The sequence below is a fragment of the Phyllopteryx taeniolatus genome, chromosome 3 (assembly GCF_024500385.1).
Source record: "Phyllopteryx taeniolatus isolate TA_2022b chromosome 3, UOR_Ptae_1.2, whole genome shotgun sequence".
In the NCBI taxonomy this organism is placed as follows: Eukaryota; Metazoa; Chordata; class Actinopteri; order Syngnathiformes; family Syngnathidae; genus Phyllopteryx; species Phyllopteryx taeniolatus.
This window is the reverse complement of record NC_084504.1, coordinates 2,203,240-2,346,800: the sequence shown is the minus strand read 5'-3', so window position 1 is coordinate 2,346,800 and position 143,561 is coordinate 2,203,240. Positions and strand designations below refer to the sequence as shown.

At 41.3% G+C, this 143,561-nt stretch overlaps 7 protein-coding genes and 2 long non-coding RNA genes across 15 annotated transcripts in view; 5 read left to right on the top strand and 4 right to left on the bottom strand.

Moving 5' to 3' along the window:
- The window catches only part of kctd9a (potassium channel tetramerization domain containing 9a), a 7,990-nt gene extending 3,419 nt beyond the window's left edge, over positions 1-4,571 (bottom strand). Inside the window, exons 1-10 of the mRNA XM_061766405.1 lie at positions 4,361-4,571; positions 4,077-4,198; positions 3,961-4,004; positions 3,792-3,888; positions 2,668-2,726; positions 2,436-2,564; positions 2,292-2,359; positions 2,116-2,211; positions 507-656; positions 1-91 (exon numbers count right to left, since the gene is read on the bottom strand). The exon at positions 1-91 is cut by the window's left edge and continues 15 nt beyond it. Of these exons, the coding sequence (XP_061622389.1) occupies positions 1-91; positions 507-656; positions 2,116-2,211; positions 2,292-2,359; positions 2,436-2,564; positions 2,668-2,726; positions 3,792-3,888; positions 3,961-4,004; positions 4,077-4,198; positions 4,361-4,408 (904 nt within the window). The 5' untranslated portion in view covers positions 4,409-4,571. The remainder of the gene's footprint in view (positions 92-506; positions 657-2,115; positions 2,212-2,291; positions 2,360-2,435; positions 2,565-2,667; positions 2,727-3,791; positions 3,889-3,960; positions 4,005-4,076; positions 4,199-4,360) is intronic.
- A 227-nt stretch (positions 4,572-4,798) lies between these two features.
- Positions 4,799-7,046, top strand: ankrd39 (ankyrin repeat domain 39). 2 transcript variants are annotated; one of them, XM_061766406.1, is made up of 4 exons: positions 4,799-5,210; positions 5,288-5,415; positions 5,487-5,690; positions 5,794-7,046. In XM_061766406.1, exons 1-4 carry the CDS (start codon positions 5,117-5,119, stop codon positions 5,938-5,940), a joined length of 573 nt encoding a protein of 190 aa, XP_061622390.1. In that variant the 5' UTR covers positions 4,799-5,116; the 3' UTR covers positions 5,941-7,046. The 2 variants fall into 2 exon arrangements, with proteins under 2 accessions (XP_061622390.1, XP_061622391.1); XM_061766407.1 differs by having other exon boundaries at positions 4,801-5,210; positions 5,288-5,391; positions 5,794-7,043.
- A 390-nt stretch (positions 7,047-7,436) lies between these two features.
- Positions 7,437-11,112, top strand: LOC133474609 (uncharacterized). 3 transcript variants are annotated; one of them, XR_009787576.1, is made up of 4 exons: positions 7,437-7,588; positions 7,960-8,473; positions 9,545-10,192; positions 10,356-11,112. It is a non-coding gene; the product is annotated as an uncharacterized LOC133474609 (long non-coding RNA). The 3 variants fall into 3 exon arrangements; XR_009787573.1 differs by having other exon boundaries at positions 7,951-8,473; XR_009787575.1 differs by having other exon boundaries at positions 7,457-7,588; positions 8,395-8,473.
- A 4,045-nt stretch (positions 11,113-15,157) lies between these two features.
- Positions 15,158-53,941, top strand: fgfr1a (fibroblast growth factor receptor 1a). Of its 2 annotated transcripts, none has more exons than XM_061766403.1 (18): positions 15,158-15,701; positions 23,037-23,212; positions 30,776-31,018; positions 31,110-31,199; positions 31,532-31,704; positions 34,103-34,226; positions 34,965-35,155; positions 35,298-35,448; positions 44,061-44,251; positions 44,571-44,716; positions 45,871-45,992; positions 50,605-50,715; positions 50,979-51,169; positions 51,260-51,382; positions 51,471-51,541; positions 51,643-51,780; positions 52,481-52,586; positions 52,675-53,941. In XM_061766403.1, the coding sequence occupies exons 2-18, from the start codon at positions 23,059-23,061 to the stop codon at positions 52,849-52,851; spliced, it is 2,502 nt and encodes an 833-aa protein (XP_061622387.1). In that variant the 5' UTR covers positions 15,158-15,701; positions 23,037-23,058; the 3' UTR covers positions 52,852-53,941. The 2 variants fall into 2 exon arrangements, with proteins under 2 accessions (XP_061622387.1, XP_061622388.1); XM_061766404.1 differs by lacking the exon at positions 35,298-35,448 and adding an exon at positions 36,225-36,369 and having other exon boundaries at positions 15,159-15,701.
- Positions 53,942-81,486: 27,545 nt separating this feature from the next.
- On the bottom strand, positions 81,487-84,145 carry LOC133474607 (uncharacterized). Its single transcript, XR_009787572.1, has 2 exons — positions 82,440-84,145; positions 81,487-82,318 (listed from the first exon to the last, which is right to left on the bottom strand). It is a non-coding gene; the product is annotated as an uncharacterized LOC133474607 (long non-coding RNA).
- On the top strand, positions 82,231-90,859 carry lgi3 (leucine-rich repeat LGI family, member 3). 2 transcript variants are annotated; one of them, XM_061766398.1, is made up of 10 exons: positions 82,231-82,455; positions 84,088-84,159; positions 86,236-86,307; positions 87,169-87,240; positions 87,696-87,767; positions 87,922-88,091; positions 88,183-88,347; positions 88,430-88,520; positions 88,748-88,849; positions 88,932-89,383. In XM_061766398.1, the coding sequence occupies exons 1-10, from the start codon at positions 82,253-82,255 to the stop codon at positions 89,233-89,235; spliced, it is 1,323 nt and encodes a 440-aa protein (XP_061622382.1). In that variant the 5' UTR covers positions 82,231-82,252; the 3' UTR covers positions 89,236-89,383. The 2 variants fall into 2 exon arrangements, with proteins under 2 accessions (XP_061622382.1, XP_061622381.1); XM_061766397.1 differs by having other exon boundaries at positions 88,748-90,859.
- Positions 90,860-96,574: 5,715 nt separating this feature from the next.
- tm2d2 (TM2 domain containing 2) lies at positions 96,575-112,271 on the bottom strand. The gene is made up of 4 exons (XM_061766402.1): positions 111,890-112,271; positions 111,414-111,501; positions 110,407-110,522; positions 96,575-98,486 (listed from the first exon to the last, which is right to left on the bottom strand). Exons 1-4 carry the CDS (start codon positions 112,153-112,155, stop codon positions 98,273-98,275), a joined length of 684 nt encoding a protein of 227 aa, XP_061622386.1. The 5' UTR covers positions 112,156-112,271; the 3' UTR covers positions 96,575-98,272.
- Positions 112,272-115,825: 3,554 nt separating this feature from the next.
- On the top strand, positions 115,826-128,371 carry LOC133474603 (VIP36-like protein). 2 transcript variants are annotated; one of them, XM_061766399.1, is made up of 8 exons: positions 115,826-116,057; positions 118,860-118,978; positions 119,167-119,284; positions 119,510-119,589; positions 123,646-123,807; positions 125,243-125,357; positions 125,433-125,540; positions 125,848-128,371. In XM_061766399.1, exons 1-8 carry the CDS (start codon positions 115,910-115,912, stop codon positions 125,988-125,990), a joined length of 993 nt encoding a protein of 330 aa, XP_061622383.1. In that variant the 5' UTR covers positions 115,826-115,909; the 3' UTR covers positions 125,991-128,371. The 2 variants fall into 2 exon arrangements, with proteins under 2 accessions (XP_061622383.1, XP_061622384.1); XM_061766400.1 differs by lacking the exon at positions 115,826-116,057 and adding an exon at positions 117,117-117,135.
- Positions 128,372-131,436: 3,065 nt separating this feature from the next.
- LOC133474604 (leukocyte surface antigen CD53-like) lies at positions 131,437-137,822 on the bottom strand. The gene is made up of 8 exons (XM_061766401.1): positions 137,691-137,822; positions 136,953-137,020; positions 136,651-136,839; positions 134,524-134,598; positions 134,173-134,283; positions 133,896-134,003; positions 132,021-132,104; positions 131,437-131,574 (listed from the first exon to the last, which is right to left on the bottom strand). The coding sequence occupies exons 2-8, from the start codon at positions 137,013-137,015 to the stop codon at positions 131,506-131,508; spliced, it is 699 nt and encodes a 232-aa protein (XP_061622385.1). The 5' UTR covers positions 137,016-137,020; positions 137,691-137,822; the 3' UTR covers positions 131,437-131,505.
- Between the last annotated feature and the right edge of the window lie 5,739 nt (positions 137,823-143,561).

Here is a 143,561-nt window from a genome sequence, read left to right as displayed (position 1 = left end):
TCAGCCCAGAAGGATCTTCAAAGTTGCATCCTTTAAGAGAGGCTCCTTCTGCATTGGAGCAGAGCATCTTCACACCTTGTAAATTAGCACCCTTTGAGAGACGAAGCATGAAGTGTCACTGCAAATGTAAAGATTAGTTCACACCAGTAAGATATTTGTGTTTGTGCTGCTTATGTTCTTAATTGGGTCAGTGTGGTGGGTGCATATGTAGACAGAACGGCCCTGTCTTCACATGACTGAGGGGGCAAGAGGTGTGAAGTGGACCAAAAAAGACTCAGTTGTTCACCAGTGGGAATGCCAACTATCCATCCCTCTATTTTATGTATCTATTTTCTTGGGTGAGCTGGGCAAGAAGCGGGGTATACCTGGTCACCAGCCAATCGCAGGGAAACTAACTACTATCATTCAAACTATCATAATGACGCACAGTGAATCTCATGCTTTCCTAACTTAGCAGCATGTTCACAACAATCTTCGAGAAGAGAAGGTAAAACAGACTGACTCACATCCAGGTTGGCTCCTGACAGATCAGCCCGCTCCAGATTGGAACAACACAAATTGGCGTGTGTCAGATTGCACCGGCTGAGATTAGCCATCTTGAAATTGATGTAGCGCAAATCAAGACGGGACAGATCAGCGCCACTGAAATTAAGACCCTAAAATAGTAAACAAGAGTATCGTGTACACATACACACACACACACACACACACACACACACACACACACACCATCTCATAAGACGTTCTACTCATATCTTTTGACCAACATCTACCAACCAACATTGAACAACATAAGTCATCTGACTTAAGTGCACAACTAAATAGCATATGTATTACAGTGTTTCAATTGTTATTCGTGATTTGGGAATTCTAATAACTTGTTACAATCTAGACCAACAAGCTAAAACCTTTCACCCGTGTGAACAATACAATGAGGGCCAATACAAGAGCTGTATTAAATGTACTGCCTATACACGTAATAATGTGTACATAATATATTGGTTACCTCAACAATACATGAGTCAGAAATATTATATAGTATTATTATTATCTCTCTCTTAAGTGTGCGAGTTTCCGTAACACATACAGTCGTGCTCACCATAATTGGCACCCCTTCATTTGTTGTATAACCTGTATAATAGCTTTAGAAATAAAGAAATATACTAAAATTACATCATCAGGATCTTTTAACTGGCGGTCCAAAGTAATTTAACAAAGACATTTTTTTTTCCCAACTTAGATATTGTAATTATAATTTTTAAAAAAAACAGAAAACAGCTTGTCCCGCAATACTTGCACCCCTCCTTAATATTTGGTTGCACACGCTTTGGCAGCGGTGACAGCCTCCCAACGTTTCTTGCATCCATCTATAAGCTTTTTGCACTTCTTCAGGGGTATTTTCTCCCACTCTTCCTTTGCAATTTGTTCAAGCGCTTGAACATTTGTAGGATTCTTTTCCCCAATGGCAGATATCAGCTCCCCCCACCCGAATATTTTCAATTGGATTAAGATCAGGACTGACTGCGGACAATTTTAAAACAATCCATTTTTTCCTTTTGAACCATTCCTGTTGTGCTTTTGGATGTGAGCTTTGGGACTTTGTCTGACTGGAGGACCCATGATCTTCTCCTCAAACTAAGTTTTCTTACCCTGGGTAAGACATTTCGTTCCTAAACCTGTTGATAATTCTCTGATTTTGTGATACAGCCAAGGCCTCCAGTACCAGATGAAGCAATGCAGCCCCACAGCATTATGGATCCTCCACCATGCTTGACTGTTGGCAGGGAGTTCTTTTCCTTAAAGGCTTCATTAAAAGCTGTATTTTTGTTTCATCTGTTCATAAAATGTTGTTTATCATTTGCTCTTTTGTATCAAACAAGTTCGCTATAGATACATGTCGTTTCACTTGATTCATTTTCTTCAGGAGATATTCCACATATAGTACTTAAACTTCATGGGTGCCCATAATGGTGAGCAGGACTGTAAATCGCAGCTCTTAGAGTGACAGATAATCTTATTCCTTCAACAAATCTACGGGATGTATTTGATGTTTTCGAAAGGCCGGAGCCATATGATGCAATAATGTAATTACATATTTTTTAGAACTCGCATTACCTGGCAACGTAACTCAGACTTGGTGGGTGTAGCCAAAAGAAAACGCACAAACTCCTTGCGGGAAATGGGAGAATGGTCTTCAGGCGGCTGTGTGTTCTGGTATCGCGGTGCATAAATGACAGGTCAGCGCACACAGATAGGACGTAATGATACTTCTTGATGACATCAAACATTACCTTGATGACCAATTCCAACTGATCAGCAAGTTGCTCAATTCCAAAAAAACGAGCCTCCTCAAGAACACCTGGAAGACAGTTTTCCCCGCTGTTCATGTTTATACATTACCTATATATATTTAATGATTATAAACTAATCCTTACCTCTTATATTTATGCCCTCATTGATAATGAGCTGGCCATGCCTCAAGTAGTTAAGAATAGGCTCAAAGTATTCAGGGCTGCGGTCGATGAGGTAGGCACCATGCTCATCTTGCTTGTTTCCCCAAACATCTGGAGCCAAGAGACTAAGTTACTCAATCATCTTCAACCAGAGGCTTACACTGAAACGAATGTGAAAAAGCTCTGGCTGGGCTTTAGTGTCTCAAATGTGTACCTTTCTCTCGAAACATGTGAGCTAACATACTCTCTGGCTCTTTGCTGACCAGGGTGCTTCTAATAGACATTTAGGGGGGGAAAAAGACAAATAATGGGTCATGTTCATATAATTTGATCAATAACGGTAAAGACATGGCCCACTGAATTTCCTTTTGAAAATAAATGTATTTATTTATTTAGTGATACAAATATTTGAATTATTGGCAGTTCTTATCCATCAAAAGGTCATTATAAGAAAAAAAATATTCTAAAGAAATTTCTTTTTTTTGTTATATTATCCGAAGTGACGTATCAACATTTTGAACATGTTTTCTGAAGATGCTAATTACATTTTTGGATATATAGGATTGTTCTCATATTGCTTAATATGCCTTTTCCATAAAAACTAACACAAATGCATCTTAGTGTCTTCAGAGTTCCTTTTTATTTGTTTATTTATTTTTGAGGATCTTTTACAAACGGTCCTTCTTTGTCACTTTACTGTTATTGAGCCTCATTATGCTGCTGCAATACACCATAGGGATCTGTGAGCTGACGTGTCAGGATGTGGCAGCCATTTTGCATTCACATGATAGCAGACAGCAAAATATATGGTTATTTCTGAGATATGAATTAATATGTTTGAATTTGTCAGAGTGCCAGAACTATTGCATGTCTTTACCGTTATTAAGATTGTATAAAGACAAGAGTGTAATGGGTTTAATGAGTAGTTAGGGTCATTTATGCACTTGTATCCACAGAGTTTAAAGGGTAACATGTAAATTGTTCAACTCAAACAATTTTTATCAAGCTGTTTGTCTTTACTGTTGTGCACTTTTGACTTTACTGTTATAATAAGAAGTGTATTTCATTGGTCCACCACCATTTGCTATGTCAATAAGGATTGCCTTTAATATGAATGCCTAAAATTGTAAATCATCAATAACTTTATAACTTTCTGCTTCAGCATGGGAGATATTTACCCATATAAAATCAAGGTGGCATAAAAAAAATTTTGGTGTGTCTTTATTGAACAAACTATATGAAAATGACCCCAATACAAAAGAGTGTGCATGTATAAGGGTATACTTAGTCATAGGGGAAAATGCATTGCGATAATTAGCAATTAAGAGTGTGACATACCTGGTAGTGGTAAAGAGACGACCACCAATATTCAGGGTCAGCCAGTCAGTGTGAGCGCCTTGTTGATCAGACTCAACCTTGACATCATTTTGAAATTCTGAGAGCAATTACAAGTGATAGTCTGGTTCAGTCAGTGGAAAACAAAAGGTGCAAACATGACAAAACTCACCAATAAATGGATCACCTTCTGAGACATACAGTACGTCGTCATCTCTATTAGAGGCGAGACAATTTAGAAAGAGGTCAATATGACTCAATTTACATATTTTCGTTGTGTGGTCTTACCTGATTAGGGCAATGTCATCGATGAGACCTCCCTTCCCATTATATAAACAGGATGCTTTGATGCCCAATTTATTGCTGGCTACAGAAAGTAAATCGGACAAGGCCCCATACACTGCTACAACCTAAGCAGAGAAAATCCATTTACTGTATTTGTCTTGCGACAACTTTTGAACAAGATGGCTCGTCAGGCATGATGCAGGACTTACTTACTGAGCTGAAGCTAGGTTACATACCAGGCGACCTCGCACAACAGTTTTTTATTTATTTTTTATTTTTTTACCTACCTTGCCATTTTTAGACGTCCCGTTCACAAATAACGTGACTCTTCTCATTATTGCTCTTTGGTTGAAAGTACTTCGTTGGAAAGTTAAAAATAACTTGGTGCCTCCCAGCTAACATGTACCGTCCGTATCTCAAGCTTGCTAGCAGCTAGCGATGAACCAGTCAATAACATGAGACTGACGGTGCCTTCACTGTCATCTGGAAATAATGTAAACGTTAATATACAGTGATGATAGTCTAATGTTTAAAAGGTGAATATTTTTCAATGTTCGTAATTTTTAAGGATTAAATCATGATTCATATTAAATGCAACCAAAAAGTACAGAGGTTGTCTTAATATAAACGTTGTAAAATAAACAACCGTTTTAGAGTGCATTGAAGCTGTCTTTTGGCTGCTATTCCACGATTGGCTAAGAGGGACTTACGTCATTACGTTCATCACGTCTTTGGTGACGTGCTTGGTAGCAACATTGAATCCTGTCGGTCTTGTTTTCATTTACAAATAAGAGCAAATAGTGTATTGGCTACATTTCAAACAATTTTCTTAATTCGTTTATTATTACATGCTCTATTGTGCATCAAGTTGATTATCTACGTTATTTTCTGGGTGTGTAAATCGAGAAGGCCGACCCGTCAATGCAGTGCAACCCAAGTTTTTTTGTTTTTTTTTAAACCCAAACTAGTAAGAGGCAATCGGTTGTCTTTGTATAAATGCCGGAATAGTGATTGACTTTTAATTGTCAGTGCAGACGAACACAATGGCTTCTGAGGGAGAACATTGTTGCTCGTGCTGCAGCCCTCCTGTTTCTCCCAGTGTTTACCAGACAGTGAATGAGATGGATTTTGAACGAGGTTTGTATTGTTTAACTATCAGACATTAGAGTATACGTTGTCTATTGAGGTGGCTATTCAAATCTTATTGTATGCAGGTATCTGGTCTGCCGCCATGGATGGAGACTTGAAGAGGGTCCAGTCGCTGATCCAAAAAGGCATCCATCCAAACCTCAAAGACTCAGCAGGATACACAGCTCTAGTAGATTCCACGAGAGAGATCATTGTGCTCATTGTTTCAGTTCCATGACTCGAAAGTGTTTCTTTTTTTTTTTTTCATTGCACATTTTGTTTCAGCACTACGCAAGTCGCAACGGCCATCTCACTGTATGTGAGTTTCTTCTTGAGAATGGTGCTTGTGCATCTCCTCAGACGCCAGGTGGTGGCACTCCCCTCCATCGGGCAGCATTCTGCGGCCGTGCGGATGTCGTAAGATTGCTGCTGCACCGTAAAGCTGATCCGATGACCTTTGATGACGACGGTGCATCTCCTCTACACAAGGTGAGATATATTTGCCAAAATAATGTACACTCCACTATTGCCTGGTGATAACACAAAAAACATCTAATTATGTCTTCTTTTTTTGGGCAAATGCTTGCTTCAGGCTGCAGAACAAGGTCATGAAAAGGTGTGTCAGCTGCTTCTTGAGGCCTGTCCTGCACTTTGCAGCCAGAAGAACAAGAGGCTACAGCTACCCTGCCACATGGCCCCTCAAGAACATTTGCAGAAGCTCCTAAAACAATTCCTGTAACAATACACAGGTAGTTGAGCACCACCTGTTCAACAAAGCATCAAAGCGAGGTCAGCACACTGCGACGTCCCGAGACCAGATGAAGATTCTGTGCCTTGCCCAAAGGCAACATGACCATGACAAGGAGACAGAAGTTGCACTACCCCAGAAACCAGTCCTGTTTGCCCTTATCTCTGTTTTTTGGTATGTGACAAGTCTTGAACTGGCCAGGTCCCAAAACACTGAGTGAAGACCACATGCATTATGATCGGTACCTCCCTCTTCTAATGAACTCACATAGCTTCTGTTTTTGAAAAAAATGTTCACCCACAAACTCTAAAAGTCAACAACATTCTCAGATCGTCATGTCTTATCACGTTGCACAATTTCTTTTGTAACAGCAAACGATACAATGCCAAAAATTAAAAAAAAAAAAAATCAATAGACATTGTGTAATGGGTAGAAAAGAAGCTACATTTAACTCCAGCAGAAAAATGGTGTAATTGGGCCTCAAGAAATCATACCATACCATAAAACTAAATGTTATGGCACGGATAGTATAAAGTGTTGTTTGGCTATACTACATTTTCTATGATCCCAGTATATGATCTATTGTTGCATGTTTAAAAGGTACATCACCCCACATTTAGCATTTCACTTCTATACTGTATGTTTCCATTAAAATGAGCTTAAGTAGTCTTTTGTGGCTGGTAGCAGGATGCCAAGCAGCAGGGGGAGCCATCAACCTAAAAGGACAGAGGCGCTTTCAGACAAACCATGTGGCGTGACCTCATTCATCCTCCTTGCATGTGCTTAGAAAACTAGTCGGTCAGTCTGAAAGACCATAAAAAGTCAGTGTGGCTGCCACAGCTGATTTTAACACAGGGAAGGTAACTAAACAGCCAAATTTGCAAAAGCCATTTTACAGGTTGACGTTTATTTTCCATTTGACGTTCAAATTTTAATCGAGTGTTTCCATGGTGCCAAAACCTACACATGCCATAATTCTCCAGTAACCTTCTGTTTTTGAATGACTATGTGCTACATATGTCAATGGAAACAAATACTTTCAATAAAATCAATTGATGTCTTTGTTGTTTATTCTCTTCTATTAACACCCACAGATTTTTTTAAGTCATTTTAAAAATAAATATGTTGATCACAAAATATGGAGAGGATATGCTGTGTTAATTTGATATGCAGGGAGAAAATAAAAAAATGAAAGCCTAGCAATACATTGGTTGGTCTTTCTATTTTTACTAAAAGAGATGGGGGGGGAGGAAATCTCATTCTAATTTAATTCCACTTCAGTAAGAAACAAATATACATGTTGGAGACCAATACTTTCCCTTCCCGACAATGCAGTGCACACAAATACAAACACCAACAGAAACTGCTCTCTTAAATCTCAGCGACTTTCATTGGGTCGGCCGGTGGGTGGTGTTTCCAAACTTCCTTCTAAACCACATCCAGTGCAGTGACTGGATGGGTGCCAGGCCACATCTGGAGCTCATTGCAGCTGACGCCACACAGCACAAGGAGATGGGGTGTTGGGGGGGAGTTTGGGGTATTTTAGTTCAGCGGGCTTTGCCAAGAGAGCTGTTTACACGCAGTGACGACGTCTTCCGCACACACACAGCCGAGGAGCACGATCACCCATCCTGAATGAGTGAGTGGGCCTCTTCTCACCTGAATCTGTACCTTGTCCATTCAACATTCATAACGTTTTGAAGAACTTGCTCATTTCGCTTTTTAGCTATGTCGTTTTGACTGGCACACATGCTGGTTGATGTTATGCCAGGTGATATTGTAATAAGTGTTAGATTTGCAAGAAGGGGAGGCAATGAACCTCTCAGTGGTGGTATGTTTAAAAGCATAATGTAAAACATGCCATGTTAAAAATAGTCCGAAATTGTATTCTTTCACACTCTTGTTTCTGTCAAACAGCTGTTCTTAACTCCTCTTCATCTGTTGACATGTTTGCTCTTTGTCCTGTTGAGAATGAAAAAGGTGTGATTTTTATGCCTTTAGCTTTTTCAGAGCTTTCACGCCGTGTGGAGAGGGAGGGAGGACTTCACAAGATGAGGAATTTGGATTGCAGCTCTGTTTATTCAGATTTATTTGGAAAGCAATGAAACTTCCTGGCCTGGGAACCCACTTCCACCATAATGAGCCCAAGTTTAAGCAGGAATGGATATTATTTTCATCCAAAATAGATGGTGGTCTGTTGGCAATTTACACACATGCTTGGGTGGATTTTATCTTTTTTTTTTATTTATTTATTTATTTTTTAACCAGAGTGAGGTGGTGTGTATGTTGGGGGTTACAGCGATTCTATATTTTTACAATTTGGAGATTAAAATTTGATGTTAGTAGTTTGTGTAACGACAAAGCCTCTGTACTGTTCCACTCTGCATGCCATTCACCTTGTTTCCCGTGATACAAAGATGGTCTGCTTCTTTCTTATCTTTTCAGTGCTAAATGTATGCCATTCTCAAGCCTTCCAGCTAGCCTGGCAGAGCTGGACCTGCCTGTGGTCGCCTGAAGTAATCAGGTAAAAAGGCTGGCAGATGAGCACATAGTAAGGGTTCACTATCAGAGTCTGGCATGGAGGTCTGTCCCATGCATGTTGTCTCATCTGCATTAGAGAAGTGGTGGGAGTCTGGGTGTGGGGGTGTATGGGTGTAATCAAATCTGTGTGAGCTGCTTCTCAGAGAGATGATGCATAATCCAATTTGGATCCACTCCCTCTTGAAAGTATCACGTTATCTCCTGATTGAAGTGTTGTTGCATGTCTTCCACTTGCCAAGTAAGCAGGTGATAAGAGCCATAAGTCCAGAGACTGCCTAGTTTGCAAAATATTTATAAGTGGAAACTGGGCCTTGCGTCCTCTCGTGGTCTAAAATGGCAACCAGGATGTACACAAAATATTTTTAACCACACCAGAAACTTTCATCACAAACAAGTTTCTTCAGGAATAAATCTGCAATCAACATGCCAGTGGTTTTGCTGTGGGTATGTTTGAGAGGGGATTTTATTTTTCCAAGTCTTTTAACTTTTTACATTGGGATGATTGCTTGAGTGGATGGTTTGTTTTTTATTGATTATGGAGATGTAATCTCCTCAAAAGCAGAGCCAGCCAAACAAGTCATAAACTATACCATATGAGTCAGAGGAAAATAATGAGACTTTCTGGATCCTATATCTACATTCTATTACAGCAGACGGCTGTTAGAAATTTCTTTCTAAACGTAACAAACTTGTTCTCCTTACAGTGTTGTACTTTGTACTTTTGTTCAAACATTTTGTACACATTTTTCTTTTCCATGTCCATCATACAACAACTAAAACTCCAGGCGCTCCTTGTACATTCTGTAAATGGGGAGATGTTGAGTTTATAGTACATTAGACTGGGTCATTTGAGCGCTCTCTAAAGTAAAAGAAAATAAACCTCAACCTTTTGTTTTCCAGCCTAATCTATCACACAGCTTTCATTATTTAATGACTTGCAGCATTCAGCTTCAAGGGCCCTTTCCATGTGCACACACGCCAGTTATACTGCATATCAAATAAAACTAAAGTTTTGCTTTTGATCCTAATTTCCACTTTTTGTTTCATTATAAAGTGATGTGGGAGTAGCGTGTTGGTGGAACTTGAGGAGCAACGCATGCAGATGAGTCAGCTATCATTACAGTACATTTCAATTGATTGCTGCCGAAGCCAATAGCTATACTTCTCACACATTCGTTATCATGTCCTCCATTTTCCCATGTTGTCATAAACATTAGTGGAGCAATCACAGTCCGACTGTTTAAAGAGTCATAAGGGATTTTGTCAAAAATCTTCCCCCTTTGCATAGTGCAGAATTTGTTGTGCATAGACCTAGTCATGAAGAGTGCACTACATGGCTGCAACCAGCAGAGACAACTGTATAATCCAACTCATCTAGTTTGCAGACTAAACCGACGGGACGTGACATTATATGAGAAGTTGAAATACATATATGCAGACCTCCGCTATGACGCAACTTCTCAAGAGAGCATGATACTGCTCAATCAAACATCAGCATCAAACCAGGAGGTTCAGCACATTCGGAAGCTTGTCACATCCCAGTAAACAACAACATTTATAAATGTAAAGCAATAAATCACTTACATGATTGTTAATCTTTCTACAGTCCATCAGGAGATTTAAATGCCCATCTCTAGTCGATTTAATAAATGGAGATGGACACAATTACCAACGACAAGGACAATACAGTACTTCGATGAGTGTGAGTAACCAGTGAACTTAACAAATGACACTGCACGTATAATTGAACAAGTTGGTTACGTCGATGAAGAAGAAGAACTATACAGGGACGTCGTCCCTCTATCAGCAGGTGCCCGACACACACTGGTCTATTCATATGCGCATTCCTGTCTCTTCACTCGCAGCCCAGCTGGTTCCTCCCGGCCACTCAGGACAGGGGCGGACGCACACAAAGGGTCTTCAATCTGCCTCAGACAACAAGCAGCATAAAGACCCGGAAAACCACAACAGCGTTGTGTCAAAGACCAAGCCGGGGGTGGTGGGCCTAGCTCGGAGGCCCTGCCCTGTGTGGGATAGGGCCACTGCTGATGGATGGATGAGGGTTGAGCTCAAGCAACGGATTGGAAGGGCAGGCTGAGGGCTTTGTGCATAAAAGGAGGACATTTGTACTTGCCCATTAACAATGGAATGCAAACACAAGGAAGGACAATGAGGCATCCTTTTGGGGTGATGAGGAAGCTTCTAGGAAAATGATGATGCAAAGCATCCCAAGAACAGATATTGTTCACACTACCTGTTATTCGATATTCCGTGTACTCCCATGGTGATCTAGTGTCACATTTGCCTTTGGCTTGGTTTACTTTTGCATGAAGTACTTTTGGCTTTTAACAGTGTCTGGCATATTTCACAACACAGAATAGGCGTGAGCGGTGACCAAGAAATGCCCCACCTTTTCCTGAAATAGACTGTGTTGAAAGAGAGTTTGACTTCAACTCTACCTCACCACTGTCCCAATGTTTAGTAAAAATTACAAAACTTTTGAAAAGTAAAGTTGTGTCTGGTAACTCAAAATGCGCAATTCTTGTCTGCCTTTCAAATGCCAAAAGAGGGCTGCAGAAGTAAAGCAGTGTGTTGCAATAAAAATAAAAATAGCACGCCTTGTTTACTGGTCTCCTTCACCATCGTCTGCTCGTGTGAATCAGAGATCTGAGTGTTACAGATTTACAGAATTTCCACATTTCAAATCAAACATAAAAGGATGGCTCCATGTAAAAAAAATAAAAAAAATGTAAAAATATCTTTCATCTACATCATCTGAGAGAAATATTGTCATTTTACATTGTCTGGTACAGGAGGATCTGAGCCCCTTGGTTTTTTCTGAAGTTCTAAGATGTGGCTGCACAAAGTGTACAAATGTTGCTCTCATTCTCATTAGTTACACCAATACACTCCCACTGTAGTAGCGTATGGTTAACTGCACCATTTGAACCAAAAAGTATGTTTGACAATCAAAGGAATTGTTGGAGAGTACAAAAAACAGTACGCCTTTGAGCAGTCGCAAATCAAGAAAAACAGTAACTATTATTTCAGTCTTCTGTCATGCAGATGTTTTAGGGTGTTTCTTTTTACTTGAGAAAGTCCAACACTCAGTAACATTTAATCACCAGACATGAAAGGAAATATAACCATGTCGCAATATTTTATTGCCAGTTGCAGTGACTTACTGGTAATCTCTTGCTGCCGTTGAGGCAAGAAATCTGCTCAGAAACACACAATTCCTATTTATGACAAGGCTTTCAAAATGGAATAGTAGTAATCATATTTTATTCATGTAGAATTTGACTTTAGACTCTCAATATGTCTGAAAGAACATATTGTGGCAATACTTTTCGTGAGAGGCAAAGTCACAGACTGCCAGAGGTGAATTACATAAAGTGTCATGAAAAAATATTTTCCCTTTCTCAAAATCTTCTTTTTTTTTTTTTTTTTTTTTTTTTTTTTGCCGTTCCCCAACTTAAATGTTTAGGATCATCAAACAAATCAGATAAAGATAACCCACGTGAATATAAAATGCAATTTTTTAAATGGTGATTTCACTTATTAAGGGGAGAAAACTTCTAAAAGGTACCTGCCACTGTGTGAAAAAGTAATGGCCCCCTAAACCTAATAACTGGTTGGCCAACCCTCAGAAGTAACAACCAAAATCAACTGTTTTCTATAACTGCCAATTAGCCTTGCACATCTCTGTGGAGAATACATAAATAAATAAATAATAATAATAAACAATTCTACAAGGAGGAGCGAACCAAAAGGTCCTCTCTTCCTTGAAGAAGTGCTTTAATTCTGCAACACTGCGGCGTTTTCGAGCGCCAATGGCCTTTTTAAGATAGATCCAAATATCGATGGTGTCGATACCAAGTCTGTATCTCTATCGGATCAATACTAGCTTAATGAAATCGATACTGTAGTTTCAGTTTCCCTCTTGTGTGCACTGCTTCGGTTTTGTCTAAGAGGCGACAGCCAGCTCGCTTCTGTCTCAGCGTAAACAGGCACACTTTGCTCCTCCTCCCCCTTCTTGTGTTTCGATGTTGTGCCGTTATGTGACTTAGCAGCGCAAGGCAAACAGGCAAGCAAGCCACCGGCTCGAGCTATCTTACACCCAGAACTGGTCGCCGGCCAATCGCAGGGCACATACAAACAAAGAACCATTCACACTCACATTCACACCTACGAGCAATTTGGAGTCTTCAATTAACAGAACGTGCAAACTCCACACAGGCAGGGCCGGGATTTGAACCCGGGTCCTCAGGACTGTGAGGCAGATGTGTTAACCGTGCCACTGACATAAAAAAAATCATGCAACAAAAAACACCAAAAGCTGAAAAGATATTACCGTTACCAATTAACTTTGTGCTAATTCTGTCCCGGGTTTTAACGACTTAATGATTTAAAAGGGAACATCGCAAAAACACTTAAAAGGTCATGAAAATGAATTGAGACGCAGCAATTCGATGATGCATCGATCTTTATTGAAAAGTATCGGTATCAGTGTCGGCGATACTGGCCCTGTATCTACTTGGTATCAAATCGATACCAAAATATGCTGTATTGTACACCACCAGGTCATGCACCAGCATTTCAATCCATTCAAGCCCGGACTTTGACTAGGCGACTCCAAAATCTTTTTATTCGAATTTGTTTTTAAAGGGCCTGTATTTTAGCTATTTACTGTAGATCTCCACAGAGCGACTCTCTAACATGGACTTAGTATAAAAGTTTTCATTTCGTTTCAAAAAACAAATTGGTTTGATCATACGAGTGTCCAGAAAAGGACCCTCTGACAGCTACTTCTGTCTGAACCAGTTTTTTTTATCCGCTTTGTCCATATTTGGAAACTCCATTATGTGTTTAAATGGCTTATCTTTGTCTGATATTTACATTTTTTTTTCCTGATCTTAAACATCAAATTGGGAAAACTATGCAAAAAAAAACAAAAATGAAGAATTTGAGAAGGGGCGAACAGTTTGTTCACTGCACTGCACTAATATCTCTAATATCCCGTCTCTACCATAACTAAACATTAAGGTTACCGTAGTTTATGGATGCCCTCAAGATGACATAGAGTGAATGTTGCACACGAAAAGGCGAAAAGCTGGCACGTGTTAAAATACACATCTGTTCCATTATGTGACAACACTACCGAGTAGGCCTTCATCTGCATTGCAGAAATCAATCAATTATAATCTGTGACATCTGTGTCAACGGCTTTCAAAGGCACCAGTCAAAAGTTTGTTTTTGATCGGACTGTGCTGACTTGGTCGACACAGTATGATCCGAACGTGTGATCGTTTGAAATGATGCCAAGGCATGAGATCTGCCGGCCGACACAAGAAAGCTGTCGCACTGTTGCTTTGAACAGGACGTTGATCAAAATGTGAATTTGCGCGGGTGATACATATTCCTCTAAAATATTTACATCACATTCAGTGAAGATTTATTTTAGCATCTGCTTACACTTACTACCCCCCTTGTCACATCTACTGTGTCATCAGCACAGCCTATCAAACTAATGCTCAAAACCTTCTGTCATTAAACACTTCACGTGGACTATAGGGATCTGCAGAGTATTCTGTAGAGTGAATTATTATTTTTATTATTATTAATCATTAGTGACCTTATGTTAGTAATTTGAGATTTATCGTTTCGGTTGTTGTTGTTTTTTTTTTGGGGGGGAGCAATTTGTACTGTATGTACTAACGTTACAAACAGAAATGTAATGCAAAACTTTTTGGGGGGGGGGGTTGTTTTTGTTGTTGGTCTTTGAAAAAAAGATTTACATCAAAAAGAAAGGTAGTTGGAGATAGATAAATGGAAGATGGCGAGACAGAAGAATTCATGTTATCTATTTAAATACAAAACAACAAACAAATACCACTGAATGTCTTTTATCGCAAATTTGATTTCTCGTGTTTATAATAGCAGTTTGTTTCATTCCACATTCAGTGTTTAAGCAAAATTGAAGTTTTTTGTCATACGATAAAATTGAACGCTGCATTTCTGGAGAGAAGGGAAACATGCACATCGCAGTGATTTTTCATTCAATATTGAGTTGGGCCCGCGACGTTGTCCCAATTTTTTTATTTTGAGTTTGACACCCCTGTTTAAAACCAACAGAGAGACTCCATAGCTGAAAATTAACAGCCCGAAGACGGAGAGGAAATCAGCAGTGTGACCTTCAAAATAAAGATGAATGTTACAACTCCCACTTCTCTTCATTTGTTTTTTTGATAGCGCTGAAATGTTTTTACGAATCTTTCCAAAATATTTCCTTGACCTCACTAGTACAAACTGGGGATTGCTGTTTTTCCCCGAATAGTCTAAATCAGTGGTTCTCAATTGTTGTCACCCTGCGAAACGCATACTCCTATTGTTGCAAAGTCGCGACCCACTTTCATAGACTCAGACCCCCCCCCCCCCCCCCCCCCCCCCGAAAAAAAAATGTTCGTTTTAAAACTAGCCTCTAAAACATATGTAGAGCATATTATATTTTAAAGTGCTATTTCAAATGGGTATGTTGTACTGCCAAAGGCACATTGCTTGCCACGATGTCTGGCAGCTTAAAAGATTCACCTTCGCTTTTATTTGCAAACCGTAGACCGGAAGTTGTCAGTGTTCCGTTTTGTCAATTGCCGCTTGCCCGCACATCAACTCATCAGAAAATTAAGGGGGAGGCTTGGTGTTGCACGGATTACCGTTCTTGGACATTTTTTCTTCCACTAGGAACAGTCCTAATAATTTTTCACAATCTGCCGGGGTGGCCATTTTTTTCACGCGAGGACATAATACGAACAATATATGACTTGAGGAACTTTTATTTATTTATCCCCCCCCCCCCCCCACACACACACACACACACACATCTCTCCAGGAGGTGAGAGAACTGCGATTCATCGTGAGTGAAGACGTGACCAAGGGACGAGCGAACCATGAAAGTTAACCAACAGTGTTTGTGTTAGCAGAAAGAAAATCCCGACTGTACCCCGCGGAAGTTTTGTTCTGATTTGGCCGTGTTAGCTAAACTTCCACACTCGGAGCTCCTTCATTACGACTGGATCTAAACATACTCCTTTTTTTGAGGGAAGTTTTTATTATTATTTTAAAATTTTTTTTTTTTTTTTTTTGTCTCCTTGCCTCCAATCCTTGCTCCGGAGTGTTCTTATCAGAAACAACGCTGGCTGGGTGCCAGTGAGGTGAGCTTCTCCTTGTCTTATTTCCCAAACGTTGTTTTTTTTTTTTTTCCTCTCCTTAAATTGTATGTTGACGTGCTGCGGGGCAAGCATTGTTTCCCGCTGCAATTTGAGATCCTACTGATAAGATTCACAAGGAATACACAAATGAATCAAGGCCTTACCCGTGGACACGTCTTTTTGCTCATTCAAGAAAAAAAAAAAAAAATATATATATATATATATATATACTGTATACATGTAAAAAACCAAAACAAAACCAAAACCCTAACTCTCCGAACACAATTGTTTTTTAAAACTTTTTTTTCTTTTTTTTTTTTTTTTTAACTTTCCTGACACATCTTCGACTTAGTATCATTGCAGACATTTCGTGCAAAAAAAAAATGCTAGAAAGTGCATCTAACTTTTAAACAACACTGTGAATACGCGCTAAAATCTAATCTAAATGTTAAAAAAAAAAAAAAAAAAGTTAAAAGCCTTTATCCTCATGGTATGGTCCAGATGCAATTAAATTGGGGTGCAACTCCTCCGAAATATACATATAAATAATAAAAACAATCCTAAGACAATACTACATTATGTGCAAATAAAAGTAAGGAACATTGTGATTAGGATATGTAAAGTATACTTTAGCCAAAATATTAGGAATTCAGTTGCTGCTATGTTGTTCCCCCACCACCGCAACACACGTGTACATTGTATCATTTTAATGTTCTTCAGTTGTTTGTCCACCATGCCAATGGATTGCCGGACATAAGAAAGGCTCAGACATCATCCACACTCTGGCCACTCATTTGGAAATGCTGTGAAGTTATCCTTGTGGAATGCCCTTATGGTTTTAACTGTCATGAAATCTGTCAAAGGGCTGAGTTATGTGATGTGTAAACGTCTGCATCAGTGCAAAGATGGCAGTTTCGGAATAAAATTTTCACCTGGGAATATTTGGTCCTCATCATAAAGGAGTCATAAATACAGTTTATAATAATAATTTTACATTTGTAAATAATTTAGCTTTTCCCCCATATAATTTTGTAACAAACTTTCTCATGTAATAATGCAGTCAGTTAATTTGTGTCAGGGTCAGACAGTTGCCATCATCAAACCTTTATTATCTCCATACATGTTGTCAGTGCAGTAAAAAATTATATTGTTTATTGTTAAGCTTCTCTGGTCATTTTCAAGGTAGTCATTAGCCATTGTGCTTTTGGCAGTATGTTATTTTCTTCATCATTTGTTTAGTAAAATGAAATGATGTTTAATTTATGTATTACTCGTGATACTGAGCAGCCAGATCCTTTCCTGTGTTGCTGTAAGGTCCACTTCTGGTTCTGTGGTTGCAACTGTGTTTTTCCTCCTCGCATCACAAGTACCCCTCTCTTGTGTCATTACAAAACCCCTCACAAAAAGCTGTAGAGAAAACAAAGCACCCTTGTGGGGTTAATTCTCCAGAAGCTCACTGAGCTAAAGTCTTACGGGATTTGGTGTCATGCATGATTGTGTTTTGACCGCCATGTTGTTTGACTTTTGAGGCTTATTTTTTCCCATACAATTTTGGTTGAACTTCAAATTGTACCACCTTTGGATGTTATCTGGAATTCCCCCCTTAATAAACTACCTATCCATCTGCTATACCGCTTATCCTCACTAAAGTCGCGGGTGAGCTAGATCTTATCTCAGCTAATTTCAGGCGAGAGGTGGGTGTACTCCCTGGACTGGTCGGCAGCCAATCGCAGGGCACATACAGAATAGACAACCATTCACATTCACATTGGAATGTGTGAGGAAACTGGAGAGCCAGGAGAAAACTCACGCAAACGGGAGGAGAACATGCAAACTCCACACAAGAAGGCCACAGCACAGATTTGAACCACCATTCTCAGAACTGTGAGGCATATGTGCTAACCATAAGTCCATGATTCTGCCTACTATCTATTAATAAAGTATCTATGTCCACAACTTCTCGTTTGGAAATTTGCATTGGAGTCACTGTGAAAGTCACTTTGGATGTGCGTGTGAACCAAATGGCAATGTGTCAGGCAGCTTGACTCTGATTGTTTTTACATTTAAGCGTAATCTCATGGCATGCTGGTGTTGAACCATGTCTTGATTGTGAGTCTGTGAGAGAAAATGTCTTGTTTTTGTACAGACACAGTGGATACCTGAGCCTTGGTGGAATGGGCTGGTACTCTGTTGCTCCACTGAAAGAGTGGAGATAACTGAGGAGTTACAGAATGAGGGAGCTGTGGAATTTTATGCATGGATGGCAGTGAACAGCAATAATAGTGAAGGCCATGTTATGGGTTAGGCCTGTAACGTTTATCTTTATAAAATGCAAAGAACAGTAATGTATTATCTCTCTAAAACTAAAACATTTAATTTGGATTTAATTTGGATTTTAAAACAAAAACAATCCCAGCAGGCACGGTGGTCGACTGGTTAGCACATCTGCATCACAGTTTGAGGATGCGGGTTCAAATCCGGCATCGCCAAAGTGGAGTTTGCATGTTCTCCCCGTGCCTGCGTGGGTTTTCTCTGGGTACTCCGGTTTCCTCGCACATCCCAAAAACATGCATGGTAGGTTAATTGGAGACTCTAAATTGCCCGACGGTGTGAATGTGAGTGCGAATGGTTGTTTGTTTATACGTGCCCCGCGATTGGCTGGCAACCAGTTCAGGATAAGCAGTACGGAAAATGGATGGATGGATGGATGGAGACTCCTAGCAATATTATACTTGCATTGATGTTACTGAGGAGGTAGAAAAATCTGTATTGTTTTCCGGATACACTATATTGCCAAAAGTATTTGCTCACCTGCCTTAACTCAGATACTGTATGAATTAAAGTGACATCCCATTCTTAATCCATAGGGTTTAATATGATATCGGGCCACCCGCTTCAGTTATGACATGTTAAATTCTTCTGGGAAGGTTTTCCATAAGGTTTAGGAGTGTGCTTATGTAAACTTATGACCATTTTTCCAGAAGCGCATTTGTGAGGTTACACGCTAGTGTTGGACGAGAAGGCCTCCCTCTCAGTTTCCGCTCTAATTCATCCAAAAGTGTTCTATAGGGTTGAGATAAGGATTGACTGGCCTGCACGGAATCCTACCCTCAACCTGATAGAAGACATTTGGGTTGATTTCGAGTGGACAGTAAACAAGGCCTTCTTTTCCAACATCAGTGTGTGATCTCACAAATATGCTCCTGAAAGAATGGGCACACATTCTCCTAAACTCACTCCTAAACCTTGTTGAAAGCCTTACCACAAGAGTTAAAGCTGTTGTAGCTGCACAGGGTAGACCAACATCATATTAAACCATATAGATTTAGAATGGGATATCACTTAACATCATATATGTCAAGGCAGGTGAGTGAATACTTTTAGCAATATAGTGTATATTGTATGTACTGTACTGTACTATATTGAAGTGATGGCTTCGATTTAAGAGGGGTGTATTCATTCTAGACAATTGTTGTTTACAAATGCAAGTATAATGTCTTTGAATTTTACTGAGGTTCATCTATTATGAGCATGTATCAGGTACTGTTCAGCCCAAAATTATTTGGACAATGGCCACATGTTCTTGGGATTCTTGCAGTCTTTTCAAAAAACCTTTTGTGTCACTTCCAGCCAGATGATATACATTTAACAAATAGAGTATAAATCATTTTAGTAAATGATTAGTGTGTGACACTCAATTTAAAACGTTTATGGCCTGCAAAATCTGGGCTGATTTCTTCATAGTATTCAAATGTTTTATTGAAGGGTTTTATGAGCTGGGAGCCTAAATTATGTAAAAATAAGTAAATACTTGAAATTGTTTAAATTCTGGGCCGTGAATCTATAATCTCTGAAAGTTTAACTGTTTGAATGGAATTATGTAAATAAACTTTTCCATGATATTAAAATTTGTTGGAAAGGGTCTAATATATATATCATATTTGTCCTTAATTGTTTGGATGTTAACAAATCAGAATGCATATTGACTATGAACTTTCATTAAGATCTGTGTTCAAGTCACAGTAAAAGCGTCAATATCTGAACCTAACAGATATTTATATGAAACAAGACTCAAACTGAATGTAGATTTCTTTGGCACGGATCTGCCCATTTTTGATATTTTTTTAATGGGTAAAAAGAAAAACGAATAGCATATTATGATGTGATTTATGAAATAATGCTCTGGGTACAATTATTGAAAACTGATATCAATCAAGGGTCAATTGGTACAAATTGCGACCTTCTCATTACCACTATAATATACTGTACAACCTACCTAGTAAGATTGCTTAATAATTCAGGTCAGATCCAATTGGGTGTCGGGAAACCAAGTTGATGAGCCTGTGCTGAGTGTGTGCGTAGTAAAACACACTTTAGTTTGACTGCCGCTCACATGGGAGCTGAGGATGACAGAGCATTGTGTCATCGTGGGGACAAGCGACTTCCTCCTCCTTGCTGACTGGCTATCCTGGTTCCAAGGGAGCAGGGAACGTGCGGTCTTGCCGCAGAAGCACTTTCTTGGAGTCATCCCAAAGAGTGAGTCACTTCTTACGAAGCCGCGATGACCAAGCCTCTTTGTCACCCTTGGATCCCCCTGGCACAACTCAGCTGCTGCAATGGTGAAGTGTTCTCGGAAAGTGAAAATGAATTGGTTTAGGGGGAAACGGAGTGCCTTTTTGGGAGATAAACGCTCATTGGTGATTAATTCTTGAAAGAAACCACATTTCCATCAGAACTTTGCTCTGGGTGAACCAATAAAACCAATTAGACCTTTGACTCACATGTGACTTTTTTTTGTTATTTTACTACTAACTTACTGAATTACTCTCAGCACAATTAATCACAAAGAACCTTGTTTCCAGCTTTCTGCTGTTGTTCGACAGTCTCACAAATTGTGTGAGTCCAAGCAGTGTTTGGGAGCAAATGGTTGTTGAGCCTCTTGGGCTTGGGCCAAAACCAAATGTTAGGTGATAGATCTCCAAGTGTGGAAATGATGTCTCTCTACAACGGTGTCACATAACACGCTGTAGTTTTTGGTTTTTAACGGATTCCTCAAGGGGGGTAGTTGCAAGTGTTCACTGAGGCCAGATGCTAGGGGGTGATGATGTAAGCAGATGTGCGTTTGTGTGGGTCATTCGCAGTGCTCTATTTGAAATAAATAAATAAACAGAGACGCTGGAGAAAACACGATGACAACCTTCGTGAGTTCATATTCAACAGTTACACGAAGGTTTTGAAAACAAAACATCTAATTTTATCATGGTCTGCAATATGTTGCCTGTGCTAAGACTGTCGTCAGTGTCCATGATTAAAGGTCCCCTTCTACCAAAATCCAATTTTTCTTGTTTTATGCATAACATGGGTCTAAATGAGCCTGTGACATTTTTCTTTTTACATCTATGAGGTTTGCCAATTGAATACAAAAGACAATAAATGGCAAAAGGCTTGCAAAATGCATGGATTTGAAATTGCTGTTGTGACACTGTTTCATCAATTAGTATTCAAGTGTATGGCCAATTCGTGGTTGGTACACACCCACTAAGCTCAGGAAAAATGGCTGAGAGACAACACGCTGCATTTTGTGCAAAGCTTTACATCACCTGGGAAACTCAGACTAGTGGAGGAGTCAATGGCTTAAAATTATTTTGGGAGAAATCCCTAAGCAACTCAGAACCTGAATTGTGTTGCGTTTGAGTCAATTTCATGAATGATGACTTTGTCAGCATAAGCTTTCACACACTGCTGGAAGTGCATTTCCGGGTTTTGAAAGAGTAACCAGTCAGGCGTCCGCCGCCAAGTCATGCAAACCTTTGTGGGGCCGTGAGTTGCTACTCACGTTCCCTATTAGTAGGCGAACAATCCACCACTTGGTGAATTCTGCATCACGATTAGGGTTGGGCATCATTTCAATTTGAGCGATTCCGGTCCCGATTCCGTTTCCAAACGATTCTCGATTCCGAATCTTTTAGGGGGCTGGGTCAAAAAAGTTTGCATGGTTTAAATAAAGGGTGTCCAAATTATGAACATCCAGTTTCTTAGCTGCCCGCAGCATAGAATAAAATGAACATTTGACTTGGGGTTCTTTATAACCAGTATCAATATCAAACCTATAAAAGGCAATGTCTGCGGAACTAACGCAATTGACTTAATATTGATTAATTAATGTTTCAGCTAAAAGTTTAATATAGCATTGTTTAAAGTAGTTATTTGTGACTGTTTTATCACGTCAAATGGTTTATATGTGCAAGTTTTAACTTGACTTTTTGTTTTAAGCTTGTAGCCTTTTATTTTGAAGGGTATGCACCAGAACTCAGCATTTTGGCACGAAAAGTAACTTCACACAACACCGGTGAGTTTTGAAAATGAACGTAAAACCTAAACAGCAAGAAAAAGAGTAATAAATGGAACCAAATACTATAAAACATTGATTCCTTTACCTACCCAACAATGAGGCACAAGGTTAGTCTTTGTGATACTATGAGACGTTTATGTGAATTCTGTCCCAATTCATTGTGATGTAAAGTTGCTAGTTTGACCTTTGAAGTTTTAGCTCAATGTTAAGCTTTTTTTCCTGTCATCAGCTCTTACGTTGGTTTGAAGAGTAAAATAAACGCTAAAAGCCATCAGTGCAAGAATGCAACCCACTGTTTAACTTGTTAGCTGCCTAAATGTTGGCATAGATTTTATTGTTTCACTCACCAAATTTGGCTTGACTGAAGTTCTGGGCGGTGTAGGCTGAGGCTCGAAGCGGGAGGGAGCACGTCAGACTTTTACACATCGTGAAAGCCTCCTTTGCACAATATCATCTTATTCCAAGTGTTGCACTGAGGCGACTGGTCATTTATTTTACCAATGTTAAGACATACTTTTGTTCACTGCCTTCTTCGTTGGTTTTCGCCACTTTCTACTCCGGGGTCGGCGGACTATAGGCATAGAAAATGGAAACCGAAATTTTAAAATTTGAACAATTCTGGGAGAACCGGAATGTTACTCCCGGTTCCAATCGGTTTTCGATTCTCGATGCCCAACCCTAATCACAATGATTGTGAGACCCCACATAGAATGACGCTCGGCTGCCGGGATTTCGCCAATGACCAATCAGAGCGAAGTTGTTTGCCATGTTTAAAATGAGAAGATCAGCGAAACAGTCAGCGCAAAACTTATTTACATGTGAATATTAATGAGAAGTCCAGCCTTCTTAACTGCCAGGTGAAAAGGATAAACTGGAATAGCTTGAAAAAGGGCATCCTGGTCATTTTCAACCTAAATTACCTTGCAAACCTGATAAAAGGAAACTAGAGATTATAAAAAGTGAATTTGTGCTTCTATTTTCCACAGTTCAGCAAATGACCTGCTGCTGATGCCCCAAAGTTCTGAATGGAGTTCCAGTCGAAGAAAAGCCAACAATTGTAGCTCCCTCAACAGGATGCTGATGAGGTCAAGTGTACTTCTGTTTCTGGCTTTCTTTGCCCAGTTTTTAACGACACAGTGCCGCCCTGCCATTCCTGATGAAGGTAAGTTTGTGCGATAAACTTTTTCCTTGTCCCCACTTTGGTTTTTGTATTTTCTCATTGAATTAAACTTTTAATCTGCTTTATCTTAACTCCTGATAGTCCATAGATAAGCAAAGCGTTGTTGTTTGAACTGGAATCAATTCGACATACTGTCACATTCAGTCAAGCCTGCCCTTTGTTGCGAGAGTGTCCTTGATTTTAAGGGATTTTTACACAAGATTCTTTTTTATACTGAGAATGGATAAAACAGCTGTTTGGCCATTTCTTCCCATGACATGGCATTTTGTATGCTGAAACATGAGTCTCAAAAGTATCTTTCCATGTAAACATTGAAAACATTCATCTGTCGAAAGGAAAGACATATTTGTTTGTCAGAACAAACAAATCTCAGAACATTGTCAGGTGTAAGTGAAACTTTTAAAAAGATATTTTTATTATGTTATTGTTCCGTAAATGTACACTATTCACAAAGTTATTTTCTTTCTCAACTCGCTATCCATTTAAACAAAGCAGTTTGCACCTATAACGGTTTCTGCTGTGGTTGTATGTACCAGCGTAACCCACAAACTGTTGCACTGATTTCAAGTGAATTTTGTGTGGTCATATAGGATTGGCCAATGAAGAAATCCTTAAATTTTGATGGGGATATGGTTTGCAGGTCCATTAATTATATTTAAATTTGTGATTGTGAAAACTCCTTTTCCTGGGAGATGCCTGATATGTCTTCTGGCAGTTTTTAACCACTTTTTAACTTGTACCACCGCCATCTACAGGATTGGACTGCAAAGTATGGGCTGCAGAAAAAAACTCTAGGACTGTACCTTACTAAGTAGCTCCTTTATATACTTGTTCCAGACAACATTTAGTTCTTAAACTTCAAAGTTTAATATTGGGACTTCTGCCTCAACTTATTCACTTCCATATAAAGAGTAAAGACGTGGTGAAACGGAAGTTCTATAAATGTTCCTTTTGACTAGGGGCCATGACTGTAATGGCTGCCTAAACCTGTGGGTAGTCGGCTGTGGCTGTTGACAGACCAAAGTCGGAAGTGTGAAGCGGCAGAGGGATATAATCAGCTCGGTATTATAATCATAATAATGAAGCGGGGTGGGGTGTGGGGGCTCTCTTGGGCCCTAAAATAAACTCGCAATGGTTGCTGTTGAACCAACAGTGGGACAGACTGAAGTAAATGAGTGCCATCTGTAGCTCAAGTGCAGTCACCAAGGATTCCTACCCATCTTTTTCTTAGTCATTTTTCTTAGTTTTCTAGAAAAAATATTCATTAACGCTTTTCTTTCAAAGAAAGAAAGATTCTGTGCTACTCTGGGCCATTGATTTATTAAAAAAAAAAAAAAAAAAAAAAAAGTGTGGAGAATGATTGTCTTCAAGTTGAGCTATAAATTATTATTTGCATAGGGGAGTGGGAGACACTTCTCATGTCTTATCCACCAAATGGCCAGGTATTATCTATGCGCCTCTATGCTTTTCCTCCTGCTCCCCCACTGACTTCAGCTTAGGAATGCTTCACTTTTCCCCACTTCCCTGCTGGGTGACGGATGGCTTCAGCTGTCGACAAACAATCACAGCAGCAGCATTGGGTTTCATTCCTTTTGTCTTGAGCAGGGAAACAAAATAGTTGTATGGAAATTATCTAGTACCTTATGAATGTTTCTATTGTCTTGTGGCTTCATGTTGTGTGTTACTCCCATAAGAAAAGACTTTTCCCTGAACAAATTAAATACATTGATTTCCCCCCCCCCCCCCAGAGGCCACTTGTGCACGCATTCAATGATTACAGATCATAAGAAATGTACTTTGCTTGAACATTTTCAAAGGTTTTCACTTAACCCTTTTTTTGTTCTCTATGTATTTATGTATTTGTCCCTTTCTACTGTGCTGTGCTATCAGGACTGCCACAAAAATGTTTAGTTACGTTATGTTTTAACAGTTGGTTGGCCCCCTTCTCACCACTGTCATGAGGAAGACACAAATGTTTGTAATATTTTAAGTGTGTAAAGACCTGGGGAAAAAATTGGTAGTGCCGTGAATGCTATAAAAACATGCCTCGGGTTTATTTAGATAGGGGATTTCGATCACAAATTTAATTTATTGTGTGGGTGGGCTGGAATGTAACCCTCGCGATGGAGGGAGGATTACTGTATCAATGATATAATTTGTATCCACCCACCCACCGCCTATCCTGTTCAAGGGAACTGGGACCTTTCCACGCTGCCTGCACCGAAGTCATGCAAATTTGCCACCATGCCAATTAGTGACTGATGAGTTTTGTCATGAGACAAAATGATATTTGTTTTTTTGTGATTGCCACCCCTGGTTTATGGTTTAAATGTGAACCAACATGTTGCTAGAAATGTGGCTACATAAAAACGAAAGAGGGAAAAAAATACCAGTAGTCATGCCATATTGATAATGCAATTATAATCAAACATTATATTGTTATTGAATATAAAATATGACTTATAAAGTGCGCTGTGAGCAAATTTCCAAAGCCTTTTAAGATCACCACAAAGACTTGAGGACTGTATTGAGACTTTCAGATCAGGATTCAACCCACCATGTCATGTTTGGAAGAGAAACTCTTTAGCACAAACTGTTGAACAGTTCAATCACAACTATTTTGAATACCTTGGTGACTGGTATTGAACTGTTGATGGCTTTGATTTCTTAATTGTAAGGGCAATCCTCATAGAATAGTAGTGTCATAGCAGTGTTAAAGGAGGTATTGGGGTCATCCATCCATCCATCCATTTTGTACACCGCTTATCCTCGCTAGGGTCACGGCTTTGCTGGAGCCTATCCCAGCTAACTGCGAGCAGGAGGTGGGGCACACCCTGAACTGGTTGCCAGCCAATCGCAGGGCACATATAAACAACCATTCACACTCACATTCATACCTACCATATTGGTGCCACACATCCTTGCAAGCCTCATGAACCCAAGCAATCATTTACCGTTGCTTTCCACTCTGACTTGAACACAAAAGCTATAGCACCCCAAAATTATGTTCAATCGCAAATTCAATATGCAGAAAAATCTGCAATTTATTAGGGTGTCATCGATTTAACAATGATAAACATGGTGGCAGAATGGGGACAGTCTAAAATGCTTCACGTAGGCATAAAAAAGCTTGACATGGCTTAATGTCCCAAAACTCACCAATCATCACCAAAATTTGTGGACATTTCTATTTATGGCAGCTTCAACCTCTGAAAATATTGTAACGATTGGCCCAATAATTAGCATTTTTTTGGACGTTAAGCGTTTTCCTCTTTATATGTGTTTTCTTTTCAAAAAAAGCTCAATGTAGCCGACTGGTTAGAACATCTCACAGTTCGGAGCACCCAGGTTAAAATCTGGCCTCGCCTGTGTGGAGTTTGCATGTTCTCCCCGTGACTGCGTGGGTTTACTCCGGGTACTCCGGTTTCCTCCCACATCCCAAAAACACGCACGGGAGTTTAATTGAAGACTCAAAATTGTCCATACGTGTGAATGTGAGTGCAAATGTTTTTTTGTTTATATCTGCCTTGCGATTGGCTGGCGACCAGTTCAGGCTGTAGCCCGCCTCCCGCCCAGAGTCAGCTGGGATAGGCTCCAGCACACCCGCAACACCAGTGAGGATAAGCGATACAGAAGATAAATGAATATACAGCGGCTGAAAGACGTATTTAACACGTCACCATTTTTCTCACTAAATATACTTCCAAAGGTGCAATTGACGCAAAAATTTCACCAGATGTTGGGAACAACCCAAGTAATCCATACGTTCAAAGAAAGTAGAACAAGCTCAGAAATTAAGTTGTGTGTAAACATGTGAAATGACACAGGGAAAAAGTATTGAACACACAAAGAAAGGGAGGTGCAAAAAGGCATGGAAAGCCGAGGCAACACCTAAAATATATCACTAATCAAACGGTAATCCAGCCTCTTGTCACTGCATATGAATATCAGCTGGTTCAGTCCTATTTGATGGCCTACAAAAAGGTCTCATTGCCAAGGTGTGAGTCAAGACACATCTCATGATGGCTAAAGGCTTCTTTATACTCGCGCGGACTATCCTGCACGCAGTTTGCCTTGATACTCGAGCGCAACCCACGCGTGCTGTTTTAAAAGTGTGCTGCAGTTCTCCTCCAAGTCAGTGGTGTCGCTACGGCTGGTATTGGCTAGGACGCCACAGGGTGGAGTCTCCTCTGCATTTTGTGGCCATTTCCGGTAGCCGTTTTTACTTTCCTTTCTGTAACAAGGAACAAAGAAACAACAATGGCGACCATGGAACAGTGTCTGCTCGAACAAATGGAGCTAGATGACCAGATGATATGTTTAATTATGCTGCAAAATCGATCAACAAGGCGACGGCGTAGGTGCTATGTGGAACCGGGAGGAACGCTGATTACATCATCACAGCATGTGACTAAAATGGACCAATCACGAGAGATGATGTCCGCGGCATGCTACGCGCAGCAACAATTGTTGCTGTGTGGGCCTCAAGCTACGCAGAGGGGCCGCGTGGGGCAATTCGTCGGTCACGTGGTGTTGTCATCTGGGCGAGCAGCGAGTATAAAGAGACCTTAAAGCAAAGAGCTGTTTCAAAAGACCATCGCACACTAAGTGTTGCAAAACATAACGATGACATTGCTTACAGGCAATGGGTACGGAAAGTATTCAGACCCCCCTTAAATCTTACCCTCTTTGTTATATTGCAGCCATTTGCTAAAATCATTAATTTATTCTTTTACCTCTTTAATATACACACAGCATTGACAGAAAAATCTGAATTGTTGAAATTTTTGCAGATTTATTAAAAAAGAAAAAGTGAAATATCACACAGCCATAAGTACTCAGACCCTTTGCTTAGTATTTAGTAGAAGCACCCTTTTGAACTAATACATTCGTAAGTCTTTGGGAATGATTCAACAGGGTTTTCACACCTGGATCTGGGGATCTTCTGCTTTTCCTCCTTGCAGACCCTCTCCAGTTCTGTCAGGTTGGATGGTGAATGTTGGTGGGCAGCCAATTTCAGGTTTCTCCAGATATGCTCAATTGGGTTTAATTCAGGGCTCTGGCCGGGCCATTCAAGAACAGTCACAGAGTTGTTCTGAAGCCAGTCTGTTATTTTAGCTGTGTTCTCAGGGTCATTGTCAAAAAACATGTCAAAGCACGTTTAAAGTTTGCCGAATAACATTTGGACAAGCCAGTTAAATACTGGGAGCGTATAGTCTGGTCGGATAAGAGCAAAATGTAACTTTTTGGATGTCGTAATGCTCACCATGTTTGGAGGACAAATGGTACTGCACATCACCCTAAAAAACAGCTGACGAAAACCTGTTTATATATGCGGAAATTAATCATCATCTGTCATCTTTCAATAATAAATTTTGTTTAAAAAACGTATTAAAAATTACTACTGAGTCTATTTTGGAGGGAAGTGTTCCATATGTGATTTGTTGAAGTAGTCCTATTTTTCTTGAGATGCCCATTTAAAGTTGTGGTGTGAAGCTAAATGTTGCTCGGCTCATTCCAATGATACTGGAAGAGCTTGATGTTTAACTGCCCTACGCAGTCATCCTAGTTACTCACAACTGTTAATCCATGCCAATTGTCATCAGCTCATTTAGCAGTGAAAAGGTCCTCCGCTGGAGTGCTTTCAAGAGAAACAGTTTGTTGGTGAGTTTTTGGGGACTTGCTAATAGCCTTTGTGCTAATCTTGCCTTTTGTCCTAGTCCTGCCTTTTGTCTCCAATCAATCCCTTCTACACATAGCCCACCTTTTCAAGATCTTGTGGTTGCTTAAACAGAGTACCACTACAGAACCTCGACCAGCCATCAGATTTTGCTGCATTTAGCCATCACTTCAGTGGGAACAGGAAATCCCAGAAGTCATTCATGCAGCATATTGCTTCCTATCGCGTAGCCAGAGTGTGTTCCAACGACTGGCGCCAACTCTTCCTTTCACACCAGTGAGCTTTTTTTGTACCCCTCATTGTAAAAATGTCGGCGTGCTTACCTCTTCACGTGGATTCCTTTAAAGATTTCCGTTGTTAGTTTGATTTTAAATTACGTCAATCAGTGTCTCTCCAAATAGTTGGAGGAACAGTCCAGATGGGCGGCGAGTATCTTTACTCTGGTGTAATCCAATCATAGGGGCAGGAGGCATCACAGAGATCAAACATCCTCATATTCAGGAAAAATGTTTAGACTTGGTTCATGAGGAAGAGTTGAAAACAAATTGAGTGCTCATCATGAAATTCACACATTCATACACTGTAACAGTCTCCTCCAAGCACAAGTGTTGTGGACTGTGGTCTACAATAAAAAACAACAAGCAATTTGTTACAACTTTTCTGGGCGTTTTATGATGTCTGCCGCCAGATTAACAGCTGGGATGTTGACACAGTTTTTATCAGTGGCATCTCCGTTTAGAGGGCAGGAACAGAAACGCACTGAATGGGCCTCACACAGAGCAAGAGGGTTTCCTTGTGCTTAGGATTGCATCCAGGTTGGATCACTATAAGTGTTTCTTCTGCTTTGGACCCTTAAATTGTGTTTCTGAGGAGAAAGTTGATCCTACCCCATGGCCCCTTTTCCTGCTGGGATTAAGGGCCTGTCAGACATATGCGATCCAGGAAATACCTTTACTAGGCCCAAGTGGGGTCACCATAGCAACTGGTACTAGAACCTGCTGCTGGCCCTGACTTGTGCGCTCATGTGCACATGCTAACTCTGTCTGGCTTCTTGGCTGCTATTGTGAGGTGAGTTTTGTTGTGATTGTGGGAGGGCTTATATTGATTTTATGTTATATAGGTGTTTGCTGTTGTGATGTGTATTTTCTGCAAATTAGTTGTTGAGATGGCTACTTGTCTTTCATTCTTTTCAGACATGTTATAAAAACTACACAATTGGTAAGAGGTACAAAAAAAATGCAACTAATTCTAAACATAACTCAAAAAAATGCACCCTCAGTGCTTGTTTTTTAGTAGTGGAAGTTGAGCAACAATATCAGAAAAGTTGGCCAGTGATGTTTTTCCTAGCTTTTGTAAGCACACAAACAACACCATTGTGACTGTGTGTCAACATAATTCGGTTACTCCCTCCCTCTTGGGCTATGTAGTAATTTAGAACAGGGGGGCTCAGGTGTCCTGCTCTGTGATGCTTCCCCGGTCTTCATTCCTGTAATCAAATTTCACCTTCCTTTCCCAAGTGGCTCCTTGCCTATTTGTCGATTGGGCCCCATTTAGGATGCAATTTAATTTGGAGAAGAAGCACCGCGGGCACTGTGCCAAAAGGAAATCAAGGAAGATCTTTTCTAGTGTCTCTTGGTCATCGCTGTATGATTAGAGTACATTTTTCAAATGGACAGTCTCATTTTTGTGTGTCGTCTGACTGTTTTAGGAAGTCACCAGTAGTGTGATTTATGTTCACAATATGTGGATTTGGAGAAGATTCGTTTGCTGTTGGTGGTTATGTATTTCCTTTATTGTGTATGTTTGGAAATGACAATATTATCTGAACTGTTAAATAAATAACCATTTCTCAATATTCCTTTTAGTCTCCGTGGAAACACAAGCAGAGCTTTTCACCCTCTATCTTGGGGATCGTCTGGACCTAAGTTGCTTCACCAAGGACCCCCTGCATGCTGTCAACTGGACCAAAGACCATGTGGTCGTAGTGGATGGAGAACACACACGAATACGCAATGGCCAGCTGGAGATTGAGACAGTGGAGCTGGCAGACTCTGGCCTGTACGCATGCATGACCTTTGGCAACCATAGTGTCTTTTTCAACGTCACAGGTATTTTAATGAAACAGAAACCAATAACGGTCATGAAATCATACCTAAGTCAATACAGTAAAATGTCTAAAAAAAACCTCTACTTAAACAGTTGACACCCTGGCCTCGTCTGAAGACGATGATGAGGACGAAGAATCTTCTTCAGAGGAAGCAAAATTATTAGGCAGTCAAAAACTACTCCGTGAGTTGGCTGATCCCTTTTAACTTACTAATGCTGCTGTATTAGTCATGTTTGCGCATACAAAGTTATTAATTGTCTTGAGGGTTCAAGGTTCAAAGATTGTGTGCATGTGCGTTTTGTGTGACAGCTTCTGAATCACTCCGACATGCTAACCTTTTTCTGACTAACTCAAATCTCTGGCTGTTCCTGAAAACTCAGCACATATTAAGAACACAATCTAAAAATCGAGTACTTACTTCAGAAACTTTCAGACAATCAATGAGTATTGTGACCTTGTGTTTTATTACATTTCAAATATTGATGAATTGTTTTTCTGTCTTTCTTTGTTGTAGCAATGGCTCCACAATGGGCTCATCCAGAAAAAATGGAGAAAAAGCTACATGCTGTTCCTGCCAGCAAGACTGTCAAGTTCCGCTGTCAGGCCAGTGGCAACCCAACACCCACATTGAAATGGTACAAGAATGGAAAAGAGTTCAAAAGAGACCATCGAATTGGAGGTTTCAAGGTCAGGAATATTAGTCTTTTAGAGTCAGTTAATATTCTTCTCATAGCTCCAACCATAACCTTCTTCAACATGTTGCTACTTGTTATGGAACAAATGCAAATGTATTCTCATCTTCTCACGCCATCAGCAACTATGCCCCTGGACTAAGTTGTGCTTTTTGTAATGTAGTGTAAAGTAGATGCGTATCACAGTGACACGAATCTTATACCACACAGTGCAAAGACAGAGCACGCCCTCTATCCAAGCAAAATGAATGGGAGATCGCAACATTCAAGATAAGACAAATGTCTCCAGACAATGATTGAAGCAAGGTGTTTGAGCAGAAGTCTGCCAGATATTTACTGGGTTTCTTTTGTCATCGCTGCTCCTGCACATAAATTTTGATCACAAAGGATGAATTACATCTTGAACTGACTTCTCAGTGCCATCAATTTCTTTTCTGCTACATATAGCTATATATGCTACATATGTTTGACTTTTTTGTTGTCTCGTAATGACCTCCCACTTCTAAATTTGCGATCCAGTAGCACAGGTGTGTGGTGCATGTGTTTACACATTTTGAGAAAAAGAAAACAACCCTCTGCTCCTCCTCCTCATCCTCCTCCTCCTTAATTTCTGCTATTTCTATCAAGGTACAATAATGGCTAGTTTAGCCTGGTCTCAGACGTCCCCAAGTCGTCTTCATTCCCAGCCGGGGCACATTTAGGAGTTTCCTCCCAGCTGCCTGTTCCCTCCCTTTGCCAGGCAGCACACTTTACCATCTGGCTGCTGTTTTTTTTTTTTTTTTTTTTTCTGTCACGGTGCAAAGGTCCGCATTGGCGGCTCAGGATGTCTCTCATCTCGCTCACGCTTGCTTTTATGGCCAGGCTTCTATTGTTCATATACTGTATCTCGTCTACTTAGAGACGTGCAGGAAGAAGGGAATAATGTAGACCACATGTATGAAGTCGAGCACAACACATCTGGCAGCAGGCAGTTGGAGTCCCCCTTATGTTGGCTAAATGAGGGAAAACATATTGCTCAGTCTCTGTACATGCATGTTTGATGTTGCCATTGCCTTAAAGGTCTGTTGGCTAATCACACAGTCCTGGTCTTGGCAAATTTACGGAAGAAAAATTATAACATGTAACGTGAAACGAACCAGTCATCTGTTGGCGCTAATAAGACAGGCTGGTGCCGGTATATGAAACACGTACCCAATTTTCCTGTGGGTCGAACAAAGATCTGTTGCTTGAAAGACATGTTGCCAACAGGAAGTTAGAATAGTGCTGGACCTTGTTACCATCACATTCCACTTCATTTACCACAATATTAGTGACCTGTTCATTACCAAAAAGCAGATGCAAAAAAAGTACTTCTTTTGTTTTAATTGGTTAACCACGAGCAAAATGTCTAATATGGGCACTTAAAGGTTTTCCTTGTGATGCAGTGAGGCTCAAAACAATTCCTGTAATCTTATACAGGTATATAATTATTTTTACAGAGATCTGAAGGCAAGGGTACTCAGTTGGAAAAGGGTGGCATGATCTCTGCAGGTCAGGGATAAGATCCTACTCCTAGTGTCTTGGGGTCTTATTCACAAGTGAGGGAAGAATGGAACAGGAGATCAACAGGCGGATCGGTGCAGCGCCTGCAGTGATGCAGACTGCATCGTTCCGTGGTGGTGAAGAAGGAGCTGAGCCGAAAAGGGCTCTATTTACCAGTGGATCTATGTTCCGACCCTCACCTCTAGTTACAGGCTGTGGGTCGTGACTGAAAAAAAAAGATGGAGTTTCCTCCGCAGGGTGTCCGGCCTCTCCCTTAGAGAGAGGGTGAGAAGCTTGATCCTCCGGGAGGGGCTCAGAGTCAAACCGCTGCTCCTCCGCATTGAGAGGAGCCAAATGAGGTGGCTCGGACATCTGGTTAGGATGCCTCCTCGACGCCTCCCTGGTGAGGTTTTCCAGGCACGTCCCTGGGAGGAGACCCCATGGATGACCCAGAACATGCTGGAGAGACTATGTATCCCGGCTGGCCTGGAAACGCCATAGGGTCCCCCTCAGAAGAGCTGGACAAAGTGGCTGGGGAGAGGGAAGTCTGGGCTTCCCTGCTTAAGCTGCTGTGCCTGCAACCTGACCTTGGATCAGCAGAAGACACTGGATGGATGGATTTACAAATCTTCAAACTGGCTTCAAAATACATTAGTGTGTGCTGGCAGTCTTGTAAAATCTGTATTATTTAGAATTTCCTCATTAAAAGAATAGTAAAGAATCCAAAAATAGTTTCACTCTTCTCCTGACTAACTTACCCAACGTGTTTTATGGACTTTTGATAGAATTGGGAAACTAAAAGATGTTGATTAAGTTGGTTATGGATAGAATGTTGTATACTGGCCAGTGAAAGCTTTTTCTCCAATGCTTAGGTTCGCGACCATGTTTGGACCATCATCATGGAGTCTGTAGTGCCCTCCGACAAGGGAAACTATACATGTGTGGTGGAAAACCAGTATGGGAGCATCAATCACACCTACCAGCTGGATGTTGTCGGTAGGTGGCGACTCTGAAAAATTATTTACAGCAGCACTCCAACTGCATGTTTCTCAACAGTATAGATTTTTTCAAATGCAACACTTTATAATGAATTAAAATTGAGCTGTCAATGATCTATCAGATTATTTGTAGTTCATGCCCTCAATTTCCTACCATTTGTCTCAACATTTATGCTATATAGTTGACAATTATCCATAAGTAGGTACTGTATATAAGATTGAGTTGTGACTTACGATAGCGTGATACATTAAAAATGCGTCGGAATGCAAAATGGCTGGCTAATATTTATATTTAATACTTTTTATCAGTTACCCTTGTTCACAGCACACAAGGTCACATACTAAATGGGCCCAGCAAGACTTCAACAGGGCCCATAACACTGACAAGAAGTCTGTGCTTCAGGGAGAGAAATACTGTCATGCTCCATAAAATAAATTGCAACCTTTAATCTGTGGAGTGTGTGCCCTGTGATTGGCTGGCGACCAGTTCGGGGTGTACCCCGCCCCTCGCCCGGAGATAGCTTGGATAGGCTCCAGTACGCCCGCGACCCTAGTGAGGATAATACGCTTTCATACAACATTCAACAGTTAATTTTGTCTGTCCAGTTTGGGATTTTATCTCAAATGTCTCTGTGTGTGAGTAATGTGTTTAATTCTGCGCTTAATTTTGACCATTCAACGAAGTCGCAAACAAACCGTACAGTATATGTACATGTATGTTGTTGTTGTGTTGCAGAGCGCTCTCCCCACAGGCCCATCCTGCAGGCTGGCCTGCCTGCTAATCGCACTGCAGTGGTGGGCAGTGATGTGGAGTTTGAGTGCAAAGTCTTTAGCGACCCACAGCCTCACATCCAGTGGTTAAAGCACATTGAGGTCAACGGGAGTCGCGTCGGTGCAGACGGCTTACCGTATGTCCGTATCCTCAAGGTACGAGCTCACTCTTATATTTACCCCTACAATCATCCCCACTGCTGTTAGAATGTTGCTATCAAAAAGTGATTTTGATTAGATTTTTCCAAGACATGCAACTTCTATGTTTGAGCTGCACATGACATTCTTTTATTTCCAGCATTCTGGGGTCAATAGTTCGGACGCTCAGTTGTTGACCCTCTACAATGTGACTGAGGAGGACAGTGGAGAATATATTTGTAAAGTGTCCAATTATATAGGGGAGGCCAATCAGTCGGCTTGGCTGACTGTCACCAGATTTGAGCCCACAGGTAAACGTCACGCAGCTGCACAGGACTACACAGTGGAAACACTCCCAAGACCACCTGGAAAAACTAGGACCGTATAACAGAAGACAACCTCAGCTGTTTCTCTCCTCCCACCCTCCCTCCATTTTCTCCCTCCCTCTCTCCTGCCTCAGTGCTCCTGAGTGTAAATGACGCTATGGAAAATTCCCAGCAGAACAGTTGAAAGTGTTTAGTCTCAGGTTTACATTGGTCCCGTTCTCAATACGTGCTCTTTCCTCTGCCCTGTCATTCTCCCTTTAGTCTATCTGCCATCTTCTTTCATTAAATTTGCTCCCTCACCCTTTGACATGCTCACACTTTGTTTACACTCTGTGTCTGGATTCCCTTTCCCCCCCTGATATAACCTCATCTCTCGCAGACGTCTCCTGCTCACTGTCCACAGACAGGAATGTGAGGTGTGCCCCACTGTGAGTGTGCTCTGTTCTGCTGTGGAGTTTTCCATGTTGTCCATCTCGTGCATGTGGAGATGAGACTCAGGTATTCAACATGGTGATGGGATGTCCACTGTTGGGTTTAGTCAGCCCGATACAACCTAACTAGCTATTCCACTAACAGATTCTTGTGGCAGGGGCTCTCCTTGACAGGTCCTCGGCTGTGGCTCGTATCTTTTTGGGCAAATGGTGTTTGATGTAGGAGGAGGAAAACTCTCCTGTGACACTTTTCCTCTATCAGAATTCTTTACTCATGGTTTCCTTCTTTCTATTGGGCCTCTTGTTGGGTCTGCTTCCTTTATTTTCTAGACCGCTGGCCTTAACACCACGGACAAGGAAATGGAAGTCCTGCAACTGAGAAATGTGTCTTTTGATGACGCTGGGGAGTATACCTGCTTGGCGGGCAATTCTATCGGGTTCTCTCATCACTCTGCATGGTTGACCGTTTTTGAAGGTATCAGTGGTTGTCTTTCTCCCGCTCTTAATTCCTGTCATGGTTCTTTAAAACAGTCTGTCTATCTGTCTTTAAATTTGTCAGAATTTGAAACAAATTAAATTCTGTCAGTATGTGAAAAGGCAAGCCGTGGCACTTAATTTCTTTTCTCTCAGCATGGCTCCTTCCTCTTTGTGGGCCTTGCTATGCTTATTTGAAGTCTAGGAATGCCAAACAAGTCACAAGCTGCCTTAAAGCTAATCTGGAAAAAAACATGCAGAGTAAATGAAGAAACAAAAACTAATAATAGGCATTTAAAAAAAAAAAAAAAAAGGCAGGAAAAAACAGATTTATTTTAAAATGGGTCGTTTGGCATCTCTGTTCAGATTTCACTTTGAACTGTTCAAACTTTTCTGCTCTTTAATTTATGTTTGCATTTAATTTGCTGTTAAGCTGATTTTCTTTGACAAGTGCTTTAAATGACATGTATTCCTCATGTCATTCCCTGCTGTGAGTCCGCCGGCCGGCTCTGATAATTGGCTGTTTGTCCTTTTGTGTCTCATTCCTCTGGGTTTGAATGGGCATTCGTCCAATTATCAAGCTGCTTGTCAGTCAGCCTCTTAATACAAGTGCAGCTCACTTGTGCACTGCTGGTGTTGGTGATGGGTGGAGCAGCACACTTGGTTTGGGATGGAAGGACCCATTATGTAGCGCTATGTTAGACAGAATCCTAATCTTTATTACACACACACACACACACACAAATTGCCAAAAGTATTCGCTTACCTTTCTTGACTCACATATGAACTGGTGACATCCTCTTCTTAATCAATAGGGTTTAAAATGACATCGGTCCACCTTTTACAGCTATAACAGCTTCAACTCTTCTGAAAAGGCTTTCCACAAGGTTCAGGAATGTGTGTAGGGAATTTTTGACAATTCTTCCAGAAGCACATTTTTGAGGTTACACACTGATGTTGGACGAGAAGGCCTGGCTTTCAATGTGCCTTCTAATTCATCCCAAATGTGTTGGTGTGCAGGCCAGTCAAGTTCATCCACACCAAACACTCTCTTACATGTCTTGGTGGACCTTGCTTTGTTCATTGATGCATAGTCATGCTGGAACATGAATGGGCCATCTCCAAATTGTTCCCACAAAGTTGGGAGTAATGAATTGTCCCAAAGCTCTTGATATGCTGAATCCTTCCTTTTACTGGAACTAAGGAACCAATATTTTTGAACAATTCAATACTCACATCTTTGTGAGAAGAGTTCTTCCATTTCTTAACATGGCTGTGCATCAGTGCACTAAACAAGATCCATAAAGACATGGATGACCAAGCCTGGTGTGGATAAACTTGACTGGCCTGCACAGAGTCCTGACCTCAACCCGATAGTGCCCCTTCGGGATGAATTAGAGCGAAGACTGAGAGCCAGGCCTTCTCGTTCAACATCAGTATGTGACCTCACAAAAACGCTTCTGGGAGAATGGTCAAAATTTCCCATGAACACACTCCTAGACCTAGTGGACAGCTTTCCCAGAAGAGTTGAAACTGTTATAGGTGCAAAGGGTGGACCGACATCTTATTGAACCCGATCGATTAGGAATTCATACGTGAGTCAAAAGCATTTGAGTGAATACTTTTTGCAATATAGTGTGTGTGGGTGTCTATATACTCTGTGTGTGTGTGTGTGTGTGTGTGTGTGTGTGTATGCATGTATGTATATGTATGTATGCATGTATGTGTATATATATGTATATATATGTGTATATATATGTATATATATGTATATATATATATATATATATATATACACACACATACAGTGTATATGTGTGTAATATACATATGATAGATATATCACATGGGTTGAAAACACAATTTGATTTAAATGGTGATGACCTCAAAATACAACCCCAATTCCAATGAAGTTGGGTGGTTGTGTTAAACATAAATAAAAACAGAATACAATGATTTGCAAATCATGTTCCACCTATATTTAATTGAATACACTACAAAAACAAGATATTTAATGTTCAAACTGATAAACTTTATTGTTTTTAGCCAATAATCATTAACTTAGAATTTTATGGCTGCAACACGTTCCAAAAAAGCTGGGCTGGGGTTTACCACTGTGTTACATCACCTTTTCTTTTAACAACATTCAATAAACGTTTGGGAACTGAGGAAACTAATTGTTGAAGCTTTGTACCGTATTTTCCGGACTATAAGTCGCACCAGCCAACAAATGCATAACAAAGAAGGAAAAAACATAGAAAAGTCGCACTGGAGTATAAGTTGCATTTTTTAGGGGGAAATTTGTTTGATAAAATTAAACACCAAGAACAGACATTTCTTCTTAAAAGGCAATTTAAAATAAAAATAGAATAGAGAACAACAGGCTGAATAGGTGTACGGTATCCTAACACATTCAGCGAACGTTACATGACGAATAAACAACGAACAGAGAACGTGCCTGGTATGTTAACATAACATATTAACAGTTATTCAGATAACTATAGCATAAAGAACATGCTAACAAGTTTACCAAACCATTTTTGTTCAGTCCTTCTCAGTTGTTTTTATAAGTTACCACTAATGTTGAAATGATACATTTTCAGAGGTACAGATACACAGGCCGAGAGCGCCCACTTGCGGTTGTCAGTGTGAAAATAACGTGAAATTATATAATAATGTGTTAATAATTTCACATATAAGTCGCTCCGGAGTATAAATCGCACCCCCGGCCAAACTATGATAAAAATTGCGACTTCTAGTCCGAAAAATACGGTAGGTGGAATTCTTTCCCATTCTTGCTTGATGTACAGCTTCAGCTGTTCAACAGTCCGGGGTCTCCGTTGTCATATTTTACGCTTCATAATGCGCCAAACATTTTCAATGGGAGACGGGTCTGGACTGCAGGCAGGCCAGTCTAGTACCTGCACTCTTTTACTACAAAGCCAAGCTGTTGTAACATGTGCAGAATGTGGTTTGGCATTATCTTGCTGAAATAAGCAGGGGCGTCCATGAAAAAGACGTTGCTTGGATGGCAGCATATGTTTCTCCAAAACCTGTATGTACCTTTCAGCATGAATGATGCCTTCACAGATGTGTAAGTTACCCATGCCATTGGCACTAACACAGCCCCATACCATCACAGATGCTGGCTTTTGAACTTTGCGTCCATAACAGTCCGGATGGTTATTTTCCTCTTTGGCCCGGAGGACACGACGTCCACAATTTCCAAAAACAATTTGAAATGTGGACTTGTTGGACCACAGAACACTTTTCCACTTTGCATCAGTTCATCTTAGATGAGCTCGGGCCCAGAGAAGCCAGCCCGTTTCTGGGTGTCGTTGATAAATGGCTTTTGCTTTGCGTAGTAGAGTTTCAAGTTGCACTTACGGCTGTAGCGCCGAACTGTATTTACTGACATTGGTTTTCTGAAGTGTTCCTGAGCCCATGTGGTGATATCCTTTCCACATTGATGTTGGTTTTTGATGCAGTACCGCCTTAGGGATCGAAGGTCACGGGCATTCAATGTTGGTTTTCGGCCTTGCCGCTTATATGCAGTGATTTCTCCAGATTCTCTGAACCTTTTGATGATATTATGGACCGTAGATGATGAAATCCCTAAATTCCTTGCAATTGTACGTTGAGGAACATTGTCCTTAAACTGTTCGACTATTTTCTCACGCACTTGTTCACAAAGAGGTGAACCTCCCCCGATCTTTGCTTGTGAATTACTGAGCAATTTAGGGAAGCTCCTTTTATACCCAATCATGGCACCCACCTTTTCCCATATAGCCTGTTCACCTGTGGGATGTTCCAAACAGGTGTTTGATGAGCATTCCTCAACTTTCCTTCTTTTTTGCCACCTATCCCAGCTTTTTTGGAACGTGTTTATCATTGGAACGTAAAAGTTTATCAGTTTGAACATTAACTATCTTGTTTTGTAGTGTATTCAATTAAATATAGGTCGAACATGATTTGCAAATCATTGTATTCTGTTTTTATTTATGTTTAACACAACGTCCCAACTTCATTGGAATTGGGGTTGTATAAGAATCGCATTCTGAACGATGCCATATCAAAACACAGTCCCATCCCAAGCAAATGTGTGCCTCAATCTGGTGTCCATTGCACGACTGGTGTTAAAAAACACATACATGATGGTCCTTTTTACCGAATGGGAGGATAAAAACAAGGTCTGATTTCGTTTCAGTTCTTCAGTATACTCAGTTTAATACCATAATTATATTGGCTCTTTCATAAAGATTTGTGAGATTTGTGCTTTTGATTTGGTTTGATTTGATTTTATGCACATTTGTGTATCGCCAGTACCAAAACAAAACACATTCGGTTAAAATTACAATTAAACCACGTGTGAGCTTATGCCTTGTGGCAGTAGAACATTAAAAGTAAAAAAAATAATTATTATTATTATGAAGGCGTGTGTGTGTGAGAGAGATAAAGTGATGTTCGCATTGTGTATGACAACCATATCCATGGCACAATTATAGCCTCCGTCTCAAAATGGGATTGGATTATACTGTAAATGTGCTGAAATTAAAATGTTGGACTAATAAAACCATTCACTCTGTTAGTACAGAAAATTCACCTATTTAGGGTTTACTTCCAGTATCTGTGGTTTAACATGCTGTGACAACTATGATGATAATATTAAGCTATTAGTGTTGTGTCAAAGGGTCTGGTTTTAGACACAGCAGCTTTTCACTCTTTGTTTTATGCAGCCATTTGCTAAAATCATTTAAGTAAATTTTTTTCCTCATTAATGTACACACAGCACCCCATATTGACAGAAAAAAAAGCGGAATTGTTGAAAATTTTGCAGATTTTTTAAAAAGGAAAAACTGAAATATCACACAGCCATAAGTATTCAGACCCTTTGCTCAGTATTTAGTAGAAGCAACCTTTTGAGTTGATACAGCCACGAGTCTTTTGGCACCTGGATTTGGGGATCCTCTGCCATTCCTCCTTGCAGATCCTCTCCAGTTCTGTCAGGTTGGATGGTGAACATTGGTGCACAGCTATTTTCAGGTCTCTCCAGAGATCCTCAATTGGGTTTAAGTCTGGGCTCTGGCTGGGCCATTCAAGAACAGTCAGAGAGTTGTTCTGAAGCCACTCATTCGTTATTTTAGCTGTGTGCTTAGGGTCATTGTCTTGTTGGAAGGTGAACCTTCGGTCCAGTCTGAGGTGCTGAGCACTCTGGAGAAGGTTTTCGTCCAGGATATCCCTGTACTTGGCCGCATTCATCTTTCTTTCGATTGCAACCAGTCGTCCTGTCCCTGCAGCTGAAAAACACCCCCACAGCATGATGCTGCCACCACCATGCTTCACTGACAGGTGATGAGCAGTGTCTGGTTTTCTCCACACCTGCCACTGAGAATTAAGGCCAACAATTTCTATCTTGGTCTCATCAGACCAGAGAATCTTATTTCTCACCAACTTGGAGTCCTTTCAGGTGTTTTTTTTTTTTTTTTTTTTTTTTTTTGCAAACCCCATGCGGGCTTTCATGTGTCTTGCACTGAGGAGAGGCTTCCGTTGGGCCACTCTGCCATAAAGCCCCGACTGGTGGAAGGCTGCAGTGATGGTTGACTTTCTAGAACTTTCTACCATCTCCTGACTGCATCTCTGGAACTCAGCCACAGTGATCTTTGGGTTCTTCTTTACCTCTCTCACGAAGGCTCTTCTCCCCCAATTGTTCAGTTTGGCTGGACGGCCAGCCCAAGAAAGGGTTCTGATCGTCCCAAACGTCTTTCTTTTCAGGATTATGGAGGCCACTGTGCTCTTAGGAACCTTAAGTGCAGCAGAATGTTTTTGGGAACCTTGGCCAGATCTGTGCCTTGCTCTTGCTCTAAGCTCTTCAGGCAGTTCCTTTGACCTCATGATTCTCATTTCGAGACATGCACTGTGAGCTGTAAGGTCTTATATAGACAGGTGTGTGGCTTTCCTAATTAGGTCCATCAGTATAATCAAACACAGCTGGACTCCAATGAAGGTGTAGAACCATCTCAAGGATGATCAGAAGAAATGGACAGCACCTGAGTTAAATATATGTCACAGCAAAGGGTCTGAATACTTATGGCTGTTTGATATTTCAGTTTTAATAAATGTGCAAAAATTTCATACTTGAGCGCAACCCACGCGTGCTGTTTTGAAAGTGTGCTGCAGTTCTCCTCCAAGTCAGTGGTATCGCTACAGCTGGTATTGGCTAGGACGCCACAGGGTAGAGTCTCCTCTGCATTTTGTGGCCATTTCCGGTAGCCGTTTTTACTTTCCTTTCCGTAGCAGGGAACAAAGAAACAACAATGGCGACCGTAGAACAGTGTCTGCTAGAACAAATTGGACCTAGATGACCAGATGATATGTTTAATTATGCTGCAAAATCGATCGACAAGGCGGCGGCGTAGGTGCTATGTGGAACCGGGAGGAACACTGATTACATCATCACAACATGTGACTAAAATGGACCAATAACGAGAGATGATCTCCGCGGCATGCTACACGCAGCAACAATTTTTGCTTTGTGCGCCTCAAGCTACGCAGAGGGGCCGCATGGGCCAATTCGTCGGTCACTTGGTGTTGTCAGCCGGGCGAGCGTGGGAGTATAAAGAGACCTTAAAGTAAAGAGCTGTCTCAAAAGACCATCGCAAACTAATTGTTGTAAAACATAACGATGGCATTGGTTACAGGCACATACAGTGGGTACAGAAAGTATTCAGACCCCCTTAAATTTTACACTCTTTTTTTATATTGCAGCCATATGCTAAAATCATTTAAGTTATTCTTTTACCTCATAAATATACACACAGCACCCACATTGACAGAAAAAAAACAGAATTGTTGAAATTTTTGCAGATATATTAAAAAAGTAAAACTGAAATGTCACACAGCCATAAGTATTCAGACCCTTTGCTCATTATTTAGTCGAAGCATCCTTTTGAGCTAATACAGCCGTAAGTCTTTTTGGGAATGATTCAACAGGGTTTTCACATCTGGATTTGGGGATCCTCTGCCATTCCTCCTTGCAGACCCTCTCCAGTTCTGTCAGGTTGGATGGTGAATGTTGGTGGACAGCCATTTTCAGGTTTCTCCAGAGATGCTCAATTGGGTTTAAGTCAGGGCTCTGGCCGGGCCATTCAAGAACAGTCACAGAGTTGTTCTGAAGCCAGTCTGTTATTTTAGCTGTGTGCTCAGGGTCATGGTCTTGTTGGAAGGTGAACCTTCGGCCCAGTCTGTGGTCCTGAGGACTCTGGAGAAGGTTTCGTCCAGGAATGGGATGATCAGAAGAAATGGACAGCACCCGAGTTAAATATATGAGTGTCACAGCAAAGGGTCTGAATACTTATGGCTGTGTGATATTTCAGTTTTTCATTTTTAATAAGTCTGCAAAAATGTCAACAATTCCGTTTTTTTTCTGTCAATATGGGGTGCTGTGTGTACATTGAGGGGAAACAAAAGAACTTAAATGATTTTAGCAATTTTAGCTGCAATATAACAAAGAATGAAACATTTAAGGGGGTCTGAATAGTTTCAGTACCCACTGTATGTTTGTGTATGTGGATCCTGTGCTGTTTTTGTACTGATGGGTGCACGTGAGCATGAGCGTGTTTCGTATGTCCAGTTCATTTGTAACAGCTGATTCACCCCCCCTGCCCCTTTTACCCTGCCATCCCCTCCATCTAGCCGTCCCACACTATCCTCCGGCCAACCACACTTATCTGGAGGTGGTCATCTACTGTGTGGGCTTCTTCTTCATCGCAGTCATGGTTGCCATCGTAATTATTGTGAAGATTCGCACCTCCTCCAAGAAGAGTGACTTCAACAGTCAGCTGGCTGTCCACAAGCTGGCTAAAAGCATCCCTCTGCGCAGACAGGTAACAGAAAGTAGATAGGGGGTTTGGAACATTTTTACCTTTTCCTCTCCTTTCCCTCACAACACCCCTTTTGCTCTGGTCTGTATGAGTGTATATTGACGCTTTAATTCTACTAAAAGCATGCTTCCATAGAGATTGTCAAGCGTCCAAGTCTTGTATCTGGTAGGTATAGTGTTCTTCTTGAGCACAGTGTTACAGGTTATTTCAATATGGGCTAAACAACAAAAACAATTTTTTCCACTGTTCACTTAATTAGTTTAAGCTGTTATCTGTGTCCATTTCATTATGAGGGGAGTAATGTCAGGCTTCTTTATCTCAGGTATCTGTGGACTCAAGTTCCTCCATCCACTCTGGTGTGATGTTGGTTCGACCTTCTCGCCTTTCCTCCAGCGGCTCTCCAATGTTGACAGGGGTGTCTGAGTATGAACTACCCCAAGATCCCCGTTGGGAGCTTCAACGAGATCGGTATGTACCAAAGAAATCAAATTGTGTTTTTCATCATTAAAGCCGCTAATTCCTTCTTTCCACCAAGCTGTACTGTCAGTTTGTTTTGATACAGTACTCCTTTTTATACCCTACCATTGGACAGGGTCCTGAAATATCCAACCTTTTCAGGATCCTTTCATTTGGGCACAAGTCCCCGCAGTGCAGCACAGTTAGCGTGTGTCTGTTTGAGAAAGAGATTGCTGTCTGTTGATTAGATACTGTATACTGTTAAGTGTATACTGTTCCACTTTATTAAACCTTTGCTGTTTTTGTTCATTTTCCAAATTAGTCAATACAATTTACAGGTGAATATTTTGAATGATCATCAACAATTATATTGGCTTCTATAATAATGGTGGTGGCTGGACAAAACCACAATGATGGTTAGCCCATCTGCCTCACAGTTCTAAAGTTTGAGGACATAATTACTCATAACTATGAATGTAAGTGTGAATTCTTGTTTGTCTATATGAGTCCTGCCCTGTGCCGTTTTTCAGTAGCCACCTTCATGCTCTCATCCATGTTGGTCGATGAATTGTTTCTTCATCTGAGGATGCCATAATTGCAACCCAGAGTTACTGCATAGTGCAGTCCAGCTTCATAGCTTTTTAGGATGCTTCACCAGTTCTAAGTGAGGTTGGAAAGGAGATGATCCTGGCCATGCTTTGCTTTTTTTTTCTTTTTCTTCCTCCCCCCTCCCTGTATACCCATAGCAGCACAAGCTTCAATGGTGTCTTTTGTTTGTTTATTTCACTGTGGAAGGTTCTGTTGGCATTTTTATTTATTCAATGACATGAAATGGTCAAATTCCACATATTTTGCTGAGGTCATTTTGGCACTTTAAGGTACCCTAAAGGGGCATGCCTATTCTGTTTACACACTATGTGGTGGAAAGACAACCCTAATTAGGATTTACCAATGTGAACCATCTCATGATGAATCAAATTTTAGGTGGAAACCTGGCTTAAGAACGCAATCTGTGATGCGTATAAAGTTTTCAAGTTCCCTTTATTTAGTACCCGGCACCTTACTCCATGAATCAGAGTTGTATGAAATGAAAGCATAGTGTTTTAACATATTAATGTTATTGAAGTACTGGCATGTATAGCATTCTTTTTGTGTCTTGCTTACAGACTTGTTCTTGGGAAGCCCCTGGGGGAAGGCTGCTTCGGTCAGGTGGTGATGGGAGAGGCTCTGGGTCTCGACAAAGAGAAGCCAAATCGTGTGACAAAGGTTGCAGTGAAAATGTTGAAGTGTAAGTAATCCCTCTTTTATTTGAATTTATTTAGGATAGTCCCTTGAGGTGCAGCATCTCATTTTCGAGTGGGTCCCAAAATACAGATGCAACATACATAACAAACAGAATTATAGAATAAGAAAATGTGTGTTACAGACAAAAAAAACAGAACAGAAAAGAACAGACAAAAAAAGCAAATTAGCTCATTCAGCCCATCGCACCCACTTCCGCTGCCTTCAGATATAAACGGTGACCCAAATGCTTGATATGTTCATAATCATAGCCAGAACAATGAGATGATCTGTGTGACGGTGATATGGTCATTCAGTGACAGTGCAAAATATTTCAAAGGAGTGACATAAAAAAAATTCAAAACATGAACTTGATGTTTTAAGATACAGGAATAAATAAAGGTACTTTATTTCAATGAGCCGGGGAGATTATTCCAGTGAGATGGATTTTTGTAATTTAATGATCTGCGAACAATTTCTTTGAAAATTCTGGGAACGGTAAAAAAAGGGTATTGTAAATGTCGAAGGGAATAATAATTAAAAAAAAAAGAAAGTCATAAATAGATTTGCTTGGACCCAGTGTTTCTTGAAAGGAGAACAGTTAAAGTGAACACATTTAAAGACACATTGAATCCATTGAAAGTGAGATCTTAAATATGGTTGTAGCCAGTTTAGAGAACCATACAGATGACAGTGATGGGTTTTAAAGGGACAACGTAAAATAAATCTGCATAGGGAATTAAACAAGTGGTTTGAGTTGAGTGTCTGAGGTGTTCTGATAGACAGTGTCTGCATAATCAATAATAGGGAGTAACGTCTGACTGTTTTCCTGACTGTAAATGTGAAACAACTGATTGACCTGTAGATTGAGCAAAGATAAGCATACATATATAAATTGTTGATGAGAAAAAAGGAGGGGTCCCCAGGGATCTCTTTTGATGTGTAGAGAATCTGCATCCACTGATGCACGGCTTTGCTTACCTGACGTATGTGTGCAAGGCTCGAATTAACCTGTCTCGCATCGCAGTTTGTGGGTCAAAATTTGCATTTTTGCACATTAAAAACACACATTGAAAAGTAAAACTGCAAATCGGGTTTACCGTGCAGACGGTCGCGAAGACGGAAGGCGGCAGTGGCTTATATGACACAACACGCTTACGTCACCGACGCGTGGACGTGGGAGTGAAGCCTATGACTGATGAGCAGGAAGACAGCAGTTGCAAAATGTGACGCCGAATGGAGAGGAGAGACAGAGAAAAGACATGGTGAAAGTGTCCTCGCATTTCATAATGTAATGCAAGGCGAGCACCCGTTCGTTGTATCACGGACCTTTCTCTCCGCCGGGTATGATGCCGTGTCACGGGATCCTAGAGACAGAGGTCAAGTTAACATAGCGCAAATCAGTGAGCTTAACGTTAGTCTACTTTACTAACATAAAGTTAGCGCTGCGGAGTGTCTCTTTTAATTATGAGTAACATACAATGTGTGGCTTTTTTTTTTCTTAAACAGTGACAAGGACAGTATCACACACCCATAACGGTACATCAGTGTGCTTTTTGCTCAGTGTAGTCACTGTGTGACATATGGCCAATCCGATGATCTGTAAGTGGCAAACGTTTGAGTCGACCAGGTGAGAAACATCACAAATGTGGCCAGAGAGGAATAAGAGTAAAGTGGATCGTCATCATGGACCCAAACAGAGGAAGGTTTTGGTGAAGGGAGATGAAGGAAATATTTTTCTCTCTGAAGGTTTCTTCATTTTAGTTTGAACAAATTGCACACTTCCAAGACTTAGAAATACATAAATTAAATTTGTCTTATTCTTAGTCAGCTGGTCTAAGCTCATAAATGCACAGCCATGAACCTAATGTATTAAGTCACAAAATGCTCAAGGGAAGATGCACAAAGGCTGTTAATGCCTTAAAAAAAGCCTTACCTTGTATACACAATGTGAATTCAAGAAATAAAAACTGTTAGTTATATAAAAAGGAACCAATTAGGCGTACATTATTAAGTGAAAGGTCTCATTTTCTCTTGTATTCAAACTTGCTGTTTAACCAAGCAAAAATATAGTTTATCCAAATAATCGATTGTTTGATAAAATTTTCAGTAGGATACTCGAGTAATAAAATGTTTGTTAGCTGCAGCCCTACGATCAACTCCCCAATTATCATATTTTTATTTCATAAAATCCTTGCTTCGGGTCCCAGTGCGATTAGTAGGGTTGGGCTTCGAGATTCGAGACTAAGATTCCGGTTCTCTCTGAATCGTTCGAATTAAAAAATTTCGGTTACCGTGTTTTAATGCCTACAGTGCGCCGACCCCGAAGAAGAATGTGGCGAAAACCAAAACGAAGAATTGGCGAAAAACAAAAGGAAGAATCGGCAAAAACCAAAACGAAGAATCGGCGAAAACCAACGAAGAATGTGCATGACGACGGCTTGTGCCCAACAGCTGTGGCAAACAAAAAGTGTGTCTTAACTATGTTAAAATAAATGACCAGTCACCTCAGTGCAACACTTGTATTAAGATTATATTGTGCAAAGAAGGCTTTCATGATGTCTAGTCTGACGCACGTCCTCCCACTCTGAGCCTCAGCCTACACCGCGCGGATCTTCAGTGAAGTCAATTGGGTGAGTGAAACAATAAAATAGGTCTATGTCAACATTGAGCCAACTAAAACGGTTAAGTTAAACGGTGGGTTGCACTCTTGCTCTGATGGTTTTTAGCATTTATTTTAGTCTTCAAAACAACATAAGAGCCGCTGACAGACACAAAATTAAAATATAATTTTTTTTACCATACTGGAAAGAAAGTAGAAACGGTCGCATTACATGGTCATGTCATGGTGCTAGCCAATCAGAAGAACAGTAGGGCGGGTTATCATTTCATAAATGCAATGGACATTAGGCTTTTTTCCAGACTCGATCACTTTTCATTGTTGTGGTAACACCCGACGTGCCGCTCACGACGCCGCGAGCCGCTGGGTGAACGGCTTTGGCTCCGCAGTTGCAAACAACTGGGACATTTTAGAGAAAGTTAACTATTTATTACATTCGCTGGCCTGCGAACTAACTAGCTAGTGTGCTATGGAGCTAAACAGCTCGCTCGATTGTTGCGACATTGTTTAAAACAGAGGTCACTAACTTGCAGTCCGCTTCTGGACCCAGAACCAGTCCCAAACAGACCCACAAGACATACGGGTTGCTTCTATTTTAAGCGTCGCAACATATTTAAGGCTTTACAGTAGTGATGAACTGTATCGACCAATCACGTACTATACAAGTTCCACTACCCTTCCAGCCAATCAAATCTGCATCGCAGGCAGTAATTACTGAAATCACATACTGCGCACAGACTAGAGAGAGAGAGAGCGAGAGAGAGAGAGAGAGAGTGTAAGTTGAGTTAAAGATGGAAAAAGATCCGATGATGACAGACAAAGGGAGAGAGAATTTGGAACAAATGGCGCTTAAAATGGAACAGGCAGTCATTTTTGTGTGTAAGTTCCCAGCGGGAGCTCTTATTAAAAGTGCATATAATACACCATTATGAAGCAAAACAAAGGTTTTGAACAAACGTAATCTCTAAAATGGTTCAGTTCAGATTTGTAAAATTAAATTATGTACAATTGCTTGAGACTTCACTGCTGTGTCAAGATGCCAAACAGAAAAGGGTCAACTCGAACTTTCTTTTTCTTAAGTTCATTACTTTATTTGAACATGTATAACGTTCTCGTTTTATTTACTTGCTCTTAATGTGAAATGCAGCCCTACTTTTATTTAGTAAATGAGAGAACATTAAACAATTGTGCTCATATGTGTGATTATCAGGGCAGAATTTATAAGATGTGTACAATTATTTATTATGCTTTAATATCATTTATATTAGTGGCATAAAAAACATCAACAATGCTATCGTTTATCACAAAAGTTTTATAGTCTAAAAATATTGCTATCATGGCAGGCCTAAACACGATATGTTGAGAGAGCGCAAGAGGAGTGGATAACACAAAAATAAAAACAATATAAAAGATTAAAGAGTAACAACTGTAATAAAAATCTGCATTACAGCGGGACTGTGATTACTGTATCTGTATTCCGTGATGCTAAGTTGCAGGGACTCATTGTTTCAGGCTGGGACTCATTGTTTCCATGACATGTGCATCCCAGGACTCACATTGTCCCAAGTGCAAAATGATCTATGGGTCCTGAAGTCGAGCCTTGTGGGACACCTTTTTCAACAATTAAATAATCTGAAAGACAACCTTGAAAGAAAAACACACTGACGTCTATTATGGAGATAAGCATTGAACCAAAGCAGAGCATGACGATTTAGACCAATGCCAAATAATTTGTTCACCATTTTGTATTGTCGGTAACACAGGTTGGTTGGAATATGTCTTGTTGCCTGTAGAATCACTAACTGTAAACAACAGTTCAAATGGTTATGATGGGGATTTAACAAAAGCAGCATTTATTGTCTTGAATAAGAGCTTGAATTTTAAGCTGATGTCTAATAGCTACATGCTTGGTTATATGCTTGGATCAGAGAATGTTAGCTTATTTTCGAAGCAGAACATGGACTAATCCCTTATTTCATTTATTTGTGATGCCCTCCAGCTGACGCCACAGAGAAAGACCTGTCAGACCTGATTTCAGAGATGGAAATGATGAAGATCATTGGGAAACACAAGAATATCATAAATCTGCTGGGAGCCTGCACACAGGATGGTAAGACTCTCTCTCACATGCAGTAGTTACTTTGCTGTTCTGGCATTGAAATGTATCTGGAGTAAAAGTTGGCATGTACGGTAGCCATTGATGGCGTAGTTTTTAATCACCCCTGCCAAAAAGTAAAAGTTATCTTCATTTTCCTGACTATCACTGGAGAGAATGTACACATTATACGTGTACTACTATGCTGTAGTGTATATATATATATATATATATATAATTTTTGTATTCCAAGCATCATTATGCCCATTTTTCTATAGGTCCTTTGCATGTGATTGTGGAGTATGCGTCCAAGGGCAATTTGAGGGAGTTCTTGCATGCACGGCGCCCTCCAGGCATGGAATACTGTTACAATCCAGACCAAGTCCCCGTTGAGAACATGTCCATCAAAGACCTGGTGTCCTGTGCCTATCAAGTGGCCCGAGGCATGGAGTACCTAGCTTCCAAAAAGGTAGCACAACTAGACCAGACTATAAAAACAGCATTTCATTAAACCTCTTCATAAATGTTTGTTTTACAATAATCCCCCCCCTCTATACAGTGCATCCACAGAGATCTTGCTGCTCGCAATGTTTTGGTAACTGGGGACAATGTAATGAAAATAGCTGATTTTGGCCTGGCAAGAGACATACACCACATTGATTACTACAAGAAGACCACCAATGTAAGTAGTTTTATCTTTTTGGAGAAATACTGCCATGAATGAATTTGATGTGCATGAATAACTGTAAAGCACATACTTTTCTCCACAGGGCCGTTTACCAGTCAAATGGATGGCTCCTGAAGCACTATTTGACCGAATATACACACACCAAAGTGATGTGTGAGTATCATATTATTGCCTTTTTTTTTTTTTTTTTTTTTTAATTCTTTCCTGATGGAATGTGGCTAAAACTCTGGAATCTATTTGTTGCTTGTCTACAGCTGGTCATTTGGCGTTCTGCTTTGGGAAATCTTTACCCTGGGAGGCTCTCCTTACCCCGGCGTCCCTGTGGAAGAACTGTTTAAGCTGCTGAAGGAAGGTCACCGCATGGACAAACCTTCCACATGCACTCATGAGCTGTAAGGAAATTATGACCTCATCTGGTTTTTTCCCCAGAAATGTCAGCAACAAATTAAAAAAAAAAACAGTAGACCATTTGCTACCTTCTCGGGTCGCCTGAAGTTTATGTATCGATCTCTGTTAGTCTGGTAGTTGTAGTTAGCTCGCAACGTAACTTAATCAGTTTGTACAAAACTGTTTGGGATAAACGGCATTCATTGATCATTACATTTTAGGTTCAAGGTGCACATTTGAGAAATGTATTAATACTCTGCGCTTCGAGACACTACAAAACAGCCCACCCCTGAATCAAAATGGCACTGTACATCCACCAATCTTAGGTCGTCCTCCATGAAAGAGGAAGTTGTCTTCTACCTAGCAAACAGATGAACAAACAACTTTTTTTTTTTTTTTTTTGTCAAATTTTGTTGTGCTCTAGTGTGAGTGAGGTGTTCATGAATTTCTATCCACTGCGTTGAAAGTCCTTATTGCTTCGGAAACATGATTTATTGTTTTTCTTTGCAAAACTCGTCACGTCACGGTTTTATTTGGATCACATATAAATGTTGTACTTCAGATGTAAACATAGATTCAAAGTCATTCAAAAGCTACTTAACAGTTTCCCTTTGAGCCGATGATTTTACTGGAATCTGGCATTAACACTCCAAGATCTAAAAATGGACGGTTTGGGGTAAATCTCACAAATTTGACGTCATGCAGGTACATGATGATGAGAGACTGCTGGCATGCTGTGCCCTCCCAGAGGCCCACATTCAAGCAGCTTGTAGAGGACCTGGACCGCTGTTTGGCCATGACGTCCAACCAGGTCAGGTCCTTTCCTCATCACAAAGCAGCGGCCATGTGTGTTCTGGAAAGAACAGTGTGTTCATTCATTTTGTCTTTCCTGCATCCAGGAGTATTTAGAGCTGTCTGTGCCCTTGGATCAATATTCCTCCAACTACCCTGACACTCGCAGCTCCACTTGCTCTTCGGGGGAGGACTCTGTCTTCTCCCATGATGCCGGTGCTGAGGAGCCTTGCCTTCCAAAGCTCCCTCCCCATTCTAACGGGGCAGCCATCAAGAAACGCTGATACCTCATCTCCATGGAGACATACGTTGACATTTCCTCTGCTCCCTGCCTCCTGGGGTTGTGGACTCTTCCCCTACATTCCCAGAGATGAAGCTAAGGACCACTGCTGCATGGTGAGATAGGAGCTTGGAGACACGCCAGAGAATTGGAAGGACTGCAGACTGCAGCCATTTCCCGGTTCTAGGTGGAATTATGTTTACGGGACACTTTCTGTTATCAGGAGTGGAAGTTTGCATTGGTGTCAGCAATGGGTCTCCCATTCCCATGCAGCACAGGAGACTCAAGAACTGACTCGGATCATGTCAGACCTTTTTTATTCATTTAGTTCATCGGGACAGCATTTTGCTTTACAGACCAAATCCAGAGCAAATACTACCAAGGAACATGCAGGACCATGGTACACTACGCCATTCACTATATCTTCTTGTAAATACGACTAGAAAAATATAAATATGAATATATATATATATATACGTATATATATGAATATATATATATATATATATATATATATATATATATATATTTACACTATACTCTTATTTTTATCACCATAATAGATTTTTCTTTTGTAAAAGGATGTTTGTTTGATCCATTCTTGAGTATAATCTGTAGGGGTGATATCACATGACAGTCTTTATTTTCCAACTTTGATTGCCCTCATTTAATATCATAACCATCCCTAGAAAATATACAGTATAGGATGTTTTCCTTTATTTTATTTTTTTTTTTTTACATGCGTTTTCATAGTACATCATGCATATCAGTGTAACTCGATATTTGAGGGTACCGTCTTGCACCATGACAAATATATAAGTATGAACGTGTGTGTGAGTGAAAATGTAATTTTACACATCTCTTCCAGTGACAGCAAACGCATGGTTACATCTTCTAAAAACTGCCCTAATTAGCTTCAGTCAATGCCATGCACTTCCACTGTGCATGCATGTCATGTGATAAACCTTCTATTGTACATGCTTTAGCAGGAGTTAATCTGCTGCCAAATAACTTCTGATGAAGGGTTGCGGGACACAGCTATCCTCATAAATGGATAACATTAAATAAAATGCTTTAAAACCAAACAAAAATGACCCGAGGTTTTCCAGATTGGTCTGAAGTCCTTGAATGAGTCTCCAAGTATTAAGTATTTCATGTACATACAGTATTTTGGTTGCCAATTCAATATCCCAGCCATTTTACCGAGGTTGCTGGGGGCTGATTAGACATGATAATGTCCTACTGACATCAGAAGATGTGTTGGTGATCGCGGGCTGCCACGGCCCGCAGTAAACGTATGATTTATGGCCGTATGAATGGCTTGGCAGGTGCTAGTGCTACACCTTCCATCAACTGCGCCAACCTTCATGCCTGTATCTGATTCTGGCTTCCTGCCACTGACTGATGCATCACCTGGCTTGCAATCTTCGTGTAGCCAGTTAAATCTATCCACACCGTGTGGGGAGCAGTTGACCTTTTTTAAAAGCCAGCTCTTAAGAGTTTGGGTCAGTGTAGATGGTCCTTGTTGTATGTTTTAGCAGATGAGGCTGGGATGAAGTGGCACTGGGATCTTTAACTCGTTTATGCTTTAAAATCAACTCTACATGTCATAGTACATGGGCACTACCAGTGGACACGAGGAGTCAGACAAACGTGTGATGACTTCATTGTTTTTGGGGGTGAAATTTTTTCCATGCCTGGAAACGGGCACCAATAAAAGTGCCCTGTGCGTTTTGTGGTTGAGGTGGTTCTAAAGAGCTCCATATAAGAATAGGAACAACAGAAGAAATCTTGCTTTATGAGCTGCTAATGGGGCGCAGGTGCTATTAGGTGAAGGGTGTTATCACTTCGCACAGATGGCACAGGAAGAATTTGGATCGTCAGATATCATCCAGCACAGCAACAGTTAAACTGTCAAGTTAGTTGACCACCATAATCCATGTCTGTGTACTTTGTTTACTTCTTTCTTTAGAAAACAAAGTGGAAGGTGTTGCTGAATCTTTACTGTTATCAGTAATGACCATTGGAGATGGTGACAGTCACCAATTCTGCTTCCTGAGTCAGTTTTGGCCCTGTGACACACTGATTTGTTAGTGCAGTATTCCAATACCATTCACTGATAGGCATATGAGCACCAGTGTTTGATGTTTCACTTAAGGACTAAAACATTTTTATAGAGGCGACATCTTAACCTGTGATTTACCCAAATTAGCAGACATCTTAAACTTTATAAAAGTGTTTTACAACATATATCCTAAAATGGTCATCACGAAGTTTTTGGGGTTTTTTTTCAAATCATGAATTGGCATGTTTCCATTGATCTATGCCAGATTTGGATCAATTTCTGAGAAATCTCTTGCCTTAAATAGTGATGAAAGAGCCACGCTTTTGACGCTCGGTCAGAAATCACTCTGCAACCCCGCTCCCATCGGAGGAGCTTTTTGATGTCACCACTTCAACGCTCCAGAATCGAACATTTTTCTGTCTGATGATGCGACATTCGGCGTCACATCAAAACACGGTGACGCCCCCTCAGCGCGCACACAATGAATGGGAAAGTCGAGGCCGTCGGACGCTTTGCCAAGTGCAGTGTGAAAAGGCCTGAAAAGAGCATGCTCAGCTGCTGGAGACGAGCTGGCGACCTGATGGCCACTCGAGTCTCCACTGGTTGCAGAGACATCTCTGTTCGATTTCTCGGCGATGTCTCCGCCAGTGAGATAGGCCCTCCAGACTCCTCTATTGTGTGAATGGCTTGCAGCCATAGACCTTCTTTCAGATAGTAGTAGGGCTATTCATCAAACAACGTTGTGATGGAAACCAGTTTATGGAAACACAATGTATTTGAAGCAAAAGGTTCAACTTTAGTAGCTAGTAGTAGAAATAAAATAAGCTTTTCCTTTCTGTTTTGAACAGCCAGAGACCGGTTTGTCGCGCTCGCCTGGCCGCCTCAGAGTGCGCCTCAGTCGGCCACCTGCTGGAATTGGCCTGGAAAGGGACCGCTGCATCCCCGCTGGCCTGTGACCGCCTCCGAGTGCGGCTTGCGGTCGGCCGTGAGCATGCAACGTTACACGAAATGTTACTGGTTTGATGTATTTTTTTTTAGAATGTACAGTGAATTAAAAATATGAGAGGCGATCAACTTACTTGACGACTCGTGAGAACGGTGGCATGACGTTCGCGGTGGTTTTCCAAGCTCAGCCATGCGGCAGTCCACATAGGACACACATCACTGCAATACAGTAAACCCTCGTTTATCGCGTGCGTAACATTCCAGAAAAGCCCCGCAGTAAATTACGTCTGCAAAGTAGCATCCAATTATTTATTGTATTAATATAGCAAATTTTCACCTTCGTTTGTAGAGCAATGTGCAAACTTGCGCATACTGATGTCACTTTGCCAGCTGCAGGACCTTTGTAACTGTTAAGCATGTTGTTTACGAAAATGTTCGTGGTGTTGGTGTGGAGACAAAATATGGAGGACCCAAGTGCACGGAGGCAAGGCAGGAGTCTCAAAAAGGTATTTAATTGCATTATCAAAGAAGGCAAACAAGGATCATGGAAGCAAACACTAAATTAACATATAACGTGCATTAAATCTCCCTCCAATCAGCATAAGAGCAATGTGCCTAATGTGCCAGGGATTTTGAATCAACAGTTTGTCAAAATTCAGAGGTAAGAACAACAAATATACTGTAAATGCACTGAAATTGCCATAACGAGCTGCGGCGTCCGGGCCGATCGTCAACAGGCTGGACCGGGGTAGTTGGAGTGCTGCCCCCGAGAGAATGCCACCCTGGGTGGCTGCCCATATCAGAAACCGCCCCTGCCTTGCAGGTAGAATGCCCATTTAATAATTATAATTCCAGTGGTCATGATTATTAATATTTGTATCATAGAACACATGGTTTACATGTTGATGAGGTTAAAGATAAATGTATCAAATTTTGAAAGAATTAAAGGAAAGGCTTCGTAGTAAGTAAACAGACACTAATTAGGTGAAAGAATAGCTGCACACAGTATCAGTGTAGTATTCCTAGGTCCCCTGTTTGATAGGTAGATTACCCAAGCATGTAAGTCCCCTCTTTGCAATTTCATCAAAAATGATTCAAAAGCACTTTTGAAGTCATAATATGGCAAAAGGCCCTTGGAGCACTTTCTATTTCTATTCTATTTTTATTTAGAGAAAGAGAGAAGTCCTGATTAAGCAGCAGTGGTGATGTCAACCCTCTCCTCACAAATGAAACCATTATTCACGAGATAGAGGGCCAATCGTTTAGCAAAGAGGATGGAGAGTAGGCTGACCGCGGCATACGGCTGGAGCTCATGAATATCATCCTTATCCATGTGCAAGGTGAAATATATGCTGTACATGTCTCTTTCCTTGGCCATTTCACAAATTGGGTGTGTACATAACCAGTGTAATGGCAGGACTAGTTGATTTAAATGCCTACCTTTATGGTTCCCGTAGACTTGTTAGCCTCAGTCATTTACAAACAATAATTTGAAGAAACAAAAACACACATTCATGAACCTTATGAACAGTAGGGCATGATTAGTCCTAAATTTTGCTTCTGTGGTTTTGGGTGTAGTTTGCGATTGGGAAGATTGGGTCCTGCGACAATCATCGTCTTTGTGACCATTCAGGGGCACTGTAATTTTTGCGTGCATTCTGCAACGGGCAAAGTGTGCCTAAACTAGTCTGTACGTTGTAGTTTGTTTTTTAGCATCAAGCATCACTGCTCATTTTTTAGAAGGAAGACCAGACTACGAGTAAATATTTGTTCTCGATTTGAAATTTCTCCGTTGACCTCTTGAAGCAGGGATGACAGCACAACAGCGGGTTTCTTTGTTTGTGCCGTTTTGGTCAGATGTTGATGGCTCTGTCTCCACTGACAGCCTGTTGTTTGTGGGATAGCTGCCTGTGTGACAAGGCCTCAATGCCCTGCTGCCACTGTAGAACTGACATAACAGAGTTGGCGAGCTTGGGGTGCAATCTGCCAATCATTTTTGGCTACGAGATATCAACATTCCTTCTTTTTAGCACATCAACAACAAAAATAAAAGCTCAAATTGTTTTGTAACAACACTTCAGGCATCATGCACGCCTGAACATTAAGTCCAAATATGCAATCTACGAAGATTCAATAACGTGCAATAGCAACGAATACAGTTGATTCAATAACATGTAGTAGTGGTGTAGAAATGAACGTTGTTTGTTTGTTCATTGTCACATGTAGTGGTGTGACATGCATTTGGTACCTGAGCCTTTTAAGTCTCTTAATCAACCTCTAAAGACCATCACAATTATTTCACAATTATTTAAATCATTAATACTATACAAGAATGTAATATAAAGGCATGTGACCTTGCTATGTATGGCTCAGCTCAGAATCAATATTTATTCAATAACATGACAAAACCAAAATATTTCAATGAAATACATCATGTTCCCTGGAAATGCAGATTATTAAATGAATTGTCTGCAGATAACGAGAGGTGGATTTTGCTCGCTGGGCTTTGTTTAGGCCTGGTACACAGAAGAATTTTTCACATTTTTTTTTTCTGTGACAGGCCTCACACATAAAGATGAAACAAAAAAAATCTGAGATTTTACACACTTGGTCCTGTTGTGTGTGGTGTGCTCTGAGAATTTCATCACAGAATACCATACACAAAGATTCTAGAGTATTCCACCACCGTTCCCGAAATCTCGTGTGATCTCACAAAACCAAAGAAGAAACACTTCCGGATATGCGCCGATCTTTGTCGAGTGTTCCTGAAGGTTGCTGGAGCCTGGAGCCTTGTAAAATGGCGATGTCTCCCCAAAATGACTTGCTTTGGAAAGTACTTCTTGCCATACTGGGAACCCACTTTTATATAAAAAAAAAAATAAAATAAAATAAAAAAAAAAAAGACATTGGGTAAGACGTTTGTTTTTATTTATGTTTTTGTCCTTTTTCTGAGCCAGGGTGCATCTTGATTGCCTACATTGTGTTCCACGTCACAATTGACGGCATCAGGACTCGGGTAGACGTTGACTTTCACCACACAAGACGGGTTTTGGTCGCAAGTATTGAACACTAAATTGTTGGCCCGACCAGTTTAGGACCCTAAAATCGGGATAAATACACTCTTAACACACCTCAGACCCAAGAATAATCTGACAGGATAATCTTATCAAACAATCTTAAAAAGTCCCCGCAAAAGTCCCCAAGATTGTGCATACTTAGCGACTTAAGCATAATTGACCTCCCGAATAAATATTCATAATCATTACTTGTCGTGTTAGCTACCGCAAAGAAAACAATTCTATTCAACTGGAAAAACAAACAAGCTATTGACAACAATCAGTGACTAAATCTCATCATAGAATATATTGCGTTAGAAAAAATATCAGCAGAACGAAAAAATCAATTGCATTTTGCGGCGGCGGGTCATTAGAGTCTTTTATAATTTACATAATTAATGCCACCACACTTCAGTTGAACAGCCGGGTTCACGACCCTGGACCTGCATGCTTCTTCTCCTGTTCTTGTCCTGTTCTATCTTGTCCTGTCCTTCCCTCACAGGGTGTAGCACTACAGCCCCATGCAACACTCATATTTAAAGTTTCATTGGTGTAGATAATGAAATTATTTACTTCACTCATCCTGTTTACAATTAGTGCTTTGTCTTTCTTTCTTTCTCCCTTCTCGAAACTTTGTTCTATTCGAGTGATCAAGTCTGATTCTCAATAAACCTCAATTATAATACCACAGCGGAACCTTAAAAATTCCACTGTGACACAATACAATTGTTTCAGCATAAAAGGGATACAGATTTTTTATTCTGCTTGACCTAACAGCTAAACAGGACAAAAAAAATACACGTTTCTCTCTCAGGCTAACACAGACACGCTGCTTTTAGCTCCTGTTATTGAGACTATTGCAATGCCCTGCTCTCTGGTCTTCCAAAAAGACTCTAATCTACAACTACACTTGACATTATATTGCCATTTATTGACAGTTATTGACATTTAGAAGAATTTCCATATTTTGATATGATAGTCAGACGTGTGGACTCGAGTCACATGACTTGGAGTCGAGTCAGACTCGAGTCACATGACTTGGAGTCGAGTCAGACTCGAGTCATGAATTTGGTGACTTTACACTCGACTTGACAATATGTTAAAAGACTTAGACTTAGACAATCCGACTTAGACTTCAACAGCAAAGACTCGTGACTTCACTTGGACTTGAACTTGAGCTTGAAAAGACTTGCTACTTTGACCAAAGCACTGAGAAACAAACACTTCATAGCTTTCTCTTTTTTTAGCTATATGTGCAACTCACTGTTTTACTACAGGAAAATATGATAAGTGACACCATAATGGTGAAGGCCTTTATGAAGGCAAATTAAGAAATTCAATTAAGGCAAATTCATCTCCAAGAAATGGTCTTCTATTATTTTGTTTCCACTTGTTAAACAGCACAATAGGCTCACCAGGCAGAGATTACAAAAACAGTAACAAGGCTGCAGTCGATATAAAAAGTCTACACACCCCTGTTCAAATGCCAGGTTTTTGTGATGTAAAAGAATTCAGACCAAAACAGATCATTTTCAAACTTTTTCCACCATTCATGTGACCTAGAATTTGTACATCTCAAATGATTTATTTTTGGATCTTTTTGAGAGGGGGGGGGTGAAAATAAACAATTATTCTTGTTTGTGACTGACTTGGACTTGACTTGCTGCCTTCCTGGTCACGTCATCATTGCAAAAGAGATGTTCCGTCTCAACTGGTCTTTTACCTGGATAAACAAAGGTTAAATGAAATAAATAAAAAATAATAATTTAGCACTTTGTTTTTTAGACACTTATAGACACTCCACAAATTCATGCATTATTCATTCACTCCTCAGTCACACTTGGTGGTGGTAAGCTATTCGTGTATCCACAGCGGCCCTGGGGCAGTCTGACAGAAGCGTGGCTGCACCGACGGCCCCTCCGACCACCTCCAAACATCCAACCACATTCATTCGCAGGCAATGCGGGTTAAGTGTCTTGCCCAGGGACGCAACGATGACCCTCCGACTCTCCAGTTACAGGGCGTACGCTTACCCTCAGCGCCACGCCACCTACAATATAATAAATCTGGTTGCACAAAGGTACACTCCTACGGGCTGAATTATGTGCTTGAGGAACTGAATTCGAATCATTTATATTTGAATTTCTATACTTGAATAATTGCATTAAAAACATCATTTGAATTTGTATTGTTTAATTTGAAACTGCATTTAAAACTTAATGTGAATAGTATAATTTGAAATTGACTATTAGTTTGGAACTGAAGTCCAATAAACTTGAAAACGAATGTAAAATTATTTTATCTGCAATAATAATTCTAATTATATATTTTCACAGTCAGTTTGATCATTTCAGATTCAGTTCGAAAAAATAAATTTCAAATTAGCTGTGACAGACATCAGGAGACTGTAAGGAATAGCAATCGATCAGCGATACACAGATGTCCTCTTCGGCCATTTAGCGCCTTCATTTTGAGCAATTGAAATACAGATTTTCTGACGAGTTACAGTATTATAACCTTTATACCACCTTTCCTTACTTAACCCTTGTAGAATGCATCATATGGTCAGAAAGAGATAAAAAGATGCTTCCTTTCAAACATGAGAAAGTAAAGTGTAATGTACAACCCCAATTAAGTTGGAACGTTGTGTTAAAATAAATAAAAACAGAATACAATGATTTGCAAATCATGTTCAACCTATATTTAATGGAATACACTACAAAGACAAGATATTTTATGTTCAAACTGATCGTGATTGTTTTTAGCAAATAATCATTAACTTGGAATTTTATGGCTGCAGCACGTTCCAAAAAAGCTGGGACAGGTGGCAAAAAAGACTGAGAAAGTTGAGGAATACTCATCAAACACCTTCCACAGGTGAACAGGCTAATTGGGAAGACGTGGGTGCCATGATTGGGTATAAAAGACTCTACCATGCAAAGCAAAAGCCATTTATCAACAACACCCAGAAACGCCGCCGGCTTCTCTGGGCCCGAGCTCATCGAAGATGGACCGATGCAAAGTGGAAAAGTGTTCTGTGGTCCGACGAGTCCACATTTGAAATTGTTTTTGGAAATTGTGGACGTCGTGTCCTCCGGGCGAAAGAGGAAAAAAACCATCCGGACTGTTATGGCCGCAAAGTTCAAAAGCCAGCATCTGTGATGGTATGGGGCTGTGTTAGTGCCAATGGCATGGGTAACTTACACATCTGTGAAGCCACCATTAATGCTGAAAGGTACATACAGGTTTTGGAGAAACATATGCTGCCATCCAAGCAACATCTTTATCATGGACGCCCCTGCTTATTTCAGAAAGATAATGCCAAACCACATTCTGCACGTGTTACAACAGCGTGGCTTCGTAGTAAAAGAGTGCAGGTACTAGACTGGCCTGCCTGCAGTCCAGACCTGTCTCCCATTGAAAATGTGTGGCGCATTATTTAGCCTAAAATACGACAACGGAGACCCCGGACTGTTGAACAGTTGAAGCTGTACATCAAGCAAGAATGGGAAAGAATTCTAACTTCTGCGGCCAGCAACTGTGAGGCCAGCAAGTTTTCGTCAGACGGTCCTAATGTTGTTGTGCTGGACCTCCGGCAGTAATTCTAACCGTTGTTGGGATGGCAAGAGGCCGTGGGGTGGTGAATCACATTCAGTTCGCCGCTGCCACGCATTGTAACGTACGTAGGGGCAGGATGACAGAGACACTGTAGCACAAATAACACAAAACACATTGTATTCTATTCTATTCTATTCTATTCTATTTATTCTTTTCATTTGGGGCATTATCTTATCTCTTCATCTTCAAACAGAGGACTAAGGGGAAGGGCTAAGGGGCAGAAATGAGATTGGCCCTAAGCCTCTGAGGCTAGTGGACTATCTCATGCTCTCCGGACTAAGCTAAACGTGCTTCTAAAAATAAAATATAAATATAAAATATATTTTTAAAATCATTTCATGGAGTAAGTTTGGTAATAAACAATTACTCAAAGAAAGTGTCCATGTTGGAAATTAGCTCCATGAAACAGTTGAGTAGAGCACCACTGTTTCACATACCAGACTAGACATTTGTCACAACCAGCACGCGATCCCCCAATGTGGAGCCCGAACCCATCCATCCATCCATTTTCAACACCGTTTATCCTGGTTAGGTGAGATTAAGAGTCTGATGCTCCACCAACTGAGCTAACCAGGCAGGTTATATATAAAGTCATGGGGTTTTTGGTTATTGTTTTTAGAATAACTCGACGGATCAAGTCGCGTCCAAGTTGGGAGTAGGTTCTACCAAACGTATTCTGGAATATGCATAGAAATATTTTTTAAGAAATGAATGAAATGTAAAAAAAAAAACGAAAATAAAAAACTAAACAAGCAAAACTAAATATGACAGTGGTTGGGACAGACGTCTGGGGGTGAAAAGAGGAAGGAGGTAGGGGATGAGTATACCGTAAAACCATGCGAATCAAAAAGAAGAAAAGTTCACGCCAAATGGCTGACGGGACGTCAAGAATTGAGTTGACCAGAAAAATGCTGTTATGTTTTATTGGGATTGCCACATGTACGCCAAAGGCAACAACAAAACAAACAATTTTGTGGTGGGAACAAGTCATTTTAATTAAGGCTGAGGCAGTAAAGGACCACCAGAGTTCCTGAAGCCATCAAGAGAGCGTAAGAATTAAATCTGCCAAGACAGGTCGTGTCGAAAAGAACCTTGCTGGGAAAAGCCTCGCCTGATTAAAGACATCTGAGTTGGAGAAGATGCAGCTACCATTCCAAAATGCCCACGCCATCGGAAAAAACGGCAGGCCTTTGCATGAATGTGTGGAAAAGTGAATTAATGTTACTGTGAATAGCCTAGTCTAAAGCCAGAATTTCCATTAGCTAAAAAAAAATTTCTGGTGAAAATAAGAGCTTATGAGTGACACTGAATTCATTTGATAATTTTATTAGAATTGTTGTCATGAAAAAAAAATATATATATATACACAGAAAGTACAACCATTTAAATTTACATTAATATGTTTTAACATTTAACATAAGATTTAACATGTTTGTGTGGAGGTGCCTTGTTTTTAGATTGAGGTGTGTATTTTGGGGTGGAGTCCTCATGGGAAAATGATGAGAAACCTTGTGGATCAATCTTTTTCTGAAAGGGTTGCCACAGTTATGTAAAATTAGTTCTCGATTGCAGAGGTCAATATCTTTGATTCACACACACACAGTTCACAACAGGATGCTTGATATGTAGAACGTTTAATGTAAAACTACAGGTAAATTGGGGACAACTGAAAAGGGAGTTTTTAATACACCACATACATCCACAAATCCTTTTTGGGAGCTGGTTGGTCTGGGTAGGGGTGACGGGTGCAGGTCATAATTGCCCCATGTCCGTCTCGCCTCACCCCCACCAGTCTCCCAACCACACATGATCAAAGTACAGGGTCTAACTATCGCTCTGCTGTGGTTCACCACCCTATTCCCCTTGACTATTCTGTCCCTCTGTCTGTCCCCTAAAACTATTTTCTCCCTGGCTGCATTTTCAATAAACAACAGAATAACAAAACAAAACTAACAAAACAAAAAAATCAAAAAAATAAATGGGAGTATTTCAAACTCCCCTCTTACACAAAGGCATACAGATCCACCATTGTGCATGGCCATGCAGCTGAACAGGACTGGTTAAAAAAACCAAAAAATGTTGTCAATCAGTGAGGATTTGTGAATGGAACCTGTTGCGCTTGGCACGGTGATGCCACGATAAAGAATTGGACTGAGAAATTAAATGACTTGTGTGGTCCTTTGTCCCGAGTAAAGTTACCACAACAAGCATGAGAAAAAAGAAGACTTTCCAATCTGGACTTAAACACATTGATTCTTAGGGCTGACTTGACTTCAGTTGGCAACTAACTCCATTTGTGTGCAGCATAACAGCTAAATGCTGCTTCACCATGTTTGCTCTGGACTCTGTGCTCCACTATCTGATCTGAGTCTGTAGATCTCAGAGCCCAACTGGGTATATATTCCAGTACTTCTATAATGTATTCATGTAGTGATTTATAAACCGGCGGCACGGTGGGTGACTGCTTGGCACATCTGCCTCAGACTTCTGAGGACCGGGGCCTGTGTGGAGTTTGCATGTTCTTCCGTGCCTGCGTGCGTTTTCTCCAGGTACTCCGGTTTCCTCCCACATCCCAAAAATATGCGTGGTAGGTTCATTGAAGACTCTAAATTGCCCATAGGTGTGAATGTGAGTACGAATGGTTGTTTGTTAATATGTGCCCTGCGATTGGCTGGTGACCATTTCAGAGTGTACGCCGCCTCTCGCCTGAAGATAGCTGGGATAGGCTCCAGCACACCAGTGAGGTTAAGCGGTACTGAAAATGGATGGATTTATAAACCAGTAGCAGAACTTTAAAGTCTAATCTATAGCTGACTGGGATCAAGGGTAGAGACTTTAGAATTGGAGTAAAATGTTCTGATGTCTTTTTTCTGGGCAGAACCCGAGCTGCAGCTGTTTAATGCTCTTTTCCGGGAGTCCAGTAAAAAGACCATTATAATAGTGCAGTCTACTTGTGATACAGGCAGGATTTAGCTTCTCCTGGTCTGCTTGACACATGCAAGACTTCACCCTGGATATGTTCTTCAGTTGGTAGAAGGCTCTTTTATTGATTGATTTGATATGACTGCTAAAAGTCAGATCGGAATCTATCAGCACACCAAGGTTAAGGACTTGGTCTTTAGTTTTTCAAGAGTGACACCAAGTATTTACTAACAGCAGTCCTATTTTGGATTTTGGTAACTGGTTTGAATCCCGGCTATGACTGTCCGCATGTCAAAGTGTCCTTGGACAAGACACTGAACCCTAATTCGCTCCCAGTGAGCCTGGCAGTGCCTTGCATGGCAGCAGTCGTCCATTGGTGTATGAATGTGTGTGTGAGTGGGTGAATGTGAGGCTTTGTAAAGTGCGTTGGGCACTGTGATGGTGTAGATAAAGCGCTATATAAGTGCAGCAGTCCATTTACCATTTAGAATGGTACATCAAATTAAAATTGTAAAGTCATATCAAATTAAATTTCAAATGGGTCACTAGTTAAATAGGCTTGGTTGATTAGTTTATTTATTTGGTTTAGTCAGATCCCGTTTGAGAAAACTACAATTAAATATATTGTATTGTCGAAGAAGTTGATGCTGAAATCCCCAGCATGCCCAGCGGGTTTGTGTAAATACTTGATTTGATTGTTTTTATTGTTGATGTTTGATGTTGATTATTTCCGAGTAGTAGTAGTAGACATTATGTGTGTTCATCGACCCCGTTTATTATTGCTCATGCACTGTTGTTTTACGTTTTCAAGGACTATGAGTTTCTTCTTGTGATTAATGACTTGCCTCGTTGTTGCTCACTTGTGCAGTCTAGTGGGTAATACATGTTATTGCCCTTTGAAGTAAAGAATATCATCATCAAAGCCACAGTGCCTCTTGGTCACCTGCACAATACATACCATAGCTCGTATAAAACTCAACCTGCCAAAATGGCTAGTGGAAGAGGCAATGTTACTAGTCGTAGCCACTGCTGTAATCCACTGGCATTTGGCTAGTTGGCTGGCGTTAACGTAAAGCCCTGATTATAGTGTATTTGAAGTGTGCACATGTTCTGAAATAAGGTTGTGGCTTGATCATATCCTTTTTAGTGTAATTACATAGTACGGATCAGAGCTGCCTGCTCATACATGCCGTATTATAAAAAAGCCTGGCTCCTGTGAAGAAGCTTAAAGCTGCGAGGACTTTGTCTCATAGTCAAGCAAATCTGGTGTTGTTTTTCAATAATATTTTTATGGTGTCTGGTGACACAGGTGTGGTCACTTTAATGAGATGGGTTTGTTTCTTTGTCAGTGGAGAGGGCTTAGTCCGTGGTAGCGGATTCCCCCTTTGCAAGGTTTGTGTTGACTTCCTAACAAAAAAAAAACAAAAACAAAAAAAACGATGCCTCCAGGTATATATACGCTTCTTTCTCACCAGATCAACTTTCATCACCACAAGCCTGAGACACAGACACCTCCTCCAGGCTCCGACATATAATCTGGGCCTGATGAAACAGGATCAATGGGCCTTTCTACACAGTGCCTACAGGCAGCAGAATACCTGCATGCGCATTCCTCCGACACATCCTTGTGCAAGGGGCATATCACCTGTCTTTTATAGCAGCTTGGCTTGAGGGTGGGGGCAAGGGAGGGGTGGAATACAGTTCCTCCTTTACATCCCAATGCTGAAAAGAAACATGCCCTTTCATTCAGGGAAGTTATCCTTACCTGGAATCTTACAATGTCTTTGTGATGTAATATATTTAATCTGCAGAGATAATGGAAATTAGTCATTGGAACAGATGAATACACACTGAATATAAAGACGCCAATGATAGTGACGTTCACTATCAGTAGTCCAGCTTGGCTTGCTCATTTTAGCCCCTTCCAAGCTTGAAGCCCATGTGTAGCTGATGACCTGATAAGTGAGGGAATGAAAAGCAGCAGACTCAATGTGCACAACCCTTTAACCATATCACTCGCACCAAAGCGATATGTCTTTGTGCTATTTTTAATTGAACTGAGCCAGAGATGAGATTGGAGGGCATATCATCCAGTGAGTGAGCTACCATGAATGAGCAACGCCAGTAACAAGGGCTAGTAGGCGTGTAGACTATGTGAATGGCATCCTACAGTGACAGCTTGTACATCACCTTTGTTTTGTAGGGCCCCCTCAACAGGTTGACCAAGACTTAAATCTTCCATTGTGAATTCTATGTACAGAGTTCCAATCAGTGATGGCTGGTGGAGTTTTCGCCGTTGCCTATACATTCATACACACATCATCCATCCCGGTGAGGACATGCTACAACTAACCAATAGAACAAGATGAGAGAGGACAGAAAAGGGGAGGACAGGACAGGATGTGGGAAATGAGCAAGGCAGTGCTACTGGTGAGTAGTGTGGAGGGATGCTTTTTATAGTGTCTAAACACCTGTAAGAACCTGTGAGTCATAATATAACCTGCGTTATTATTAGTGGTCCCAGCACAAGCAATTAAAGCCTATAGCGTGGCTATGGAACCAATTAAGTGAATGAACACCATACAACATACATGTTACTTAACTGGTGTATGGAGTTGCTGTGCTGGCACATTGAGGAATGCTGGCCCCCAGGCCCCCTCCACCCGCAAGCTGGAGCCAAGCCAGTGACCACATCCAGTGGGGGATCCAGCCAGGGGGACGCCACCCACTCGCCAGGACCCAGGGCGGTCCCCAAGCCCAACCGAAGTGCCCAAAGGGAGGGGCAAGGGTGCCGGAACACCACCCCCCCATGCCCAATCCTCCACCTACCCCCCATCCAGCACCCCCTACCACCGCCACAGCCCCCAGGAGAGTGGGGGGCTCCAGCCACCAACAGGGCCCAACGCAGGAGCCAGCTGCCACCTGAAAGAGGTCACATCCCACCAAAAGCGAGCCCAAGTTTAACAAAGCTAAACTCAACCACGAACTCCCTAAATACAAGCAGCACATCGACTGTCCTACCAGGGAAAATAATACTTTAGACCACTGCTACACTACGGTAAAAAACGCATACCGTGCTATACCTCGTGCAGCCCTGGGCTCGTCTGATCACTGCTTAATTCACTTAATACCGATGTACAGGCAAGAACTTAAATGCGCGAAGCCTACAGTGAAAACAGTGAAAAAGTGGACCAATGAAGCCAAGATGGAACTTCAAAGCTGTTTAGACTCCACAGACTGGAGTGTCTTTGAAAATTCAGCTGGCAGCCTGGATGAATATACGGACACTGTTACATCCTATATCAGTTTCTGTGAAGAGGTTTGTGTACCAACAAAATCATTTCGCACATTCAACAACAACAAGCGGTGGTTCACTGCTAAACTTAAGCAGCTTCGCCAAGCTAAGGAGGACGCATATCAGAGCGGAGACAGGGCCCTGTATAATCGAGCTAGAAACCAGCTGACTAAAGAAATTAACATTGCAAAGAGGAACTATTCAGCAAAGTTGGAAAAACAGTTTAGCGCAAACGACTCTAAATCAGTCTGGCATGCATTCCAATCGCTGACTAATTACAAGCGACGATCCCCCCAAGCTGAGAACAATAGCACACTAGCCAACGACTTGAATACCTTCTACTGCAGATTTGAAAAGGACAGTTTCACACCACACACCCGCGACCACAATCACACCTCTGACTTCTGCGTTAACCATCCATGAACAGGATGTGAGACGCATCTTCAAACAACAAAAGATTAACAAAGCGGCAGGCCTGGACCATGTGTCCCCATCCTGCCTCAAAGTCTGCGCAGACCAGCTCGCGCCAGTCTTCACTCAGATCTTCAATAGATCTCTGGAACTGTGCGAAGTTCTATCCTGTTTCAAACGCTCCACCATCATTCCAGTCCCCAAGAAACATGCAATCTCAGGTCTGAACGACTACAGGCCTGTCCCTTTGACATCTGTGGTCATGAAGTCCTTTAAACGTCTCGTGCTGGACCACCTCAAGAGTGTCACAGGTCCCCTGCTGGAACCCCTGCAGTTTGCCTACCAAGCGAACAGGTCTGCGGATGATGCAGTCAACATGGGACTGCACTTCATCCTAGAACACCTCAACAGTGCAGGGACCTACGCGAGGATCCTGTTCGTGGACTTCAGCTCATCGTTCAACACCATCATTCCTGAACTCCTTTCATCCAAGCTTCTCCAGCTCAGCGTCTCACCTGCCATCTGCCAGTGGATTTACAGCTTTCTGACGGGCAGGACGCAGCAGGTCAGGCTGGGGGAGGCCACCTCATCCACACGCAGCATCAGCACTGGGGCGCCCCAAGGTTGTGTCCTCTCTCTGCTGCTCTTCTCTCTCTACACGAACGACTGCACCTCAGCGAACCCGACTGTCAAACTCCTGAAGTTTGCAGATGACACCGTCATCGGCCTCATCAAGGACGGTGACGAGTTTACATATCAACAGGAAGCGGAGCGGCTGGAGCTGTGGTGTGGCCGACACAACCTGGAGCTGAACACGCTCAAGACTGTAGAGATGATCGTGGACTTCAGGAGGCATCCTTCGCCACAGCTGCCCCTCACGTTGTCCAGCTGCCTTGTGTCAACCGTCGAGACCTTCAAGTTCCTGGGAATTACAGTCTCTCAGGACCTGAAGTGGGCGACCAACATCAACTCCGTCCTCAAAAAGGCCCAGCAGAGGATGTACTTCCTGCGGCTTCTGAGAAAGCACGGCCTGCCACTAGAGCTGCTGAGACAGTTCTACACAGCGGTCATCGAATCAGTCCTGTGTTCTTCCATCACAGTCTGGTTTGGTGCTGCTACAAAAAAGGACAAACTCCGACTGCAACGGACAATCAAAACTGCTGAAAGGATTGTCGGTACCCCCCTACCCACCATTGAGGACTTGCACGCTGCCAGAACTAAGACAAGGGCGTGGAAAATCCTCTCGGACCCTCCGCACCCCGGTCACCAGCTCTTCCAGCTCCTTCCCTCAGGTAGGCGCTACCGATCAATGCAAACTAGAACTAGTAGACATTCCAACAGCTTCTTCCCTCTTGCGATCAACTTCTTAAACACCTAACCTATAATTCCATTACAACAAGCTGGCAATTTTTTGACTTGAGTTCGTTGTCACATTTCTGTGGGGCCAATTATGTATTACTCGTGCACTCACTGTAGTTGTCTCTCCATGCTGCACTATTTGCATATACTGGCCACTCATGCCAGAGTAGCATCTGCACCATTTGCACACTGATTGAGGAGTATCTGTAACATTTGCACAAACAACATTGTCCCAGATTATCGCACTACTCGTCACTTTAAACCGCATACACTCCTTGAAGTCTCGGCGCCCTTTGCACAATGGTCATTGCACCGGACTATTGCAATATTAGTCATTCGAACTGCTCTAGGTGTTAGAGGACTCTGCATCTTTTTGCACAATTGTTTTTTGTCAATGTCTTTATGTCTCCAAAGTGTTCTGTAAATTGACTGTCTGTTGTACTAGAGCAGCTCCAACTACCGGACACAAATTCCTTGTGTGTTTTGGACATACTTGGCAAATAAAGAGGATTCTGATTCTGAAGTTAAGCGCCCGTCACTGCTCGCGACGGGCGAGAACGCCAGGAGAGGGGAGAGGAAAGGGGGACCCCCATGTCACCGCAGCCCGACAACCGAAGGAGGGAGGGGGTGCAGGCCCCAGGAGTAACGCCAAGAGAAATATGAATCCGTACCACCCACCCTTTTACTATGGTTAGCAGGTCCCAGACTGGCAATCATTATCCCTGTGTACTGTGATCATGTGTGGTTAAAATTTGGGAGACTGGTGGGCGTGAGGCAAGACACTCACGGGCCAATGATGACCCGCAAACGTCACACCCACCCAAGCCAACCAGTTTCCCAAACGATGTGCGAATGTATGTGATGCATTAAAACGCTTCATGGGAAAGGCATGGCGGACCAGAGAGCAGGCCGGATTGCTGGAACAAATGGCCGAGTGTCCTTCCCAGCCAAACACTGCACTCCCTCCACTGACGGGTGTATGATGCATTAAAACTGGAGGACCGGCAGGGCAGAGAAGGGGGGCGACCAGACCGGAGACCGGCTCAGATGTGCCAGCACCTGGCCCGGCGTCCGCCTCATCGTGCCTTGTGCCAATCCCCTCGGGGACCCTGAATGAGATGTGAATGTGCCCAATGTGCGAAATATGTACTATGGGAGTAAATAAAAATGCAGTGTGTGTGTGAAGTAAGAGGCTTGAGTCCTGCGGGCCCGGGCCGACCGGCTGTAAGACCACAGATAAAAGGGGGGCAGCCCCTCCCCACCCTACAGCTAATTTCTCCACCCAGACCAGAACAGGATATTGAAGGCGGTCCCGTCCATGGCAGGAGGCGCCGACACCCTATCGTAGGCCCAAAGTTAGCCGGGGACCCCACACAGCCCGAGTGAGAGAGGGGCAACGACCATGGCGGCGCACCAAGGGGAAAGGGAAGAGGAGGACACAGCCCCCGTAGTAGCACGGCTCCCAAGCCCCCACCCGGAGACCAGGACAAGGACCCCGGAGTGGGGCCATCAGGCACCTCCCCGGCACCCAGGGACAGAGAGCAGCCCTGGGATTGGTAGCCCCCCAGGAGGGCAACACGGACACAACCAGACCACCAGGGGGAATCAGGACAAGCATCTCCAGAGGCCCATATCACAGATCCAGAAGGATAGGGGTACAAGTGCATGCAAGTGACCCTATGGAGTGCACAGTAGCCTAAAATGAGAAGATATGATTTGGTCACATTACATTACACATTTCTATATGAGATTCTTTCCCAGGAAAACAAGTGAGGTACACCATTTTAATGAAAAGGTGGCCAGGTTTAATGTTATCCATTAGGTTACTACGTTTAGCAGAGATATTTTCTAGGGTTATATACTTTATGACAAGATTTTGCCATTGGTTAATGTTGATAGCTTGTTTAACTTTCCAGTTTAACAATATTGTTTTTTTTTAGCGGTTGCTAAGTATTGGTTGGTTTATTTGGAAGACCTATATCAAATAATTATAATTATTTAACTTTTTTTCTTATTGAAGGTAGTGACTCAGCTGACCGGTAGGGCAGCGCCCCGAGCGCCCTTATTGACCAGCCGCCACTGCTTCCAATACAGATGAATTAAATGAGACAGATTAGTGCTCAGCTATGCTTTTCAAAACAAACATTTATCTAATTGAATTTCATGGTCATGTGTGAATGCATCATTAGTGCTTAAAGGGACATTTGCTATGAGCTCGTCTTCAGTGTTGGCCGACTGCATTCCGACAGTCTATCAGTTGGTGGCCTCGTGAAGTTGATTGATGATTTAATGCGTCTGAATCCCCCATTTATTTGTGCCCCTGTACACATCTTTTCATCACTGTGTGCTGAACTCTTGTTGTTGCCAGACATGCTGCCGTCAAGTCCCGTACGTGTGTAAGCGTGTACGTGCATGCATGCGTGTGTGTGTGCGTGTACATAGCTGAGGTCTTAACACCTTTGTGGCTCCTGTCTGAAATGCTTTGCCTGGAGCAGCTGGGATTTTCCTTGGAAAGGAACTCAGGTGAAACAGATTTAGTCTTTCTTCTTGTTTTGCTTTTCTTGTTTCCTGTGCAGCCAGGAGGCCAAACTATGAATGAGTTTGTAAACGAGTGGATGGAAACGGACAGAGCGTTCCCGTCAGCCTCCTGAGCCCATAATCAGAATGGGATGTGGGTTTAAACCCGAGGACCACAGAACCGGCATTAACGTGGACAATTCCAGTTTAACATGATCACGTATAATTACGAACGATTCTTTCTAAGGTGACTTTAGATTTTAAAAGGTTGGTACAAAACTAAAAGTAACAATAGTGAAGGATGTGATGAGAATCAGGCACAAGCTTATTTGTTGATCTTTATTGACTACCTTGTGCACGCCAAAGTGCAAACTTTGTATTAGTTCAAAAGTGTATCTGAAACCGGTCGAGATGAACAGCTGTTAATGCTACAGTACACTAACTACGGGATGTGTTTAGACTACACACGTTAAAATCTCATGTCTTTATTTGCAACCTCCTCTGTCCTCGAGGCTCCGTTTACATGTTAGCTCCTCTCACCAGAGATCCCATTCGGGAGATGAGGAGAACAATAGAGGAGAGACAAATGTTTGGAGAAATGAGATGTACCCAAAATAGAACAGACTCACCAAAGTGCAGTAAACCCTCATTTTTGTCACAGGGGTTACGTTCAAGAAAACCCCGGCAATAGAAATCTGCGAAGTAGCGACCAATCATTTATTGTACCATTCATATAAATGTAAGTTTCATATATGCAATTCAGTGTCAGTAAGTGATACTTTAGAAAGGTGCGAGTATTCTACTTGTCCACTTGAGGATGCCATTCACATAGTCTACACGCCTATAAAAAGTGGGTGTGCTCTGCTTTAGTAACCTGAAAACAGTCGATGCAAACAGGCGATTTCTTGCCTCAAGCATTAGGCACTGTGCTCCACAGTGATGGTCCTGGCGTGTAGGCAGCGTAAAGCATCATGGGAAGAAGGACTGGCAGATCCTACTGCTTCCCAGAATTGTTTGTGCTGCGCCTTTTAACTACTGTACAGTACTGTAGTTGGAGAAAATAAGGTTGAACACAACGAGGGTGATTTCATTCCACCCATTTTGCAAGCCTAATACTGTTTATTGCCTTTTGCATTCAATCGACAAACCACACAGATGTCAAACATAAACCATGTCACAGACTCATTTTGACCAAAGTTAAACAAAGCAGTGAGGGGGAAAAATATTTTTTATGGCATAGGCCCTTCAAAAGTGCATTTTGTTTAGTTAGTATGATGATAATTATTGAATGAGGATGAGGGTGGATCTTTTGCGACCCTTCTTATTCTTTTGTCCTCTCATGAGGGCATGTTGGACCTGCCAGCTGCTCTTTCAAGCGCTCTTGTCCCTGCCAATGTATTTATAGTCGCTCCCAGCAGAGGTGGAATTGGGTGGAGCTAGGCAAAGAGTAAATTCAAGAATTAATATTCCTCAGAGCACAATTTACACCCACTTACACTATAGTTGTTAAAAGCAAGACAAAATCTAACACTTTGAACCCACTCACAAAGGAAAATAAACCACAGAAATAGCTGCTTTTCAGGAAATAGCTGTCCCTAACTGCATAAGGCACCACCCATAATTTTGTAACTGACTAACACTTGAATTCCTTCTCAGTGTAAATGAACTGTACATTACAGAGTGCTATAACATCAATCTTGAGGGATCATTACGCAAATACCTTGGAACAAACCCTCTGATTAGCATCAAACTACGGCAAAGCAAAACAAACAGTTTACCAATTAAACCACTGAAGTCTTTCTGCACTTTTTTTTTTTTTTTTTTTAGCATAGATAATCTTTATTCCTGTTCACTGAAGAGTGTTGCATCTTTCAGACAAGATGTGGCTATGACTCAGAAATAAAAAAGTACTTTAGGTTTTACAGTTAGTAGTCGGATATTTGGAATTTGCTTGAACAACTTATATCTAATTCTTTGTGCTTCTACTTTCGAGGCAGAGGACAGTTGTGTTTAGTTTTAAACTGTCTGTTGACCGACTGTCTGACTGACTGATCTTGTGAGGACTCTTTGCGTATGATTGTGACAACAGAGTCCTTGTGGGCAAGAGTGTACGCGTGCCTGGCACAGGCCGTGAGCAACATACGAGTCTCTTGCTGATTCAGTGGACAATTTTATGGGCATCAGCGCCCTCTTGTGTGTGTGTTTAGTATATCCGTGGCTTTATAAGCTTTCAATAACGAAATTATTATTATTTTTTTTTTTAAACCAATTTTTGGGTGCACATAATTACAGCTACATTGGGGAAAATACTAACATTTGTTTAATATTATCTTGTGGCAAATCAATCAAATCATATGAGCCATCACCAAAACTTGTGCAATTTCAACAATATGAATCAGTGTTTTCATTTACAGTTACAACTTACAGATTAAAGTAGATCTGTAAACTATGCACATTTTACAAATCATTTTAAATTTACATTAATTTAAATAAATTGCATCTGGAAATCTTGAAAGGCTCAATGGACTAATTACACCTTACAAACTAAAGTAGGAACTTTTCAGAATGAATGTGCAGCTACCCCCCGTGCCTTTTAAATAAATATATAATGGCAGATTGACAGAGTGAAACAAAAAAAAATTAAGACCAAATAAATGTATTAGCTATGTCTATTAAGGACATACACATCCACAGTATGTTCAAAATAGAAACTTAATGGTCACCCAGTAGCTTGCCATAAAAAAGCTGAAAACACAAACAATGAATCTATATGACGTTAGCATCAGTCTGAACAAACAATTAGCTAGCACTCTCCAACTCCAAGCATGCATCAAATTAGCTTGTCGCCGACATCTCACTCAAGAAGTGACTTTCAGCTTTTCCCTGTCAGGGGTCTCCGGCACAGCGAGTCACTAGCATGATTTATTTGTCTGACGTAACCCAACCATTTTTACCCGGGTTTAAACCCATGTCCCAAGTAACTTCACAAACTTGTTTTTAACTGTACACGTGCACATTTGCTTCCCATGGGCTCACCCTCTGTGGGAGGGGCAGTAGGGGTCGGGCGCACTGTGAGCTGGGCGGTGGCCGAAGGCGGGGACCTTGGCGATCCGATCCCTGGCTACAGAAGCTGGCTCTAGGGATGTGGAATGTCACCTCTTTGGCAGGGAAGGACCCCGAGCTGGTGTGTGAGGTCGAGAAGTTACGACTAGATATAGTGGGGTTCATCATTTCACATGGCTTGGGCTCTGGTACCAGTCCTTTTGAGAGGGGTTGGACTCTCTTCCACTCTGGAGTTTCCCACGGTGAGAGGCGCCAAGCAGCTGTGGGTACACTTATTGCCCCCTGGCTTGGGCCCTCTACATTGGGGTTCACCCCGGTGGACGAGAGGGTAGCCTCCCTCAGCCTTTGGGTGGGGGGACGGGTCCTGACTGTTGTTTGTGCCTATGCACCAAACAGCAGCTCAGAGTACCCACCCTTTTTGGAGTCCTTGGATAGGGTGCTGGAGAGCGCTCCTGCTGGGCACTCCATCGTTCTGCTGGGGGACTTCAATGCTCACGTGGGTAATGACAGTGAGACCTGGAAGGGCGTGATTGGGAGGAACGGCCCTCCCAATCAGAACCCAAGTGGTGTTCTGTTATTGGACTTCTGTGCACATCCCGGATTGTCCATAACGAACACCATGTTCAAGCATAAAGGTGTCCACACGTGCACTTGGCACCAGGACACCCGAGGTCGCAGTTCGATGATCGACTTTGTCGTTGTGTCATGTCTTGGACACTCGGGTGAAGAGAGGGGCGGAGCTGTCAACTGATCACCACCTGGTGGTGAGTTGGCTCCGATGGTGGTGGAAGATGCCGGTCTGACCTGGTAGGCCCAAAAGTATTGTGACGGTCTGCTGGGAATGTCTTGCAGAATCCCGTTAGAAGGAGTTTCAACTCCTACCTCTGGCAGAACTTCACCCACGTCTTGGGGGAGGCGGGGGGACATTGAGTCGGAGTGGACCATGTTCCGCGCCTCTATTGCCGAGGCGGCCGACCGGAGCTGTGTCAGTAAGGTAGTCGGTGCCTGTCGTGGCGGCAATCCCCGAACCCGTTGGTGGATGCTGTCAAGCTGAAGAAGGAGTCCTATCGGGCTTTTTTGGCATTTGGAACTCCTGAGGCAGCTGATAGGTCCCGGCTGGCCAAGCGGAATGCAGCTTTGGTGTTTGCTGAAGCAAAAACTTCAGCTTTTCGTTGAGGCCATGGAGAAAAACTTCCGGACTGCTTTGAGGAAATTCTGGTCCACCATCCGGCGTCTCAGGAGGGGGAAGCAGTGCACCACCAACACTGTGTATAGTGGGGATGGGGCGCTGCTGACTTCGACTCGGGACGTTGGGAGTAGGTGGAGAGAATACTTCGAAGACCTCCTCAACTCCACCGTCACGCCTTCCCATGAGGAAGCAGAGTCTGGAATCTCTGAGGCGGGCTCTCCTATCTCTGGGTTTGAGGTCACTGAGGTGGATAAAAAGCTCCTCGGTGGAAAGGCCCCTGGGGTGGATGAGATTCGCCCAGAGCTCTTAAAGGATCTGGAGGTTGTGGGGCTGTCCTGGTTAACACGCCTCTGCAACATCGCGTGGACATCGGGGACAGTGCCTCTGGATTGGCAGACTGGGGTGAGGGTCCCCCTTTTTAAGAAGGGGGACCGGAGAGTGTGTTCCAACTACAGGGGGAATCACACTCCTCAGCCTCCCTGGTAAGGTCTAATCAGGGGTGCTGGAGAGGAGGGTCCATCGGGAAGTCGAATCTCAGATTGAGGAGGAGCAGTGTGGTTTTCGTCCTGGCCGTGGAACAGTTTTACACCCTCGGCAGGGTCCTCGAGGGTGTCTGGGAGTTCGCCCAACCAGTCTACATGTGTTTTGTGGACTTGGAGAAGGCGTTCGACCGTGTCCCTCGGTGAGTCCTGTGGAGGGTGCATCTGGAGTATGGGGTACCGAACCCCCTGATATGGGCTGTTCGGTCCCTGTACGACCGGAGTCAGAGTTTGGTCCGTATATCCGGCAGTAAGTCGGACTCGTTTCCGGTGAGGGTTGGACTCCGCCAAGGCTTCCCTTTGTCACCGATTCTGTTCATAACTGTTATGGACAGAATTTCAAGGAGCAGCCGAGGCGTGGAGGGGGTCCGGTTTGGTGGCCTCAGAATTGCATCTCTGCTTTTTGCAGATGATGTGGTTCTGTTGGCTTCATCAAGCCGTGATCTCCAACTCTCACTGGAGCGTGTCGTAGCCGAGTGTGAAGCGGCTGGGATGAGAATCAGCACCTCCAAATCTGAGCCCATGGTCCTCAGTCGGAAAAGGGTGGTGTGACCTCTCCGGGTCGGGGATGAGATCCTGCCCCAAGTGCAGGAGTTAAAGTATCTAGGGTTCTTGTTCACAAGTGAGGGAAGAATGGAACGGGAGATCGACAGGCGAATTGGTGCAGCGTCTGCAGTGATGCGTATTTTGTATCGGTCTGTTGTGGTAAAGGAGAAGCTAAATGGAAAAGTGAAGCTCTCAATTTACCGGTCGATCTACATTCCTTCCCTCACCAATGGTCACGAGCTGTGGGTTGTGACCGAAAGAACGAGATCCCGGATACAAGCGGCCAAAACGAGTTTCTTCTGCAGGTTCTCCGGGCTCTCCCTTAGAGATAGGGTGAGAAGAGATAGGATGATAGGGTCATCCAGGAGGGGCTCAGAGAAGAGCCGCTGTTCCTCCACATTGAAAGGAACAAGATGAGGTGGCTGGGGCATCTGATTCGGATGACTCCCGGACGTCTCCCTGGTGAGGTGTTCCGGGCACATCCCACCGGATGGAGACCCCGGGGACGACCCAGGACACGCTGGAGAGACAATGTCTCTTGGCTGGCCTGGGAACTCCTCGGGATCCCCCCGGAAGAGCTGGAGGAAGTGGCCGGGGAGAGGGAAGTCTGGGCGTCCCTGCTAAAGCTACTGCCCCCGCGACCCGACCTCGGATAAGCGGTAGAAAATGGATGGATGGATGGATGGATGGATGGACGTGCACACTTGTACATGAAATTACTTACAAACAATACATATGATACATATTGTATAAAGGCCTTGCTTCACAGTCTCACTTTCATATTGCATATGGATTGGAGGTGAAGATAGCAGGGATAGGCTTCAGCATGCCCACGACCCTAGTGAGTATAAGCAGTACGGAAAATGGATGGCTATATAAATATGTATTAAATATACAATGCCATGAAAGAGTATTGGCTCCCTTCTTAAATTCTATATATTTTAAGATCTTCAAACAAATGTAAATATCAAACAAATATAACCCACGTGAACTTAAAATGCTGTTTTTAAATGGTGATTTCATTTATTCAGGAAAAAAAGCTATTGAAACTTCCCTGGCCCTGTGTGAAAAAGTGATTACCCACCTTGTTAAATAATGAAATAATTGTGGCTAATCACAACTTTTGGTTAATTTTCACTTATCACACCCAAAACTGATGACCTCCAGATTTGTTCAATCAAGAAATCACTTAAACAGAACCTGTCTGAGAAAATCAAGTTGGACAAAAGATCTAAAAAAACAAAAAAAACTGCAACAAAATGACTCAAACAAATTTAAGAATAGTCAAGAAATAAAGTAGTTGACATCTATCAGTCTGGAAAGTGTCACAAAGCCATTTCTAAAGCTTTAGGATTCCAGCGAACCATTGGGAGAACCATTAACCTCAAATGGAGAAATTGTGGAACAGTGGCGAACCTTCCTAGGAGTGGTTGGTCTGCAAAGATTACTTCAAGAGAAGAGCAATGATTCATCCAGGAGGCCACAAAGGAATTCAGGACAACTTCTAAAGACCTGCAGGCCTCAACTTCTGAATGACTCAGTTGTTGCTGATGAGGATGGCCCAACCAGTTATTGGGTTTAGGGGGCCCTTACTTTTTCACACAGGGGCAGGTAACTTTGAATCATTTTTTACCTTAATAAATGAAATCACCGTTTGAAAACAGCATTTTAAGCTCACTTGTGTTACATTTCTCTGATATTTACATTTGTTTGATAATCTTAAACATTAAACTGGGGAAACTATACAAAAATATAAGAATTTGAGAAGGAGGCCAATACTTTTTCACAGCACTGTATAAGAATATTATATATACTAAAATATATTATTACTTTGTTGTTAAAATGACAACGGCATGGTGAATGACTGGTTAGCACATCTGCCTCATAGTTCTGAGGACCGGGGTTCAAATCCCGGTCCCGCCTGTGTGTAGTTTGCATGTTCTCCCCGTGCCCTCGTGGGTTTTCTCCGGGCACTCCGGTTTCATCCCACATCCCAAAAACATGCATTAATTGAAGACTCTAAATTGCCTGTCAGTGTGAATGTGAGTGCTAATGGTTGTTTGTTTCTATGTGCCCTGCGATTGGCTGGCGACCAGTTCAGGGTCTACCCCACCTTTCGCCCGAAGATAGCTGGGATAGGCTCCAGCACGCCCGCGACCCACGTGAGGATAAGCGGAACAGAAGATGAATGAATGAATGAATGTTAAAATGACTCAAAACTCAAAGTGTAGGACTTGACTCGGGACTTGCCTCTCTCGACTTGGGCCTTGAGGGTAAAGACTTACTTGTGACTTGCAAAGCAATGAGACTTGGTCCCACCTCTGTTTCGCTGTGTTCTATTGTATATCGAATGCCTTGGAAATTATTTTGTACCTTTCCCTTGACTGATAACAATAAGATCTTTCTGATGTTGTGGAAGCGCTCTGTGCACAGTGGCTTGTACTCTAAGATGTGACTTCAAAAATGTCAGGAAAAGTCATGCTGGAACATCCATCCATCCATTTTCTGAGTCGCTTCTCCTCACTAGGGTCGCGGGCGTGCTGGAGCCTATCCCAGCTGTCATCGGGCAGGGGGCGGGGTACACCCTGAACTGGTTGCCAGCCAATCACAGGACACATAGAAACAAACAACCATTCGCACTCACAGTCATGCCTACGGGCAATTTAGAGTCTCCAATTAATGCATGTTTTTGGGATGTGGGAGGAAACCGGAGTGCCCGGAGAAAACCCACACAGGCACGGGGAGAACATGCAAACTCCACACAGGCGGGGACGGGGATTGAACCCCGCACCTCAGAACTGTGAGGCTGACGCTCTAACCAGTCGTCCACCGTGCCGCCATGCTGGAACAGCATGACTTTATTTGGGGTTAAACAGCAGGAATTTCACAAGTTGGAATGCGATTGGTTAATTGTGAACACAGCCACATCCCCAGTTATTAAAGGATGTGCACATTTGTGCAACCACAGTATCTCAGTTGTTTATTTTTACTTCGCCTCACTAAAATATTTATTTTAAATTTAATTGAACAGGTTTTAGGTCACATTAATGGTGGACATTTTTGTGAATCTTGGTTTCATTTTGTATATGACAAAAACCTGGGATTTGAGCAGGGGTGTGTAGACTTTTTATTGTATTTCCATTGTATTTGGACATATCTCAGAAAACAAATATTTGTTGGTGATGGTTTAAAAAGACAAATTTGGAAGTATTTCGTATCAATCAGAACAGCACGGTGCATAGTGATTAGCACATTTGCCATTGTGACTCAGAGGAATGTCGGCTTCGACCTTCCGAGAACTGCAGCTCCCCACATGTCATAAACATGTTAGATTAATTGTAGATTCAACAATGTCCCCAGGTGCGAATGGAAGCGTGAATAGACATTTGTCCGGAATGTCCTGCAATTGACTGGCAGCCACTGCAGGGTGCACCCTGCCTCTCGCCTAAAGTCAGCTGGGATTGGCTTCGGTTCATCCACAACCCTAAAGAAGACAAGCATGACAAAAAAAAAAGGATGGATGTCTGTCTGCAAAAGTATTTTCCTTGCATAACATAAAAGACTACATTTGCCTATGCCTTCATCCCGTTTTATACTTTTTGAGTGAAAGTAAATAATTTAGTGTTACTTCCTTCTAGCCCCAGTAGAAGAAAGTATCATTTCTCATCAATCTTGCTGCACAGTCTCTCACAGCATAGAAGATGAATCCAGGGAAACTGTAAAGCACCCGCACCCACCCAGGAGACACAGGAAGCCCCCTCGGTCCCCCTCCCCTCTCTCTCAACTCTGCACGCAGCGTTAGTGCTGGGCTGTTCGACAGTGTGCTCATTGTCTGCCAACACGGCACCTGATTTTTGCTCCCTTCTCTTCCTGCTCAAGTATGATGGAGCTTGGACCAAGGTGCCTCAATGTGATCTACTTGTCGGTTCTGTGTCTGTCTCTCTGCCTGCCAGGAGAGACGAACACAAAAAAGGCCATCAAGATACCCCGCTGTCCAGCGACCTGTTCGTGCACCAAAGACAGTGCCTTCTGTGTGGATACGAAGGCAATACCGAAGAGCTTCCCACCTGGGATCATTTCTTTGTGAGTTGAAACCATATTCTTCCTGCACTTGTATGAACTCATAGCTGTATGCAGCTACATCAGTGATGTCATCCTGCTTTATGGCCTGAGGCGTCAAAGGCATGCACTGTGTTTTGATCAGCTGAGAAAACAAAGCATTCCATTTTATGACAGTGTGGAATACTTTTTATTGCGTGTGCATAATAATTCTAACATTTCTGCCATATGCTGAATATGGAACAAAGTAATAAATCTTCATGCACCTTGAAATAGATCCTTTCCCCCAAGGTTCACTCAATGTAATGAAACGAGATTTAACCCGTGCTGCAAGGGGAAGGGGTTGAATTTGTTGAGAGCTTACCCGTTCATGTGACGTCGACGCCAGTGGTACACAAGTATTTCTAAAGAGGATGGCGAGGTGACATCATTGTTCAAAACAGAAGAAAGAAATTAAGTTGTATGTCCCAATTAGGAAAATATCTAATCCATCTTGACATTCCAAACTACAAGGACAGACGTGTCTTTAGAAAAGAAGGGTCAACAGTTGGGAATGAAACCTAACCACATGAGATCACACTTGCGAATCCTGGTCCTGCCTGTAAAATCTGAACACCGCCATTAAGCGCTCAAGAGGGTTATTTTCATATAGTTTGACCAATAACAGTAAAGAAATTTTTTGGGGAAAAAAAAACAAAAACAAAAAATCTAATTCAGCATTGTTTTATGCCGCCTTGTTTTTACATGGGTAAATGTCTTTCATACTGAAACAGCCATGCATACAGTCCTATTTAAAAAAAATTAAAGTTTCAAAAACTTTAGACATTAAGAGTAAAGGCAATCCTTATTGACAGAGCAAAAGGTAATGATCTATTGAAATACACTTCATAACTTTAAAGACAAAAGTGCATAATGGTAAAGACTAACAGCTTCCTAAAAATTGTGTGAATTGCACACAAATGTGGTGTACTTCAACCTTTGCGGATACAAGTGATCCTAATATGATCCTAATTACTCATTAAACCCATTACAATTTGTGTCTTTACATAATAATGGTGAGAACATGCAATAGTTATGATACTTTCACAAATCCATATCCTGTATATTCCTTATTTTGCTGTCTGCTACTGCGTGAATGCAAGATGGTTGCTTCATCCTGGCACTTCAGCTCACAGATCCCGCTGGTGTATTCTAACAACAAAATGAGTCTCTGTCCGGTGACATTACCAGTAAAGACAGTTTGAATGACAAAGGAGGACTGTTTATAAAAGAATAAAAAAAAAAGGGAACTCTGAAGACACCGAGCTGAATTTGTGTTAAGTTTTCATGGAAAAGGCAGATTAAGCAATAAGAGGAAAATCCTACAGATCTAAAAATGTCATCAACATCTTCAGAACACGTTGCAAATCATGAAACTTCATTTTGGACGCCTATAGGTAAAGACGTTTTGGCATTTAAAGTTAAAAATATTGCTTTCAAATATTTATTTCTTAGAAACCATTATGACTTTTTGATGGATAACAATAATTCAAATATTCATATCAGTAAAATTAATTGATTTTCAAAAGGAAATTCAGTGGTTCATATCTTTGCCGTTGTTGACAAAATTATATGCAAATGACCCAGTTTAATGCACGTCCTTGCTTGTCTACATAGGACGATAGTGAATGCAGCATTTACGACGATCCCAGAGGGAGCTTTCTCACACCTTCACCTACTCCAATTCCTGTAAGTGTACGACAACAACAACGGTGTTCTTTATTTGAAACTTCTTGCTTTAGGGGTCTTTATCCCCTCCCCGCCACCAAAAGAAAAAACAAATGTCAGGTTTTCACACAGTCAAGGCCATATATACAGTGCAATGGAAAAACATTTGCCCCCTTCTCAAAGTCTTATTTTGTTGCATAGTTTCGCCACTTAATGTTTAAGATCAACAAACAAATATAATGCAGTTTTTGGTGATTTTATTCATTAAGGAAAAAAGAATATTCAAAGCTACCTGGCCCCGTGTGAATAACTAATGGCCCTAAAACCTAAAAATTGGTTGGGCCACCCTAAGCAGCAACAACTGAAATCAAGCATTTTCTATAAATGACAATGAGTCTTTCACATCTCTGGGGAGATATTTGGGAATTGTTTTAATTCAGCAACAATTGAGGGTTTTCGAGCATGAACGACCTTATAAACTGTCATGCTACAGCATTTCAGTCACATTCAAGTCCGGACATGGACTACACCACTCCAAAACCTTCATTTTGTCTTTTTATGGCCATTCAGAAGTTGACATGCTGGTGTGTTTTGGATCGTTGTTCGCTTCAGCTTGAGGTCATGAACTGATGGCCGAACATTCTCCTTCAGGATTGTCTGGTAAAGAGCAGAATTCATGGTTCCATCAATCACAGCAAGTCGTCCAGGTCTTGAAGTAGAATGCTGCCCGAGACCGTCGGACTGTTGGTATGATACTCTTTGCGTTACATTTATGGCTAATCTAACGACGAGACATACACCTTCCAAAAAAGTTCAACTTTTATCTCGTCAGTCCATAGAATTTTCTCCCAAAAGTCTTGGGAATTATTCAGAGGAACTCTGCCATGGATGCCATTTTAACCATTTTCTCTTCCATATTGTTGAGTCATGATCACTGACCTTAAACCGAGGCAAGGAAGGCCTGCAGTTCTTTAGATGTTGTCCTGAGTTCCATTGTGACCTACTTGAGTCGTTGCTGTGCTCTTGGGATAATTTTTGTAGACCGGGTACTCCGGGGAAGGTTCACCACTGTTCCATGTTTTCTTCATTTGTGGATAATGACTCTCACATTTTTTCACTGAAATCCTAAAGCTTTAGAAATGGTTTTGTAACCCTTTCCAGACTGATGTCATTTACTTTGTCCTCTGTTCTTGAATTTTTTTTTTGGGGGGGGGGGATTGTGGCATTTTGTTAGTACTTTTTTGAGATCCTTTGGCGGACTTAGTTTTGTCAGACAGGTTTTACATAAGTGATTTCTTGATTGAACAGGTATGGAGCTAGTCAGGCTTGGGTGTGAGCAGTGAAAATGAACTCAGCTTTTCTAAAATATGTGATTAGCTACAGTTAAGTCGTAATTAAACAAGGGAGGCAATTACTTTTTCACACAGGGCCAAATAGCTTTAAATACTTTTTTCCCATAATAAATAAAATGGCCATTTCGAAACAGCATTTTATGTTTACTTGGGTTATCTTTGTCTGATATTTAGAAGTGCGCGATGATCTTAAACAAAGTGGAGAAACTATGCAAAATAATCTGAGAAGAGGGCAAAATACTTTTTCATAGCACTGTAGATATATACATCTATCTTTTACCTCTGTGACATTGCAAAGACTCCAACCACTTGAAATGAATGCCGTATGAAAACAGTGGTGACGTAGCAGGAATACGAGTAATGTTTCTGTATCAGTGTCATCCCTGATGACTGAGTGGCTCAGTTGTGTCCTGACAAAGGCCTATTTGACACATTCAATCATGAGTGTCCAAGTCTGCATTTGTTTGCTGCAACCTCTCATTTTTTTTTATATTGAGTGTTGACGTTAAATGATTTAATATGAATGCACGTTACAATACTACTTGACTACAACTACACTTTATTAATACAGCATTACTATACACTTAACGCCACAGTACTGTATTGCACAATATACAGGGGGTCTCTAAAGTCTGAACACATTGGGAATTGACAGCAAAATGGAGTTATTGCATGGACTACACTGTTTCCTACTTTGTACTGCTGTATTTTATTGATTCAGTATCGTTTCTCATTGATTCTGCAGACTCTTGAACTCAAACACATTCTCCACAATTTCGGATGACGCTTTTGCTGGCCTGTCTCACCTGCAGTACCTGTGAGTAAATGTACTTTTTTATTTTAAAACAACTGCAGTCTTTTGAGAATTTTACGTGTTTAGGTGGTAATTGTAGACAATGTCAGGTGGTTACATCTCAGATTGACTATTCTTGATGTGTTACTGGTGCATTGCATTTGAATTATTATACAGTGATTTTAACTTGTATTATCAATATTATATGAAGCACATCTAATCCTGCTTTAAGACATTTCTAACCTTGCACATTTTTTCAACGGGTTGTGTTCGATTCATTTATAAACTTGATTTATAATTTAGAGAAGCAGTAAATGATGAGCTGCCAATAATAAAACTAAATCGTAACTCCTGCGGTGACACGCTCAGTATGCAGCATGACAAATGTGGCATTTTAATTATTTGCCTTTGGAGAGTACTTACAGGATGGCTTGGTGTGCACTGATTATTGCCAGACAAAAGTCAACAGGCCACTATTAGTTATTAATGCTGCTTGCTGTGAATGTTAACGTCATTCTATTTTCACATAAAACCACATACTACAACCAAATGAATGCACAGGATACTGTATGCTCTGTATATAGACTTGTCAAAAGGCAAAACAAGGATACAAGGGGATGAAATGCTGCATTACATGCATTTGTTTATTTTGCCAGAAAGTGCACAGATAACATTATATGGAATTTATAAAAAAACAGTCTGCATTTCCGCATCCTCATTTTTGACCAACATAAAGTCATTCCTCAGGGCAAGCTGAGTCGTTAGTTTGTAATAATAAATCCCTTTTTTTTGTACAAGCTCCTAGAAGTTGCTTTTCGTCATATGGCATGCACTGATAACAGAATATCTAGTGTGCCATACAAGTGACTTGTTTTTCTATCCCAGGTTCATTGAGAATAATGAAGTACAAACTCTCTCAAAGTATGCCTTCCGAGGACTAAAATCTCTGACTCATCTGTGAGTATATATCGTCAGTCCTGGCATTTTGCACTATAAACTATCCCTTTTTGTATTACAGAGGGTCCTTGGTCCTGGCATATGACATACTGGAGGTTTTGAACGGGGGGGGGGGGGGGGGGGGGGGGTGACATACAAATATGCTGTCATGTGGCACAAGGAGGCACATACACATGCAGTTTTTCATCTACTTGTTTTTTTATGTATGGAGAAGTGTATCTAATACAAATATTCACTGAAATAATGACCTTTACCATTGCGTTTTTGTAGGTCAGTGATAGAACACACCGCGTTCCAAATTTTGGGCTACTTCGCTGCCATACGTAGGAACAGGACACCTGACAACCTGTAAATGTAACAACAGCATTTGCGATATCATCCGTTATTTCCAGTCTAGATTTAAGCATTGCCGTACATACAAGCATATAATTAAATAACCAATTGAACTTTTTCAGATCCCTCTCAAACAACAACCAGCAACAGCTGCCCAGAGATCTATTTAAACATCTGGATCTCCTCACAGACTTGTAAGTGTTGATTTGTAACGGTGTTGGAGCTGATAATGAGCCTGTCACGCAGCTCCCTGTATGGGGTTTAATGCACTACCACGTTCAGGCCACTAAGCTGACTTGGTGAATCAGTGAGACAAACATTGATTCAGTCTTCCATCACGGATTTTAGGGACCTGCGAGGAAACTCTTTCCACTGTGACTGTAAGATCAAGTGGTTGGTTGACTGGATAGAAAAGAGTAATACTTCAGTTCCTCCCATATACTGTGCAAGCCCCTTTGAATTCCAGGGACGGAGAATCCATGACCTTGTCCCGAGAGACTTCAACTGCATCAGTGCAGGTTTCAACTTCTTGATCTTGTGTTCAGAGCAATATCCTGGCAAGTTTGTAGTTCGTGATTGGCTATCCTTCTCTGTATTTTCTCTCTCTAGATTTTGCCGTTTATGAAACGTTTCCTTTCCAGTCTGTGTCTGTGGAGTCTTATGAGTTTTGCGGAGATCAGTTTGTTGCCTTTGCTCAACCTGAATCAGGTTTCTGCACTCTTTATGTGTGGGATCATGTAGAAATGGCCTTTAGGACATTTCATAATATTACATGTAAGTTATAGCGACAAATATGTACAAATTACATCCTTCTGTTTGACTGTCATTTACCTGTTCTGTCTCTATGTCTGTACAGCTCGTTCAGCGCTGTACTGCAAACCAGTGGTGATAGACAACACACTTTACATGGTTGTGGCCCAACTTTTTGGTGGATCTCACATCTACAAGTAAGCTTTGCAAACTGCGGATGCCATGTGGAAGCGCTGTATTGTTTTTATGATCTCACTTTTCAAATAATTCGCCTGGCATTTTGGAGGGCATGAAGAGTCTCATTTGAGGACAGATGACATACTACAATTTGTCACAGTCGTATGAGAAATAATGTATGCATAATCATTGTGACTAGCAGGTGATGAGTTCATTTGACAACCTGAAGCTTTTCTTAAAATTGCAGATGGGAAGAGGACCCCCTTCGTTTTGTGAAGATCCAAGATATTGACACAATTCGTGTGAGGAAGCCCAACTTCGTGGAGACCTTCCATTTGGATGCTGAATGGTATTTTGTAGTAGCAGACAGTTCGAAGGCTGGTTCAACCAGCATTTATCGATGGAACAGCAATGGTTTTTACTCCCACCAGTCCCTCCATCCTTGGCACCGTGACACGCATGTGGAGTTTCTCGATGTTGGAGGAAAGCCTCACCTCATCCTCTCCAGTGCCACTCAACCACCAGTGGTTTACCAGTGGAACCGAGGCCAGAAGCAGTTTGATTTCTTCTCTCAAATCACAGAGCAAGCTGACGTGCAGATGGTCAAGCACTTTTGGGTTAGAAAGGCGCTTTACCTGTGCCTTACCCGCTTCATTGGTGACTCAAAGATTCTCCGCTGGGAAGGCCAGCGTTTCATTGAGATCCAAGTTCTTCCCTCTCGCGGTTCGATGGTAGTGTATCCCTTCACAGTGGGTCTTCGTCAGTATCTTATCCTTGGGAGTGATTTCTCCTTTTCCAGAGTGTACTTGTGGGATGATCTCACTCAGCGGTTTCAGCCCTTCCAAGAACTTAACATCAGAGCTCCAAGGGCCTTCAGCTTGGTGTCGGTCGACAACAAAGACATTCTGGTGGCTGCCAGCTTCAAGGGCAATTCCCTGGCCTACCAGCATCTGCTGGTCGATCTCAGTGCTAAGTAGAGATGTGAGAGACAACAGGATGTGCCAAAAACAACAACATGTACCCATACAGGTGCATCTCAAATTAGTTGTGTAAAACTCAGTTTATTCAAGTACATCAATTCAAAGTGAAATTTATTTATTACTCTACATAGAGTCACTACACATAATACATAAATATTTAATGTGTATCATTTTTGATTATTTATAGCTTAGTGCTGACGGAAACCTCCAAGTTAGGTCGGTATAATGACTTTCACTTTTTGAATTGAACAACAGAAATAAGTAAACTTTTCTACAATTGTAATTTATTGGGATGCACCTGTATGGAAGTTTTGTTATTTCACACGTTTTAAATGAGTAACTTAAAAATGGTTCAAATCTATTTTCTGAATTATTATAACATTATTAATAATGTTATAATTTAGCCTCAGTGCCACGCTGACTGAAATGTCAAGTTACTGCTTCTGTATATATTATCGTTGAAATGCATGTGAATTTATTGAATCAGTCACTTGCAGTGTTGCCACAGTTACTTTGAAAAAGTAATTTAGTTACTTTACTGATTACTTCATTAGATTAAGTTAGATTAAGAAATTAGATTACAAGTAATTTTTTTTGTTACTTTCAGCAGCTGCCATGTGGCAGGAATATCACTTATCCACAGTACAAAAAAAAGCATTAGCTAAACCGTACCCATAACTTGGTAATGTACGTCAAGAATAACGTCACCAACATGAACCAATAACTGAAATGTGTGTGTAGTTGAAACCACATTAAATGAGTAGCATTTAAAGTAACTATTGATAGTATGATGAAGTAACTGTAATCTAATTAATTCCCTGGCTATAACAACACGCGACATTAATCGTTTCTCAGAATGGCCACCATTTAAGAGTAACACGTTACAGTTAAAAAGGCATCACTGCATAGTGATGTTATGTTTGATACGTGGTGAAAAAGGATATTGAAGGTTACGTGTGTAAAATTTTTAAAAGCTATAAATCATCACTGCAGCACCTCAAATTTTGAAATATATTTATATGATATTAGATATCCTTATGTCCTCATTTTATTTTGCACTAACATCAAACATTTGATTCACAAGGAGAGAACAAATTAAATGACACTGCGAGTCAATTTAATAGTTGCTTATCATGGATTTTGTCTTCATTAATGTATAATGTAATTGTGTTATTAATCCTCTTAATGCAATATATATTTTTTGGATGCGTTGGAAAAATTAGTAGTGCAACTTCTAAGTCAGTGGATTGATATCATTAATCACTTTAGCACTAATGTATGTTTTTGACGTCAGTCCAAAAACTTTATTCCATTGCTGCAATGTACATTTATGGACAGGGAAGTATGAATAAAACATGCTTTAGAGCACTCTGATAAAACCTGCATCTCCCTATGACTTTTTCACCCATGCTGACAAGACAAAACATCAGACATTCTGTGCCTTACAGGAATTCACTGCATCATGGGATTTTGGTCGATGTCACATAATATAAACATTCATCCATCCATCCATTTTTTTTACCGCTTATCCTCACTAGGGTGGCGGGCTGCTGGAGCCTATCCCAGCTATCATCGGGCAGGAGGCCGGGTACACCCTGAACCAGTCGCCAGGGCAGAGAGAAACAAACAACCATTCACACCTACAGGCAATTTAGAGTCTTCAATCAACCTGCCACGCATGTTTTTGGGATGTGGGAGGAAACCGGATGTGCTAACCAGTCGCCCACCGTGCCGGCATAATATAAACAAATATAAACAGTTACTGTATTTTTATTTTTTCATTTTTTAAATATTGTTAATTACTGGAAAACAAACAATTGGCACAAAAATACAGTAACATACTTTTTTATCAATTTGAAATTTCATTCGAACAAGATTTAATGAAGCCTTGGACAAACTCTGGTCCACAGGCCCCATCTGCCCCATCCACAGTCACTGACCGGAGTGTCACACACTAATCATCTACTAAACTCAAAACACCTGCACAGATTTCCCCAGGTGTCATTAAATTGCTTCAGTTTGGTTCAATTGTCTCAGTTGGGTTCAATATGGGGAAGAATGCAGACTTGACAACTGGCCAGAAGACCATCATTAATACCCTCCATAGGATGGGTAAGCAACAAAAGTTCATAGCTAAGGAGGCTGGCTGTTCACAGAGTGGAGTGTCCAAGCATATCAATGGAAAGTCTAGTGGAAGGACAAAATGTGGCAGGAGAAGATGCTCCAGCAAAAGAGATGATGGTGGGCTTCAGCGGAGTATCAAACAGAAGATTCAAGAATCTAGCAGAGATCCAGAAAGAGTGGAATGAGGCGGGAGTCACAGCTTCAAAAACTACCACATTCCGACGCATCCGGGAGATGGGCTACAACTGTCCCAAGCTGCTTGAGCTCCAGTGTGAAACAGCCACAGTCAGTCATGACTTAGGGTGCAATGTCCAGTGCAGGTGTTAGTAAACTCTGCTTTCTAAAATCCAAGGTCACCGCTACAGTCTACCGGAATGTTTTAGAGGACTTCATGATACCTTCTGCTGAGGATCTGTATGGAGATGCAGATTTCCTCTTCCATCAGGACCTGGACCCTACCCATACTGCCAGAAGCACAAAAACCTGGTTTGATGCACATGCCATCGCAGTGCTTGACTGGCCAGGCAACTCACCGGATCTAAAACCAATTGAGAATCTATGGGGTATTATCAAGAGGAAAATGAGGGGCACCAGACCCAAAAACAAAGAAGAACTGACAGCAAGCATCAAGGAAATCTGGGCTTCCATAACTCTCAGGCAATGCCACAGGTTGATTGCCTCAATGCCACAGCGCATCGAGGCAGCGATTAAAGGATTCCCAACCAAGTATTAAAGATTAACATATCGTTTTGAAAGTACCATATTTTGATTGATTTAATGTGACCCTAATTTCTACAAAAACTGAGAAGTAAATGGTGATTTCCTCATAGTATTCTAATATTTTGAATTTCTGATTTTGTGGGTTTTATTGGAAGCCCAATTTATGTAAAAATAAAAAAAAATAACTTTTTTGAATGGAATTATGGAAATAGTTTTCCATGATATTCAAATTTTTTGTAAGGGTTCTGTATTACCCAAGTGAACTTAAAATGCTGTTTGTAAATGATTTCATTTATTAAGAAAAAAAAAACTGGTCCAGTTTTAAAACGTAATGGCCCACTAAATCTATTAACTGGTTGGGCCATCCTCAGCAGCCACAACTGAAATCAAGCGTTTTCTATAACTGGCAATGAGTCTTTCACATCTCTGTGGAGATATTTTGGCCTACTCGTCCTTGCAGAATTGTTTGAATTCAGCAAAAATTTAGGGTTTTTGTGATTATGCTACTGCATTTCAATCGGATTCAAGTCTGGACTTTGACTAAGCCACTCCAAAACATGCATTTTGTTCTTTAAGCCATTCAGAAGTTGACTTGCTGGTGTGTTTTGGATCGTTATCCGACTGCAGAACCCAAGTGCGCTTCAGCTTGAGGTCACAAACTGATGGCTGAATATTCTCCTTCGGGATTTGTTTTTGTTAACGAGCAGGATTCATGGTTCCATCAATCACAGCAAGTTGTCCAGGTCCTGAATTAACAAAGCCCAAGACCATCACACTACCACCACATTTGACTGTTGGTAGGTTCTTTTCCAAAACGCTGTGCTACAGTTACGCCAGATGTAACGAGACACATGCCTTACAAAAAGCTCAACTTTCATCTCGTCAGTCTATATAATATTCTCCCAAGTCTTGGGAATCATTCAGATGATTTTTTTTTTTTTTGCAAAAGAAAGACAAGCCTTTATACGTTATTTTTGGTCAGTAGTGGTTTTCGCCTTGGAACTCTGCCATGGATGTCATTTTTGCCTAGTGTCTTATTGTTGTGTCATGAACACTGACCTTAACTGAGGCAAGGAAGGCCTGCAGTTCTTTAGAAGTTGTCTTGAGTTCCTTTGTGGCCTCCTGGATGAGTCACTGCTGTTCTCTTGGGGTAATTTTTGGAGTCCGGCCACCCCTGGGAAGGTTCACCAATTTTCCAAGTTTTCTCCATGTAATGATATGGCTCTCCCTATGATTCACTGGAATACTAAAGCTTTAGAAATGGCTTTTTCCAGATTGACAGATGTCAATTACTTTATTTCTCAACTATTCTGCAATTTCTTTGGATCATGTCATTTTGTTGCCTATTTTTTTTATTTTTTTGTCCGACTTGATTTTGCTGGGACAGGTTCTGTTTAGGCGGCACGGTGGTCGACTGGTTAGAGCGTCAGCCTCACAGTTCTGAGGACCTGGGTTCAATCCCCGGCCCCGCCTGTGTGGAGTTTGCATGTTCTCCCCGTGCCTGCGTGGGTTTTCTCCGGGCACTCCGGTTTCCACCCACATCCCAAAAACATGCATGAATTGGAGACTCTAAATTACCCGTAGGCATGACTGTGAGTGCGAATGGTTGTTTGTTCCTATGTGCCCTGCGATTGGCTGGCAACCAGTTCAGGGTGTACCCCGCCTCCTGCCCGATGACAGCTGGGATAGGCTCCAGCACGCCCGCGACCCTAGTGAGGAGAAGCGGCTCAGAAAATGGATGGATGGATGGAGGTTCTGTTTAAGTGATTTTTTTTGATTGAACAGGTCTGAAGGTAATCTTTAAAGGCTTGGGTGTGATCAGTAAAAATTAAGCAAAAATTTTTATTTTCTACTATTAATTCATAATTTAACGAAGGGGGTAATTAGTTTTTCCACACAGGGCCAGATAACTGAATAGTTGTTTTAAAAAGAGCATTTTAAGTTCACTTGGGTAATATTTGTCTGATATTTACATTTGTTTGATGATCTTAAAGTGGGGAAACTAGGCAAAAATATAAGAATTTGAGAAGAGGGCCATTACTTTTTCACAGCACTGTAAAATGTTGCCTTCTGGGACTGTTTTAAAACAGCATTCCTGATGCAACTAAGCAATTGTTTTATGTGGCTTTAAATCAATCCATCCATCTCTGCAGCACAGTGAACATGTGGTTTGCACGCCTACCTCAGTTCCAGGGTTTTGGATTTGAAATCCTGGTGTTCCGGCTTGCTCCTACAACCATGCATATTACACATTATAATTGCATTGAGAAAAATAACAAAAACACACAAACAAACCTCGATAAAACGGACCCCGATACAACGGCTATCAGATAAAACGGAAAAAAAGTTTCCATTTGTCACTTAAAATGCTGTTGACAAAGCCTGTCAGTTCCAGAATTGGCTGCTATTGTTTCTGGCACTGTGGTGCAATGCAGTCAGAGAATGAGACTGACGTATTTCTGGGTCACATATATACAATATGACAAGATGCAATTCCAAAAGACCTGCCTCCCGTGCTTACTTGCAATAACTGCATCAAGCCTGCGACCCATTGACTTCACCAGACTGTTGCATTCTTCATTTGAAATGCTTTTCCAGGCCTTTACTGCAGTCTATTTCAGTTCTTGTTTGTTTCTGGGGGTTTCTCCCTTCAGTCTCCTCTTCAGGAGGTAAAATGCATGCTCTATTGGGTTTAGGTCCGGTGATTGACTTGGCCAGTCGAAGACATTCCACTTTCCCCCCCCCCCGATGAAGTTCTTTGTGTTGGCACTGTGTTTTGTTGCATGATGAAGCTTCTCCCCATTAGTTTGGATGCATTTTTCTGTAAATTGCCAGACAAAATGGTTGCGTAGACTTCAGAATTCATTCTGCTGCTAACATCACAAGTTACATAAAAAAAACTAGCAACCCTTTATTGCTCAGTGACTGTTTTTCTCAATGCCTTTATGTCTCAAAAGTGTTCTCTGTGAATTGACTGTACTAGAGCGGTAGTACCAGAGACAAATTCCTTGTGTGTTTTTTTAGACATACTTGGCAAATAAAGATGATTCTGATTCTGGAAAAGAATAGTGAGCCCGTTCCAGAAGCAGCCATGCAAGCCCAAGCCATGACATTACCCACACCATGATTCATGTTTTTAAATCATAAGCAGATACTTTCTCTCTCTATACTTTGGCCTTTCCATCACTTTGGTAGGTTAATCCTGGTGTTATCAGTCCATAAAACTTGGTTCCAAAACCTTTGTGGTTCAACTCTATCCTTTGAAAAATCTGGCATTCTGATTCTTTTTGCTGTTGAGTGGTTTGCATCCTGTATATTTCTTCTCTCAAAGTCTTCTTTGAACAATGGATTGTGATACCTTCACCCTGCCCTGTGGAGTTTGGCAGTGATGTCACTGACTGGGTGTTTCTTCACAGCTCACACAATGTTTCTGTCATCAACTGCTGTTGATACCCTTGGCCGACCTGTTCGATGGCTGTTGCTCAGTACATCAGTAGTTTCTTTTTCAGGACATTCCAAATTGTATTGGCTATAACCAATGTCTGTGCAATAGCTCTGATACATTTTCCCTCTTCTCTCAACTTCAAAATGGTTTGCTTTTCTCCCATAGACAGCTCTCTGGTCTTCCTGTTTTCTGAACAGCAAATGCAGTTTTCACAGGTGAAACCCAAAGCCAAAAAGAAGCACAGTCTAATGTATAAGCAATCAATCTAAAAGGCCTGAGAAACTGGAAACACCCATCAGTCACGTTCCAATACTTTTGCCCACTTGAAAAGTGGGTGGCTTCAAACAAAGGTCCGTCCTGAGTTGTTTAACACATCGAGATGTAAATAACAAATAAATGCTGGAATTCTGAACTTTTGTCACATATTCATCTTTTGATCTGAAACAGAAATGCCTTCAGTATACAACAAAAACAAAGGAATTGACGATGTTCCAATACCTTTGGAGGGGACTCTAGACACACAACCATTCGCACTCACATTCACACCTACGGACAATTTAGTCTTCAATCAACCTACCATGAATGTTTTTGGAATGTGTGAGAAAACCAGTGTACCTGGAGAAAATCCACATAGGTACAGAGAGAACATGCAAACTCCACACCGATGCAGAGGCAATGTGCTAAGTCGTCAAATGTGCCGCATATATATATAAAACATTTATCATCATCACATTTTTTTGGCAGTAGTCTTCTTGCACCACGTGCAACGAGAAGGAATAAAACTGCACCTCCTGTATGCTAGATGTAAAGGAAGCTCTAAGAATATTTTATTCATAATTGTCTTGTGTTTTATGTACACCAGATTGTTACAGCTCAAGAACGCACCATAACCAGAAAGTATTTTCCCACTTGCTCATAAGATGTTTTAACGTGTTTAAAAAAATGATATACAACACGTTGAAGAATATTGCAGATATGATTAATTAGGCTAAATAAACAGTAAAGAAATGCATTGCTGCTGATAACTGTTGGCTTTAACACTTATTTGCTTAGGCCTACTCTAAAGGAAAAGCTTAATGCCGTCTGCATTTAATGTCTCAATAACAATGAACCATGGCCCTGTTAACCCGTAGCCCACGTAATGTTCATTGCACATTCTTTTCAAAAATAATAATAACCAACAATTGACAAGGGAATAAAGAAAAACTTTTGCATAAAATTGATAATTGCTGTATCTTAGGCTGAAACCCACAAATTCACAATTTTATTACGTATTCAAGTGGGTCAGTGTAGCAGAAATGATGGAAGTTAAAGTTGAACGAAAGTCATTATCGTGTTTTGTTTCTAAATACATTAAATGTCTTTGAGAGTAAGTGCTGCAAACGTGTAAAGACAACAATGTAGTACTGAATTTTTGATATAGCGTCAGTTGGTCTGATTTCTTTGGGGGTGGGGTGAAAAGCTAGACCAGTGATGACAGTGGGCTGGGGCATATATTTTCTAGCATGAAACTCTCCCCCACTATATACTTTCATTATTATTCATTATAACCTGACCCATAGTAGAGTGTGCAATTGGCCATCAATCTATGCCCACAACTCGAAAAATTTCATCTTCCCTGAAATGTGTTTGTCTTATTTGGGGTACAGTGTCTCTGTGGCATGGCCCCACGTGCGTTGCGTTGCGAGGCAGCGATGACCTGCGGCCCCTTGCCGACAGCGGTTAGAGCAGCCACTGGAGGTCTGACACCGACACAACAGCGCTAGGGCCGTCAGCCTCACAGTTGCCGGTCGCACATCGTGGAGTGGAGGAGGAGGATGGGGGAAAATAAACAAATAAATCATCCAAGGGGACTGGTACGCGTTGTGCTACTGTGGACGCTTATGGTGAACCCTTCGGCGGTCACAGCAGCACACTGTCCTGATGAATTTCAAATGAGGGAAAATTGTCTTGGCAGCGTGGCTTATGGTCATCATGCCACCTCAGAGGCTGCTTCTCTGCAGCTCAGGAGAGCGTGTGCCATGTCCTTCACTGGGAATTCTCCTCTCCCCGCTAAGGAGTGATGGGAGTGGGCACGTATTCCATTGACAGTTAAAAGTAATACACCCACAGCGTTGCAAGATAAAAAAAAATGCCTCAATTCTTGACAATTTTGAAGCCCGATTTCACATCACTTTTTTTTTTATTCATTCATGAATTAATTGTCCGCCTTAAACAAGACTTTTCTCTGATGTGTCAAATTTACAAGACATTTTGTGGTCTCCTTGGTCAATCGTTAAAATTATTTGAAATCAGGGATGATTCAATGTTTGTTCTTGATTTGCTTGTTTTCTGGTGAGAGAAGCACAAGAAGTACAGATGTATGTTTTTGTTTTCCCAGGTAACCTTGCAGGATCTCTGCTCGGCAGGAGAGCAGCCTGAGATCTCTGAGATTTCAGGAGTTCTCTTAAACGTGCACAATATGTAATGGAGAAATGTCCAACTTTAGGGATTGCTCTCCTGGTCAGTAGTAAGTGCACCAGTTGCTATAATCACTAGGCATCAAGCCACCAGTAATAAGCAGGATCAAGTCCACGAACCACCAGATTCCCAGACCTCCAAGTGTGAGCAACTTTCCCACCGCTGTCCCTGTGTGGCCCAGGCAGAAACGATCGACCCCAAAACAACCGAGGAAGAAGGAGTACAGCAGAGTGGTGATGAAATAGTGTCCGGTGTATCTGTGGAAGAAACAAATGTAAATTTGAAAATAGCTTCATGGACTACTGTAAATGTGACTGTCCAGATGTTATTCTGGTGTGTTGATAACATTGCCAATTTATAACTCTGGTCAAGACATTTTTATCTCAAACATTATTCCAGAAGATGTGGTATGCTAGAGTCATGTAGTTGTCCTTAAGCATGGATGGAAATAGAAAAAATAATAATAATAATACGTTTTTGCACTAACTCTCAAGATAGTTGATCAGAACCAACACAGTGTGGCTCTTGAAAAATAGCATACTATATGATAGACTAAGAAAAAAAAGGGGGTGGGGGATTTCACCTTAAAATAGCAGCTTCAACATATTTTTTTCGATTGCATACTGTATTGCACTTCGGCTCACTGCAAATGTCAACGAGAGACACTTTAGTGCTCTATCTAGTATGTGGGTGGTCCTGATGTAACAGCTTTTCCAGTAAAATGGAGAATGGCACAGTCGGGCAAAAAAGTATTTAGCCAGCCACCCATTGTGCAAGTTCTCCCACTTAAAAATATGAGAGAGGCCTGTAATTTTCACCTTTTTCATCATAGGTGTACCTCATGTATGAAAATGAGAGAAACAAAAATACAAAAATTTAAAAAATCCAGAAAATCACTGTCTGATTTTTAAAGAATCTATTAGCAAATTATGGTGGAAAATAAGTATTTTGTCACCTACAAACTAGCAAAATTTCTGGCTCTCACAAACCTGTAACTTCTTTAAGAGGATCCTCTGTTCTCCACTTGTTACATTTATTAATGGCACCTGTTTGAACTCATCAGTATAAAAGACACCAGTCCACAACCTCAAACAGTCACACTCCAAATTCCACAATGGTATAGACCAAAAGAGCTGTCAAAGGACACCAGAAAAAAAATTGTAGACCTGCACCAGGCTGGGAAGACTGAACCTGCAATAGGTAAGCAGTTTGGTGTGAAGAAATCAAGTGTGGGAGCAATTATTAGAAAATACAAGACCACTGATAATCTCCCGCAATCTGAGGCTCCACGCAAACTCACCCCGTGGGGTCAAAATGATCACAAGAAAGGTGAACGAAAATCCCAGAACCACACGGGGGGCCTAGTGAATGACCTGCAGAGAGCTGGGACCAAAGTAACAAAGGCTACCATCAGTAATAGGGACTCAAATCCTGCAGTGCCAGACATGTCCCCCTGCTTAAGCCAGTACATGTCCAGGCCCGTCTGAAGTTTGCTAGAGAGCATTTGGGTGAACCAGAAGAGAATTGGGAGAATGTCATATGGTCAGATGAAACCAAAATAGAACGTTTTGGTAAAAACTTGTGTTTGGAGGAGAAAGAATGCTGAGTTGCATCCAAATAACATCTTACCTACTGTGAAGCATAGGGGTGGAAACATCATGCTTTGGGGCTGTTTTTCTGCAAAGGGACCAGGCCGACTGATCAGTGTAAAGGACAGGATGTATGGGGCCATGAATCGTGAGATTTAGAGTGAAACCCTCCTTCCATCAGCAAGGGCATTGAAGATGAAACGTGGCTGGGTCTTCCAACATGACAATGAACCCAAACACACCGCCCAGGCAACGAAGGAGTGGCTTCGTGAGAAGCATTACAAGGTCCTGGAGTGGCCTAGCCAGTCTCCTGATCTCAACCCCATAGAAAATCTTTGAAGGGAGTTGAAAGTCTATGTTGCCCACCGACAGCCCCAAAACATCACTGCTCTTGAGGAGATCGGCATGGAGGAATGGGCCAAAATACCAGCAACAGTGTGTGAAAACCTTGTGACGACAGAAAATGTTTGACCGTCATTGCCAACAAAGGGTATATAACAAAGTATTGAGATGAACTTTTGTAATTGATCAAATACTTATTTTCCACCATAATTTGCTAATTCTTGAAAATCAGACTGATTTTCTGGATTTCACCCCCCCCCCCCCCTCATTTTGTGTCTGAGGGAGGTATACCTATGATGAAAAATTGTAGGCCTCTCTCATCTTTTTAAGTGGGAGAACTTGCACAATGGGTGGCTGGCTAAATACTTTTTTGCCCCACTGTAGCTGGTTTCCCCTCAGTAGTGCTACTGTCCAAATATTCTCAAGTAAAATAGTGAACCTCAATTAGCGGTTTATTGGCGGTTCCTCTTTTCATTACAGTGTTAATGAGCAAAACCAGCAACATTGTAGTTGACGCCTTTTGGCATCCAGCATATCTTTGCTCATTTGGTATAAAGTGGTGCATTGACTTAGGAGTATTCCAATATTTCATTTTCAGGACCATGGTCCTTAGACAGAAAAGGGTGGCCTGCCCTCTCCGATTCGGGGATGATATCCTGCCCCAATTGGAGGAGTTCAAGTATCTTGGGGTCTTGTTCACAAGTGAGGGAAAAATGGAACGGGAGATCGACAGGCGGATCGGTGCAGCGTCTGCAGTGATGCGGACTTAGTATCTGTCCGTTGTGGTAAAGAAGGAGCTAAGCCGAAAACCGAAGCGCTCAATTTACTGATCTACGTTCCTACCCTCACCTATGGTCGGTAACGAGCTGTGGGTCATGACCGAATGAACAAGATCCCGGATACAAGTGGCTGAAATGAGTTTCCTCCGCAGGGTGTCCGGGCTCTCCCTTAGATATAGGGTGAGAAGCTCGGACATCCGGGAGGAGCTCAGAATAGAGCCGCTGCTCCTCTACGTTGAGAGGAGCCAGATGAGGTGGCTGGGGCATCTGATTCAGACGCCTCCCTGGTGAGGTGTTCCGGGCACGTCCCACCGGGAGGAGACCCCGGATGAGCTGGATGTAGTGGGTGGGGCGAGGGAAGTCTGGGTGTCCCTGCTAAAGCTACTGTCCCCGCGACCCGACCTTGGATAAGCGGTAGAAAATGGATGGCTAAATGGATGGAGTATTTCATTTTAAGTATTTCAAATCTTTCTCCATTGAAATCAGAATCAGAATTTTGAATAAGAAAAATAGCACTCTCCAGTATTGTACATTATAAAAAGATACAGTAATAACAATTAGAATGTAAAGAATTCAACTGTTTGTGCATATGGATTTCATACTTCAATGCTTACTGACATTGTGCTCCTTCTGGTGTGCACATCTTGGCCTCTAGGTGGCAGTAAAATTCAGATATGCATATTACACAAGTGGCTCAGTCAGCTGCAGTAATATTAGTCATTTTTCGCAGATAATAATACACACGCATGAGTATTCCTAAATGCAGTGTCTTGTATTCAAATATCCATTGCTCAAAGCGTAGGGATTTGAACCCCAGTCTCACAACTGTGAGGCAGTTGTGCTAACCAGTCAGTCACCATGCCGCCAACTACTTTAATATCAATGCTTATTTTGTTAGCCTGTCTATGATATTTAGCATTGTGTTTTAGTATTAAGATAGTGGACTTTCACAATTTATGTGGTTTAGTTTAAGACACAATGTGAAATTCTCTTTGTTTTACATTTAAACTTCAACTGTGTCATGTCTCGTCGGTTAAGTTCTCAGTTTTCGTCAAGTTGTCAAGTCATCTATTATTTTGTAGTAATTGGTACCACTTGTTTCGGAAGCTTTACATCCTGTCCTCGTCTCCTCGTGATGGAGATTGTCTCCCCCACCTATGTCCCATTCCGCAATGTATGAATGGTCTGCGTCTAGCTGTCTTTTGTCAGATCGTCTTGTGGCATGTCCTGAACCCACATTTGTACACCGCCAATTCCAATGGAGTTGGGACGTTGTGTTAATAAAAAAAATAATAATAAATAAATAAAAACAGAATACAATGATTTGCAAATCATGTTCAACCTATATTTAATTGAAAACACTACAAAGACAAAATATGTAATGTTCCAACTGATAAACTATTGTTTTTAGCAAATAATCATTAAATTAGAATTTTATGGCTGCAACACGTTCCAAAAAAGCTGGGACAGGCGGCAAAAAAGACTGAGAAAGTTGAGGACTGCTCATCAAACACCTGTTTGGAACATCCCAAAGGTGAAGAAACAATTGGGAACATGATTGGCTATAAAAGGAGCTTCCCTGAATTGCTCAGTCATTCACAAACAAAGATGGGGCACCATCTTTGTGAACAAGTGCGTGAGAAAATAGTTGAACAGTTTAAGGACAATGTTCCTCAACGTACAATTGCAAGGAATTCAGGGATTTCATCATCTACAGGCCATAATATCATCAAAAGGTTCAGAGAATCTGGAGAAATCACTGCATGTAATCGGCAAGGCCGAAAACCAACATTGAACGCCCATGACTTTTGATGCCTCAGGCGGCACTGCATCAAAAACCGACATCAATGTGTAAAGGATTTCACCACATGGGCTCAGGAACACTTCAGAAAACCAATGTCAGTAAATACAGTTCGACGCTACATCCGTAAGTGCAACTTGAAACTACTATGCAAAGCAAAAGCCATTTATCAACAACGCCCAGAAACGTCACCGGCTTCTCTGGGCCCGAGGTCATTGAAGATGGACTGATTCAAAGTCTTCTGTGGTCCGACGAGTCCACATTTCAAATTGTTTTTGGAAATTGTGGACGTCATGTCCTCCGGGGCAAAGAGGAAAAGAACCATCAGGACCGTTATGGACGCAAAGTTAAAAAAACAGCATCTGTGATGGTATGGGGCTGTGTTAGTGCCAATGGCATGGGTAACTTACACAGCTGTGAAGGCACCATTAATGCTGAAAGGTACGTAAAGGTTTTGGAGAAACATGCTGCCATCCAAGCAAAGTCTTTTTCATGGACGCCCCTGCTTATTTCAGCAAGACAATGCCAAACCACATTCTGCATGTGTTACAACAGCGTGGCATTGTAGTAAAAGAGTGCCGGTACTAGACTGGCCTGCCTGCTGATCGGTCCCAAAAATCCTGATTGTGTAAAGCATAGAGTCAACCCATAACTGATACAGCTCTTGATGGCAAACTCTTGTTTCGTGTCACCCATGTTACCGCGTCGGTGAGCATGAGGATGACAGAACAACACACAGAGGAAATAAAGTTTCACTTTTTCACTCAGCACAACATCCTCTTATCTTTGAATTTCCATGGCTTGTTCAGCATAACCTTCACATAGACTGGAAATTGGGAAAAGTGCTGAAATGGGGGGGAAAAAAATGTAAAAATGACTGTTTCCTGATTAGCCCAGCGATTGTGTCCATGATGATTAGGGAATCCACGGATCCCATGATTCAACCTGAACATTATCCAGATCTGTCTAAGGTTCTTGCATGTTATCTTGTGATTTAAAGGGAGTGTTTAACAAGGCAAAAGCCACTTCTCTTCCTCCCCACAGGCCCTGTGATTGTGCTATTGAACTTCTACCGGGGGCAGCAATTCCGAAAAGGTCAAATCTATTCGACATCAGGTTTAAAGAGAGGGAGCGGATGAAGAAATACATTTCGTCTTCCCTAAAGTCGGGGATAATCCGAACTTCCTCTTCTCTAACTGGGGCAGGATTCTTCTTTGTAAAAAAAGAGGCCAGAACAGATGTCTTTGCATCGACTACTGTCTGTTAAACATCTCGATAAAGAACAGGTACCCCCACCCATTCATGAATGAAGCATTTGAATTGTTGCAAGGTGTTAAAATATTCAAACTGGACTTGCGCAACGCTTACCATCTTGTCAGGATTCGGGAGGGGGATGAATGGAAAACAGGATTTAACAATCCAACGGGTCACTACAAATACCAAGTTATGCCTTTTGGGCTCACTAATGCGCCAGCTGTGTTACAGGGACCAGTCAATGATGTGCTAAACGACTTTTAAAATGTTTTTGTCTTTGTATATCTGGACAATATTCTCATTTTTTTCCTCCCGATATCCAGACACATGTAAAGCAGGTTTTACATGGCCTGTTGGACAATCAGTTGTTCGTCAAGGCCGAAAAATGTGACTTTCATGTCACGACCATCTCATTCCTAGGATTCGTCATTGAACAGGACCAAATTCATATGGACCCGGCAAAGGTCATTGCAGTGGCAAACTGGCAGGCACCAAATAGCAAGAAACATATTCAACAAGTTTTGGGCTCTGCAAACTTCTGTAGATATTTCATAAGGAACTTTAGCTCTGCAGCTGCACCTCTCCATGCCTTAACCTCACCTAACATACGTTTTGAGTGGAACCCACAGGCCGAGGAAGCTTTTCAGCGACTTAAGAGGTTGTTCACATTTGCTCCTATCCTCACTGTTCCTGAGCCACATCGCCAGTTCGTCATGGAGGTGGATGAGTCCAATGAGGATTTAGGGGCCGTCTTGTCCCAATGCGCCGCCAGTGACAACAAGCTCCAGCCATGTCCCTAACTGTCACGCAAGTTCTCGGCAGGAGAACTAAATTAGAATGTCAGAGATGGTGAACCTCTGGCTGTTAGAGCTGCTTAAGAGGAGTGGAGGTCCTGGCTAGAGGGAGATGAGCACCCATTTATTGTGTGGACTGATCACAAAAACCTAGACTATATCAGAAAGCCCAAAAGACTAAACGTTTCTCAAGCTAGTGGAAACTGTTTTTAACTGGTTTAAGTTCACACTGCCCTATCGCCCTGGATTCAAAAATGCCAAACGTGATGACTTGTTGAGAATGTTTCCCCACACAGATGATGCTAAGGAATCAGAACACATCCTTCCACTGAACCGTGTGCTTTGAGCGATGACATGGCAAACAGAATCTATGGTTAAGTGGGCTAATGGTGGGCATTAAGCACCAAGTGGCTGTCCTCCGAACCAGCTGTACATGCCGGAGACTGTGAGGTTCCAGGTCATTCACTGGGCTTACACTTCCTTGCTTACCTGTCACCCATGGGTGAAACGCACTGTTTGTTATTAAGCAGAGGTTCTGGTGGCCAGCTAGGGAAAAGGAGGTGGGGGAATATGTGGCTGCCTGTCCTGTCTGTTCCAGAAACAAAACGTCATCCAGGTCACCTAGAGGACTGTTGGATCCGCTGCATATTCCCAGGAGAGCCTGGTCAGATATTTCTGTGGACTTTGTTACTGGACTCCCACCATCCCAAGGTAACACGGTCATGTTGACGGAGGTGGATTGTTTTTCAAATATGGTTCACTTCATCGCCTTTCCCAAGTTACCCTGAGCCAAAGAAAACGGCTGAGGTCATGAAGCATCACGTGTCCAGAATTCATGGTTTTTCCAGAGATATTATGTAAGATTGGGGCACACAGTTCATATCCCACTTTTAGAAGGAGTTCTGCTCCCTCGTTAATGCTTCGGTGAGCCTCTCTTTGGGTTACTATCCCTAAACCAATGGGCAGTCGAAGAGGTTGAATAAAGAGTTGGAGACATTTCTACACTGTCTAGTGTACCAGAACCCGGCCTCATGGAGTCATCTGGGTGGAGTTTGGAGCGATCCTGGATTTCTGCAAACTTTATTGAGGACAAAGACTTGATCAAGGACTTATGGGCTCGGAAAAATTTAGCTGCCACCGGTCAAGGAGTTCGAAACAGCCTATGACACTGACAGCGACCCCCCGCCCCCCAGGAAAAAAAAAAGGGGAAAAAAAAGTTTTTTTTAATTCTGTGGATCTATACGAGTCACGTAAATGGCCTATTTTGTTTTCAAAAGGGCAAATTTCACCAAAAGGAGACTGATTTGCATGTATATTGTTGAGATTCCTAAGTTTGATTTTGTCTCTGCTTTTCACAAAAAAATTGTTGCTACTTTTGCCTTTAGTTTATACCAGCCTCGATGAGATTGTGAAAGTTGTTACTTTTCTTGTTCTGTTTTTTGCACCCTTGCTGTGATTTTGTTACTCTAGCTATTAAGTGTTGTCATTCCTGCGTTGAAGTGAATTTTCTTTGAACATTAAAAGACCTCTGTTGAGAACTCAATAAATCTAGAGTTTTTTTCAAAACCTGTGAATCGTGAATTTGGGTCCTTTTTTGACTCCCTGTCAAACTGGAAATGTCAGTAACAGCTTGAAGCACATCTTTCTCAACAATTGTTCACTATCTGCTCTCATTTAATGCTAACTCAAATGTATGCTCCTAAATCCTAAATATAAACAACGGACCATATCTCAAGAAACTCGTAAGTTGGGCCCTTCATAAGTCATGGTACCAGTGTACTTGAAACTTCTAAATAGGTTATTCGGGTCACCATGACTTCATTCTGTTTTACAAGCCACTTTCAGTTTTCCGAACAACTACGTATTTGGGTATCACCTAGGCGATTAATCGAAATATAATTTTGATTTTGGCTTCTCATGGTCATACAAACATAATTGAAGCAAATCAATAAAATGTACCACGGCACGGGTTGTGAATGCAAATTCCTGCGTTGTAAAAAGCACCCTGAACCATGTGGTTTGCAGCTTAATGTTATTCTGCTCTCCCCACACACCATACGCAGGGTAGCCACACAAGAGTCTCACACAGGTGAGCTCCACCGGCAAAGCTAGCTTTTGGTTAACGAGTGGCGATGCAGTGAGCAGAAGAAAGCCAAAGGCTGGATAACTACTCAAAATGGAAGATGAATGAAAGGACGAATGTTAAATATGTATCTAAATATATCTATCCATTTTTCGTACCGCTTATCCTCACCGGGGTAGTGGGTGTGCTGGCGCCTATATCAGCTAACTCCGGGCGAGAGGCGCAGTACACCCCGAATTGGTCACCAGCCAATTGCAGATTGCGTATTAACAAACAATCATTCACAAATATTCACACCTATGTGCAATTGAGAGTCTTCAATTAACATACTAAATATAAATGTAAAATGTTAACTCAGTTTCATGTTGAACTAAATATTTAGCTAATATGTAAATCCACACTGCCAATAAATGCAAGTAACAAAATAAAAGCTGTGTATTTGTCGTGTCAAAAAACGCATTAAAAAAACAAAAAAAAACATATTACACAGGGAAATGGACCCTTGGTCATGGATTACCGCTACCTGAAATAAACTAGTTAGGGAAACTTTATTTGTATTTTAGCATTTTGAGTGTTTAGTGTCACTTTTATTTAGAGGTGCCGCCTTGGCACTGCCCTGCAATGGGTTATGGCTGAGTGCAGCTGGAAGTCAACACAGTTGTTGTGTCAAGCTGGACAAACGAAGCAGAGAGCAGCCATTAGTGTAGACGTCGCGGGATGGGAGCCGGGAGCGAAGGGAAGGAAGAATCCCCCTTGCCACTTTTTTATCCAAGTCGACCTCCAGGGTTGACGTCGGCACTCTCATGTCCTGCGAGCAAGCACTCTGAGGCGGGCAGGCTAGTATGAAGCTAAGGTCTCTGGCTGGTTCTCGACCACCCCCTGCAGTCCCGACTCCCTCCCTGTGGCGTCCACACGAATGGATGCTTTCTGCTTTTGCTGTCCAATGGTGAAGGTGGACAGCGACCAATGGCAAATGCTGGACGAAAAAGAAAACTTTCCAGAGAGAGAAGCGGCAGCTTAGTGAACTCAACTGTCAGCCATTCCAGTATGATGCTACTACGGCAACTCCTCTTCATCAAGGTGTCACTAAACATTCAAAGTACTTCAACATACTTTGGCCTTTCCATCACTTTGGTAGAGGTTAATCTTTGTCTCACGAGTCTATAAAACTTTGTTTCAAAACTATTGTGGATCATCGCTGTACTTCTTTGCAAAATCCAATTTGGCCTTCTGATTCTTTTTGCCGATGAGTGGTTTGCATCTTGTGGTATGGCCTGTATATTTCTTCCCCTGAAGTCTTCTTCGAACAGTGGATTGTGATCCCTTCACCCTTGCCCTTTGAGGTTGGCAGTGATGTTACTGACTGTTGTTTTTGGGTGTTTCTTCACAGCTCTCACAATGTGTCTGTCGTCAACTGCTGTTGATACCCTTGGCCGACCTGTTTGATATCTGTTGCTCAGTACACCAGTAGTTTCTTTCTTTTTCAGCACATTCCAAATTGTTGGATTGGCTATGCCCAATGTTTGTGCAATAGCTCGGATCGATTTCCCCTCTTCTCTTAGCTTCAAAATGGTGTGCTTTACTGCCATAGATATCTCTCTGGTCTTCATGTTAACAGCAAATGCAGTTTTCACAGGTGAAACCCAAAGCCAAAAACAAGTACTCTCTAATGTTTAAGCAATCAATCTAAAATGCAACACCTGAGCAACTAGAAACACTCAGTCAGTCACCTGTTCCAATACTTTGGCTCATTTGAAAAGTGGGTGGGTTCAAACAAAATGTGTTTAACACATCTAGATGTCAATACCATGAAATAAAAGCGGGAATTCTGAACTTTTGTCTTCAGTATACAACAAAAACAAAGCAATTGACCTTGGCGTTCCAATACTTTTGGAGGGCACTGTATAACATAACCTTTATTAGTCCCACAACGAGGAAATTTGCATCGGTTCAGCAGCAATAGTGGATACAGGAAAAAAATAAATAAATAGCATGCAAGAGAACACATCTCAACTCAACTTTATTTATAGAGTACCTTAAAACAACCACAGCTGCACACAAAGTGCTGTTTCTTATGTAAAAATATAACAAAAACAAACACAGGGCAAATTAAAACAGATTAATAGCGACGTTAAAAACAACAAAACAGTAAAACAGCGCAGTCTCATGCTGAGTTGAAAGAAGACAACTACAAATGAATCCACCATTCAAAGGTTGATGCAATAAATATTGAAGCCAATTTGCTGACGATTATGATTATAGCGTAATGAATTTGTGAAATGGAACAGTATGTAGATTTTTTTCCATAATTTTTTCCCCATCTATTACATAATATACTGCAATAACTGTCCCACAGTAATGTTCTTGACAATTTTAAAAAATATGGAAATTCAGAAAAATTGTTCTGAAAGTGAATTTCTATAGGTTGGCAGCTCTGCAGTCATAGCCATCAATGCACTTTATATTTGCATTTACTAATAATTGGCATAGTTTTATAAACAATAATTGGTGGGAAAGATTTATTTTTATATTTTAATTAACGACCCTAGTGAGGATAAGTGGAACGGAAGATGAATGAATGAATAATGTAAAGTGCATTTTTTGTATGAAATGCGCTTATAAATAGGGTTTGATTGATTGATGATTATTTTTTTTTTTTTTGGTGTTTTGGCTTTCTGTTTTCGCCATTAGTTTTTTTAGTTTCAGGTTTCGGTCATTTCGGAATTTTAATTTCGGTGCATAATTAGTTCTCATATAGTTGTTTGCCCACCAGCTTAGGCCTGGTACATACAAATATTTTTTCCACTGTTAAAAGATTTTTTTTTTTATCTGCTACAGATCCAAACAAAGAAAAAAAAAATACAAAAAATAAAAATAAATAAAATAAAATACAAAAAAATCGGCCATTCAACAGTTTTGGCCATCATGTGTGTGGTGTGCTCCGAGAACCTCAACAAAGCAGACCACACGCACAAAGATTCTGTTGTACCGCAAATCTTGAAGACTTGGGGGACCACACGTGATCTCACAAAAATGAAGAAGAATAAACACTTCTGGATACACGGTGATGTTTCCCCAGTGTTTCCGAAGGTTGCCGGACCCGGGAGCCTTGTAAAATTATGTTCTCAAAAAATGACTTGCTTTGGAAAATACCTGTCTGTCACTTTTCTACATAAAATGACATCGGGTAAAGACACTTTTGTTTTCATTTATAGTCGCTTCCGTATTCATCAGTCTTGGGTGCTTCTTTGATTGGCTACATTATGTTCCATGTCACCATTCTCAGCATCATGACTCGGGAGAAGTGACACACAAAGAGTTTTTGTTGTAAATCTTGAACACGGACATTATTTCAGATTGTCGGGCCCGACCTGTTTCGGACCCTAAAATCGGGACGAATCCACTATTAAATCACATCAGACCAAAGCACAACCTGATAGGATAATCTTATAAGAGTTAAGATTGTCTGACCTTTGATGTGCTTGGGGCAACATTGGCACAAAAACAGGCTGATTGTCTTTGTGTGTGTACTTACTTGATGCAGGGTACTTTCCCTCTCAGGAATTCTCTGGGGCCAGCACATTCAATGTCATCAAGTGCAGTGCAGACAACTGGTGTGTGGTTCACTTCTTTCTGAGTCTGGCCTCCCCACTATCAAGAAAAACAATGAATCAGGTGCTGTTAACATAAAACAATCAAACCAAATGTTAAAAGTTGTCATCAGGGGTTTATATCCAATGGAACCTCACTTCATGAACTATTCTATTTACAAACCACAGACCAGACAAAAATATTGCCTGATGGCCGGACCTTATCGCAGTGTGCGTACGTTTTATTCATACATTTTGTGCCAGGCGGTACACCAAGGTGGTGGGGAAGCAGCTCTCTCTCAGTTGCTCCAGTATCAGTGTCCAGTGTTTTTTGCATTTTACTACTACTTTTACTACTGTTCGCTCGGACAACAATAAATAAATAAAACACCCATCAGTCACATGTTCCAATACTTTTGCTCACTTGAAAAGTGGGTGAGTTTAAACAAAGTGCTCTGTCCTGAGTTGTTTAACACATCTTGATGTAAATACCATGCAATTAAAGATTGAATTCTGGACTTTTGTCTCATATTCATATTGTGATCTGAAACCCAAATGTCTTCAGTATACAAAAAAAAAAAAAGAAAAAAGGAATTGACCTTGGCGTTCCAATACTTTTGTAGGGGCCTGTATAATGAGCCTGTGTAAGGAAGGGGGCATTGAACCATGCACTCGTGAAAATGCGACCACATAAAATTTAACTTGCACACACTGAAAAAAGGGTCACATGTGTGATCATTTTGGTCGTAGTCTCGAGCCCCACCTAGAGTCCTTCTTGTTTCTTTTCTGTCATCATTGCTTGTCTATGAGAGTTAATGTGTGTATTGTATAATTCCACCATGGTTTAAAAGGGAAAAAAATAAAACATTCCAGCAAATGTGTGTGTCATTCTTTCCCATGATGAGCATATGTAAACCTGTGACCACAACTGTATATGGCAAGTTACACTTACCCCTACACACCCATGGCCCATCTCCAGTAAGGCGCTATGATTTCCAGCATGATCCACAGGGTCCTGACAGTAGATGAACTCCTCTGGCCTACAAGGAAAAACATGAGTGGAACGCATATTGTTAGGAATACCAGGTGATAATGTTGTATCGAATATATAATCTTCGAAAATAAGATGTATTTCAAGAAAAAAAAAATCTGTTTTGATTGTCACTTTCCGAAAAATACTACTTTTGCGTATTTTCATTGCAGTGGAGAACTGCAGTCATTTCAAATAGAATGGGCCAAATATTTAAAAGTACAGTTCTGTGAAACAATATGTACTGCATATGATAGTTACAACTATACGTGATTATAAAAGCAGAATTTGATAACAATACATCTCCTGTATTAACTACAGAGAGCAAACGCGCTTCATTGCTCGAGCTAACGTTACAGCGCTAGTGTTAGCATCTTAGCATTAGCGATGCTACTTACAAATAACTGCAGAGGACGACCGGTGACAAAGCCTTGTACTCGAATGCGTCTGTATAATTCGTACTTTCCACTGGGATTTCATATTTTACAGTTTCGGAGGTCTGCTCGGAGAAAGGAAGAACCGTCGAGCCAGGACCAGGTGATGCGGTAGCTGTATCGGTGGTCGACGAGTTTTGGGAATGGATCCCTTCCAAACATTGTAAAAGAATTACTGTAACTAACAAGAGTAACTGTCCACCTAGCAGGATGTAGCTTACAGAAATCATTATCACCGTCAAAGTACAACATAAACCCCGTTTAAATTGTCATTCGCAGCAAAAGACACCATCATTACAGAGTTGGACGTCTGTTTGTGTATGCCTTCTTCTTCTTGAGAATCAAATGGGCCCTTCTGATGCAGTTAAATTACATGACTGCCCCCTTCTGGAATTAGGCGCACACTACCCTTATTCATTGAGTGACATATTTAGTGACAGTCAACTTTTCCCATGCAATTCTTCTGATAGGTTTGTTCTGTTAGGAATATTTAGTAGCACAAAAGGATTACAATATCACAAACCCCTCCGTACATAAATACATATATACTACTGAGGAAAGTCAAACGAATGTGCAATTCGGGGTGAATTCAATGTTCACTATGTGTAAATGAATTCGACTGATTGGAGTAACTCCGTTTGAAGGGAACAAATATCTTATCTTTGTAGACATAATTGTTGACATAGCTCTTGTATGGGGTGTCATAAATGTAACCAGTGAATGCACAAATCACTTTCAACATTTAGGTGTAAAGGATTATTTATTTGTGATCAGTCATTTAAATTTAGTCCTTTTGTTGGGTTCAGGTTTAAGGTGTTGGAGGCAATGAAGTGGCAGACTCAACTGTAGAGAAGCAGGGAGGCAAGGCAGAAGTGTGTAGTAATACGTGAAAATGTAGCCGAACAATAAAGAGAGTAAAACAATTTTCAGGAGTTTTTTGCTACGTACATTGTTAGGCTAGGTAGGCTTTTTTTCTTCTTAATTTTAGGCACATTGTTATTGGAAGCAAACTAGACATGCTGGAAGAATTGTGTAAAAGGGCATACAGTGGCTCATATTGGATCATCTTCTTACACTGCATATTGTTATTTGTGAGTCTTGCCTTGTCATAGCACTTGTCAAGAAAAACATATTTCTAACTGAAGACTGCCTGTATGATCAAAAGTTAAAAGACAAAATCATGAAGTCCTCGAGAAAAGTCATGGAACTATATTCAAGTGTTGTATTCAAGACTTTAAATGACCATTCACTGTTGAGGGATGGGGAAAGTTTGCTATCCTTATTACATGGTACCAGTGGAGTCTTGCCACAAACATAAATCCATTGACTGCTATGGTACCAAATAAAGACAATCCTGATTTAAAGCAATATCATGATGTCAGGACAAATCTTAATTTCAATATATGCAATACACTGATTTGTAATTGAATGTCCAGGAATTTTTAAACTCTTTCAACTGGACCGCATTTAAAAAAGTAAAGCCTGAAGCATTACTGTACCAAAGATTGCAAAAGGTAAAACAACCTTAATAAATTTCCAGATAGATTCCCACTCAGTGACTTGTATTGTAGATTTGCATGTACGTGTGAATGGTTGCCTGACTGACTGTGATTATTGTCAAGTTCAGGTTGTAGTCTGTCAGCTGGGGTAGGCTCCAGCCTTTGCAGGATGCAATTAAATAACAATGCCAATTAAATGACCTGTCATTGAAATGAATACTGCTATGCCATAGGTAATACATTGACATGTAGAGTCTTGGTGGAAGTAGGGTGGCTGCATCCATTTGTTGCCAATGTCTACAACTGTCATTTTGATTGTGTGCAGGTTGTCTCCTGGTTTACTGTCTCATTGTCATCCGATGTCATCGTTTTGGTGCGTGTTAGCCAATCAGTTTATAATATTGGAACCCACTGGCAACACCAGCCACAGGAGGAATAGGTGGACATATTATTGGAGAAGACAAATAGTCCCAGTTTGTGATACCTGAGTGGTCCACTGTGGGCTGCACTGGTGGGATCAGGTAATGACCTGATGCTGTATTGAAGATGGAGTGGGGATCAAATAGAAAGCCCCTCAAGTGTGACAGACTAACAAGGTCCTGTAACCAAGTACAACATACATTAAAAGATGACTAGATTTTAGGTGTATTCAGATGAGTTTATGAGATTAAGCTTTGACTATTCGGGGTGCAATGATACACAAAATTCACGGTTTGGTTTTGTTCGATACTTAAGGGTCACGGTTCGACATTTTTTTTTCCGATGCAAAAATAATTTTCTGGCCTTTGTAACGTATTTAATTGAAATAACCAACATGTAAAAATAATAATTAATTGAAAATTAATGTATCTGATGTAGAAATCACCCATCTTCTGTTGTGCAGTCTTGGCAACAGAGTATATTTTACAAATAAAATAGCTCCTTATAAAATAAAAGTTATACCATAACTAGCTCAGCAGCCGTGACAGCATTATCTATATTCCTGCCATTCTCAGAACTCACAGGTAGAGTTACATCACAGGTACATCGCAATAAGTTAGAATAGTGACAAAAGCTTAATTAATTACGTAATTCAATTCAAAAAGTGAAACATATAGAAATGCACTACATACACTCAGAGTGAAATATTTCATAATTTTCATACAGATGTATAATTTTGACGATTACAGTTTAGCGTAAACGAAAACCAAAAATTCACCATGTCTAGAAACTAGATTATTACCCTTCCATCCATCCATTTTCTAAGCCGCTTCTCCTCACTAGGGTCGCGGGCATGCTGGAGCCCATCCCAGCTGTCATCGGGCAGGAGGCGGGGTACACCCTAAACTGGTTGCCAGCCAATCGCAGGGCACATAGAAACAAACAACCATTCGCACTCACAGTCATGCCTACGGGCAATTTAGAGTCTCCAATTAATGCATGTTTTTGGGATGTGGGAGGAAACCGGAGTGCCCGGAGAAAACCCACGCAGGCACGGGGAGAACATGCAAACTCCACACAGGCGGGGACGGGGATTGAACCCCGCACCTCAGAACTTTGAGGCTGACGTTCTAACCAGCCGCCCTAGATTATTACGTAACAAACAATTAAGAAACAATGAAAATTCTTTTTTTTGTAAAAATCAGGCAGAAATTTATTTTCCCCAAATGTTTAATGAATCAACAAAATGTATTAGTACTGCACGCACACACTTGCACGCACCACACATGCACGCGCGCAAACAAACACACACACACACACACACACACACACACACACACACACACACACACACACACACACACACACACACTAAGTAACACTAACCAATAGTGTTTAAAACAATTTGAAGCTGATTCACATAAAAGCAGATCGGCTTACAAACAACTGATGGTCATGTAGGGTGCAAAATGTCGTTACTGTGTGTTTGTACACAAAACCATACTGTTAAGCGCACGTTTTCTTATTAAAAGACAAGAAAAAAATAAGGTTTTTGTAACAGTTTAGTTCTCAAATGATGGATATGTAAAATGATGTTTATTTGTACAGTGTTTGTATATTCTGAGACCAAATAACTATTCCTACACATTGTGTTTTTTCAAAAATCTGCCAGGCCTTCGCCATTCCCCCACTCACTACTGGAAGCTTTTTTTTTTTTTTTTTAATTCAGCTTGAGCTAGCTGTGAAAAAGGTCATTAAAACCGCACATTACTGTTTGTAATATCATATCATATCATATATCATATCATATCATATCATATCATATCATATCATATCATATCATATCATATCATATCATTGACGCGTAAGTGTGGTGTTTCCCCCCCCTCCCAGATTGACACTCCAGTCCGATAGGTGGCGGTAACGCACTTGAGCGCTAGTTTCCCACTCAAACAAGAAGAAGAAGCAGCAGCAGAAGAAGAAGAAGAAGAAGTGGGAGTTCGACGTAAAGAAGCTTGCTGCCGCAGCAGAGTCAAGCATTGGTCGCTTGGGAGTTTTCGTCACTATGTATTCAATGTTTACTGTGAAAAACATTCGCGAATTAACATGTTTGTTGGCTCAGATTTGTACTCTAAGCCTGTCAATGACAGAAGCCCAGGATTTTATGGAGGACTTTTTAAAACGGGAATATTCTCTGGTAACGCCTTACCGTGGTGAGTTTAACGTCAACTACCAAGCTAACAGGTGTAATTGACGTGGGACTGAAAAGGTCGCTATCCACATCGGTCTTAAAAAACGTAAACGTACCCTTTGGGCAATGTACTTCATATAAGTAATAACCAATCGTTTAATACCTAATCTTTATCATTCATAACCAATGTTTCCGACATTGCTCAGCAAAAGTGCAAAAGGTGTTCACTAATATCTAAAAGTAATTTAACGTCGTATTCCTTCCCTCTGATATGACAGTTATTTTATGTGAGCGTCAGTGTTATTGAAGAATCATGTTGACAATTGTGATCAGATTTTTAATCAAAGGCATGTGGTCTCGTGATCACAAAGTAATGTAATTATTCCGACAAAATAACCTTTACTGGTTGAAAAGTAGTGACATCACGGGTATGGAGCTTTTTATTTAAAAAAATATTATTATTATTTTTTAAAATCTAGGTAATGAAGGGCGGCACTGTGACGACTGGTTAGCACGTCTGCCTCACTGTTATGAGGATTCGGGTTCAAATCCGGCCTCGCCTGTGTGGAGTTTGCATGTTCTCCCCGTGCCTGCGTGGGTTTTCTCCGGATACTACGGTTTCCCCACTCATTCCCAAAACATGCATAGTAGGTTAATTGAAGACAATGAATCAGTGATTCTCAACCAATGTGCCGGGGCACATTAGTGTGCCGTGGGAAATAATAAAATTTTTCGTAATTGCTCAAAAAAATTATTTATTTACAAGAAATCATGTATCTTTCTTCATCTATTTATGTCAGTGAGGCATCATGACAGACAGAACAAATAAATGCTATGCTATTAGATGGCAGGAAGTACATATAGTAATTAATGTATCCCCCTTTTTTTGACATTTTTGTTTGTTGGGGTGCAGTGAGATTTTTCAATTGTTAAAATATGTACCTTGGCTACATAAAAGTTGGAAATCACTGCTCGAAAGTTCCCGTAGGTGTGAATGTGAGTACAAATGGTTGTTTGTTCTTAGTGCCCAGCGAATGGCTAGCGACCAGTTCAGGGTGTTGAGTCAGCTGGGATAGCCTCCGACACGGCCGCGACCCTGAGTGAGGATAAGCGGTACGGAAAATGAATGGATAGATAATGAAGGGTATTGAGAACAGATTATCATTTGTAATGCAGACCTGTAGGCCATGGCTGCAGACAGCAGAGTTAAAAACTAGAAAAAAATCAAAGCAATATATATAAATTCATTAAAAAGAGAGTCACATGGAGTTGGAGCCTTTCCCAGCTGACATAGGACGAATGGCAGATTGCACGAACAGTTCATCCATATTACACAAGGGGTAGCAGTCCGTCATCCTGGCTTTATTTGATTCACATAGGCCTGCGCACATCCTTATTCCACCATTTTATCATCTTGTGACAACAATAAGTGAAACCCAGGCTAATGCAAAATTTTTGTTTCAGTAACTCCAGCTTTCAGTAACCATTCAAATTCTACTGAGACAGAGTAAAAGGCAGGCAGGTGTTTCCTGGCATACAGGTTTGACAGAGAGTTGCTCTTCACTTTATTCAAAGTTGCATTCACAGCTGATGTCAGGAGTTGCTGGGATGCTGGAGTGTGGTGCAGAGCATGTGATCATCACAGGAGCAAGCAAAGCAAGACCTGGAGGAAGGACAGTGTTACCTCCAATGCTAACATTTATCTGTCTTTTTGAAAGCGAAAAAGTGACTAACATTTGAATAATTCAATGTAATTCTATTTGATGACTGGTAATTTATATCTCAAAATACAGCGTTCCAGCGTTTCAGGTATTAATTTAAGTGACATCCCATTCTTAATCCATAGGGTTTAATATGAAATTGGTCCACCCCTTGCAGTTCTAGTAGCTGAAATTCTTCTGGGAAGGTTTTCCACAAGGTTGCGAAGTGTGTTTATGGGAATCTATGACCATTTTTCCACAAGCGCATTTGTGAGGTTACACACTGATGTTGGACGAGAAAGCCTGGCTCTCAGTCTCCGCTCTTATTCATTCAAAAGTGTTCTATAGGGTTGAGGTCAGGATTGTGCAGGCCATTCGAGTTCATCCAGATCAAATTCTCTCATCCATCGTCTTTATGAACCTTGATTTGTGCACTGATTCACAGTCATGTTGGAACCGGAAGGGGCCATCTCCAAACTGGGTATGGATGAACTTGACTGGCCTCCACAGAGTCCTGCCCTCAACCTGATAGAACACCTTTGGATGAATTACACACGTAGATCGCAATGGCGATGTTTTAACAATATATCGTGTAGCCCTGTGACCTGGGATCTAACGTTGTTTAGAAGTGGCTCCTAAAAACTGAACTAACCTGTAAATGATTCACTTTTTTTAATGAGGCTCCGGACTCGGAGTATTGGTTGATCCACTGTGTGCTGTAAAGCAAATATTTTTATTATGCTGGCAAGACAAATTACAGCCAGCAGTCAATTGATCAGTAGCAAGAATTTAATCGGGCTTGGCTTTGTCAAATTAAACAACATTCTTGAACCTTCAGCACTTGATGAATGTGTGTAGATACTGTATTTGAGCCTGTCAGCCTGTGTATAATTTTAGCCCTGTGATGATTAAAGAACATCCAATTTTGTGGTGTTTAAAAATTGTTTGTTGTAATCGTTCCACGCTGAAATAGGAAAACTTCCACTAAATACAACCAAAAATTCATGTGACATTCATACCTATGATGAGTGCATGTAACAGACTTTGGCTGGTGCTAGCTTGCAAACATGCTAGCAGATCAGCTATTGGCAAGGCTGGGAAAAATATATGCCTCTGTCTTGCAGGGTTGGGCTTGTCAAGCTCTTCATTGTGGGATCTGAAGGGTACTGCTATAGTGACAGTTGACCATGTGAGGCTCACCGCGGACCAGCCAGGTAGACAGGGCGCTGTCTGGAGTCGAATTGTAAGTCTGCTGTACCAACCTTTAAATTCATAACATGTACTGGAAGCCAAATCATACCTAAACTCTCAAACCTGTTTATCAAGCCAAAGACAAGTTCTGCCTGCTTTAAACATGGTTGTAACAAATGTCTTATTTTTTCTGTACAATACATGAATAACTTGTTGGTCCTCATTTCGGTTAATTTCTAGCCTTTGCTGTTACGTGACTGGGAATTTAAGGTGCACTTTAAAATCCACGGGCAATCAAAGAAGAAAATGAATGGAGATGGTCTTGCCATCTGGTTAACCAAAGAGCGCATGCAGGAAGGTAGGGGACGAGGTCATTTACCCGTGTCACACAATGAAAATGAACAATTTATATGCGACACTGATAGAACTACCTAATATCAACTGGTTATAAGTTTGTGTAGTGAGGCTTATAGTGCAGTAGAATTGTACTTTTTGTTTTTGTTTTGAAACTGCACCAGAAAATTGCAGGTTTTTGTGGGTTTATTACAAGAATAACATGTTGAACCTGTTTATTTGCCTTCAGGGCCTGTTTTTGGCAGCAGAAATGAGTTCACTGGCCTTGGAGTATTTGTGGACACTTATCCCAATACTGGAAACTATGATGTGAGTGCTTGTGTTTCTTTTCTTTTTGTGGTTATAATTCTTTAATGTTGTAGTTGTGTAATATCGGATTGACATTTTTGTAATTCGCCAGTCAATTCATAGTTTAATTTCCCCTCAAAACAACGTTCATTATTGTTTTTTATTCGCCAGTATGTTCATACAGTTTAATTTTCCCTCAAAGCAACGTTCATGAATAGTAGTTGTTAAACTCAAGAATAGTTTTTTCCCCCTTCACTAGATGGTCCCAACATAATCGTTACGCAAAACAGATAGATGGTCCCAGTTAGATGATCCCTCTTTGCACATTGAGATCAGAGATTATGTTGAGAGAAGGAAATGTCAGCATTTTGATGCATGTTAAGCAATTCCAGACAGAAAAGCAGTGGTGAATGCCTTGGCCACTTAGGATCAACTGGCGAGTGCTTTCACAGTTGTGAACCCAGCATTTAAACAATTTAAGAACTCTTCATGACTCAGTCATAGGGGTGTAATGATTCATTTAAGCAAAGATTTGATTCGTATCATGATTCGTGGTTGCTGATTTGATTCAAGGGTAATGTTGGTTCATTTAGAACGATACGATCCAAAAACGATTCAGTGTCTAGAAATTAAGGGCGCTCTGATCAGAGTTTGCTCGCTTTTCTAATACCGATCTTCCCTGGGAAGATCTGCCGATCACTGCCGATACCGTTCAAATGGACTAGCTGTAAATTTTTCAATTTATTTATGATAAGTGGTATTGGCTATCTGATCTGACATGTTTGTTTGGGATTGCTTTGCAGAGGCTGCGCACGTGCGCAGTGTGCAGTGGACGGAGGGTGTGTGGTTGGTGCTACACTAAGCCTGAATAATTATGGAAAAAGTAATGACAATTATTTTGATGGATATTGAAATCACGATTAATAAAAAAAATATTTTACAACTTTGTAATTTAAAAGAGCAACCAAAAAATACATTTGTAACAAGTAAAATAATAATGTAGTAAAATAATAGAAATATGTGAGGTTGGATGTTGGGAACAACCCAAGTAATCCATACATACAAAGAAAGTAGAACAAATAAGCTCAGAAATTAAGTTGTGTGTAATAATGTGAAATGACAGCAAAAAACTATTGTACACGCCAACTTGTATTTATTTAATACTTTGTACAAAAGCCTTTGTTTGCAATGACAGCTTCAAGACCTCTGTATGGAGAAACTAGTCTCATGCATTGCTCTGGTGTGATTTTGGCCCATTTCTCCACACAAGCAGTCTTTAAATCTTGAAGGTTCCGTGGGTTTCTTTTATGGACCTTGAGTTTCAGTTTTTGATCCATCCATCCATTTTCTGTACAGTTTATCCTCACCAGTGTCGCGGACGTGCTGGAGCCTATCCCAGCTATCTTCGGGCGAGATGTGGGGTACACCCTGAACGGGTCGCCAGCCATTCGCAGGGCACAAATAAACAACCATTTGCACTCGCATTCACGCCTATGGGCATTTTAGAGTCTTTGATCAACCTACCACGCATGTTTTTGGGATGTGGGAGGAAACCGGAGTACCCAGAGAAAATCCACGCAGGCACGGGGAGAACATGCACATTCCACACAGGCAAGGCCGGGATTTGAACCCCGGTCCTCAGAACTATGAGGATGTTGTGCTAACCAGTCGTCCACCGTGCTGCCGAGTTTGAGTTCCTTCCATAGATTTTCGATTGGATTCAAGTCAGGTGATTGCCTAAGCCATTCTAGCATTTTTTCTTTGAAGCCAATTGAGAGTTTCCCTGGCAGTATGTTTTGGAACATTATCCTGCTGTAATGTCCACCCTTGTTTAATTTTCATCATCCTCGTAGATGGCAGCAGAATCTTGTCAAGAATGTTTCTGTACATTTGCCCATTCATCCTTCCTTCAGTAATGTGAAGTTTACCAGTACACCATCATGTTCCCACCTCCAAACTTTACTGTTGGGATGGTGTTTTTAGGGTGATGTGCAGTGCCATTTCTCCTCCAAACGCAGTGTGTATTATGGCATCCAAACAGTTCAATTTTGCTCTCATCCGACCAGACTATATTCTCCCAGTATTTAACTGGCTTGTCCAAATGTTGTTAAGCAAACTTGAAGCAAGTTTTGATGTGCTTTTTTTTTTTTTTTTTTTTAATAGCAATGGGGTCTTGTGTGGTGAGTGTGCATACATGCCATGGCGACGCAGTACATTACTCACTGTTTTCCTTGTGACAGCAGAACCTGGTACCTGCCAGGTCTGTTTAAAGCTCTCCACAGGTGGTCCTTGGCTCTTGGACAACTCTTCTGATTGTTTTTTTGTCTGTCAGAAATCTTGCAAGGAGCACCTCAACGAGGCAAATTTATGGTGGTATGATTGGCTTTCCACTAGCATATTATGGCCCCAACCGTGCTCACTGGAACATTCAGAAGCTTTGATATATGCCTGTAACCCATGCCATCATTATGTTTTGCAACAATTAGTTTGCGATGGTCTTGAGACAGCTCTTTGCTCTTACCCATCATGAGATGTGTTCTGACTCACACCTTGGCAATGAGGCCTTTTTGTAGCCATCAATTAAGACTACCAGCTGATATTCATTTGCACTGACATGGGGTTGAATTGCTGTTTGATTACTGATAGATTTTAGGTGTTGTCTTGGCTTTCCATGCCTTTTTGCACCTCCCTTTCTTTGTGTTCAGTACTTTTTCCCTATGTCATTTCACATTTCTACACACAACTTAATTTCTGATCTTATTTGTTCTACTTTCTTTGTATGTATGGATTACTTGGGTTGTTCCCAACATCTGGTGAAATTGTCAGGTCAATAGCACCTTTGGAAGTATATTTAGTGATAAAAATGGTGACATGTTAAATAGTTAATTCAGCCGCTGTATGTCATTAGCATGTCTTTAATGTACTGAGGACCTAAATATTTTAGTGATTTATAGACCAGTAGCAAAACTTTAGTCTATTCTTAAAGCTGACGGGGAGCTAGTGTACAGACTTTAGAATTGGCGTCATATGTTCTGATCTCTTTGTTCTGGTCAGAACCCGAGCTGCAGCATTCTGAATGAACTGCACTTGTTTAATGCTCTTTTGGGGGAGTCCAGTCAGAAGACCATTATAATAGTCAAGCCTACATTAGATAAAAGCATACATGAACTTCTCCTGGTCTGCTTGGCTCTTGCTAGCCATCATTCTGGATATGTTGTTCAGCTGGTGGAAGGCTGTTTTATTGCTTCATTTGATATGACTGCTGAAACTCTGATCGGAATCTATCAGCACAGGGTGTTTTTGAGCACAACTGTATGTTTTTATAAAGAAACCAAAAAAAATACTTGAACTTTATTGGTGAATGATACCCATTTTCTACTTCTCGCATGTTAATGGAATTACAGTGCAGCCAAATCTGAACATGACATGACTTCTTGTTTACTTTATACCAATCTCCAATGTATTTATCCATCCATCCATCCATTTTCTTTTACCGCTTATCCTCACTAGGGACGTGGGCTGCTGGAGCCTATCCCAGCTATCTTCGGGCGGGAGGCGGAGTACACACTGAACCGGTCGCCAGCCAATCGCAGGGCACATAGAAACAAACAACCATTCGCACTCACATTCTCACCTACGGGCAATTGAGAGTCTTCAATCAACCTACCACGCATGTTTTTGGGATGTGGGAGGAAACCGGAGTGCCGGGAGAAAACCCACCCAGGCACAGGGAGAACATGCAAACTCCACACAGGCGGGGCCGGGATTTGAAGCCCGTTCCCCACAACTGTGAGGCAGATGTGCTAACCAGTCTACCACCGTGCCGGCCCGATGTATTTATTCCATAGCAATATTGCTTTTGTGCAGACAAGGCAGGTTGGCACTCGGGTAGCCATGAACCATGAATTCTTCCATGATGTGACTATTCATTCTGTCAGTCCCCCTCCCCCCATCATTGGAGATCTAGCAATTCCATGCATGTTATGTTTCATGTATGTGAAATTTTGTGTCACTTTAATCCTTTTTCATCCAAAGACTGTTTCATGTTAAAGTAACCTATCTATCCCTCACTCACAGAGGGTTTTCCCTTATGTGTCAGTGATGTTGGGGAATGGGACTCTGTCTTATGACCACAATAAGGATGGACACCCCACTGAACTTGGAGGCTGCTCGACTAAGGCCCGAAATGCAAGACAGGACACATTTCTGCTTATCAAATACACCAAAAACAGATTGACGGTAAGAAATGCCATTCTAAGACCAGTTTTATATACAGTGGTGCCTTGAGATGAATTCATTGTTCTACTCCTTCTGGTGTGCCCGCCTTGGCTGGCGGGAGGCCAGGTGTCATGCACATGCAAACGAAGAAGAGTAATACGACTTCTTCTTAGGCTTTACACGATCAAGATTTTTGGGGCTGATCACCGATCAGCGAGTTTAAAAAAAACTGATCACAGATCCGATCATAAGATGGAACAATGTGTCTATTTAAATGACCATTTCATTTACTTTATATACTTGTGTACTGTATACTGAGTATCTTCTCTAGTCCAGTGATTACCAACCAGTGTGCCGTGGCACATTTGTCTGCCATGAGCAATCTTCGTGTGCGCCGTGGGATATTATAATATTTCACTTAACTGCTCAAACAATTATTCATTTACAAGAAATAATGTATCTTTGTTCCTCTATTTATCCCAGTGAGGCATAGTGACCGACAGAACAAATAAATGCTCTTCTATTCGATGGCAGGAAGTATCTACAGTAATTACTGTGTATCTACTTTTTGTGACATTTTTGTTTGTTGATGTGCCGTGAGATTTTCCAATTGTAAAATATGTGCTTTCGCTCCATAAAGGTTGGTAAACACTGCTCTAGTCAGGTCATGTATTCTAATCAGTCAGGTCAAAGCAAGATTACAACATGACAGAAATAAAGGGAGCTAACTTACTGTAGTTGAATTACTTTATTGTGATTAAATTACTTCACAGACACCGAAACTTTAGCAGAACCCCAGATTCAACAGAACCCCAGCATGTTTACGCACAACCGTTAGTGCTAGCACTAGCTTGCTAGGCTACATAACGTTTTGTTGCCTGCTTGCGAGCGGTATCGTATTAAAAGTATGTGAGCATACCTACACCAAGCCTTAAATGAACGTAATCTCCCGAGCACCAGTGACCACCAGCACACGTTTTTCCCCATTTTGTTTTTATATTGTACGTGTCGCGATGTCGTCTCCATGGTAACGAGTGTATCCGGTCGCGTTTGAGTTGACAAGATAAAGCCCCATGATCGTAAAAGACGGGATGCGGTGGTATCGGAATACAAGATTTTATTGTCGTAGTCTGACATAGTGCAATCGTGAAAGACCAAATTTGTCTTGAAGTCTGATCCACGCATTACGTGTTGTCTCTCTCAGACGTGTTGTCTGTCCCACACCGCTGACATGTTGTTTTTTTAAATAACTTTATTGGCCACTATATAAGAAAGGCGGTACTCTATTAAAGTAAACCCCTAGCTCCTCGTGATCCATCATAAACATCAGTGTGACTAAAATAATGTTTGAACTAAATGTACATTCATTTGAAAAATAAAGAGGAAGGAAGCTTGATATTTTGCTACTGACCCTTTATTCCTGATTCATACGGAGGATTCCTTTCCCCAATCATAGGTCATGATAGATGTCGATGGTAAACAGATTTGGAAAAACTGTGTCGACATCCCGGGTCTACATTTGCCTAAAGGCTATTACCTTGGGGCCTCATCTGCCACAGGAGAACTCTCAGGTACAGAAAATAAAAATGGTTGCTGTTGCACCAGGAGGTCAGTGTTTAGTATTTGACAAATGCCTATTTATACAGATAACCATGACATCATCTCAATGAAGTTGTACGAGCTGACAGTAAAGAGAGACCCAGAAGAGGAGCTGCTCATCCCAAGGGTTGACCACGGCATGGGGCCATTCCAAGGTAGAAGAAACAGGCTCCATCCTCAGATCTTTTCCGTCACATGATTATCCTGTATCAAAGTCTATCTGCATTAATACATATGAAGTAGGTTATTGTGTAGTTTTGACTGAAGAGGACAGCCTCATTTTATAGATAGACCAAATGGTGAACTTTGTGCTGCATGTAGAGTTACAAAGTGAATGGAGACAAAAAGAGCTCGATGTGTAAATATTTAAGTTACATTTCAAAATAAGACTAAAACAACACATTCGCAGTGCCGCAATAGGCCACTTTTACTGCGATAAGCAATATCTCCTTTTCTTGGCAGTGGAAATCGAAGAGGAGCAGATGAGTGGAGTCCAGCTCTTCTTTACCCTGCTCTTCACCATCCTGGGCCTGGGTGTGCTGGCAGTGGTCGGGTTAATAGTTTACGGGCGCTGGAAGCAAAACAAACGCAAACGCTTCTATTGATGAAAACTGAGTCCTGCCACACAGGTTTTAAGAGCAGACGTTTTGTGGTTGACACAGCCCGCAATACAAAAGACAGTCATAACTTTACCATACCGTACAAGCTAATGAACAATGAGTCTGAACCCTGTAGCTATTAATGGGTGCCAGGTGAAATTATGAACCAGCTATGAAAGGTGTAGTTGAGAGCTGCAATTAGATAAAGCTGTTTTACTGTAGAAGATAACTTCAATAGCACTATAATTGATATGCTGTGAAATGACAATGTGGTCACATTTCCACCTACAGAAATATATAACACAAAAAATCCAAACCAATCCCTGAATCAGATTCTGTGCAATTAGGTAGCAGTATGGGTATAGTGGCAAATGGAAAAAACTTTCACATTTTATAAATGTATGCCGCCATCTAGTGGTTATGAAATAGCTGTACACTTTCATTCCAAAATGCCATCGCCACCTTGTGGTTATAAAAAAAAAGTGTAGCCTACACTTTCATTCCAATATGACAGGGGTACGTATGACTGCATATATGTACAGTTGTGCTCATTAAGTTTACATACCCTGGCATAATTTCTGAAATGTTTTTGATTAAATATGACTGATGACAGAACAACAACCATCAGTAATTTATTTACAGTTATGTTTTGTTTAATGATAATGCTTTTCTGAACTACTTGACCGTTTAATTTGAATCCTATTAAAATAAAATTAAGTGTTTCGCGTCGTCCTTCATGTTTAAAGAATTGTACCCATCTTAGAAATTCTGCCTGGGTAATCAAACATATGAGCACAACTGTGTGTTTTCTAATTTATTAAATAAAAGTAGGGCTGTAAATTTCAAAATAAGAGCAAGTAAATTTAAAAAAGGATTACGTGTTCAAATAAAGTGCTTAACTTCAGAATAATTCTTAAAAACTAACAAAACACAGATACTTCATGATTTGATCATATAGGGTAGAAACAAAATCATGCATTGTAAAAATGCATTATACATAGGTAGAAGGGTTTTCCAGAATTTTGAGGTCAACTGGGGGTGCATATTATACATGGGTGCACATTATACACGAGAAATTACGGTATGTACAGGGGGTCCTCAGTTTATGACAGAGTTACGTTCTTACAATGGCGACAATGGTAACATGAATTTGTAGGTAAATTGGAATGCGCCATAGTCTATCACTAACCTATGCTAATGCAGTAGTGAAGTCATAAAATAAGAAATCTGTATAAAAACATTTTCAACCCATAAGAATGAAAACAATTGTAACCTCAAAACGTATGGCTGTCGTAAATGGGGGACCCCCTCTAATCTATTTTGTTACTGTTAATGCTTTTTACTGTTTTGGCGGCCAGAGATGAGTCACTGCTACACTGGGAAATGTTTCTGTCCTCCACTAGCTGCACACATCAGAATTATATTCATCACAAGCAAATTCACATACAATCATTGTGGCACCACAAAGTGACAAGGATAGACAAAAAAAGGTCTGGACCTGATCCACCTTGTCTGTAGAGGCTTCTTGTCAATGCTTTTTGTCTACCAGTCATCTTTGAACGTGAATGTAAAAGCAAGAATGTATCGTAGCACACACATGGACAAGTAAGTACATGATAGTTCCATGAAACGTATACTTGAAGTTCCTTGCAAAACTGCATCCCAGTCCTGCACTATCCATTTTCTGTACATTGTATTCTATTTAGGATGAGATGGAAGCGAGAATCCTAATATCCGAGATGACCGAGGATGAGCCCCCTGGCTTTATCTCAATCAGCGCTGGCTTCAAACTTTCAGGGATTCTTATGTATTTTTTTTTTAAACTGATTTTGAATGATTGTCAGAACTTTCCATAGTTTTTTTTAGGTGTTTGGGTTCAATGATTTTGTTGTGTGGGAATCAAATTATTATTATTTTTTTAAATTATTGATTACATTTTTCTTTTCACTTTAATCTGGTACTGTTCCTGTCAGCAGTACAAGGCCAATCTCGTTTCATCTTTGTCATGACACTTTTCGTAATGTTTATTCCGCCATTACAAGTGCTAATGTCTGTGATTCATAAATGAGTACATAATGCAGATTAGACTTGATTTAAGCGTGTTGCTGCCCTAATTATTTTGGATATAGACTATTGTATAGTCTCTAGCTCCAATCAGTAAGGCCTCTAAATTATTATTTTCGGAAACATTTTTACCTGTTATAGTAGCAAAAGCACTATTTTCAGATGGGTACAACAAGACATTCAAGCAATTATGTTACTATATTATACAGCCCTAATTTCCCTGTGTTGGCGTACAAAGTTGTAAAGGTCCTTTTTTTGTCACTTTTTTTTTTAAAGCCACATCTTGTATTCTGAATGCACATTACAGTCTCCTCATGGCATTATGCACGACTCAATCATCACATTGCAATTGACATCATTATAGCCATTGTAATAAATAGACTTGTCAATGCGCCTAAACGGAAACAAATTAGACCATTCCACCAGAATACGTATTTATATGTTTGTATTTATTTAACGAGAGCGAAAAAAACAAATTGATTTACCTTTGTTTCTTAAATAATTGTAATCTCCCGATGTATAAATGTCACAATTTGAAGGATTTATATTATTGTTGAACAGCAAAGAGCTCTGATTTAGAGAGCGTATGCCTATTTTCACCAGAATGTCAAACTGTCAGCTTTCCAATTGCTGCATGAGTCAGAACCGCAATTACTCAGCTATTTAAATGGTTCCCTCTGCTGGACAGTAGTGAAAAGAGTACCACAGTTCTGTAGTACATTATGTCCAGTTGGTATCGCGTGAAAATGAAAATGTGTATCACCAAAGGATTTACCATGCTATGGTTTGCATCGCAATATTTTTAAATATTTTTTTGTGTTTCAATTTCTGTCAAATTTTTTTATTTCAATTTCAGTCTTTAAACTGTCAGAATGATGCAAGAAAATCACGGAACTGCTCAAGTGTCAAGGCTTCATGGCGGTCACACATGAAATGCGTCAAACGGTCTCGTAAACTGTGACAACTTTGGTTTTGGGTATTGCTTGAACAGAACCAATTTTAGTTCATCTGTGAAGCAAAGAGTACATTTCTTGGGATGCATTTTAAGTCTTTAACTGCACTATGGTGTCGAGAGCGGTACGCAGAGCCACATTAAAATAATTGGTGTGATTATCAATAGCACCCACATAAGAATGAAATGAGGCAATTACTGAGGCTAGTAGCCCAGCGAGTGCAGTAGTAGTTGAAGAACTAATTTTACAGTTGGTATAGCTTTGGTTGTTGCCAGAACAATGGCAATGGGCCAAGACTTCAATTTTTATGAAGTAGTGGTCAGACAGCAGTGGTATAGGGAAGTAGGTACCGTTATTATGGGTCGGTTCATGTATTGATTGCACGAAACCAAAAGTAGCAATTATTTTCTGAAACGATGCACTAAGAGGTTCTGACGGGCAATTCATAAGAATATTAAAGTCACCCATTGTTAATATATTGTCTGCGTGGGTCACCACCAAGTCAGCAATAAATTCTGAGAGTTCATATAAAAAGCCAGGGGGCAGTAGATAACTGCAAGATAGAACCGAAATCATGTTGTAGATGGCATAACAAGAGCTTCGAATGTTTTAAAGTCGATGTTTGGGCAAGTGCTAACCTTGCAAACTGATTCAGAGATGAGAGCGACACCCCCTCCCTTCTTAATAGGACACGAAACATGTGAACTCACAAAGTTTGGGGGGGGGGGGACACGCCTCATTAGTGGTAAAAACTCATTTAACCAAGTCTCGCAAAGATGAATCCTATTAACATTATGGTCTCTGATAAGATCATTGACTAGCAAAGCTCTTGAGGAAACTGATCTCATCTTCATAAGACCAATTTTCATTGAAGTGGGCTAATCGGTGCTATTTGCCCCCAGAGAGTTCATAATTGTGGTGTCATGATACCAAAATTCTGACATTGATACTAGTAGAAAATACCTCGATACCGAGGCAAAAATCTAAAACACCAGTAAAAGCAGTGGAATTAAAACTGACAAAACATATTTTTATTCATTCAAAATATTTGGATAATCTTGAAATAAATAAAGCAATTAGCCCGTATTTAAGTCCTTTTCTAAAAAAATAATTAAATCGATGCCTGCATTGCTTGTGTGTGTGTGTGAGTGAGTGCGTGCCTCCGTGAGTGTGTGTGTGTAGGCGAGTGCGGGCGTGTGCGTCAGGATTCGTGTGTGTGCAAATAACTCGGTAATTTTCTGTAACAGCTGTATTTCCCTGGTGTGGATCATCATGGTTGTCACTTATAATGTACAGATTGAGGATTGTAAAACTGCATTAAGCAAAGTACCCTGATGGAGTTATGCGGGGAACTCTGACAGACACTCTTAAGTCCTTGGAAAATGTTCCTAAAATATTTTTTAGGAAATTTATAAATCTCACTTTTTGTGAGAACGACCTCTAAAGTGAGACCGAAGGTTCCATCAAGTTACAGGCTGTTAAATTTATCCTGGTGATTGTGATTGGTTTGGAGAAAATATACATAGAAAATAAATATAATTTATTAAAAAGGACAGAATTTATATGTAATTATAAAGTATTAAACACAAGTTTCAAATGTGTGACATTTTGACTTCAGCTGAGAAATGGGCATCACTTGTTTTCCAAGGAAGTCCATTGTTTCCATTAATTATTGTACAGTAGGTTACCAATCTGGCCTGATTCCAATTATCTTGTGCTCTTTATCCTCTTTCCTTTTTTTCTCCTTCTTTGCCTTTCGTGCTCCCTATGTGAAGCAATACAGGACTTGAGCAAAACAGCTGTTAATTAGAAGTTTAATCAAAATCATTACTTTGCGGCATGGTGTACGACTGGTTAGCTCATCTGCCTAACCGTTCTGAGGACCCGGGTTCAAATCTGGCCTCGCCTGAAGTGTGAAGTCTGCATATTCTCCCCGTGCCTGTGTCTGTTTTCTCCGGGTACTCTGGATTCCTCCCACACCCCAAAAACAAGCATGGTAGGTTAATTGAAGACTCTAAATTGCCCATAGGTGTGGCTGTGAGTGTGAATGGTTGTTTGTGCCCTGCAATTGGCTGGCAACCAGTTCAGGGTGTATCGATCAGCATGTTTTTCTTTATTTGGGAAAGTAAATCAATACTTACAACAATCAATAATAACATACAAGAAACAAATGAAAATATGCAATCAAATAGAGAAATGATGAGTTTCAAATGTATATTATTAATGAAAAGTATGTGAATAAAATATGTGAAAGAATTAGTGTGGACAAAGTTTGAACAGTGAAAACTACCTCTTAAAACATTTCAAAAAAATCTAATATGTTAATTACTGGTAACTTGATTAATTATTAATGAAAAGTATGTGAATAAAATATGTGAAAGAATTAGTGTGGACAAAGTTTGAACAGCGAAAACTACCTCTTAAAACATTTCAAAAAAATCTAATATGTTAATTACTGGTAACTTGATAAGATGCAGGTCATTGTGACTGGCAATAAGTCATTTTCACAAGTATCCCAGCCCATTTCGATAGAAGTGGCAAAACAGAGGGATGTTGAAACACAGGCAAGCGAACTGCAAGCAAATGAGACACACGACACAATTAGCTCAATCAAAACATTCAATGACATTAAAAAAAACATGAAATAAAAACAAAACGTGTTTGTAATTACTATACCACCAATTTCAATCATTTATGAGAAAAGGGATCTGTCTGTCATGTATAATGTTTCAACAGATATTTCGGTAAACAAAGAGCAAAGTGTAATGACAGTCAAACTCTTTATATCTTGATATGTCAACACCGCTAATATCTTGTTGTTCACGGCACACTAAAAATACTGCACTACTACAGTATGCACTTATTAGTTCGATGCTGGACTTCATTGGCTTTGTATCTGTACCATCCACAATGACAACGAGGTTCACTGTAATCTCTCTACAGTAATGTGCTTTTTTTTTTTTTTCTTCTGCAGTATTTTGGAATTTATTGTTGTCAATAAAAGCTGAAGTCACTTCACCTGTATGATAAAGAGTGTGACAACGCCTGCCCCGGTGCTCCGATAATTTCCTTCAAACCAGTTCCTCAGTTTAATGAGACAACCCTGAAATAAGAGAAAACCATGAAACGCTTAACCTCAAGAACATAGCTTGAGGTTTTGAAGGACTGAAAACAATGGCATGAGCATATACAATTGTAAATACTGTATACACACACATACTTATATACATGCACACATACTTTACATTCATCCAGCCAGACAGACAGACAGTACACACACGGAATACCCGGAGAAAACCCACGCAGGCATGGGGAGAACATGCAAACTCCACACAGGCGGGGCCAGGATTTGAACCCCAGGCCTCAAAACTGTGAGGCAGATGTGCTAACCAGTCGGTCACTGTGCCGCCCCATATATATATATATACACACACATACATACACACACACAGTATATATAAAAAACACATTCACACAAACTATCTTAACAGTCAGACCAATTAATTTATTTTTGTTGTAGACTGAAAACATTTGGGTTCAACTTTTGTTATTTCCAGGTATTTACATCTGGATATGATACATTTTGTTGAATCTGCCCATTTTTAATGTGAGCAAAAGTATGGGACCATGTGACTGCCAGGTGATTTTCTTGCCCAAGATTGTCTGATTACATCCATCCATCCATTTCCTGTACCCCTTGTCCTCACTAGGTATGCAGTGAGCTGGAGCCTATGCCAGCTGACTTGAGGGGAAAGGCGGCGTATAGTCTGGAATGGTCGCCAGCCAAATGCCGGCACGTTTACATAAATTATTCAAATATCACATGTAATGTCTAGGCTCTGTTTCAGATTTTGTTTTTTTCCTGAAAAGACTGCATTTATACTGCTTTGAGGTGTACCCCCCCCAAAAAAACCAAGGTGCTCTCTATGAAATTGTGATGCAGGCACAATGAGGATGGAGGACCCGGCCGTACACTCCTATGTGGGGTATGTAAGCCCAAGGCGTCCACCCAGGAAGCACCAGGCCCAGAGGACACTCAAGCCCAAGGATACAGGGTAGTCTGCTAGCCCCATCAAAGTAGTGATGGTTACATTTAAAGCACAGTGAACCCCTGCCCATTTGCGGTTCGCTAGTCACAAAATCACAGTTGCGTTTTTTTCGGGGGCAACCTTTCCTAAAAACTCACCTATCTGCAGAATCTCTGTGAATTTTGGGCCCCTCTGTAGCGGCCTTGGAAGATGCCACAAGATTTTGCTAAAGCCCTGGCTAATAGGAAAGTAGTAATTGCGTCAAGTAGGTGTGTTAAAGTGATACATGTTTTTGAAATGATGTGTTTTGGGATCATAATTTGTGGTATATTTAGGGATTAAACTATGGATGTAGACAATTATTTGAAAAAAAATTGGAGGGGGTCAATTCCTTGCATTTTTCGCTATTTGTGGAAGGGCTTAGAGTGTATGTGTGTGTGAGTTCACAACCATTCCAAGTCATGAATCATAATGTCAAAATTTGGGAATGAATATAAGAGTATTCAGGTCAGGTCAGGGAGGATGTGCATGAATCTTAGAAATAGCCATCAGTCTGTATTATCGAGGTGTTCCTCTGGCACCCTCATTATCGTGACCCAGCATCACATAACCTAGCAAAGAGGCACTTAGATGTCAGATCCTTCTGCGGAAAGTGTCCCACATGGCTACAGTGTTTTAGAGTCCCGAAAGATTCAGGTAATGTCCCATTTTGGGTCTAAATTGAAAACCCGATGTTTGAAACAAAGTTATTTCATCTTGGTACCAAAGTAGTTTAGTCTACATCTGAGGTCAATGGTTAATATACACGTCTCGTAAAATAAAATGGCAGTGTGCATATTATAAAATCGTTTTTAAGAGTGGGTAACCTCTTGCCAGTTGATGTGGATGGGAGAGGTGCAGGGATCTTGGACACAACAGGAGATGGGGACTTTACCCATCCAGTCTGCCTCGCCATGTACTCCGCAACACCTAAACTGACAAAGAAAAAAAAAGTCAAAAATCTAATGCTGAGCAACACCACTGATTTAGGCAAAGGGAACTTGACATTTGTATATCTTAACATTAGCATGTATACAGAACATGGGGTCATCAAGCTGCCTGTTATGATCAAGTTTAAGTGAATGGACGAAAAGCATCATTTACCAAGTGCTGGACAGCATCAAAATCGTCTTTAATGATCTGGTTCTCTTCGGGACCTGACCATCTGTAGATCTCCAAACTTTTTCTCAGGTCTTTGTCAAAATATGTGTCAAGCTGTACAGTAGACAGAAACTCTTTTATCTGCAATATCCCAGTGCCTTGGACAGTGAACAGACAAAGATAGCCTATAGGTATAAGCAGAACAATTGCTACTTGACGACATCATCGACCTTTATCACCAGAAAAATAAAATAAATGATGCGTGATGCACGTAACTGTCCATGATGATAGGTTACTGTCAATCAAGCTGTTGGTATGCATGTTTGCAGAAGTGCAATATAAACACTTTATTACCTCTCTGCTGTAAACCAGGAACACACAAGCCATGGCCAGCTCAACCAGCATCAGGATGAACAGCAGGATAAAAAACTGCAATTCGAGAAAATTACACTCAAACATAAGATAATTCGCAAATAAATCTGAACAATTTTTTTTTAACCATACACTATACATTAAAAAACACAACAGGTGTAAATAAAGAGAATAGGCCCTTTCTATTGTTGTAACAGTTTGAACCGATGACAAACTAAATGGAGAGATTGTAAGTAGCATTAATATTGTTATATGTTAGTTTTTTGCTGTTATACGCCTGGGTTTATCATAATGTTTGGACCAAAAGCCGCAAATCAATCAAACCCCCCCCCCCCCCCCCCCTCCCCAGTTCCCAGTTCCCAGTTTTAACCACTGCAGTGTAAACAATGATACTGCTTATTTGAGGATTTTCCTGTTTTTTTTTTTTTTTTTATATAAGCTCCAATCAATCATTCATGTTTTGAAATCAAATTCACACACATTGAAGCATGTGGATCGGTATTCAGATGGCACACTTTCATCATTCTGAAAATGAAACGTACTGTAATGCCTACGATGCAGCCTTCATGTTGCAGGTGACCAACCTGGTTATTGAAAAAGGCAGTCAAACCACTGCATGAGCTTGGAGTAAATGTCTTTTGTTACTTTGTGCTGTTTTTACTTGTTTATGTCCGACAGTATGGTTAGCAGTTTGTGTTTTCTTATTTTTTTTGTGTAATGTACAAACAACTGCAGATTTATTTTAGGTATATGGATATATGCAGTTTTGTGTTAGTTTTTTTTCAATGTATTTCTTTTGTGAAGGTTGTCCAGATTCTTAGAAGCCTATTGATGGTTTCCATTTTAAACCTAATTCATTGGAACACACATGATTAGATGTAAGGAAGTGAAGGGGTGTGGCATTGGTGTTGCACCCATGAGTTCTGGGTGTGTGGATTCAGTGCCTTGCTCAAGGACACCTCAATAGCGCCCAAGTCCCAAAATCAAGTTCCCATACCAGGAATTGAACCTGAGCTGCCTGTGTGAAAACCAGGAATCCTAACTGCTAGAGTATACTGTTTGGGAAATAATACAATTGTGCTCAACTGAGGCATTACATTAAATCTATGCTGTTAAATCTATTAATATACCATACAATAATCGGCTGACTTTGGGCAGGAGGTGGGGTATAGTCTGGACTATAGACGCTGGAGACAAACAACCATGCACACAGATTAACACCTCTGGGCATTTTAGAGTATTTAAATATCATAACACGCTTATTTTTGGAATGTTGGAGTTAACTGGAGTACCCAGAGAAAACCCTTTATCAATTCATATCATTTTAACATTCTAATGTTTGTCTTAGGCATGAATCTAGTCCTTGGCGCTATAAGAATCTTAAGTTATTACGATTATTATTGGGCATGTACCACCACATTATCTAATAATGGTGCATTATCTACTATATTAAAAAAAAAAACATTCACGTCATGATGTAATGACACCACATTTTGTGATATTTTGTTGGCGGGGTGGCACTGAGGAAAAGTGTACACCCTGGAGGGTCGCCGGTTTGTATCCCCGCTCGAGCGCATGTCGTTGTTGTGTCCCTGGGCAAGACACTTAACCCAGATTGCCCATGAATGAATGTGGTTGGATGTTTGGTGGTGGCTTGAGGGGCCATAGGCGCAGAATGGCAACCACACTTTTGTCAGACTGCCCCAGTCTGACAGAGGCCAGTGGCTATATGTATTAGTAATAAAGTTGAGTTGAGTAGTAGCCATCACCACCAGGGTGTGACTGTGGAGTGAAAAAATGTATGCAATCTGAAAGCGTCTTTGAGCTCCTTGAAAAAGCGCTACATAAGTGTAATGCATTATTATTATTATTAATCATCATCATAATAATAAGCATAACATTATTTGATGCAATATCTAATAAGTATGTTTAACCAGTGCTGCCAATCAATACAATGACACCCATACTGCTGCATCAATACCTCGATGACAGTGTCAAAATTGTGAATTATCATTTTTGTAAAGCATCTCTTGTGTTGAATCTTATGACTTGTGAAGGTGTACCCTATATTGTGATTGGTGTGGCTATGTCATCAGGGTTCATACTCACGCTGATGAGCAGGCAACGATTTTCCTTCATGGCTCCAAGCACACCCAGATAACACACACATGTAACAATAGTACCAGTGACCACCAGGGTGTTGGCAGGGTAGATGGGCCAGAAAGTTGTGACGAGAGATGCAAACTTGGAGTGTATGCCCTGAAATATCCCAAAGGCAACTACAAACGCACCACACAACTCCAGCACAGACAGGACACAACACCTTGTGTTATCATTGTGGCTGTACCATTTTGGATTTTGCACTCAGTTAATGTATATCAGAAGATGAACTTGACATTTTTAGCACTTACCCAACACAGGAAGTTGAGAAATACCATCAGGTTTTTCAAGCAGTTCACACAGGAGCGATCCATCCCTTCTGTAGTATCACATGCACATAACATTAACTTACTCAGAGCAACAGAGATCAGTTTGACAGAAAAAAAATGTAGACTGCTCCTTTTGGTCCCTATGTGTTTACATCACAGTAGTGTTTGATATGGTGACACTGAGCCACCAACACCATTAGCACTTGTGACCTATTCAGGCTCCAGTTAAACATTATGCCTTGAGTTTATCTGTTCAGTTTGTTTCAACTTCCTTCATAAAGTCTGAGTCCACTAAAAATTTAATTGTGAGAGGAAGTAATTCACTTGTTTCCAGTTTTCTCTAAGCTAAACACAAGAATTGTATTGAAGAAATAATTCTATGTAAAAGTCAATAATAATAGCATACCGACAAAGCAACACTCCAAATATGAAAAATGAAACGCTGCCTATATTTTGTCAAGTTTCACAATATTGTATTCTTTTATTCTTATCTGTCTATATTTAATATTAACTTAATATTACTGTGTTAAACTAACAAACTAAAATCAGTTGGCAAGAAAATGTAAATTCACTATTTGAATATATAACACCAACAGTGCATTCCTATGTTAATGAATATTTTTTCGATGTTGTATTATTCCCCAAAAAGCACTTGCTGTAACTAAAAGTAAAATTTGGATGATGACTCACAATCAAGTAATGAATTATGAAAGTGCTCACCTGAAACCTCTTCTTTCCAGCAATATTACAATATCAAATGAGGCTAATAGTTTCTTGTTCTTAGCATTCCCTGTTGCATACTGATGAAAGACAGGTATGAAAAGCAAAGTAAAACGAGGTGGGTGGAGTTGTGACAGAAAACCAAGGTTTCTGTCAACATGCAGGTAGTGAAAACGTCATCAGATAGTGTAGGTTGTAGCTGACCTACTAGCCCTGTTAGCATTAGCCCCAAGCGGCCAGCTAACGACAGCGAGCCTGTTCAGATGCATAACAGATTCCCTTATTTAGCTAGTCCCATTCCTACTCAGTCTACTGGCTCTCGCACATTCGTCATAGGTGACTCCATCACTCGTAACATCAAACTTAAAAACCCAGCCGCTGTAATGTGTATTCCTGGGACAACAGCACCCGATATTGAAGCTAACCTTAGGGAGCTGATTCACAATAGGCCTAGACACCAGAAGGGGCTAACAACACTAGCTACTCGGATATAGTGATACATGGTGGCTCCAATGATACAAGGATGAGGCAATCAGAGATTACAGAGGAACATAGCCAGGATTTGTAATCTCGCCAGAAAGATGTGTCAGCATCGACTAATTTCCTCTGGCCCCTTGCCTGCGAGAGGCAATGATGTGAGGTTCAGCAGTTTATTCTCGCTTAACCGGTGGCTGGCTAGCTTCTGTAGCGAATAGGGACTGCAGTTTGTAGATAATTGGCCTTCATTCTGGAGGACTCCCAGCTTGATGAGGGCGGACGGCCTTCACCCTAACAAGGTAGGTGTCATTACTCTTGCTAGAAACATAGATTACTGTTTGAGCTTTCCATGACAGTTCACATTAGAGCAAGCCAGGACACAGGTGATTAGCAAGCCTGTTAGAACATTAAGAGATGCCGTCAAGCTGAAAAAGCAGTCCTATCCTTTTTGGCGCTGAAGGCAGCTGTTGGGTACCGGCTGGCCAAGCAGAATGCAGTTGTGATGGTTGCTGAGGCCATGGAAAACAACTTCCGGACGGCTTCAAGGAAATTCTGGTCCACCAGCCGCCGTCTCAGGAGGGGAAAGCAGTGCACCGTTAACACTGTGTATAGTGGGGACGATGCGCTGCTGACCTCAACTCGGGACGTTGTGAGTCGGTGGGCCGAATCCTCCGAAGACCTCCTCAATTCCACCGACACGCATTCTCATGAGGAAGTAGAATCTGGAGACTCTAAGGTGGATTGAGGTCACCGAACTAGTTAAAAAGCTCCTCGGTGACAGGGCCACAGGTGTGAATGAGATCCGCCTTGAGTTCCTAAAGGCTCTGGCTGTTGTGGGGCTGTCCTGGTTGACACGCCTCTGCAACATCGTGTGGACATTGGGGACAGTGCCTCTGGATTGGCAGACCGGGGTTGTCGTCCCGCTTTTTAAGAAAGCGGACCAGAGGGTGTGTACCAATTCTAGGGGGATCACCCTCCTCAGTCTCCCTGGTAAGGTCTATTCAGGGGTTCTGTAGAGGAGGGTTCGACAGGAAGTCAATTCTCATCTTCAGGAGGAGCAATGTGGTTTTCGTCCTTGCCGTGGAACAGTGGACCAGCTCTACACCCTTAGCAGGATCCTCGAGGGTGCATGAGAGTTCGCCCAACCAGTCTACATGTGTTTTGTGGACTTAGTGAAGGGGTTTGACAGTGTCCCTCAGGGAGTCCTGTGGAGGGTGCTCCGAGAGTAAGGGGTGCCGGACTCCCTGATACGGGTTCAGTCCCTGTGTCAGTTTGTTGGACTCCGCTAAGGCTGCCCTTTGTCACCACTTCTTATCATTACCCATTTCGGACAGAATTTCTAGGCGCAACTAAGTCGCTGCTTTTTCTGAACGATGTGGTTCTGATGGCTTCAAACCGTGATCTCCAACTCTCGCTGGAACGGTATGCAGCCAAGTGTGAAGCGGTTGGGATGAAAATCAACACCTCCAAATATGAGGCCATGATCCAGAGTCGGAAAAGGGTGGAGTGCCCTCTTCACGTTAGGGAGTACTGTTCACTGTTCACGAGTGAGGGCAGAATGGAGCGGGAGATCGACAGGTGGATTGGTGCAGCGTCTGCAGTGATGCAGACTCTGTATCGGTCTGTCGTGGTGAAGAGGGAGCTGAGCCGAAAAGCGAAGCTCTCCATGTACCGGTCGAGCTACGTTCCTACCCTCACCTATGGTCACGAGCTGTGGGTCGTGACTGAAAGATCAGGGATACAAGCGGCCAAAATGTGTTTCCTCCGTAGGGTGTCTGGGCTTTCCCTGAGAGATTGGGTGGGGTCGTCAGCCTCTGCGGTGCGGGCACAGCAATTACAGGAAACTTCTGTCAGTCTTTGTACATGTTAATGTTCAAACTGATAAACTTGATTGTTTTTAGGAAATAATCATTAACTTCGAATTTTATGGCTGCAACACGTTCCAAAAAATCTGGGACAGGTCGCAAAAAAGACTGAGAAAGTTGAAGAATGCTCATCAAACACCTGTTTGGAACATCCCACAGGTGAACGGGCAGATTGGGAACAGGTGGGTGCCATGATTGGGTATAAAAGGAGTTTCCCTGAATTGCTCATTCACAAGCAAAGATGGTGCGAGGTTCACCTCTTAGTGAACAAGTGTGCGAGAAAATAGTCGAACAGTTTAAGGACAATGTTCCTCAACATACAATTGCAAGGAATTTAGGTTTAGGGATTTCATCATCTACATATCATCAAAAGCGTCAGAGAATCTGAAGAAATCACTGCATGTAAGCGGCAAGGCCGAAAACCAACATTGAATGCCCATGACTATCGATCCCTCAGGAGGCACTGCATCAAAAACCGACATCAATGTGTAAAGGATATCACCACATGGGCTCAGCAACACTTCAGAAAACCTATGTCAGTAAATACAGTTCGGCGCTACATCCGTAAGTGCAACTTGAAACTCTACAATGGAAAGCCAAAGACATTTATCAACAACACCCAGAAACTCCGATGGCTTCTCTGGGCCCGGGCTCATCTAAGATGGACTGATGCAAAGTGAAAAAGTGTTCTGTGGTCCGACGAGTCCACATTTCAAATTCTTTTTGGAAATTGTGGACGTCGTGTCCTCCGGGCCAAAGAGGAAAAGAAGCATCCGGACTGTTATGGACGCAAAGTTCAAAAGCCAGCATCTGTGATGGTATGGGCCTGTGTTAGTGCCAATGGCATGGGTAACTTACACATCTGTGAAGGCACCATTAATGCTGAAAGGTACATACAGGTTTTGGAGAAACAAATGCTGCCATCCAAGCAACGTCTTTTTCATGGACGCCCCTGCTTATTTCAGCAAGACAATGCCATTCTGCACGTGTTACAACAGCGTGGCTTCGTAGTAAAAGAGTGTGGGTACTAGACTGGCCTGCCTGAAGACCAGACTTGTCTTCCATTGAAAATGTGTGGCGCATTATGAAGCGTAAAATACGACAACGGAGACCCTGGACTGTTGAACAGCTGAAGCTTTACATCAAGCAAGAATGGGAAAGAATTCCACCTACAAAGCTTCAACAATTGGTGTCCTCAGTTCCCAAACGCTTATTGAATGTTGTTAAAAGAAAAGGTGATGTAACACAGTGGTAAACATGACCCTGTCCCAGCTTTTTTTTGGAACGTGTTGCAGCCATAAAATTCTAAGTTAATGATTATTTGCTAAAAACAATCAAGTTTATCAGTTCGAACATTAAATATCTTGTCTTTGTAGTGTATTCAATTAAATATAGGTTGAACATGATTTGCAAACCATTGTATTCTGTTTTTATTTATGTTTAACACAATGTCCCAACTTCATTGGAATTGGGTTGTAAAACAGTGTCAATTCACATGCATGTATCCGCAGGCACACACCCTTAGGACCCTTTCACTGGGTCTGGGGTCATGAACAAATAACTCATGAATATGCAAATCACTTGTTTATCCCCTCACTTATACTATCGTTCTGTAGGCTTTTATAATTTACATAATTAATCCCACCACACTAAAATTGTACAGCCGGGTTCACGACCCTTGTCTTGCATGCTTCTTCTCCTGTCCTTGTCCTGTTCTATCTTGTCCTGTCCTTCCCTCACAGGGTGTAGCACTACAGTTCCATGCAACACTCATATTTAATGTTTCATTGTTCTAGATAATGTAATGACTTACTTCTCTCATCCTGTTTACAATTAGTGCTTTGTATTTTGTCTTTGTTTCTCTCTCCCCTCTAGAAACTTTGTTCTGTTCGACTGATTAAGTCTAATTCTCAATAAACCTCAATTATAATACTAAGAAACCACAGCGGAAGCTTAAAAACTCCACTGTGACACAGTGAAAATGTTCCGGCATAAAAGAGATACAGATTTTCCATTCTGCTTGACCTAACAGCCAAACAGGACAAAAAAAAAAAAAAGAGATCGGGTGAGAAGCTCGGTCATACGGGAGGGGCTCATAGTCGAGCTGCTGCTCCTCAGTATCAAGAAGAGCCAGATGAAGTGGCTTGGGCATCTGGTTAGGATGCTCCCAGGATGCCTCCCTTGTGAGGTGTTCCGGGCACATCCCACTGGAAGGAGGTCCGGGGACGACCCAGGACACGCTGGAGAGAGTACGTCTCTCGGCTGGCTTAGGAACGCCTCGGGATCCCCCCAGAAGAGCTGGACGAAGGGGCTGGGGAGAGGGAAGTTTGGGCTTCACTGCTTAAGCTGCTGCTTGGATAAGCGGAAGAAAATGGATAGATGGATAGATAGTACACTAAAAGCTTATATCATGTCATCATCATCATATCAAAGCAAAGTATATATAAATATCCATCCATCCATTTTCCATACTGCTTATCCTCACTAGGGTCATGTGGGCATGCTGGGGTCTATCCGAGCAGACTCCGGGCAAGAGGCGTGGTACACCCTGAACTTGGTGCCAGCCAATTGCAGGGCACATATAAACAAACCACCATTCGCACACACATTCACACTTATGGGCAATTTAGAGTCTTCAGTCAACCTACCATGCAAGTTCTTGGGATGTGGGAAGAAACCAGAGTACCCGGAGAAAACGCAGGCACAGGGAGAACATGCATACTCCAAACAGGTGAGAGTGGATTTTAACGCCCAGAACTGTAAGGCAGATGTGCTAACCAGTCGTCCAGCGTGCCCATATATATATATATATATATATATATCCATCTGTCCATTTTCCGAGCCGCGGGCGTGGTGGAGCCTATCCCAGCTATCATTGGGCAGGAGAAGGGGTACACCCTGAACTGGTTGCCAGGCAATCGCAGGGCACATACAAACAAACAACCATTCGCACTCACAGTCACACCTACGGGCAATTTTAGAGTCTCCAATTAATGCATGTTTTTGGGATGTGGGAGGAAACCGGAGTGCCCGGAGAAAACCCACGCAGGCACGGGGAGAACATGCAAACTCCACACAGGCTGATTGAACCCCGGCCCTCAGAACTGTGAGGCTGACGCTCTAACCAGTCGGCCACCGTACCGCCTATATATTTATATTTGTATATATAGATATATATTTGTATTTATATATATTTGTCTCATTTGTCTCATTAAATATACGTTTTTCCAAAGGTGCTATTGACATGAAAATTTCGCCACATGTTGGGAAGAGCCCAAATAATCCATACACACAAAGAAAGTAGAACAAATAAACTCAGAAATTAAGTTGTGTGTAATAAGGTGAAATTACACAGGGAAAAAGTATTGAACACACTAACTGGTATTTATTTAATACTTTGTACAAAAGCCTTTGTTTGCAATGACAGCTTCAAAACGCCTCCTGTATGGAGAAACTAATCGCATGCATTGCTCTGGTGGGATTTTGCATGCATTGCTCTGGTGGGATTTTGGCCCATTCCTCCACACAT

Coding starts and splice junctions, on each gene's coding strand:
- LOC133474603 (XM_061766399.1), top strand. CDS start 115,910: ATGTATTCAATGTTTACTGTGAAAAACATTCGCGAATTAACATGTTTG. Junction 116,058..118,859: donor TCTGGTAACGCCTTACCGTG/GTGAGTTTAACG, acceptor TCTGTCTTGCAG/GGTTGGGCTTGTCAAGCTCT. Junction 119,590..123,645: donor CCAATACTGGAAACTATGAT/GTGAGTGCTTGT, acceptor CCTCACTCACAG/AGGGTTTTCCCTTATGTGTC.
- LOC133474604 (XM_061766401.1), bottom strand. CDS start 137,015: ATGGATCGCTCCTGTGTGAACTGCTTGAAAAACCTGATGGTATTTCTC. Junction 134,004..134,172: donor TTGATGCTGTCCAGCACTTG/GTAAATGATGCT, acceptor TTTCTTTGTCAG/TTTAGGTGTTGCGGAGTACA. Junction 131,575..132,020: donor TCACACTCTTTATCATACAG/GTGAAGTGACTT, acceptor ATTTGCTTGCAG/TTCGCTTGCCTGTGTTTCAA.
- ankrd39 (XM_061766406.1), top strand. CDS start 5,117: ATGGCTTCTGAGGGAGAACATTGTTGCTCGTGCTGCAGCCCTCCTGTT. Junction 5,211..5,287: donor TGAGATGGATTTTGAACGAG/GTTTGTATTGTT, acceptor TATTGTATGCAG/GTATCTGGTCTGCCGCCATG. Junction 5,416..5,486: donor ATTCCACGAGAGAGATCATT/GTGCTCATTGTT, acceptor ATTTTGTTTCAG/CACTACGCAAGTCGCAACGG.
- lgi3 (XM_061766397.1), top strand. CDS start 82,253: ATGATGGAGCTTGGACCAAGGTGCCTCAATGTGATCTACTTGTCGGTT. Junction 86,308..87,168: donor CTGTCTCACCTGCAGTACCT/GTGAGTAAATGT, acceptor TTTCTATCCCAG/GTTCATTGAGAATAATGAAG. Junction 88,521..88,747: donor GGTGGATCTCACATCTACAA/GTAAGCTTTGCA, acceptor TTAAAATTGCAG/ATGGGAAGAGGACCCCCTTC.
- fgfr1a (XM_061766403.1), top strand. CDS start 23,059: ATGCCCCAAAGTTCTGAATGGAGTTCCAGTCGAAGAAAAGCCAACAAT. Junction 45,993..50,604: donor TGCAGTGAAAATGTTGAAGT/GTAAGTAATCCC, acceptor GATGCCCTCCAG/CTGACGCCACAGAGAAAGAC. Junction 52,587..52,674: donor TGGCCATGACGTCCAACCAG/GTCAGGTCCTTT, acceptor TCCTGCATCCAG/GAGTATTTAGAGCTGTCTGT.
- tm2d2 (XM_061766402.1), bottom strand. CDS start 112,155: ATGATTTCTGTAAGCTACATCCTGCTAGGTGGACAGTTACTCTTGTTA. Junction 111,502..111,889: donor GTCGTCCTCTGCAGTTATTT/GTAAGTAGCATC, acceptor TTTTCCTTGTAG/GCCAGAGGAGTTCATCTACT. Junction 98,487..110,406: donor GGGAAAGTACCCTGCATCAA/GTAAGTACACAC, acceptor TTTCTTCCACAG/ATACACCGGACACTATTTCA.